General features: G+C 37.1%; 17 protein-coding genes and 4 non-coding genes across 24 annotated transcripts; 9 read left to right on the top strand and 12 right to left on the bottom strand.

Annotated features, from left to right (window-relative positions):
* The first annotated feature begins 12394 nt into the window (after positions 1 to 12394).
* On the top strand, positions 12395 to 19147 carry LOC137745927 (kinesin-like protein KIN-5C). Its single transcript, XM_068485958.1, has 23 exons — positions 12395 to 12557; positions 12697 to 12826; positions 12943 to 13101; positions 13194 to 13543; positions 13624 to 13762; positions 13866 to 13963; positions 14051 to 14207; positions 14671 to 14740; positions 14825 to 14901; positions 15229 to 15282; positions 15383 to 15463; positions 15557 to 15668; positions 15751 to 15837; positions 15931 to 16106; positions 16210 to 16371; positions 16487 to 16594; positions 16736 to 16894; positions 16980 to 17063; positions 17155 to 17360; positions 17449 to 17550; positions 17805 to 17914; positions 18316 to 18467; positions 18684 to 19147. The coding sequence occupies exons 1-23, from the start codon at positions 12499 to 12501 to the stop codon at positions 18879 to 18881; spliced, it is 3030 nt and encodes a 1009-aa protein (XP_068342059.1). The 5' UTR covers positions 12395 to 12498; the 3' UTR covers positions 18882 to 19147.
* An 877-nt stretch (positions 19148 to 20024) lies between these two features.
* On the top strand, positions 20025 to 21659 carry LOC137744566 (putative pentatricopeptide repeat-containing protein At3g23330). Its single transcript, XM_068484349.1, has one exon. The coding sequence runs from the start codon at positions 20025 to 20027 to the stop codon at positions 21657 to 21659; it is 1635 nt and encodes a 544-aa protein (XP_068340450.1).
* Positions 21660 to 24606: 2947 nt separating this feature from the next.
* On the bottom strand, positions 24607 to 31906 carry LOC137744565 (uncharacterized). The gene is made up of 2 exons (XM_068484347.1): positions 31444 to 31906; positions 24607 to 24677 (listed from the first exon to the last, which is right to left on the bottom strand). The coding sequence occupies exons 1-2, from the start codon at positions 31904 to 31906 to the stop codon at positions 24607 to 24609; spliced, it is 534 nt and encodes a 177-aa protein (XP_068340448.1).
* Positions 31907 to 38912: 7006 nt separating this feature from the next.
* On the top strand, positions 38913 to 41327 carry LOC137744928 (beta-fructofuranosidase, insoluble isoenzyme 1-like). Its single transcript, XM_068484746.1, has 5 exons — positions 38913 to 39761; positions 40011 to 40169; positions 40271 to 40515; positions 40757 to 40850; positions 40965 to 41327. The coding sequence occupies exons 1-5, from the start codon at positions 38913 to 38915 to the stop codon at positions 41151 to 41153; spliced, it is 1536 nt and encodes a 511-aa protein (XP_068340847.1). The 3' UTR covers positions 41154 to 41327.
* Positions 41328 to 42396: 1069 nt separating this feature from the next.
* Positions 42397 to 46636, top strand: LOC137744564 (1-aminocyclopropane-1-carboxylate oxidase homolog 4-like). The gene is made up of 2 exons (XM_068484346.1): positions 42397 to 43275; positions 46376 to 46636. Exons 1-2 carry the CDS (start codon positions 42397 to 42399, stop codon positions 46634 to 46636), a joined length of 1140 nt encoding a protein of 379 aa, XP_068340447.1.
* A 4893-nt stretch (positions 46637 to 51529) lies between these two features.
* LOC137746297 (1-aminocyclopropane-1-carboxylate oxidase homolog 4-like) lies at positions 51530 to 53971 on the top strand. Its single transcript, XM_068486373.1, has 2 exons — positions 51530 to 52484; positions 53570 to 53971. Exons 1-2 carry the CDS (start codon positions 51639 to 51641, stop codon positions 53828 to 53830), a joined length of 1107 nt encoding a protein of 368 aa, XP_068342474.1. The 5' UTR covers positions 51530 to 51638; the 3' UTR covers positions 53831 to 53971.
* An 864-nt stretch (positions 53972 to 54835) lies between these two features.
* LOC137744563 (uncharacterized) lies at positions 54836 to 55297 on the top strand. Its single transcript, XM_068484345.1, has one exon. It carries the CDS (start codon positions 54836 to 54838, stop codon positions 55295 to 55297), a length of 462 nt encoding a protein of 153 aa, XP_068340446.1.
* Positions 55298 to 55381: 84 nt separating this feature from the next.
* On the top strand, positions 55382 to 55885 carry LOC137744561 (uncharacterized). Its single transcript, XM_068484344.1, has one exon. It carries the CDS (start codon positions 55382 to 55384, stop codon positions 55883 to 55885), a length of 504 nt encoding a protein of 167 aa, XP_068340445.1.
* An 11546-nt stretch (positions 55886 to 67431) lies between these two features.
* On the bottom strand, positions 67432 to 69310 carry LOC137745130 (ubiquitin-ribosomal protein eL40 fusion protein). The gene is made up of 4 exons (XM_068485017.1): positions 69012 to 69310; positions 68803 to 68905; positions 67776 to 67842; positions 67432 to 67626 (listed from the first exon to the last, which is right to left on the bottom strand). The coding sequence occupies exons 1-4, from the start codon at positions 69199 to 69201 to the stop codon at positions 67600 to 67602; spliced, it is 387 nt and encodes a 128-aa protein (XP_068341118.1). The 5' UTR covers positions 69202 to 69310; the 3' UTR covers positions 67432 to 67599.
* Positions 68584 to 68685, bottom strand: LOC137746368 (small nucleolar RNA snoR99). Its single transcript, XR_011069838.1, has one exon. It is a non-coding gene; the product is annotated as a small nucleolar RNA snoR99 (small nucleolar RNA).
* A 1109-nt stretch (positions 69311 to 70419) lies between the features above and the next one.
* LOC137745494 (small ribosomal subunit protein uS11z) lies at positions 70420 to 72430 on the bottom strand. Of its 3 annotated transcripts, none has more exons than XM_068485449.1 (6): positions 72286 to 72430; positions 71906 to 72025; positions 71764 to 71809; positions 71336 to 71421; positions 71088 to 71217; positions 70420 to 70794 (listed from the first exon to the last, which is right to left on the bottom strand). In XM_068485449.1, exons 1-6 carry the CDS (start codon positions 72286 to 72288, stop codon positions 70727 to 70729), a joined length of 453 nt encoding a protein of 150 aa, XP_068341550.1. In that variant the 5' UTR covers positions 72289 to 72430; the 3' UTR covers positions 70420 to 70726. The 3 variants fall into 3 exon arrangements, with proteins under 3 accessions (XP_068341550.1, XP_068341551.1, XP_068341552.1); XM_068485450.1 differs by having other exon boundaries at positions 71906 to 72016; XM_068485451.1 differs by having other exon boundaries at positions 71906 to 72013.
* A 3885-nt stretch (positions 72431 to 76315) lies between these two features.
* LOC137745975 (glutathione hydrolase 1-like) lies at positions 76316 to 79238 on the top strand. 2 transcript variants are annotated; one of them, XM_068486012.1, is made up of 7 exons: positions 76316 to 76499; positions 76716 to 77056; positions 77139 to 77654; positions 77790 to 78025; positions 78120 to 78381; positions 78469 to 78606; positions 78690 to 79238. In XM_068486012.1, the coding sequence occupies exons 1-7, from the start codon at positions 76493 to 76495 to the stop codon at positions 78921 to 78923; spliced, it is 1734 nt and encodes a 577-aa protein (XP_068342113.1). In that variant the 5' UTR covers positions 76316 to 76492; the 3' UTR covers positions 78924 to 79238. The 2 variants fall into 2 exon arrangements, with proteins under 2 accessions (XP_068342113.1, XP_068342112.1); XM_068486011.1 differs by having other exon boundaries at positions 76494 to 76632.
* A 672-nt stretch (positions 79239 to 79910) lies between these two features.
* On the bottom strand, positions 79911 to 82819 carry LOC137745860 (uncharacterized). Its single transcript, XM_068485891.1, has 5 exons — positions 82517 to 82819; positions 82174 to 82412; positions 81328 to 81440; positions 80727 to 80867; positions 79911 to 80620 (listed from the first exon to the last, which is right to left on the bottom strand). The coding sequence occupies exons 1-5, from the start codon at positions 82743 to 82745 to the stop codon at positions 80371 to 80373; spliced, it is 972 nt and encodes a 323-aa protein (XP_068341992.1). The 5' UTR covers positions 82746 to 82819; the 3' UTR covers positions 79911 to 80370.
* A 63-nt stretch (positions 82820 to 82882) lies between these two features.
* TRNAL-UAG (transfer RNA leucine (anticodon UAG)) lies at positions 82883 to 82962 on the bottom strand. The gene has a single exon. It is a non-coding gene; the product is annotated as a tRNA-Leu (tRNA).
* A 1028-nt stretch (positions 82963 to 83990) lies between these two features.
* Positions 83991 to 87314, bottom strand: LOC137745315 (protein ORANGE-LIKE, chloroplastic-like). The gene is made up of 8 exons (XM_068485254.1): positions 87003 to 87314; positions 86570 to 86687; positions 86344 to 86463; positions 85842 to 85928; positions 85473 to 85549; positions 85233 to 85360; positions 84721 to 84857; positions 83991 to 84370 (listed from the first exon to the last, which is right to left on the bottom strand). Exons 1-8 carry the CDS (start codon positions 87176 to 87178, stop codon positions 84293 to 84295), a joined length of 921 nt encoding a protein of 306 aa, XP_068341355.1. The 5' UTR covers positions 87179 to 87314; the 3' UTR covers positions 83991 to 84292.
* A 930-nt stretch (positions 87315 to 88244) lies between these two features.
* LOC137746191 (uncharacterized) lies at positions 88245 to 93408 on the bottom strand. The gene is made up of 9 exons (XM_068486264.1): positions 92867 to 93408; positions 92209 to 92620; positions 91918 to 92073; positions 91596 to 91837; positions 90372 to 91303; positions 89961 to 90304; positions 89615 to 89878; positions 89315 to 89520; positions 88245 to 89083 (listed from the first exon to the last, which is right to left on the bottom strand). Exons 1-9 carry the CDS (start codon positions 93125 to 93127, stop codon positions 88376 to 88378), a joined length of 3525 nt encoding a protein of 1174 aa, XP_068342365.1. The 5' UTR covers positions 93128 to 93408; the 3' UTR covers positions 88245 to 88375.
* Positions 93409 to 93530: 122 nt separating this feature from the next.
* Positions 93531 to 95074, bottom strand: LOC137746192 (uncharacterized). The gene is made up of 3 exons (XM_068486265.1): positions 94608 to 95074; positions 94364 to 94417; positions 93531 to 93970 (listed from the first exon to the last, which is right to left on the bottom strand). The coding sequence occupies exons 1-3, from the start codon at positions 94950 to 94952 to the stop codon at positions 93737 to 93739; spliced, it is 633 nt and encodes a 210-aa protein (XP_068342366.1). The 5' UTR covers positions 94953 to 95074; the 3' UTR covers positions 93531 to 93736.
* TRNAN-GUU (transfer RNA asparagine (anticodon GUU)) lies at positions 94486 to 94559 on the bottom strand. The gene has a single exon. It is a non-coding gene; the product is annotated as a tRNA-Asn (tRNA).
* Positions 95075 to 96143: 1069 nt separating the features above from the next.
* Positions 96144 to 99919, bottom strand: LOC137745160 (sorting nexin 1-like). Its single transcript, XM_068485062.1, has 11 exons — positions 99661 to 99919; positions 99425 to 99559; positions 98851 to 98986; positions 98260 to 98393; positions 98058 to 98132; positions 97680 to 97839; positions 97405 to 97538; positions 97177 to 97245; positions 97021 to 97100; positions 96672 to 96732; positions 96144 to 96588 (listed from the first exon to the last, which is right to left on the bottom strand). The coding sequence occupies exons 1-11, from the start codon at positions 99670 to 99672 to the stop codon at positions 96379 to 96381; spliced, it is 1206 nt and encodes a 401-aa protein (XP_068341163.1). The 5' UTR covers positions 99673 to 99919; the 3' UTR covers positions 96144 to 96378.
* A 1622-nt stretch (positions 99920 to 101541) lies between these two features.
* Positions 101542 to 101646, bottom strand: LOC137746362 (small nucleolar RNA Z266). Its single transcript, XR_011069832.1, has one exon. It is a non-coding gene; the product is annotated as a small nucleolar RNA Z266 (small nucleolar RNA).
* A 17759-nt stretch (positions 101647 to 119405) lies between these two features.
* Positions 119406 to 122014, top strand: LOC137746133 (NAC domain-containing protein 90-like). The gene is made up of 3 exons (XM_068486212.1): positions 119406 to 119741; positions 120186 to 120523; positions 121267 to 122014. Exons 1-3 carry the CDS (start codon positions 119576 to 119578, stop codon positions 121603 to 121605), a joined length of 843 nt encoding a protein of 280 aa, XP_068342313.1. The 5' UTR covers positions 119406 to 119575; the 3' UTR covers positions 121606 to 122014.
* Positions 122015 to 125602: the final 3588 nt, after the last annotated feature.

Below are 125602 nucleotides of genomic sequence, written 5' to 3'. Positions count from 1 at the left end.
TTCACAAAAATTGTGATTTATAACCCATACTTCTCTAATCGATGTTGTGAACTTTTACAATATTCGTTATAAACTTATAAGCCAATGTTATAGTCATTTTACTCGCACCCCATGTTTCCTAAAATTAAGTTAGCACATTTCCAAGATTTTGTACACCTACAAATCTCTTTTGGGAGACCCCACTGTTAGTTTTCATTTTTTCTTTCTATTTTTCAACTTCAAAAAATTAACGAGAAATAGTTTCGGGGCTTCATAAAGGATAAAATCACATCAAGTGAATATTTTCGTTAATTCCCGCGTAAAATGTTTTCTAGAGTTAAAGGTTATAGTTTAGTAATTAGTAATTATGATTCACTAATTAATTTTATGTAGTTAATAAGTGCCAGGTTTAGTGATTTTTCAATATTTATTGGAATCTAAATATTTTTAGATTAAAACGGCTATAAAATTAACACGCCCCTAAACACTTGAACTCAAGGTGTTACTATTCACGTGCCCCTAAACACTAAACCTCATGGGCCTCCACTGCTTCTACGGCGTCTTGAACTTTCTAGTGGGCATAAGTTTGGGCTTAGGCGTGAGTTTAGACTGCGTCTAAACCATTAATTTTATTTATTTAAAGTTTTTTTTTTTTGTTAAATTTTCTTCTTGCCAATACCACAACACGAAACTGTCATCTTGATATTTTACAAAATGTATTTTTGGTGAAAATTTTTTTATAATCCATGTCAAAAAATTTGAAAATAAGGATATAAATATAAAAGGTATTTGAATCTGAATAAAGTAACGCACTAGCAAAAGAAATTCAATGGAAAAAGAAAAAGAAAAAGAAGGGGGAAAAATGTTACGATCGGTACTTTCCGCCGATTATCCCTGAAGAGAGTTGCTAAAAAACTAGCGATTGAATTCAGGAAGAATCGCTAGTACCCTAGCAATTGTACACATAAAAAGTCGCTTACTTCTTACCGATCCCCCCTCTTTTTAAATTTTTCCTTTTTATTTATTTTATTTCTCTTACCATAACTACAAACTATCATATTCATGTTCTTCAAAATATATTTTTCATGCTAAATCTATTATAATTAATATTTAAACACTTGAAATTAATGATTTAAAACCTAAATTTAAAGATACTCTCAAATTTTCAACTTAAAAAATCAATAAAAAAATAGTTTCAAGAGCTAATAAACGGTATTACGTCCAAAGGTCTTCCAATATTTTCCTTAACTCCGACGCAAATATTTCCTAAAGCTAAAAATTTCAAATTTTCACAAAAATTATGATTTATAACCCATACTTCTCTAATCGATGTTGAGAACTTTTACAATATTTGTTATAAACTTATAAGCCAAAGTTATAGTCATTTTACTCACACCACATGTTTCCTAAAATTAAGTTAGCACATTTCCAAGATTTTGGACACCTAAAAATCTCTTTTGGGAGACCCCACTGTTAGTTTTCATTTTTTTCTTTCTATTTTTCAACTTCAAAAAATTAACGAGAAATAGTTTTGGGGTTTAATAAAGGAGAAAATCACATCAAGTGAACATTTTCGTTAATTCCCGCGTAAAATGTTTTCTAGAGCTAAAGATTATGGTTTAGTAATTAGTAATTATGATTCACTAATTAATTTTATGTAGTTAATAAGTGTCAGGTTTAGTGATTTTTCAATATTTATTGGAATCTAAATATTTTTAGATTAAAACGGCTATAAAATTAACACACCCCTAAACACTTGAACTCAAGGTGTTACTATTCATGCCCCTAAACACTAAACCTCATGGGCCTCCACTGCTTCTACGGCGTCTTGAACTTTCTAGTGGGCATAAGTTTGGGCTTAGACGTGAGTTGGGACAGCGTCTAAACCATTAATTTTATTTATTTAAAGTTTTATTTATTTTTATTTTTGTTAAATTTTCGTCTTGCCAATACCACAACACGAAATTATCATCTTGATGTTCTACAAAATGTATTTTTGGTGAAAATTTTCTTACAATCCATGTCAAAAAATTCGAAAATAAGGATACAAATATAAAAGGTATTTGAACCTGAATAAAGTAACGCACTAGCAAAAGAAATTCAATGGAAAAAGAAAAAGAAAAACGAGGGGGAAAAATGTTACGATCGATACTTTCCTTCGATCCTCCCTGAAGGGAATTGCTAAGACGATAGCGATTGAGTTCAAGAAGAATCACTAGTACGCTAACAATTGTATTCATCCTAGTACGCTAGCAATTGTACACCATCAAAGTCGCTATCTTCTTACCGATCCCCCTCTTTTTAAATTTTTCCTTTTTATTTATTTTATTTCTCTTACCATAACTACAAACTATCATATTCATGTTCTTCAAAATATATGTTCCATGCTAAATCTATTATAATTAATATTTAAACACTTGAAATTAATGATTTAAAACCTAAATTTAAAGATACTCTCAAATTTTCAACTTAAAAAATCAATAAAAAAAAAGTTTCAGGACCTAATAAATGGTATTACGTCCAAAGGTCTTCCAATATTTTCCTTAACTCTGACACAAATATTTCCTAAAGCTAAAAATTTCAAATTTTCACAAAATTTGTGATTTATAACCCATACTTCTCTAATCGATGTTGAGAACTTTTACAATATTCGTTATAAACTTATAAGCCAAAGTTATAGTCATTTTACTCGCACCACATGTTTCCTAAAATTAAGTTAGCACATTTCCAAGATTTTGGACACCTACAAATGTGACATCCCACATCGCCCAGGGGAGTGATCCTTATATGTATATTCCCATCTCTACCTAGCACGAGGCCTTTTGGGAGCTCACTGGCTTCGGGTTCCATGGGAACTCTGAAGTTAAGCGAGTAGCGCGGGAGAGAATTCCGAGGATGGGTTACCCATCGGGAAGTTCTCGTGTGAGTTCCTAAAAACAAAACCGTGAAGGCGTGGTCTGGGCCCAAAGCGGACAATATGCTACGGTGGTGGAGCGGGCCCGGGAAGTGGTCCCCCCCGGGCGGGGATGTGACATTTTGGTATCAGAGCCTAACCCTGGTCATGGTGTGTCGACGAGGACGTCGGGCCCCTAAGGGGGGTGTATTGTGACATCCCACATCGCCCAGGGGAGTGATCCTTATATGTATATTCCCATCTCTACCTAGCACGAGGCATTTTGGGAGCTCACTGGCTTCGGGTTCCATGGGAACTCCGAAGTTAAGTGAGTAGTGCGCGAGAGCATTAGGATGGGTGACCCATCCGGAAGTTCTCGTATAAGTTCCTAGAAACAAAACTATGAGGGCGTGGTCGGGGCCCAAAGCAGACAATATTGTGCTACGGTGGTGGAGCGGACCAGGGAAGTGGTCCCCCCCCCTGGGCCGAGATGTGACAATAAATCTCTTTTGGGAGACCCCAGTGTTAGTTTTCATTTTTTCTTTCTATTTTTCAACTTCAAAAAATTAACGAGAAATAGTTTCGGGGCTGAATAAAGGATAAAATCACATCAAGTGAACATTTTCGTTAATTCCCACGTAAAATATTTTCCAGAGCCAAAGGTTATGGTTTAGTAATTAGTAATTATGATTCACTAATTAATTTTATGTAGTTAATAAGTGTCAGGTTTAGTGATTTTTCAATATTTATTGGAATCTAAATATTTTTATATTAAAACGGCTATAAAATTAACACGCCCCTGAACACTTGAACTCAAGGTGTTTCTATTCACGTTCACCTAAACACTAAACCTCATGGGCCTCCACTGCTTCTACGGCGTCTTGAACTTTCTAGTGGGCATAAGTTTGGGCTTATGCGTGAGTTTGGATTGCATCTAAACCATTAATTTTATTTATTTAAAGTTTTTTTTTTGTTAAATTTTCTTCTTGCCCATACCACAACACGAAACTATCATCTTGATGTTCTACAAAATGTATTTTTGGTGAAAATTTTCTTATAATCCATGTCAAAAAATTCGACAATAAGGATATAAATATAAAAGGAATTTGAATCTGAATAAAGTAACGCACTAACAAAAGAAATTCAATGGAAAAAGAAAAAGGAAAAGGAGGGGGAAAAATGTTACGATCGGTACTTTCCTCCGATCCTCCCGGAAGGGAGTTGCTAGCACTTTAGCGATTGTACCTCGAAGAATCGCTAGTACCCTAGCAATTATAATGAATCAAAGTCGCTATCTTTTTACCGATCCCCCTCTTTTCAAAATTTTGCTTTTTATTTATTTTATTTCTCTTGCCATAACTACAAACTATCATATTCATGTTCTTCAAAATATATTTTCCATGCTAAATCTATTATAATTAATATTTAAACACTTGAAATTAATGATTTAAAACCTAAATCTAAAGATACTCTCAAATTTTCAAAAGATCAATAAAAAAAATAGTTTCAGGAGCTAATAAACGGTATTACGTCTAAAGGTCTTCCAATATTTTCCTTAACTCCGATGCAAATATTTCCTAAAGCTAAAAATTTCAAATTTTCACCAAAATTGTGATTTATAACCCATACTTCTCTAATCGATGTTGAGAACTTTTACAATATTCATTATAAACTTATAAGCCAAAGTTATAGTCATTTTACTCGGACCACATGTTTCCTAAAATTAAGTTAGCACATTTCCAAGATTTTGGACACCTACAAATCTCTTTTGGGAGACCCCATTGTTAGTTTTCATTTTTTCTTTCTATTTTTCAACTTCAAAAAAATAACGAGAAATAGTTTCGGGGCTTCATAAAGGATAAAATCACATCAAGTGAACAATTTCGTTAATTCCTGCATAAAATGTTTTCTAGAGCTAAAGGTTATGGTTTAGTAATTAGTAATTATGATTCACTAATTAATTTTATGTAGTTAATAAGTGTCAGGTTTAGTAATTTTTCAATATTTATTGGAATCTAAATATTTTTAGATTAAAACGGCGATAAAATTAACACGCCCCTAAACACTTGAACTCAAGGTGTTACTATTCACGTGCCCTTAAACACTAAACCTCGTGGGCCTCCACTGCTTCTACGGCATCTTGAACTTTCTAGTGGGCATAAGTTTGGGCTTAGGCGTGTGTTTAGACTGGGTCTAAACCATTAATTTTATTTATTTAAAGTTTTTATTTTTGTTAAATTTTCTTCTTGCCCATACCACAACACGAAACTATCATCTTGATGTTCTACAAAATGTAATTTTGGTGAAATTTTTCTTATAATCCATGTCAAAAAATTCAAAAATAAGTTATAAATATAAAAGGTATTTGAATCTGAATAAAGTAACACACTAGCAAAAGAAATTCAATGGAAAAAGAAAAAGGAAAAGGAGGGGGAAAAATGTTACGATCAATAATTTCCTCCGATCCTGCCTGAAGTGAGTTGCTATATATTTAGCGATTTCCTACACGTAGAATCGCTAATACGCTAGCAATTGAGACGTCTCAAAGTCGCTATCTTTCTACCGATCCCCCTCTTTTCAAATTTTTCCTCTTTGTTTATTTTGTTTCTCTTACCATAACTACAAACTATCATATTCATGTTCTTCAAAATATATATTCCATGCTAAATCTATTATAATTAATATTTAAACACTTGAAATTAATGATTTAAAACCTAAATTTAAAGATACTCTCAAATTTTCAACTTAAAAAATCAATAAAAAAAATAGTTTCAGGAGCTAATAAACGGTATTACGTCCAAAGGTCTTCCAATATATTCCTTAACTCCGACGCAAATATTTCCTAAAGCTAAAAATTTCAAATTTTCAAAAAAACTGTGATTTATAACCCATACTTCTCTAATCGATGTTGAGAACTTTTACAATATTCGTTATAAACTTATAAGCCAAAGTTATAGTCATTTTACTCGCACCACATGTTTCCTAAAATTAAGTTAGCACATTTCAAAGATTTTGGACACCTACAAATCTCATTTCGGAGACCCCACTGTTAGTTTTCATTTTTTTCTTTCTATTTTTCAACTTCAAAAAATTAACGAGAAATAGTTTTGGGGTTTAATAAAGGATAAAATCACATCAAGTGAACATTTTCGTTAATTCCCGCATAAAATGTTTTCTAGAGCTAAAGGTTATGGTTTAGTAATTAGTAATTATGATTCACTAATTAATTTTATGTAGTTAATAAGTGTCAGGTTTAGTGATTTTTCAATAGTTATTGGAATCTAAATATTTTTAGATTAAAACGGCTATAAAATTAACACGCCCCTAAACACTTGAACTCAAGGTGTTACTATTCACGTGCCCCTAAACACTAAACCTCATGGGCCTCCACTGCTTCTACGGCATCTTGAACTTTCTAGTGGGCATAAGTTGGGTTTAGGCGTGAGTTTGGACTGCGTCTAAACCATTAATTTTATTTATTTAAAGTTTTTATTTTATTTTTTATTTTTGTTAAATTTTTGTCTTGCCCATACCACAACACGAAACTATCATCTTGATGTTCTACAAAATGTAATTTTGGTGAAAATTTTCTTATAATCCATGTCAAAAAATTCGAAAATAAGTTATAAATATAAAAGGTATTTGAATCTGAATAAAGTAACGCACTAGCAAAAGAAATTCAATGGAAAAAGAAAAAGGAAAAGGAGGGGGAAAAATGTTACGATCGGTAATTTCCTCCGATCTTGCCTGAAGTGAGTTGCTATATGTTTAGCGATTTCCCACCCGTACAATCGCTAATATGGTAGCAATTTCACTGTGTGAAAGTCGCTATCTTCGTACCGATCCCCCTCTTTTCAAATTTTTCCTCTTTATTTATTTTGTTTCTCTTACCATAACTACAAACTATCATATTCATGTTCTTCAAAATATATATTCCATGCTAAATCTATTATAATTAATATTTAAACACTTGAAATTAATGATTTAAAACCTAAATTTAAAGATACTCTCAAATTTTCAACTTAAAAAATCAACAAAAAAAATAGTTTAAGGAGCTAATAAACGGTATTACGTCCAAAGGTCTTCCAATATATTCCTTAACTCCGATGCAAATATTTCTTAAAGCTAAAAATTTCAAATTTTCACAAAAATTGTGATTTATAACTCATACTTCTCTAATCGATGTTGAGAACTTTTACAATATTCGTTATAAACTTATAAGCCAAAGTTATAGTCATTTTACTCGCACCACATGTTTCCTAAAATTAAGTTAGCACATTTCAAAGATTTTGGACACCTACAAATCTCGTTTCGGAGACCCCACTGTTAGTTTTCATTTTTTTTCTTTCTATTTTTCAACTTCAAAAAATTAACGAGAAATAGTTTTGGGGTTTAATAAAGGATAAAATCACATCAAGTGAACATTTTCATTAATTCCCGCGTAAAATGTTTTCTAGAGCTAAAGGTTATGGTTTAGTAATTAGTAATTATGATTCACTAATTAATTTTATGTAGTTAATAAGTGTCAGGTTTAGTGATTTTTCAATAGTTATTGGAATCTAAATATTTTTAGATTAAAACGGCTATAAAATTAACACGCCCCTAAACACTTGAACTCAAGGTGTTACTATTGACGTGCCCCTAAACACTAAACCTCATGGGCCTCCACTGCTTCTACGGCATCTTGAACTTTCTAGTGGGCATAAGTTGGGTTTAGGCGTGAGTTTGGACTGCGTCTAAACCATTAATTTTATTTATTTAAAGTTTTTATTTTATTTTTTATTTTTGTTAAATTTTCGTCTTGCCCATACCAGAACACGAAACTATCATCTTGATGTTCTACAAAATGTAATTTTGGTGAAAATTTTCTTATAATCCATGCCAAAAAATTCGAAAATAAGTTATAAATATAAAAGGTATTTGAATCTGAATAAAGTAACGCACTAGAAAAAGAAATTCAATGGAAAAAGAAAAAGGAAAAGGAGGGGGAAAAATGTTACGATCGGTAATTTCCTCCGATCCTGCCTGAAGTGAGTTGCTATCTATTTAGCGATTGGTTTCACTTACAATCGCTAATAGTTTAGCAATTGTGATGTGGTAAAGTCGCTATATTTCTACCGATCCCCCTCTTTTCAAATTTTTCCTCTTTATTTATTTTGTTTCTCTTACCATAACTACAAACTATCATATTCATGTTCTTCAAAATATATATTCCATGCTAAATCTATTATAATTAATATTTAAACACTTGAAATTAATGATTTAAAACCTAAATTTAAAGATACTCTCAAATTTTCAACCTAAAAAATCAATAAAAAAAATAGTTTCAGGACCTAATAAACGGTATTACGTCCAATGGTCTTCCAATATTTTCCTTAACTCCGACGCAAATATTTCCTAAAGCTGAAAATTTCAAATTTTCAAAAAAACTGTGATTTATAACCCATACTTCTCTAATCGATGTTGAGAACTTTTACAATATTCGTTATAAACTTATAAGTCAAAGTTATAGTCATTTTACTTGCACCACATGTTTCTTAAAATTAAGTTAGCACATTTCCAAGATTTTGGACACCTACAAATCTCTTTTGGAAGACCCCACTATTAGTTGTCATTTTTTCTTTCTATTTTTCAACTTCAAAAAATTAACGAAAAATAGTTTGGGGGCTTAATAAAGGATAAAATCACCGTTCTCTTCTTTTTAATGTCAACCACATTCTTTTTTATTTTTTATTTTTATGGAAGCTCTTTTTTTACGTCTGACAAGTTTGCATCAAATGGTTGCTTGACTCCAAGCCCAGCAGTGATGCGTGCTCCCTCGTCTGCAAGCGCTAGCTCGCCCTCGAGCGCCTCAGCAGCACCGCCCTCTGCATCGGCACCACCGGCAGCCCGGACCTCATCGTCGGCCTCCTCACCACCAATTCCGCAACGTCCGCACCGTTCACATTGACGAGCGCCTTAACCTTTCGTCGGTGAGGCTGCATTCTGCCAATGGCTCCGACGACAACGTGCTTGATTTGAACAGCTTATCGGACGCCGGTATGACTGCTATCAGCGACAGATTACCCAGGCTCGAAAAGCTGAGCTTAATCTGGTGCTCCAATGCCTCCAGTATCGGTCTAATTTTGCTGATAAGTGTAAATTGTTGAAATCATTGGATTTGCAGGCAAGTATTTGCTTAATTGGCTTCTAATCTCTTCTGTTATTGCTTTGTTAGAGTTGAATTTTAATGCTTGAAGTCTGCAATTCTTCGTTTGAATACTTAACTGGAAATTATTGATACATTCCTAAATGGGTTTCTTTTGGGATAATGTGTTGCAGTCTTGCTTTCGAATAATGTTATTCCTGCATTTTTAAGATTACAGAGACAGAAAGAAAATGGCTAACAGAGAATAAATGTTATTCCTTGAAGGTGAAAATTGAGTATGGACTTCGACTTGTTAGTGGCCAAAGCCAAAGTTCCATGGTTTCAACATTTTGATAGGATTCAGTTAGCTTAGAAGGGACACCGTATGTCCTGTAGTCACTATTTCTATACGAAACTGCACGGATTAACGAGTGACCATTTAGGTGTCGTCAACTTTCAGGAGGGCACCAAATCAATTTCACTAAAACAGTGGGGTACATAAAGAGAGCAACGTATATGCAACATGGTCATTGTAATCCTGGTGTCTCCATTCTCCATTTCCTCAAATTCCTTCCAATTGTCACGAATTTTTAGTTCAAGAGTAATCACTTAAAATTCAAGAACTATTACTCCAGTTTTCTCTATAATATATTATACTAATTAATAATTTTCACACATGCTATGCATATGAAGAAGAAGATATTGGGTAATAAATTAAAAACAGGGTGTGTGAGGGAAAAGAAGTGTTAAATTACAATGGGGCATTATATTAAACACAGTTGATAAAGATAAATTTCTTAATAAAAAGTATATATTAGGTGAAATGAGTTCTAAATTATAATTTTTAGGTTTGAGTTATTTTTTAAAATTTCCATTACTATCCTGTATTTATCATAAGTTTATCAAATTGCTTTAAAGTTACAGGGTAGTTGGAAATTTAAGGTAAAACAGAGAAAGATTTATGACAGTCAAAGTAAAGCAATATATATTTTTTTGGAGGAGTCATTTTTCACCTCACCGAATAATTGAGGGAATTTTTTTTCTTACCATTCTCATGATGCTTGTCAATTTATTTATCTCCGTCATATGAGTTTAAATTTGAGATTTATATAATAGATAGACACAAATTTTAAAATTTAAACTCATCAAACGATGATAAATAAGGTGGTGAACAAAAATGCATCATGAATTAAGGGTCCGTTTGAGAGTCTAGGACAATTTTTGCAGTAAGCGTAAATGTGTGTTTTTTGTTGGAAGTGCTTTCATTAAAAACATGTTAGAGCATCTCAAAAAAAAAAATTACAATTGTTACATAGACATGCAACAGTAAAAAAATGACAACAAACTCATTGAGAGACATAACAATAATTGACACCGAATGTAGCCGCCATCTCATCACTACATTTTGCGCATGGCTCATTTGAATATGCCATTTATATCTTATTCGGAACAAATCTTGTTGAATGCTTCAAATTCTAGGGTTGATGTTTAGTATTAATTAGATACTGTATACTTCAAAATGTAGGGTGTACATGCATTGAAATTAATAATGGTTGAAACTTGAAACGACACATCTTGAGTTTGAAATACTTTTAAAACTTGGCACCTCATATCCTTCACTCTTTAACAATATTTCTTAGAGTACAGAGTTGTTTATAATTTTTTTTAAAATTTATTATTATTAAGAGGATGACGAGAGTTCGAAACTATTACATTAATTTAGGTGATGAGGAGTTTCGAACATGGGATGCATGAGTAGAAATTCAACAACCTATCTACTAGAATAATAAATTACATGCAAAACAAACAAAGGGACTTAAGGCTCGAGAAATAAAAGTTACACTAGGATGTCATGAGGCCAAATGACTCTTGTTATATCAGCAACTAGAAGACATGGACAGGTTGAAGGAGCTTACTAAAAAAATATTGAACCAAATAACATGATAAAAACCCATGCAATCCAATTCATCAGCAAAAATTTATCTTTTCATTTTGTATTTTACTCTTATTCCCCATTTAATTAGTGTGAATATTTACGAATTATTAAGGAGTTTATAGCTCATTTAGTTATATTAACATTCACCCTTGTACTTGATCAAGTGCCGAGTACGACTCATTCTCCCTTAGTATCACCTATTTAAAAATAAGTATGCAAATTACTCAAATTTTATGATCCCAATTGGTCTAGAGTGCTTCCATAAAAAGTAATTGTACAACTCAAACTTTTAAATCTATAAATTGTATAAATAAAGTGAGAAGACAAAAAGGGTGAAACTTTCAAAATGCTAAATTTTGCCCTTCTCTTAACTAGAATTCTAAAATATTAAAATTAATTAGTTAGAGTTAAAATAGTAATTTTAAAATATAATCACTTATGGCTCGTTTACTAATCTCTAATCAGAAAGAGAAGAATTGAATCAAGTAGTAGGAATGGGAAGGAATCAGAATTGAATTCCTATTGAAGTTGTTTACTAAAGTGTTTTGGAATCAAAGAATAAATGGTAATAATTTCATATAAGTTGTTTACTAATATGCATGAAGCAGACTGAAAGTTAATATGATTACTAAAATACCCTTGTCCTAAAAGAATTATGTTATATACTAATTAATAAAAAAATTAAATGCACATTTCTGTCAAGGTTAAACATACTACAATGTACGTTAAAATCCCTTTCTCAGAATTTTAATTATTCCAATATTAGTTAAACATTGGGGTATCCTGTTATCGAAATGCATTTTCGCATTTTTAGTTACGTGAATGTGTCATTAGTGGGTGGTTATTTCATTTTGTATTTTTATATTTTTAATTAAAAAAATAGATCCACCAAAAAAAAATTTAAAAATAGAAAAATTTGTCTTGAATTTAACATTGAAAAAAAACTAATTGTCACACACGTAGACGTGTGCCTCGAGGCTATTGTTTAGTGAAACCAAAGTATTTTTTTCATTAGTAAACTAAACACAGGCCTTTTTTTTTTTTTTTTTTTTTTTTTTTAACCCAAAAGAAAATCATGGTTACTGTTCTTCCTGCAAAACTTGAAATTTTAAGCCATGTGAAAGGCCAGCCAAAAGGCCCAAAGTTAGCAGTCTCTCATACGCACACGGCCCAAACCACCTGAAAACTGCGCCGCTACCAGAGCCAGCAAAACATAAAGGCCCAGATCAACCTGTTATTTGAGGCAAGAAACAAGGGCAATACAGTCCATTCACCCTGGCCGAAATTGAAAATTAAAATCGAACAATCATGACCGTCCGATGTAACATTCTTTGAACTTTGAAGAAGAGCCGTAGATATATTTATAGAGAGAGAGCGCCTCTCGAAATTTCAAATCTCACTCTCATCCCGCTCTCCTCCCATTTCAGACCAGTAGAGAGAGAGAGAGAGAGAGAGAGAGAGAGAGAGATAAAGAGAGAGAGATTTGCGGGAAGCGGATCTACTACAAGTGAGCCCATCATAGGTGCGTCCGATTCTCCGTCGCCTTCTCGCCACCGCATAAGAATGTCCGGCCGCCACGAGAAAGAGAAGGGCGTTAACGTCCAGGTCCTTCTCCGCTGCAGGTATTTACCCTTTCCCGCACTTCATGTCTCTCTTTAGGGTTAGATTTCTTGAAAATCGTTATAAGGCGACATTTTTGAATCTTTGAAATCCCTAATTACTTATCGATTTTGTTAATTGTTACTTATATTGTTGATTTAGGCCGTTTAGTGAGGATGAGTTGCGGAGCAATGCCCCGCAGGTTATTACTTGCAATGAGTACCAGAGGGAAGTGGCCGTGTCTCAGAACATTGCCGGAAAACACATCGATAGGGTTTTCACTTTCGATAAGGTCTTTTCCTGCAACCCAAGTATTGTCTTCTTTAATGTAGATTTTTCGGGTTTTCGAAATTTTGTAATTGGTATGGTTATGGTCAAAATTTTAATTTCTGTGGCTTCTACTTGTAGGTTTTTGGTCCTAATGCTCAGCAAAGAGATCTTTATGATCAAGCTGTGATTCCAATAGTGCACGAAGTCTTGGAAGGCTTCAACTGTACCATTTTTGCGTATGGGCAAACTGGTACCGGTAAGACATACACAATGGAGGGTGAATGCAAAAGGGCAAAGGTATGGTGTTTCAGTCTTGTATTGAGTTTTGTGGTGCTGTTGTCCAAGTTTTTGTCATTAAATTTTTTTGATGTCATGGCCTATTTAAACAGACTGGGCCTAATGGAGAATTGCCTCCCGAGGCTGGAGTTATTCCGAGGGCTGTCCAGCAGATTTTCGATACCCTTGAGGGTCAGAATGCAGAGTACAGTGTGAAAGTCACTTTCTTAGAGCTTTACAACGAAGAGATTACCGATCTTCTTGCTCCAGAGGAACTTAATAGAGTTTCTTTGGAAGATAAGCAGAAAAAGCAGCTGCCTCTGATGGAGGATGGGAAGGGTGGAGTCCTTGTAAGAGGTTTGGAGGAGGAAATTGTGACGAGTGCGAATGAGATTTTCACTCTACTCGAAAGAGGGTCTTCTAAACGTCGTACTGCTGAAACTTTATTGAACAAGCAGTCAAGGTAATGCAAATGCTTCTTTGACCGACTTCATGTATTCAGTGTCAACTTTTGTTCATGGTATTTTACTTTGTCAATTTCAGTCGGTCACATTCTCTCTTTTCCATCACCATACACATTAAAGAAGCAACCCCTGAAGGTGAAGAGTTGATAAAATGCGGAAAGTTGAATCTGGTTGATTTGGCCGGCTCAGAAAATATTTCTCGTTCGGGTGCTCGAGAGGTGCAATTCAGTTTGACTGTTCAAGTTTGTTTGTAGTGATGGGAATTGCTCTTTTAAGTTTATGCTTAAACTGTTCTTAATTTTGCGCTCTCACAATTATTAGGGTCGCGCAAGGGAAGCCGGAGAAATCAACAAAAGCTTACTGACTTTAGGGCGAGTAATCAACGCCCTGGTGGAACATCTTGGGCATATCCCATACAGGTTTGCTAAGCACTTGTTTGCTGTTATCTCTATGCCTATACTCGTTGTTCTTCCCAATTCTAATAACAGAGTCGTATTTGAAATCAGGGATAGTAAGCTAACACGGTTACTTCGGGATTCACTTGGAGGAAGAACAAAGACGTGCATCATAGCTACAGTATCGCCTGCTGTGCACTGTCTTGAGGAAACTTTGAGTACGCTGGATTATGCACACAGAGCAAAAAATATAAGAAATAAACCTGAGGTTTGTTATTTCATAATGGTACCCATAGTTTCTTTATCTGATATGATTCTCCACTGTGATCTTTTTGGTCAACTCTACAACAATTGTCTAAGAGAAGTTTGTTGTTGGTGCATAGAAAACTACAGGCTCTATTGTTACTGGAATAAATACAATAATGAATTCGTCTTCTTGGCAAATTTGTACACCGTTACATGCCTATAGGAGTGATTACTGTTGTTTTGTGAATTTGTTGTTACAAACTTATAGGAGCGATTACTGTTGGTTCCACAAGTAATATGTCTTTTCTTCTGTGAAGACTATAGTTTGGATGAGTTTACAATCCTCACTTTTTATGTTTGTATTTCTTGTTATTTGGTGTTATTGCACAATGGCACTGTTGTATGTGATCTGTGTTAAGTGTTGAAACCTTTTGTATTCTAATGCTTCATAAAATGATGAAGAGCTGTATTTCAACCATTTGTAGGTGAACCAAAAAATGATGAAATCAACTCTTATCAAGGATCTTTATGGTGAAATTGAACGGCTTAAGGCAGGTCAGACACTTTGGCTGCCGGTTTAAGTAAAGTGTCTCTGTAATTTCATATGGTGATTGTTTCTAATATTGTGATTGTGTTCAGAGGTGTATGCTGCGCGTGAGAAGAATGGTGTTTATATCCCGAAGGAGCGATACTATCAGGAAGAAAGTGAAAGGAAGGTATAATATTTTTCTTTAGCTTGTTAAGGATATTATTTGTGTCTGGATCTGTCTGATATCTTTTCTGAGGCACTTCTGTACAATGTTTGTTTGCTGCTTTCTAGAAGGCTGTGCTTACTTACTTTTTGTATTTGTGAAACTTAACTTCTCTTTTCTCCATTTTTTGTTTGTGGTGGGTGTGGGGGGTTGCTATGTTTGCTATTATGGCTTTGCATAAACAAGTCTTTCCATATTTTTGAAAGACATTGTACCTTTCATCGATTAGCTGATTCTGGGGTCTTGTTAATTTTGTTTTGCTGTACTAATTCCCTTTTTTCTTGTGTGTAGTCCATGGCTGATCAGATTGAGAACATGGGGGTTGTAATAGAAAACCATCAGAAGGTTTGTCCATACGATATTTTTTTAAAGATAAGTCATTGACTTATTTCTGGTTTTTTAGCGATATCTAACTTCATTTTTACATGTGGCATGTTATAAACAGCAATTTGAGGAGTTGCAGAATAAATATGATCTCCAGGTTCGACAGTGTTATGATTTGAGTAGCAAACTTGATTCAACTGAGGTGAGCTATCTTCATCTACTCATGTTCATGGTATTTTGGGAAAGGATTTTTTTGCTATAGATTCTGAAAGCTCATTGTAAAACGATGTTGCAGAAAACTTTGAACCATACCACTAAGTTGCTTTCTATCACTGAGGAAGAATTGATGAAATGCCGATATGCTTTGAAGGAGAGGGATTTTATCATTTCCGAGCAGAAGAAAGCTGGTCTGTCTCTGAATCCTTAATTTCTTGAACTTGATTGTTTTCTGCATTTGTGTTTGTTTTGATATTATTGAATGCATGGCAGAAAATGCTTTGGCTCAGCAAGCATGCAATTTGCAGTCTGACTTGGAGAAAGCACTTCACGATAATGCATCCTTGTTTCTAAAAATTGGTTTGTAGCCCTCAACAAGCAATTATATTTAAGTTATTTTAATTGTCAAACAAATTTACTAAGTCTTTGTATTTATGATGTGATACTGTGCAGGTAGAGAGGACAAGCTGAGCGCTGATAATAGGTTGGTAGTGAATAATTACCAGGAAGATCTTGCCAAACAAGTTGGTTCTCTTTGCAATATTGTAGCAACATCGATGTCTCATCAGAATGAACACCTTCAGTGTGTAGAGAATCTTTGTCATTCGTTTTTAAGTGCACATGTTAAGGTATCATTTGAAACTTTCCCTTGCTTTTCTCTCTTATGAGGTTCGTTTATGTTAGGATTGTTTTTTAATGATGTCTTCTTGCTTTTGGACTTCTTGATTTTAGGCAATTATGGACATGAAAAGTAAATTGACATCTTCAAGGACTTTGTATCTTTCTCATATTGAGGCAGTGCAAAATGTTGTGCGTTTGCACAAGGCGAGCTCTAATGCTGGTCTAGAGGAAATTTCATGTTTGGCTTCTTCTAATGTGCAGTCTGTTGAAGAAGTGGGTAGCAATGATGGAGTTCCCCTGTTGCACATATCAGTTTTGTACCATGGATATTTTCTTGTTGCCGCTATCCATTTTTACCAACTTTATTTTTTTATTTTCTTGGAATCAGTTTCTAACTTCAGAGGCTGGTGAAGCAGCTACAATATTTGAGGATCTTCAGAGCGGTCTCTCAACACAGCAGGGTGAAATGACAGCTTTTGCTAAGGAATTGAAACAGGTCCTGCTCTGACATCTACCCTATTACATTTATAATTTAATCTACGAAAATTAAGTTTGTAGCACATCAGTTATTTGCATAGCATGGGGGAAAAATAACTTTGCTTTTTCAATATCTTCTTATTTGGTTTCTGCACAACAGAGATTCAATTCGAGTATTAAGCAAATAAAAGACATTTCTGAGTACTCTCAAGGATTCCTACACAAGCTTTTGGAAGAATCAAAGAGGCTTGAAGATCATGTGGGGCAGACCAATGATATTAAATTAAATAGCATTGCTGAATTTCAGAAGGCTTATGAGGTATAGACAATTACTGTACAGATATATCTGCATTGATATATTTTCTTCTGAAAAATTTCTGACATCCCAAGTGTATGTCACACAGGAGCAATCAAAATCTGATGCAGAGAAGCTTATTGCTGATATCTCTAGTTTAGTCTCCATTCACATGTGCCGTCAGAAAGAGATGGTTTGTTTCCATTGTTGGTTCATTATAATTTTCTCCAAATTAAGATTTTTATTCATTCTCATTCTGAAATGAATGACTGTTGAACTGACAGGTGGATGCCAAGCTTGTTGGTTTCAGAGAAAGTGCTATTGCAGACAAGTATTTCATGGACGGTCATGTTTCCTCCATGGAGGGTATTACCACAGACGCAAAAAGAAAATGGCTGGAATTTTCAATGCAAGCGGAAAATGATGCTAAGGATGGTGTTGACTATTCTGCTGCTAAGCATTGCCGCATGGAGGTCATTCTACAAAAAAGGTAAGTGTATCATTTTTCGTGCCGACTCTTGATCCATATTCTTTTTATTCTTGAATGCTGATGTTTGTTCTGTTCTTTTATTTGTTAGTGTAAGTACTGCTGATACAGCTTTGGAGCACTGGAAAAAGACACAGGAGTCTGTGAATGATATGGGAAATAAACATGTTTCAGCTATGCTGTCACTTATCAGGTAGGGAAACCTTTTTCACATCTTGTTCATCAGGGATTTGTTGCTTTTGCTTAAGTTTTGTATGGGCAACCCCATTAGTCTTCTTGAAAAGAAAATGTACTGGAGAACGAACTGTGCTTCTTAAATTTAACAGATAAAAGGGCCTTTACTTTTAAACAATAAGGGGACATGTTTATCATTCTTATAACATCATAGATTTTGTTTGTTCCATTTCATGTCAATTACCCTTAATCCTTAAATATTTCTTATTGCAGAAATGCTTCGGACGGTAATGAGCAACATGATGTCGAGATCAATTCAGTGAGGGCTGCAGTTGAGCAAGATGTGGCAAAGAATAGTGATGATATCGTTCAGCATGTTGATAGTAAGTTTTCGTTGTCTTACTTTAATATATTCTGAATCTGTCGAGCAGTGATGAGTTGTGTTCAAATGTTTTGTGATCTTTCTTATAATTGTATTGTTCTAGCAATAAACGTTGCCATGATCTAACTGGTCAACAATTGCCTGCTAGTAGTACACATTCCAAAACCTTTCCAGGTTTCGAAACTGGTTGTTACAGTGTAAAACCTACAACTGACTCATTGTTTCATGTTTGAATTTGAAAAATGAAGTTGGGCAACGATGATGAAATGTAGGCAAAATTTAATGCATTGGAGATCTGAATATGTGCGGTGTAGTGGTTTTGTATCCGTGTTTCTATTGGCTTTGGTTATTAAGAGTCGTACAGACTTCCTAAGCATAATATTTTATCGAATTCTCCTACAGGTGTGTGTGAGCAGGAGCAGGAATCTATATCTAAAATCTTGGAGACTATCAAGGCTCATTCAAACACCCTTGAGACTTTACGGGAGGGTCACTCGGGCCAAGCTGTGTCAATTGAGGAGAGGGCACGGGATACCTTCCAGAACCATTATTTGGTGAGCTTTCTTTCCACACAACTTGTTATTGTGATGTACAAATCAGTCAAGACCATATTCAGAAGGGGAAATAAATTGTGCTTGAACACTTTCTCCTACTTGTCAACCGATGTATAGTAAAGGGAAGAGTAACAAGATATCGAGCATTTTTATTCTTCTTAGTTTGTGCGCTCATTTACAATTCGGTTCATGATTTATGTTTTGATGAATGTGTAGGACTATGAACCTAGTGGATCTACGCCAGAAAAGTCTGAGCCGGAAGTTCCAAGCAAGGGCACCATTGAGTCACTTCGAGCCATGCCAATGGAAGCTCTTGTGGAGGAGTTCCGGGAAAACAATTCCTACGAGTCATTCGATGTGAAGGAGTTGAAACCGTCGCTTATACCTCGCACTCCGCTTACACAACTGAACTAAATGTGGCGCGATGATCATCGCTCGATTACCTGCATGAAATGGAATTTGTATTTGTATCATTATCTTACACTTTTTCTTGCTTCTGAGAAATATAATGTAGCAGAGAGTAGTGGAAGTTGGGGGTGTATGGTTTGCTCCTGGTGCAGTCGGTGTACCAATGAATCCAGTCTTTGGATTTAGCAGTGTAGCTCGATATACATAGGAATTTATATTGGAGGCAGAAAAAACCTACATCTGTTTAATTTTATTCAATCAATGGGGTTGTGTTCAACCACATTTGCCTCTCTTTGCAAGTTTATCTTTCTTTTTGCTTTTACGTTGATTTCGTTATCTCCTTCCATGCCGGCCATGATTTCGCAGTTGCTGCCGGTGCCACCAATCTCTTCCTCTTCCTCTCCCTTCTCTTATTGTCTCTGTACTGGTGAATGCAAATGTTGAAATAAAACTTATAGCATTGTCCTTTGTCTAAGAGCTCATGAGTAGAACTTGCCTCCAAAAACCGACCTGTAACTTGCAAGTTAAGTACGCTTAAATATAGTCTTAAATTATATCCTCCCAAACCTCTTGAATTTATGATAACCTGATTTCGAGAAAGAAAAAGGGAATATACCCTAATTCCATTTTACTTTTAAAACAAAAAAAAGTCAGTATCCGAAGTTTCAAGTTCGATTATCGTAGAAACTTGAAACAAGATCTTTATATTATATTTGCGTATGATGTAATGAAAAATTCTATGATGCTCCGGAGTATAAGATAGTTCGAGCTTTTTAACCTTTAGATTTAGATTTTTTAATTTTAAATAAAGATCTAATGCTTCAAAAACCATGTTTCAGATCATCGTAGAAAATCCGTGACGTGCTGTCTCATTCTGAAACTACAAACTCCAAGACTGTTTGAAACATTGTCAACTCCCACAACCTTGTTATGCTCAAACTGAAAAACCAGACCTTCCTTGTCCCCAACCATGGCATCCTCAGACTCCCATTGTTCTCCACAGCTCCTGCTGTTACAGACACCACGGCTGTCCCTGCCCAACCTCCTTTTCCCCGAACTCTGGACCCCAAATTCTATGTCAACGTCCTGCTCAGCTCCAGAAACATCTTTCACATCCGACAAGTCCATGCCCAAGTGACTGCCAATGGAATGCTCCAAAACCTCACCGTTGCAAACAAGCTGCTTTATATGTACACCCAGCAGAGGGTGCTGGGTGAAGCTTATGCTCTGTTTGGTGGGATGGAGGAGAAAGATGCAGTTTCTTGGAGTGTAATGGTTGGTGGGTTTGTGAAGGCTGGTGATTTTACCAATGGTTTTGCAACATTTAGGGAGCTTATTCGAGGCGGTGTTTCGCCGGATAACTATACGTTGCCTTTTGTGATTAGGGTTTGTAGGGATTTGATGGACCTGCAAATGGGCAGGTTGGTTCATGGCATTGTGTTGAAACACGGGTTGGTTTCGGATAATTTTGTTTGCGCTGCGCTCGTGGACATGTATGCAAAATGTACTGTTATCGATGATGCCCGCCAACTGTTTGATAATATGCAGAGCAGGGATCTTGTGAGTTGGACAGTGATGATTGGTGCATTTGCTGAGTGCAGGAATGCTGATGAGGCTTTGGTTTTGTTTGATCGGATGGTTGATGGAGGTCTTTTACCAGATAAGGTTGCTATGGCTACTGTTGTTAATGCTTGTGCAAAATTGGGGGCTATGCATAAAGCCAGGCTTGTTCATGATTATATATGTAGGAATAAGTTTTCGTTGGATGTGATCTTAGGAACGGCGATGATTGATATGTATGCTAAGTGCGGATGTGTTGATTCTGCTAGGGAAATTTTTGATGGGATGCACGTAAAGAATGTTATAACATGGAGTGCTATGATTGCAGCTTATGGTTATCATGGGCACGGCCGAAAAGCTATTGATATTTTTGAAATGATGTTAAGCAGTGGAGTGTCACCAAATGCAATAACTTTTATTTCGCTATTATATGCTTGTAGTCATTCAGGCTTGATCGAAGAGGGTCTTCGGTTTTTCTCTTCGATGTGGGATGAATATGCTGTCAGAGCAGATGTCAAACATTATACTTGTATGGTTGATCTCTTGGGCCGTGCTGGGAGACTTGATGACGCCTTAAAATTAGTCGAGAGCACGGCAGTTGAGAAAGATGAGGGGTTATGGGGAGCTTTTCTTGGCGCATGTAGAATCCATGGGAATGTAGACCTGGCAAAAAAGGTAGTGAATTCTCTTCTTGAACTACAGCCAGAAAACGCGGGGCATTATGTATTGCTTTCAAATATATATGCACGAGAAGGTAGGTGGAAGGAAATGTCAAAAATGAGAGATCTGATGACCCAGAGGAAATTGAAGAAAATTCCGGGTTTGACTTGGATTGAAGTGGATAACAAAATTTACCAATTTAGCGTGGGCGATAGGTCTCATCCATGGTCAGAAAAGATTTATGCGATGATCAAGAGTTTGAATGAGAAGTTGGAACTGGCTGGTTATGTCCCAGATACAAATTTTGTGTTACATGATGTTGACGAGGAAGTGAAGTTGGGTATGTTGTCTTCACATAGTGAGAAGTTGGCAATTGCATTTGGTCTTCTTGCCACTGCTGATGGAACTCCGATCAGAATTACAAAAAATCTTAGGGTTTGTGGTGACTGCCACTCGTTTATCAAGTTTGTATCGGCTATAACACAAAGGGTTATCATTGTTCGAGATGCAAATCGGTTTCACCACTTCAAAGAAGGGGCATGCTCATGTGGAGATTATTGGTAATCACATATTTGACGATAATTTAGGTTAGTTTTCCCAAAGTCAAAATAAAAAGTTGAGATTTCCTCTCTTGCTTTATTTTCCATCTCATGATATAATTATGCAATATCAATTTAAAAGACATTTAGGTTTTCAATTTTCTAGTGAGTTTATGTCTTTAATAGCACATCATATATTATACACGGATCCACTAAAAGTTTCTTGAACGACATAGATAAAATATGAAAATCTGGATTGTTCTTTACAGGCGGCTTTAGCCAATTTATCTGAGCTGCAAGTGTTCATCTCAACATCTAACATCTGAATCATTGTTCAATAGATAATTTAGGAAGAGGAAAAGGAAAAGTCAGTATGTTTATTATAGTTCTTTTGAAGAGAATACATGGGTAGTTATATAAGACTCAAATCTGCTCTGGAAATTAGCCTTGAATTAAGCTAATCAGACATGAGTTTGGTTTATTGAAATTTCTTCCTACAAATTCTAGAAACTATTGTTTTTGTTGTCACCCAAATGTATTAAGGCTCATCGTGTGGTGACGTCTGGTATGCCATCTTAGTAGTCTCTTGTGTGTTGTGGAGGTACATGATGACATCCTGTTTGTAGGCACATAATGCTTAAGTGGGAACGGGGCAATAATATTTTTCAGTTGTTTTTCTAGGGGAGCATCAGCATTAAAAAATTTAGTACAATATTTTTCTTTCAATGTGAATGATAATTTTGAAAGTAAAAGAGATCGTAACAAGAAAATAATTCAAGTCTTGACGTAGTTTGGTGGTTATGTTGTTCTTTTATATGTTCAGTTCTTAATTATGTTTTTAATTAGTAACAAGTTTGACATGATTATCATCTTTACTACAACTTGTGATTAAAATTTTAAGATAGTCTCCCTTCGGATATTTGGTCCCCTGATTAGAACACAGGTGATCTGGTTTTCTAAATTAAATAATATGATTGTTATTTAGTTTCGTATTGTTATTGGGATTGTTGTGTCTGTTTAACCCTTTAAGGGTTATGATTAGTATATTTTGAATCTACATTTTCTCAATAAGCATAAACTTGGAAAACATCAACTCCCCAAGCATCGTTGTTTCCTTTGTTCTCTTAGTCTTTTGGTTCTTGAAATGTTCCTTTTGTGTTACTCTACGTTTACCTTTCCCAGCCCCATCTAGTTCCCTTGTTTCACAATGGTCCACTGAACGTCAAGACCGTGTCATCCTCTCTTCAGGAGGATGTGGACAAGCTTAGAATTTACAAGTTTGCAAAAGACCGTAGACCTAGCTGGGCAGGTAGGGATGTCACCTATCCATAAGTGATTGTGTGACCATTTAGGGTACCCAACAGTTAGAATGTCACAATCTATCTGTTGTGTTAGAATGTCACAATCCATCAGTTGTGTTCCTTTGTAATTTTCGCTTTTGCACTTAAATTAATAGCAACGACAATGTGGGTGAACTTGTCATGGATGAAGGGAACCCTATAAATGTTGTCTATTAGTCGATCCTAGGCTTCTAGCTATAGATCAAACTCAGAAACAGAACAACTCCCATCTATTTGTGTCTCACCAGCAACTGTTTTGTACTTTAACGAGACAAATACCTGCTATAGTTAGTCATAGAGGGACTTGAATTCAATTGAATTCTACCAAACCTAGAGGCAGTAATTACAAACCAAAGTTTAGACCCCTTCCTCAACCATTTAGTGATAAAACAACCCAATCACTGATCCTATTTGTCGAAAACTTATATTTGTAAATTATTAGCTATACCTGATTCTGAGGTATTGTGGAACTAATGATGCTTATCCACCTTGGTAGCACTACTGTTATAGTCTTTTGGATCCTTCATTTTTATGATTATCCTAATTATTAGTTCAATTGATGTTTGACACAAGGAAGACAGGAATTTTCTGAGTTGCTTTCTAGCTATAAACTATGCCAATGCATGATTTAGAGAAAGAACACAAATTATGAAATATTGTATTCGAAGCTTTTGAAACCTCCATTGCTTTGAATTTGTTCTGGACAATAAAATAGCTTTTGGTACAAAAATAAAAACAAAAGTTCTGTGGTGAGACCTGCAAGCTGTTGATTCCATACATCATCTATATCAGGGTGTATTTGTGGCTGCTTTTGGAATGGCTAGAAGGTGGTTTCTGCCAACCATAAGCACTTCAGTCTATGTTTAGTAAGAAAACTTAAAATGTTTCCAAGTCACACAAACAATTTCTAGAGAAGCACTCCCAACTGCTTTTCCAGGAAGCATTTGAATTTTTAATAATAATTTCAACGTGCTTTTAAAGAAAATCACTTCTAGCAGAAACCCTTATGATGAACAAAAGTGCTCCTTATGTAAGCAGTCCCAAATGGCGACCCTAATATATAATGCCATTCCTAACTCTTCAAAATTGAATCATTTGGCCTATCTTTACAGTGTTTTATTTATTTTTTTAATGGTAAATATATCTATTTGTAAGAATTATTGAATGGCTGTGTTTGTCAGCTGGTATAAATGCCATACAGAAGAACAGGTCTTCAATTTGGTTTGCTTTTTCTTCAACTTTTTGTTCTTGCTAGCAGTATTTTTTGTCTCCAACTTTTGGTAGTGGCTGTTTGGTGGGACTAACATGATGTGTGATGGATACTGTCTCTTATCTTTTCTTTCCAGTTGAAGGTTCTTGACAAATCTCATTTAATCTCCATCTGGCAAAGATGATGCTCTCAACTGCAATCTGCGTGTACTTTCATGAAGTTGTGTTCTGCACCTTAATGCTCTCATGACCTATCTCCCGCTCCAAAACCATGCTTGCAATGTCAACACTTTATGTCCGATAGCCAAAGGGATACAAGTGCTCAAATGCACCAAATCTGTATAGTCTCTTCCATCAATTCTATAGGCTCCCAAATATGGCCATGCATTTCACATTGAAGATCTCCATTTTTCAGAGATTGGCTCAAGTCCTATTTGCAAATTTGCTACCAAATGGTAAAGACAGTTGTACAACTTTATGTCCCATCACCAAATCTGAAAACCAAGATGGTAAAGAATACAAGTGCTCACCCAACACCACCCATTTGATAGTGGGTGGGATGGGTGCATGTCATTGTCTCTATGTGCTTGCAAATGTATATATATACATATAAATATGGATATATGTACAAACTAATTTTCTTTTACCTATAGAATCAAACTTGAAAGAGAAGGGTGCCCAAGAGCTTTAAAAAAATGTTATTTTTCTGCCATATCCAATATTCTTGTTTGTCCAACTCTATCGACATTGACCCAGTGGTAACTCTTTTACTTCCTTTGAAACGGCTTCACTTATCTACCAGTAGCATGTAAGTTGCCCCTTCCACATAATTTAGGTTTAGTTGTGCGGTGAAACCGAGCAGCCAGTTGTTAAGAGCTCATAGTTGAATTTCTTGAAAAACTGGCTTGTAAGGGAAGACCGCTCGATAACCACACTAAAATGTCGCATGTGGGACAATTGGGTCATAATAAAATTTGTACCATTATGATTAAAAATAAAACATTATTATTAAGAGGAGGAATAAGTGTTTAAAATTATTACAATAATTTAAGGGAGGGGAAATTTCAAACTCCGTATAAACCCAATTGTCACAAATAATTATCAAATGAAAAGACAAGCATTTCAGTTGGGTCCCTGGTGAGATGTTGGCAGGAGTTGAAGTGATTGGAATAGCTCAAGTGATGTGATTCGAATGTGCATTTGTCTTGATCGGCGAACCGGTGTGAAAGTAAGTGAACATTTTGGGTACAATTTCCTCCACAAGGGCATGTGTATGCAGTGAACATTTTGGGTACAATTTCCTCCACAAGGGCATGTGTATGCATGTAGTTCCACTTATCTGCTCAACTTATTGCATACAAATTTTCACATGGGACAAATATTTATGTTTTTTAACGAATAAAGCATAAAACACGTATCATATATGAATTAAACTTTAGCTAAATACACAATTGGTATATTATTTCCATTGACGTGTTTAAAACCTAGCTAGCTTAAAAAAAGTGTTAAAGGTTCGGAGGTCTTGATGTTAATAATAGTAAAATCATTCAATATAAGAGAGATTTTAACCCGTCTTCAACTCAAGCAACTTCCTCTTACATGTTTGTTTTCATTAGATGGAGATTTGGATTTAATGTGAAAAATTAATTAAATCAGTTTGGATATTAACTGACACACCCCGACCGAGATCAGGGCGTGCTGGCCGTCACACGAAGGTGACGTAACCATGTGCGCGTGCGGAAGCTAATTAAGAAGGTAATATAAAAGTACGAATAGTTAAAAACCTAATAACATACAAAGTACTAGTGTATGTGAGACACAATTCAGAGCAAGTCTACAACAGTCCAAAAGGAAAAGATACGACATATGTACACCCGAAGGTGACCCTACAATGGTGAGTGTCTGTCAGAAATTGCCGGGACGCCCTCTGGGGAAAACCACCGAACCTTCTAGACCACTAGAACCTGGAGGGGCGCAAAAACAAAAGCGTGAGTGGGCAAAAACAAAGTTCTTTGAAAACTCTTTAGCAAAACACATTCTAACCCCTCGCCGTAAAACCTGTATACTTCCCAGAAAATGAACATATATACGTATGTATAGATATGTCAATCATGTCCCATGATATGCCATTCATGCTCACAATATGCCATTCATGCTTGAGAATATGCCACAATAGAATCTCATAATAAATGTAAATGCTCAAGCGTAAATCACATCACAATATATAATCTGGCAGTCGGGAGTCACCTAACGTGACATGTACCGCTGCACCTAGAGCTCCACGCTCAACTCAATCACTGAATCTGCACACGAGTCGGAACCACCTAACGTGGTCTGCACGACAAGCTGGGTGTAATATATATGTATGCTCTAGTGCTACGATCACGTGAAGCTGTGCGATAAATCGCGGGTCACCTACAAGTCGGAACCACCTAATGTGATCTCTACGACAGGCTTGCACCTAACTTGGATCCAAGACGAGCATGCGGTGCTGGTGAACATACACGTGAAGGCTGTGCCCTGGCCCTGGACGGGAGCACTAACACCGGGGGTGCAGATTATGAGCTCTCTAAGCATTTCAACTACTATTGCATAATAAACAGGAATGTATAACCACCTGAATACCGCTTACCTGCACTTACCTGTGCATCCACAGCACCAAATACACATGTATATATGTATGTATGTCACCAATAATACATGCAATGATGCGTAAACAACATTCATATAATGCATGGCATAAAACAATAACCTTTTCTATTTAATTTCTGGGAATTAATATGTATATAGGTATATACGGAAAACAAAAGTCCACTCACTGATAATTAGAAGGGTCGTAGCCCCCCTGCCTCGAGTGTGTACGCTCGTCCTCGGAAAACGAATCACCTATACGAGACAAAGTTACGAAAACATTAATTTAAAAGCACCTAAGCAACTTCTCGTAATAACTTCTCATACATTGCTCAAATTGGACAAATGAATATACCAATGTGATCTACACAACCTCAGGATCACACCCATATTTTTAGAAAAATTTTTGGACCACGCACGCGCCCCCACGCGCCTGACCCCGCACGGACCTACGCGCCCCCACGCGCGGCCCACGTGCACTGCACACTGACGGTGTCAACAGACGCCGTCAGGAATATTCCGTTAACTGACGGAATATTCCTTCGTTTTTCAACCAAATTTCACGTTCTTTATACCAAAATGAAGCCTAGGACTAGTAGAACAACGTTAGACTAGTTTTAAGGCCTAAAAATTGCTAGATCATACCTGTCTTCAACTTCAAGAATCGGCCAACTTCGTACAGGACGATCCCGACGTCCAAATTCACCCAACGAACCACTCCGAGGCTCCTTGGGACCTCACAAACACATCTACAAGCTTAGAATCTCCTAAAACAAGCTAGATTAGGTTTGCATGAACAGTGCAATAATCGGACCTCGTTGAAACGACGTGAAAACAACGATATCCTTACCTGAAAATGGCACCTTTGAACTCCTCTCAGCTCCACGAACACGATGGTGGTCTTGGTTTCTTGTTTGGTGAAGATTTGATTAGGTTTGTATGTGTGTCCGTGTGTAGAGGAAGAAGAAGAAGGTGAACTCGGGGAGGAAGAGAGAGAGAGAGAGAGACAGAGAGACAAAGAGTGAGGGAATGAGGGAGAGAATCCCGGGAGAAAAGAGAGTGTATGAGTGTGTGTGGTCCCACCACATCACACAACACAAAACTAATCGTACACGAACGAACTAGGGGTAATAACGTAAATTTAAATGTACGTTTCTTTAGTTTCGGGACGGGATGTTACAACCTACCCACCTTAATAGAATTTCGTCCCGAAATTCAAAACAACCAAAATACACCCCTACTGGTCAAAGAACAATCTAGGATACAAATCCCTCATTCGTTCTTCTGTCTCCCATGTAGCTTCTTCAACCGAGTGACTCCTCCACAAAACTTTCACCAAATTCACCGTCTTGTTCCTCAGAACCTTTTCTTTCCAATCTAAGATCGTTAACGGTTCCTCGTCGTACGTCAAATCTGGATTTATCTCTAACGGTTGAGGAGGTATCACATGCAATGGATCAGCAACGTAATGTCGGAGCATAGACACGTGAAAAACGTTATGCACTTTAGCCAACTCCGGAGGCAACTCCAACCTATAAGCTACCTCACCAACTTTTTCTGTGACTATGTACGGTCCGATATACCTGGGACTCAACTACCCTTTCTTTCCAAACCGCACAACACCTCTCCACGGTGAAAGCTTCAGAAATACCCAATCTCCGACCTCATACGTTCTGTCCGTAGCATGCCGATCTGCTAAACTTTTCTGTCTGTCCTGAGCTGCTTTCAGGTTAGACCTAATTACCTGAACATTTTGAGTCGTCTCCTCGACAATCTCCGGACCTACCAAGACTCTCTCGCCAACCTCTGACCAACATAACGGAGTGCGACAAGATCTACCATACAAGGCTTCAAATGGCGCCATGCCAATGCTCGAATGGAAACTGTTGTTGTAAGCAAATTCCATCAAATCTAACCGCTGGTGCCAAGCATCACTAAACTGTAACACCGATGCTCGCAGCATATCTTCCAAGGTCTGAATAGTTCTCTCAGACTGTCCGTCCGTTTGTGGATGATATGCCGTACTGTAAAGTAGTCTCGTACCCAAAGCTTCCTGAAAGGCTACCCAAAACTTCGATGTAAATCGTGGATCACGATCCGAGACAATACTTACAGGGACACCATGGTACTTCACAACCTTTGAAATAAACAGCTCTGCTAACCGGCTCAAAGAGTACTTCTCTCTCACTGGAATGAAATGTGCGGACTTAGTGAGCCGATCAACGATCACCCAAATGCCATCAAAGCCATTATGTGTACGCGGCAACTTGTATACAAAATCCATAGTGATATTTTCCCATTTCCACTCTGGAACGGGAAGCGGCTGCGATAGCCCAAATGGCTTCTTTCTTTCTGCTTTAACCTGTTGACAAACAGCACACCTGCTCACATACTCAGCTATCTCCCTTTTCATACCCGGCCAATAGTAAAATGGTCGAATGGTATGATACATTTTAGTTGCTCCTGGGTGCATGGCATAAGCCGAGATATGTGCTTCATCTAGAATTTCCTTCTTCAACTCCGCATTACTAGGCACGAACATTCTACCTTCTAACATCAACATGCCATCAGAATCACGAACTCTGAGATCTCGCCTCTTTCCTTGATCTCGAGCTCGGATTAGTTCTTGAATCTGTTCATCAGCTACCTGAGCTTCAAGCACCCGATCAACTAAGATTGGCCTAACTTGAAAATTAGCAAGTAATGCCACTTCTCGATCTTCTGCTTCTAACCTTACTCCCGTAGCACGTAAGTCCACCAAAAGAGGAATACGACTAGCGTACAACGCATTGATACGGCCATGTGACTTCCTGCTAAGTGCATCGGCTACTACGTTCGCACGACCAGGGTGATAATCAATCGTGCAATCGTAATCGCTGAGCAACTCCAACCACCTCCGTTGACGAAGATTAAGTTCCTTCTGGGTGAAGAGATACTGAAGACTCTTGTGATCTGTGAAGATCCTACACTTTTCCCCATAAAGATAGTGTCTCCACAACTTCAATGCAAAGATAATAGCAGCCAACTCCAAATCATGTGTAGGGTAATTCATCTCATGGGTTTTCAACTGCCGCGAAGCATAAGCAATCACCCTACCATGCTGCATCAATACACATCCCAGACCATTCAAGGAAGCATCGCTATAAACCTCGAAATCACCCCTATCGTCCGGGAGTGCCAAAACAGGTGCATTAGTAAGACAATGCTTCAACTGCTGGAAACTTTGCTCACACTTATCATTCCACTCAAACTTAACATCTTTCCTTGTTAACCTCGTCAGTGGCAAGGCAATTACCGAAAAATCCTTAACGAATCTCCGATAATATCCCGCCAAACCAATGAAACTTCTCACCTCAGTGACGGTTCGTGGTTGCTCCCAACTCTCTACAGCTGCAACCTTCTGAGGATCAACAAGAATACCTTGAGCAGAAATGATGTGCCCCAAAAACGCGACTTGATCTAACCAGAACTGGCACTTGCTAAACTTAGCATACAATTGGTGTTCTCTCAACCTCTTCAACACCAAAGTAAGATGTCGGACATGCTCCGCTTTTGACTTAGAATACACCAGAATATCGTCAATGAAGACAATGACAAATCTATCCAGGTAAGGTTGAAATACCCGGTTCATTAAATCCATAAAAGCTGCTGGTGCATTCGTCAACCCAAACGGCATAACCAAAAACTCGTAATGACCGTAACGAGTCCTGAACGCCGTCTTAGGAACATCATCCCTACAAATCTTCAGCTGATAGTACCCAGACCTCAAGTCTATCTTAGAAAATACACAAGCACCTCTCAGCTGATCAAACAAATCATCGATACGAGGCAATGGATAACGGTTTTTAATCGTCACCCGATTCAATTGTCTGTAGTCGATACACAGCCTCAAAGTCCCATCTTTCTTTTTCACAAACAACACTGGAGCGCCCCAAGGTGAAGTACTAGGCTGAATAAATCCCTTATCCACTAATTCCTGTAACTGCACTTTCAATTCCCTTAACTCAGCGGGAGCCATACGATAAGGAGTTAATGAAATAGGATTGGTACCTGGAAGTAACTCAATAGTGAAATCCACATCTCGATCTGGGGGTAAACCAGGTAAATCTTCAGGAAAAACATCAGGGAAGTGTCTAACCACTCTCACATCCTCAATTCTGTTAGGAACGGCCTCCTCTAGCACCACATGAGCTAGATACCCCTGACAACCTTTAGTCAACAACTTCTTCGCTCGCAAAGCCGAAATAACACCATGTCTTACTCCACTCTGCTCACCCACAAAAGTAACCTCAGGTAATCCAGGACGGTGAAACGTAACTACTTTCCCGTAACAATCAATGTTGGCACGATAGAAGTGCAACCAATCGTTGCCCAAAATCACATCAAAATCGACAATATCTAACGGGATAAGATCAGCGGGCATAACAACACCCTCTACTATCACTGGACATCCTGGGTACTTACAATCTACAACACATCTCTCTCCTCTAGGCATAGCGAATTCTAAATCGTACCCTAGAGGTGTGGGGCGAGGTTGCGTTACTTGAGCAAATGTATGAGAAATAACGGAATGTGTAGCTCCACAATCAATTAAGACTCTAGCAAAATAACCAAGAATGTTTAACGTACCCATTATCAAGTCCGGGTTGTTCTGAGCATCCTGCAGGGAAATATTGTGAATACGCCCTTGGCCCTGGTGTCGTCCGCCACGACCTCTGCTCGCTTGAACACCGCGACCTTGAGCTCCACGCCCCTGACTGGGCTGACCCATTTGTCTCGAAGACCCGGCACTACTAGTAGCAATCTCACCCTGCTGATATTGTCCTCCTTGGTACCATTGAGAACCACCCGTTGGAGCTGGAGGATACGGCATGTAATTGCTGGGATACGAGGGATAACCACCTTGTGAATACGGGTCCTGGGGGTACTGATACGGTCCCGGAGCATAGGGAACAACATCACCCTGATAGTGATAGGCACCACCTCTACCTGCTTGCCCATAAGTACTCGGACCTTGGATTTGCCGAATCGGTGCAGGTGGCGGCAGAAAGGTCTGCTGCGGCTTCTGCTGCTGACCCTGGGGACAATCCATCGCTCTATGTCCCAACCGTCCACACGTGAAACAAGCACCGCTGATCTGCCTGCACTCGCCGAAGTGTCGGTTATTACACCTACGGCAAAATGGGGGTCGGTTTCGGCCACCATCACCTTGTCTCTGGCCTCGAGCACTTCCATAAAATCTACCTCCACGTCCTTGTCCAGAGGCACTGAAACCACCACTAGACGAACTCGAACTGGCACCACCCCTTTTAAAGTTCTGAGTTTGGCGAGGCCCAAGTGACACTTGACTTTTCCCCTTTTCATCTTTCTTTTCGTCACTGTCACTAGACATATTCTCTGAGTCCTCTATTCTCAACAGTATCTCATAGAACTCCTGGTAGGACTCACAGTGAGTAGTAGTGGCCATAGAACGCCATCTCTTTCTAGTGCCCAAGCGAAAACGACGAAGCATCTCCGCCGGATTACCAGCGACATCAGGATAGTAACGAGATAAATCAGTGAACTTACGATAATACTCGTTAGCCGTCATTTTTCGCTGTTTTAACTCAGTGAATTCCTGTTTCTTACGGTCGATATACTCAGGGGGTACAAATCTCCTTTGAAACACGTCTTTGAAAACATTCCAATCGGTCCTCTGAGCTGGAGTCAACCTCCGAAGTTCTTGTTCCCACCAAGCTGCAGACTCCATCTCCAGAAACCAAGAGGTTGTCTCAACCCACCTATCCATAGGAAGGTTCCCCTGGTTATGCAACACACGAAAAGTCTTCTCTATGTGTTCTAACCAACGTTCTGCGCCTTCGTGACCCTCATTACCTTTAAACTTATCCAACTTCAGGTTATACATAGTCTCCAGAGGAGTCCTCTGGGGAGGGCGCATCACTGTTTGAAGGGCTGTGGCAATCACTTCCCCCAACTGAGTAAGATCAGGAAAACTAGACTCATCTGAGCGACGTGGTTCCCGACGAGGCGGCATGATTCTGACAGAAGACACCAACTATTAGAATACTCACAAAGACACAGGACTGCCAAACCTAGGCTCTGATACCAAGCTGACACACCCCGACCGAGATCAGGGCGTGCTGGCCGTCACACGAAGGTGACGTAACCATGTGCGCGTGCGAAAGCTAATTAAGAAGGTAATATAAAAGTACGAATAGTTAAAAACCTAATAACATACAAAGTACTAGTGTATGTGAGACACAATTCAGAGCAAGTCTACAACAGTCCAAAAGGAAAAGATACGACATATGTACACCCGAAGGTGACCCTACAATGGTGAGTGTCTGTCAGAAATTGCCGGGACGCCCTCTGGGGAAAACCACCGAACCTTCTAGACCACTAGAACCTGGAGGGGCGCAAAAACAAAAGCGTGAGTGGGCAAAAACAAAGTTCTTTGAAAACTCTTTAGCAAAACACATTCTAACCCCTCGCCGTAAAACCTGTATACTTCCCAGAAAATGAACATATATACGTATGTATAGATATGTCAATCATGTCCCATGATATGCCATTCATGCTCACAATATGCCATTCATGCTTGAGAATATGCCACAATAGAATCTCATAATAAATGTAAATGCTCAAGCGTAAATCACATCACAATATATAATCTGGCAGTCGGGAGTCACCTAACGTGACATGTACCGCTGCACCTAGAGCTCCACGCTCAACTCAATCACTGAATCTGCACACGAGTCGGAACCACCTAACGTGGTCTGCACGACAAGCTGGGTGTAATATATATGTATGCTCTAGTGCTACGATCACGTGAAGCTGTGCGATAAATCGCGGGTCACCTACAAGTCGGAACCACCTAATGTGATCTCTACGACAGGCTTGCACCTAACTTGGATCCAAGACGAGCATGCGGTGCTGGTGAACATACACGTGAAGGCTGTGCCCTGGCCCTGGACGGGAGCACTAACACCGGGGGTGCAGATTATGAGCTCTCTAAGCATTTCAACTACTATTGCATAATAAACAGGAATGTATAACCACCTGAATACCGCTTACCTGCACTTACCTGTGCATCCACAGCACCAAATACACATGTATATATGTATGTATGTCACCAATAATACATGCAATGATGCGTAAACAACATTCATATAATGCATGGCATAAAACAATAACCTTTTCTATTTAATTTCTGGGAATTAATATGTATATAGGTATATACGGAAAACAAAAGCCCACTCACTGATAATTAGAAGGGTCGTAGCCCCCCTGCCTCGAGTGTGTACGCTCGTCCTCGGAAAACGAATCACCTATACGCGACAAAGTTACGAAAACATTAATTTAAAAGCACCTAAGCAACTTCTCGTAATAACTTCTCATACATTGCTCAAATTGGACAAATGAATATACCAATGTGATCTACACAACCTCAGGATCACACCCATATTTTTAGAAAAAATTTTGGACCACGCACGCGCCCCCACGCGCCTGACCCCGCACGGACCTACGCGCCCCCACGCGCGGCCCACGTGCACTGCACACTGACGGTGTCAACAGACGCCGTCAGGAATATTCCGTTAACTGACGGAATATTCCGTCAAATCTAACCAGATTCCGTCCACTGCCGTTAGGAATATTCCGTTAGACTTAACGGAATATTCCTCTTTCTTCTCCGGCGAACCTCCGGCGCCGGCGACGGCGCCGAAAAACTGGGTAATTTTCAAACCTTGTTTTCTCCTTCGTTTTTCAACCAAATTTCACGTTCTTTATACCAAAATGAAGCCTAGGACTAGTAGAACAACGTTAGACTAGTTTTAAGGCCTAAAAATTGCTAGATCATACCTGTCTTCAACTTCAAGAATCGGCCAACTTCGTACAGGACGATCCCGACGTCCAAATTCACCCAACGAACCACTCCGAGGCTCCTTGGGACCTCACAAACACATCTACAAGCTTAGAATCTCCTAAAACAAGCTAGATTAGGTTTGCATGAACAGTGCAATAATCGGACCTCGTTGAAACGACGTGAAAACAACGATATCCTTACCTGAAAATGGCACCTTTGAACTCCTCTCAGCTCCACGAACACGATGGTGGTCTTGGTTTCTTGTTTGGTGAAGATTTGATTAGGTTTGTATGTGTGTCCGTGTGTAGAGGAAGAAGAAGAAGGTGAACTCGGGGAGGAAGAGAGAGAGAGAGAGAGACAGAGAGACAAAGAGTGAGGGAATGAGGGAGAGAATCCCGGGAGAAAAGAGAGTGTATGAGTGTGTGTGGTCCCATCACATCACACAACACAAAACTAATCGTACACGAACGAACTAGGGGTAATAACGTAAATTTAAATGTACGTTTCTTTAGTTTCGGGACGGGATGTTACATTAACTGTGTGGACAAATGAAATCATTTTAATGGTAACCAAATTGCTAAACATATATATATATATATATATATTTTTTTTAATTTGACTTATTTTGTGAATTATGATCTACAAGAGAATATATGATAAACAATTCCGATGATCAAAACAAATATATCAACATATAATCCATATACATCCTCGCTCGAAAACTCTCGTAAAGTTTAATTTATTTTTTGTTCTTTCCTTTTTATTAACTAGCAAAAAGAAATTGGAGGGTGGGGTGACTGCACAAGAGAAAATGGACGTCAAAAGTAAAGACTTGTATTTAATAACTAATTCTGCCCTTGTAATCCCTTCAAAATGGGTTGGAAAATCACGAAAATCACTCCTCTTCTGATCTCGATTTTGAAAGCAAATTACATTAACGTCCAGATAAGCGGACAAAATCCAACATATATCCACATAAGATAAGGACATGCATGTAGATAGGATAGTGTTATCCACATATCCATTTTTCCTTTTACACTCCTCTTAGTTTTCGGCATCAAATAAATTGAAGAATATTAGTGATCAAAACTTAACAAGGGTGTGTGAGAGATAAAAATGAGTGGATAATATTATCCATGTGGATATTGCTGCATTTATCTCTTTATCTGATAGTCAGTTTGTTCATTGATTAGGATTTGTGTTTAAACTAATACTAGAGAGACTAAATTTACAAACAAAAAAACTAAATGATGTTTCACCAATAGAAATGAGCATGTTTATCAACACTTAAGTAATAAACCAATTATCAACTTCCATGTTATTTAGTTTCCAAAATTATCTACAAATTTAATCTCTTTAGCATTATCCTTTGGATTTAAAAGGTTTGAAGCAAAATATGAACCATGATTTCCAGCTGTTTTTTAGGATTTACTGAACCATTTTCATCAGAACAGCAAGCCATTACACTAACATCAAGAAATGGAAAAATTAAGTTTATTGTGATTTTCACACTGTCACATAATACAAATGAACGATAAAGTTTACGTTTTTCTAGTCTAATTATACAAATAGTAGATATCATGAAAGAGTTTTGACATCCACTTCAAAAGATTTACTGCTAAAAGTGAATTAGAAACTTTAAAGCTTTAAAACGAGGATTATAATCAACTATGTTGGGATCACAATAAAAAAACTTTATAAAAAAGAACATAAAGGTGTAGGCAGTGTGTGACCTTTGTGACATAAGATGTTAACTTTTTACTTTTTATTATTTTTCTTTTAAATCCCCAAAACTAACCGCTCGATTAATAAGAAAGCTAATCCTTAATCCAATCCTCTCCAAACCTACCACCATCAGTTTCTCTCCCCTCCCTTTATATATCAGACTTCCTTTCATCTTTCAATGCACATTTCCTCTCTCTCTCTCTCTCTCTCTCTCTCTCTCTCTCTCCCCAACAAAAACCTTCTTTGTTATTAAGTATCACACTACATAAACATCCTAAGCCTGTTTCCTAATTCTCTCTGATCTGCAAAACTGCAAATTTTCTGTTCTAATGATGGATATTACAGCAATAAAGTTGCTTGTTGAAGTTATTTTTCTCGCTTGTTGTTGTGTTTTTGCTATAAACAACATTACCGGAGTCGAAGCGTTGCACAATGTTTATCCCGAGTTTCAGTCTCTTGCCGCCGCTAAGGTGAAGCAAGTCCACAGAACTGCGTTTCACTTTCAACCTCCCAGAAACTGGATTAACGGTACTATATACTTACTTTTCTCTATTAATTTTTAGATTTTAGCATCATAAACCTTAATTACATTTTACAACTATATTATGATGACGAATTGACGACCATGATCATGAAATTTGGTTTTATTTTTTTCGTCTGCATGCGGCTTTGATGAGCTACTCTCTCATTTCCGAGGGATCGAGTTATGAGTGTTCGTTTTGGTCATTTTCTTTTGTTGTTCAGATTTTGATTTACCCTAATTCCTTTTTGATTCAAAGCAAATGATTATCCCATGTTGAAATGCGTAAATAGTTGTTTACTTGCAATCACAGTCCGACATATATGATTGAAAGTAACTAATCACATTACGTGATTTATTTGTTCAAATTTTCTTTTGAAAACTTATTATCCTATGTATGCATGTATGATTATTTCCCTAACTGATATTTTTTTAGCATTGAGACACGCAATTAGCACATAGCAGTTGCCAAAAAAGAAGAACCAAGCATGCAATTGTGCGACCATGTAAATGTGTTGGGGGATTTGAGAGTGACGTTTACACTTTACAGGCATTTGAGCTCTAGGTTGTTTTTCCCTCCTCATTTTATGGCAATATAAAATTTTCCTTTTTAGTGAAAGAAAACTTGGATAGGTTCTCATCTCTTTTATGTAACAGTTTAAACCATCTTTGACCCAAAACAAAAAAATAGTTTAAACCATCTATTTGATAAACTTTTTAGGCATTCGGAACCAGATGAAGAGCTTGACTCACTAATTATTTTTTCTGGCTTTATGAAAAAAAAAAAAAATGGTACAACAGATCCGCCATATATACATATATATAGGCCCTTTTATGCAAAAGGAATCTTCATTTTTTGAAAAAAAATGGAGATTAGGTATGGTGGGTCACTCCATGCCGAACTTCAACAATCCAAACTATCTATTTTGTAAGTCTCGATTCATAAATGATCCTTACAAAAATTTAATTTAATTTGAAACTATTTGCCTATCTAATTATCAAAGTAAAACTTCATTGTTTCTTATATAACAAAGTATTGGTTAATTTCTTTGAATCCAATTAGATGTATTAAATATCTTCGATTTGACTAATATTTTGTAAGGATGATCTATGAGGTGCAACTTAAAAAATAAACGGCTCGGATCGTTAAAATTCGATGTGGTGTGAACCCCACAACTAATCCTATTTTTATTAAAAAATGGGATCCCTTCTTTTAAAAGCTTTCTCTATGTATATATGGAAAGCTTTTAAAAGAAGGGATCCCATTTTTGATCCAAAAAGAATATTTTGATCAACATCGGACTCAGATGATAAAAATATTTTGATCCAAAAAGAATACATATGACAAAATATTATCAATAAAGAAGTGGTTTGTGCTTTTTTCGGTCATTCATTTATGTGTCCTGATAAATAGCCGATCTGGTCGGTTCAGAGCACAGGCTTCATGTGTTATTTCTAAAGTTCTGGTCTTTGTTGTAATTATTCTGTAAATTTTGACCCCAAAAACAAAAAAATATTCTAAATTTCACTTGATGTTCTAGATCTGCTCAGTCAGACTCATTATGTTTATTCTTTGTAAAGATCTGAAAACCCAGTTAAACTGCGGCAGCGCAATAAATACATAATGTTAGATATGAAATACATGTTGATGTGTGGTGTTATTAGTTGATATTCCGTTTGTAGAGTATATTAATGTAAAAACAAAATGAATACACGTCTTATCATTTAAATGGAATAGTAAATCTACGTGACAGTATTTTGAATATGCTGAAAATCTAGTCGTTGATGTTTTATTACAGTCACTGACATTTTAATTGTTTTACCTTTTTTCTTAAATTCGATGGCTGCCCACAAACGAATTAACACCAAAAGACCCCAATGGTGAGTTCTTCATTCCTCCCAACATTGAAATGTTGCAACCCTTTCATTCAATTAACAGTTGTTGTTTTGATTAATTTCTTAATTAATTTCTTAATTTGTTCAGGACCTATGTATTTTGGTGGTCTCTACCACTTGTTCTATCAGTACAATCCTGAAGGGGCTGTGTGGGGCAACATTGTTTGGGCCCATTCAGTGTCCAAAGACCTCATCAATTGGGAAGCCCTGGAGCCAGCCATATCCCCATCCAAGCCCTTTGACGTAAATGGGTGTTGGTCCGGATCCGCCACTGTTCTCCCGGGTAACAAGCCCATTATACTATACACCGGGATCGACTCCCAAAACCGGCAAGTTCAAAACTATGCTATCCCGGAAAATGCGTCGGACCCCTATCTCCGTAAATGGATTAAGCCCGATAACAACCCGCTCGTGATTCCGGACGCAGGTATCAACGCCACTGCGTTCCGAGACCCGACAACGGCTTGGTGGGGTAATGGACATTGGAAGATGTTGGTGGGAGGCAAAAGGAAGCATAGAGGAATGGCCTATTTGTATAGGAGCAAGGATTTTGTGCATTGGGTGAAGGCCCATCATCCTCTCCACTCTGCTCCCCAAACGGGCATGTGGGAGTGCCCCGATTTTTACCCGGTTCCATTGGTTGGAAAATTAGGGTTGGACACATCAAAAGTTGGTCGAGATGTGAAACATGTGTTGAAAGTGAGCCTTGATGAGACTAGGTATGAGTACTACACAGTTGGAACATATTTTCCTGAGAAAGATAGGTATGTTCCTGACAAAGAATTGGTGGATGGTTGGAGTGGATTGAGATATGACTATGGTAACTTTTATGCATCCAAAACTTTCTTTGATCCTGCAAAGAAGAGGAGAATTTTGTGGGGTTGGGCTAATGAATCTGATACAGCTAGCAATGATGCTGCTAAGGGATGGGCCGGAATTCAGGTAAAATAGTTGCATAAAAATATTTATATCGATTACGTTATTGATCACATTTGTTGATCACATTGTTGATTTCTTTCTTTTATCAACTTGAAACGCATGCAAGTGATTTCACCTATGTAAGAGCTCTTGTCAACAGTGTGATTAGTAAATATGTCAGGCCTATTGTTGATTCTGATTTGTAAAGGATTTCTTTTTTTCAAGCAATATGTGCAAGTATTGAGATCTTTTGTTTGGGGTTTACTTGTACAGACAATTCCAAGGGATGTGTGGCTTAGTCCTGATGGTAAACAATTGCTACAATGGCCTGTTGTAGAATTAGAAACATTACGAGGGAAAAAGGTGGGCATCAACAAGCAAATTCTCAAGCAGGGAGATCATGTTGAAGTCAAAGGAATAACTGCTGCTCAGGTTTGATCCTCTTAAAACCTAGAATTCTTTTTTTTTTTTATTTTTTTTTTTATTAATTTGTGCAACTCGTTTTTTGAACATGTTGATGAACCCTCTTGCAGGCTGATGTTGAAGTTATTTTCTCACTTCCGAGTTTGGCCAAGGCTGAAGAATTTAACCCTAGCTGGAGTAACCTTGATGCCCAAACACTCTGTGGTAAAAAGGGTTCAAAAATCCAAGGTGGAATTGGTCCTTTTGGACTCTTGACATTAGCTTCAAAAAACCTAGAGGAATTCACTCCTGTCTTCTTTAGGGTTTTCAAAGCTAAAGGCAGACACGTGGTTCTCATGTGCTCTGATGCAACAAGGTATGTGTCATTTGATTTGCCCAAGTTCTTTCTCATTTTGGTTACAAAGGAGTGTTTTCGAACCATATATCTCTAGCCTACTTCTGCTCATCACCCTAACCACTCTTATTAACTGCCTAACCCCACTAGCTTTTTGTTTAGGCACTATCTAACCACCGTGCAATTCTTAACTTGGTCCTTTTTTGTTGGGAAACATTGTGATTAATTTTTGGTATTGTTTTTCCATTTTTGTTTGGGACAGTTCATCTTTGCAGGACAACCTGTACAGACCATCATTTGCTGGCTTTGTAGATGTAGATTTATCTCACTCTAAGAAGCTTTCCCTCAGGAGTTTGGTAAGTACCTAATTGGAATAAGGTCTTTTACAATCTGTAACTCTTTTATTTATTTAATCAAATGGATATAATTAATCACTAATTATTGTTTTTCATTTTGGTCTTTAACTACAGATTGATCATTCTGTTGTTGAAAGCTACGGAGCTGGAGGGAAAACATGCATCACATCTAGGGTTTACCCGACTCTAGCGGTAAACAACGGTGCTCACTTGTATATGTTCAACAATGGGACTCAGCCTGTTACTGCGGAGAGTCTCAATGCATGGAGTATGAATGCTCCTACGATGAACAAGCGGATTTAGGGTGTAGAGAGAAGAGAAAATGATTAGAATATTGTAAATGCTTTGTTTTAATAATGTAGTCTGAGAGCTAGGGAATGATGAAGGATGTATCAGTCATGAAGTTGCTGTCGCTGATGCTTAAGGTTTTACTGGTACTTGTACACATTTTATCATAAAAAATAATTTTATATTTAATTAAGGTGCACACCTTCTATCAAATGTCCTCAAATTAAGAAATTAAGGATATGGAGAAGGGATTTAGCCTAAATGTCAGAGTGCCTAATTAAGGTGATAGTTTGGATTGAAAGCCAGACTGATTATTTTAAGACAGTATATGAGGTTTTGTGAACTTGTAATCTAATGTGCGACGCAACTAATTAATCCACATGGATAACCCTGTTAATTTTCAAGACAGAAATTAATCTGATATACTTTGCATTATTTTGCTTAAAATGTAGTGACACCATTGTTCATAAAGACATCTAAAAGACTACCTCTCTCATCTAAAACATCCAAATTTAACAGAATATCCATTAGAAAGGGTAATCCAGGTCAACCGTTGCACATCCCTAGTTTTGATGGTTGTGATTCATGTTACAAGATCTTAGATTTCCAGATATGTTAATTCTTACATTATCTTATACTAATTATTTCATAAAGCAACCAATAAAATTTTTATATAGGCATCCTACTTTTTGTGGCAACTATGAAAACAATTGACATAAATATAACTAGTTATATGCTCATACGTTGTACGTGTGTAATTAAATTTGCTATTATTTATTATAAAAATATTTACATCACTTTTTTTTTAAGAAAAAGAAAACTAAAAAAAATAGAAATAAAATTGGGCGTGGAATTTGGAAGAAGGGGTGAGAGAGTTGATGAACTGGGAGACGTGGGTTTGGAAAACCTTCTTAATTTTTAAATAGGGTGTGTTGTGATTACTTGGCTGTGAGGTTTGTTCAAAAAATAACAAAATTTGTGTTGTATGTAATTACTAAATTGCCCATGTATTTTATTTTTGTTTATTTTTGATGAGAGGGTTAGAATAATACTTTTGTAGAGTTTTGATTGACAAATAATGTCTCTTAATAGGTAATTTAGATTTAGATATTAGCGTTTGGAAATAATAAAATAAAAATGAACAAAGAAAACGATTAAAAACAAATAGCACCAAATTAACGAATGCGCAACCGCTTTTATATATACAGTTCAGATTAAAAAAAGGGAAACGCAGAAATAAGTTGTTGGATCGGATAAAATGCACAAGTCTATCAATTCTACTCACAAAATTGCAGCCAAAATTGATGCAACATCGGGATCATACGACCGCATGAAAGAAGTGAAAGAATTCGACGATTCGAAGATGGGAGTCAAAGGCCTCTCCGATTCAGGCATCACTGTCATCCCTCAAATTTTTGTCCACGACCCTCAAACCTTATCAGATCTCAAACCCTCATCCAAAAACACCACCACCACCATTCCCACCATCGACCTTTCTCACATCAACTCAGCCGCCCACCGCCCCAAAATCGTTGACCAAGTGAAATCCGCCGCCAATACCTTTGGCTTCTTCCAAGTCACCAACCATGGGGTGCCGGTCTCCGTTTTGGATGAAACGATCACCGCTGTCAAAGCGTTCCACGAGCTGCCGCAGGAGGACAGAGCCAAGTACTACAGGCGAAATGAAGGAAAGGGAGTCATGTACGCTAGCAATGCCGACTTGTACCGCACATCAGCCGCCAGCTGGCGTGATTCTCTACACGTGTGGATGAGCCCGGAGAGGGCCAAGGCCGAGGAGGTACCTGAGGCGTGTCGGGAAGAGTTGTTTGCTTGGGATCTGCATGCAACCAAGGTGGCGGATGACGTGTTTGAGTTGCTTTCGGAAGGGTTAGGGTTGGAGGGAAAGAGATTTAAGGAGTTAACATTTTCGGAAAACAGGTTTCTGGTGGGGCATTGCTATCCTTCTTGTCCCCAGCCTGATCGGACCATGGGGATTACGGCGCATACTGATGTTACGGCTCTGACGGTTCTGTTGCGAAACCATGTACCTGGGTTGCAAGTTAGGCATGAGAATGAGTGGCTGGATGTGAAGACTGTGCCTGGAGGTTTGATTATTAACGTTGGAGACTTGCTTCAGGTAAATCCAATATGACAATAATATCCTATTCATATTTTCTCCTGCATGAACTGGTTCTTTAAGGGGAGGGATCTCCATTTTTGTTTTTAAATGATAATTAGTTGTGAGATATATTCCACATCGAATTTCAACCATCTAAAACCGTCTATTTTGCAAGTATCATTCTTACAAAAATTCAATTAAATCTGAACCTTTTGCCTATTTGATTGTTATAATGAAATTTCTATGTTTCTTAGAACATAATGTTGTCAATTTTTTTTAGCTCAACTAGATGTCTGTATATTGCCGATTTGGCCAATATTTTGTAAAGATGATCTATAAGATGCAACTTGAAAATGGATTAGTTGTGGGACCCTTTAATGGGAGGCATCTATGAGGTCCAACTTGAAAAATAAATCCAATTAGGATTGTTGAAGTTCGATTTGGTGTGGATCCCACAACTAAACCTTATTTTTTGAGAAAAATGGAGATTCCTTCTCTTAAAGACTCTGTATGTGTGTGTGATTTATATATATATATATATATTTATAGTTTGTGATATCCTCTAAATTTACTTTCTATCATATAACTTGTCAAATATCTGATAAGGTAGGTTCTAAGAGTAATATCCAAAATGGGTATTCTTTGCACATACGCTATTGGAAATTGGAATAAAAATATGCATAGAGGATACAGTATAGATTTTTCTATTTTCACTTAGACAAAAATTAGTTAGTTTCATGTGGAAAATGAAAAACATTGTGGAGTTTCTATCTTCATTTTTCTGTTTTGTTTTATAGAAAGTAGTTAAGTTGATATGCTAAGTCAAGTGGAGATCCATATTAATGCAGTCAATATTAAATATATATATATATATATATATATATATATATATATATATATATATATATATATAATGGTTTCTTTTAAGAGAGCTTTAATGAAAAGGGCTTGAGCCAACAAATATTTAACCAAAAACCATTCCAAAATGTTATTTAACCAAAATGGCTCAAAGTTTAATAAAAAAATCATCCAAAACTATTGTTCACGGGCCAACAAATATTCTACCGAGTCCATGCACCACCATAAGGACCAAAACTATTAGCACTATCTTGTGAATGTCTCCGCCTCCTCATCTTCTTTTTCCCTTTGTCTTTCCTTGAGCCACTTTCCTCATGCCTGCTCTTCTTTTTCCTTGAGCCATTTTCTTCATATCTGATCTTCTTCCCCACCTCCTCATTTTCTTTTCCCTTCTTACTTGACTTCTCTTTAAATGAAGCTTTCTTCTTCTTTCTTGATGATTGCCCACTATCACTTGCAGCAGAATCACGTCCCCACAGCAGGGGATCATCTTCATCATCTAACTGCCAATTGCCTGGTAATTCTCCATTTCCAAAAACAACCAAATCAAAGTTGAAAAATGAAGCATTCATCGAAACAAAGCAGCCAAAACAAGTTCAAAGAAGTTTAATGGCAAAAACCGGTGAAAAAGTGTTTGAAAATAAAAAGAATCAAAACATAACACTGTTTCTGGAAAAAAAAAAAAAAAAAAACTCAGATTCAGTGTTTGTTTTGTCTGTGCACAAACAAACACTGTATCAGGAAAAAAAAGAACCAAAATCCAGAAATAGTGACTTAAATTCCAGAAACAGTGACTTAGATTCCAAAAACAATGACTTAAATTCCAGTAACAGTGACTTAAATTTCAGAAATTCCAGAAATAGTGACTTAAATTCCAGAAATTCAAGAAACAGTGACTTAAATTCCAGAAATAGTGAATTAAATTCCAGAAACAGTGACTTAATTCCAGAAACAGTCTATGTTTTAACCTTTGACTGTTTCTTTTCTTTCATGCATCAATTGATTATATCTAAGAAATATGGTGCTTATTTTGCTTTGAATCCAAATACAGTGAATTTCACTATTTCTTTTCTAGCTTACATTTAAGAAACAATGACTTAGATTTCAGAAACAGTAACTTAGATTTCCAGAAACAGTGACTTAGATTCCAAAAACAATGTTGTTTAAAATCCAGAAACAGTGACCTATTGTTATTATTGAATAACATGCAGATTTCAAATCTATTTTCTGAAGAAACAAACGATGAAAACTTATAGTTGGGCCATTTATCCATTAACAACGAAAATCTGGAATCAACCTAAAAAAGTTAGGGGTAAAATCGACAAATCATAATTTATTATAGTTGGGCAATTTTTAATTGAACTACTTTAATATGGGCCTTATACTAATCATTAAACAAAACTTATAACATGGTTTTTTTTTATCAAAACTAAAAGTTTTCAAGTCATTTTCATTAATTTTCCTTTCTTTTAATGAATATCGTACCGTTTCTCAAAACAAAAAATAAACGTTATTTAAAAATTTCTCTTGTTTTTTCATTTAATAAAGGTGCGTGATCAATGATGTATATCTTAAGAGTTGAGATTTATAATATAATGACTATAAATTTTTTTTTAAATTTTTAATAAAGGTGCGTGATCAATGATGTATATCTAGTTAGTTGACTTGAAAATTTTAATGGCCATACTTTGTCTTCATATCGATTGTTTATTTCTTTTTTCTTTATATCAAATTTTTGAGTAATGCTATTCTTACCATAATTCTTTACCATCTTAGGTGGCAGATGAGTTGAACAATCTACATCATTTAATTTCAATCTTTTTATTAGTTAAAACACTTAAATAATCTTAGGTGGAAGGTGGAGACTTCTCGTATACCACAATCATCATTTAATCAACAATCTTTTTATTAATTATTGATTAACATTTTGATTAAATGTTAATTAATTTGGGAGTTTTAACGAAAAATCCACGGTACTGTTCACTTTAACGAAAAACCATATTTTTACACTAAAAAATCAATCCTAGTACTATTCACTTTACCCTTTATTTTGTCCTTATCATTAAAACTCAAAGTTTTCAAGCACTTTTTATTAGTTTTCCTAATTAATTTAGATGATGTGGCTGTTTAACTCATCTGCCACCTAAGATAGTAAAGAAATGTGGTATAAAATTATGATAAAAATAGCATTATTGTATATTTTTGCGTCCAATCAGGATTAATTAATACTTTAATTATTGTGTTTTGTGTGAGGGTTTAGATCATCTCCAATGGGGAGTATAAAAGTGTGCAGCACAGGGTGTTGGCCAACTCATGGAAAGAAGCTCGAATCTCTGTTGTGATGTTTTTTTACCATACCAAATGGAGAGAAAATAATTACTATGGACCTCTTCCTGAGCTTTTGTCACCAGAGAAACCACCAATCTATCGAGACTTCACTAAACATGAAATACTTGAAAATTACTATAGCAAAGGATTAGATAGCAAATCTTTCATTGACAAAGTCACAATAAAAAACTAAGAGATGGGTTAATCTCTTTCCACCATGTTTTTAGTTTATAGGAGTGATGCTAGGGATAAAAAATATGAATATCTCTGGGTATTTTCATATGTATTTGATTCGTTTGCAACATGCTTTTGAATTCGTCAGCTGGTTATAAGACTTGTGCGACAATCATGGGAATAGGACCTCATTGGAATAAGGGCACAACACTTTTTCATCACTGTGGTAAAAGATCACTTGTTGTTATTGTGTTTTTTAGTTTCTCTGTTCATTGTATATCGTACTTTTAAATTAAATTCTTCTAATTTGTGCATTTGTCCGTTCTTTTCAAGTACATTCAATTTTCGTGAATGTATGGATGTCTAACGGAAATACTAAGAATTCGTATACTTTGACAGATATGTTAAATTTATTTTAGAGAACTTTATTACAAATTTTTGTATTTTTGTATGTTTTAGTATACAAATTGTCGTACATTTTATATAGCTCTTTAGAAGTCTTAATTAATTTTTTCTTCAAAAGTTTGATTTTGTGAACTAAAGCAACTTGTAGAAAAAACTATTACAGCCAAACTTTAGGCGATGACGCAGTTTTCATCGACTAAGTTCTCTGTGCATGACAAATTAAGGGATTCGTCGCGCTAAATCGTCATGGCAAAAAGATAATAATAAAACTTTAGGCGACGAAGAATTTTATCAGGCAACAGACGTTTACACAACGAACTATATATATTTCGTTGCACAATTTCTGAAGAAAAGAAAACACGTTAAACAAAATTCTCCGTCGCACAAAGTCTCTAAAATGGAAGAATTGGCCCTGCCGCCGGGGGGGGGGGGTGCGGGGTTGGTGTGGCCATGGACAAGGTGAAATTTTCCGTAGCCTCTCTGGATCCGGAAGGGGCGAATAACTGCGTTTTGCCACCAGTTATTCCTCTTTTTTAAGAAAAAAAAAAGTATGCGGGGTTATATAAAACAAGCCAATGAAAAAAATTAATTAAATTATGGGAGTTTTAACAAAACGCTTCCGGTACTATTCACTTTAACGAAAAATGACAATTTTACTCTAAAAAGTTGTTACTGGTACTATTCACTTACAACACATTTTTATCATTTTGATTAAAACTCAAAGTTTTCAAGCTTTTTTCATTAGTTTTCCTTTAAAATAATGGCCTGCAAACAAAGGAAAAAAATTGTGCGTAGGCAAGAAACAGAGAATATGATCAACTAATATTAATATAGACTATAGTTTCGAATTTTTGATGTAAAAAACTAAAGGCTTTGTGTTTCTTGGATTAAAGTTAACTCGTAACCATACAATTACAAATTCAAGTTGACAGTGGTATTATAAAATTGATGGTAAAGATTTACAGGAAGAAACAATTTCAGAATAGCCCCAAGCCTAGAGAAGTGTTTCGAACCGTGAATCTCTACCCTGCCTCTTATCACCCTAACCACTCTCATTAGCTGGCTAACCCCAGTGGCTTTTTGCCTGAGCAGTATCTAATCACCATGGAATTGTTAATTTTGTTCCTCTTTTCTTGGGAAACCTTATAATTAATTTTTGGGATTGTTCTTCGATTTTTTTTAGGCTTTTCAGCCAAAATAGTCTTTGATATTTGTATAACTCATCACTTTGATTTTTGAGATTCGAAATCTATAGAATTGGTCATTGAGTTTGTCCACAATCAATCATTTTGGTCATTCCATATAAAATCTCCATAAAATAAGGATAAAATAACAAAAATACCCTCGATTTTATCAAGTCATTTGGGCCTATTGTTTATTATATTGAGGGTAATTTTGTCATTTTGATCATTATTTAACATAATTTTTCACTAAATGACTAAAGTGATTGATGGTAGACAATCTTAGGGGATCTCTTTTATCGATTTCAAATCTCAAGGATCAAAAAGAGAAATTAGACAAATCTCATGAACCAATTTAACTAAAAAAAACCATTTTTTTAAGGTGACAGTCGGGATTGGAAGTCAGATTGATTTTTTTAAGGGTTTCATCATTACGTCAACAATGTCAAAAGAGGACAGGCATGTGAAGAGGGAATATATCTTAGCTGGGTAAACCACTTGAAAGAGACGATGGCCTCGAAGCTTCTCAGTAAGATAGGCCACGAACTTGCAAACTACAGCGTGCAATCCAATGTGCGACGTTCTCGACACTTCCAATGCAATCCACATCATTAACCCAGTTAATTTTCAAGACAGAAATCTGACATGGTGCTACCGCACTTGAAGTTGAAAAAGTTGTCAAAACTGAAACTGCACAAAAATGACTAAATTGCAGGATTGCATTAATTATTTAATTGAAACTTAGTTCTATTTGACTTGATGTATTTTTTATGTTTCGAAAAATTTTAATTTTTTAATCGAATTGAAATGCATGAGGTATGTGAATGTTTAGAAAATTAAAACTCTTGAAATGTTAAATAATGTTTTTATTTGTATGTTGAATAGGCTCAAACCGTTCGAACCAAATTGAATCAAACAGATTAACCATGGTCTAGGTTGGTTTGGTTTGGTTCAATGATGATATTGGTTAAAACTGAACTATACCGAACCCTTGAAAACAAGTTAGTTCATTTATGTTGTGATGTCAAACAGATCTGCGCCCACCCCTAAACTACACTAGCTCATATAAACCTCAACACTACACTCGCTTTTTAACTAGCAGCTAACAAACCATATTATTAACTAATGCTGAGATGGACAGCTGACATGGCATATTCCTATTTTACTCAACGGGCGCCAACTGGCACGACACGCTGCAAGTGTGGATGGAATGAGGATCCTCCAATCACATCCGTTCATTGTATATCGTGTGATCAGTTTTTGTCAAATACTATTTATATTTAATTTTAAATAAATAAATTTACAATGATTTCTAGCCGCACGATATATGATAAACTGATATGATTGGAGGATTCCCGTGATCCTCACAAAGGATCTAGAGAGGATCCTCATTCGTGTGGATGAGCTCGAAGAGGCCCAAGGCAGAACAAATACCTGAGGTGTGCAGGGAAGAGGTCATATTACATGGGATTTGCATGCAACCAACGGGGCGAGACGTGGTGGAGATGATTTCGGAAGGGTTAGGATTGTGGGGAAGGAGGTGGAGGTTTAAGCAGTTTACTTTTTCGGATAAGAGGGCGCTTTTTGGGCATTTCTAAACCCTAAACCCTGAATCCTGAATATCAACGTTGGACATTTGCTTCAAGTAAATCAATCGTGACAATATATGTTCAATTTTTTTTTCCTCCTTTTGTTGCACAACTATATAAATCTAGTGATATAAATTACTTCTGATCCACTCTCTACATTATAACATGTTATACATATATGATAAGATACGTAGTATTGTACTATATATAAGAAATTTTTATATTTACGTGGGAATAGTACTTTTCACATGCATTTTTTCTAGTGTTATAACATGACTAGAAAATATGGTTGACGTGTCTGACTTCCAAAGCTTACTGATAAAAAAAAAAAAATACACTGGTTATAATGTAAGTGCAATATAAGTAACACTGGTTAAAAAAATCCCTCATGATACATCCTTGACATTTAGACGTTTGTGTTATAAATTATAATTAGTTGCATTTGCCACTACGTCGGTAGTGTCCGTAATAGCACTTTTTCATTACATGTCGCTTTCTCCTTTTAATTTTATGAGAAATGTTAAGGAGACTCTTTCGAAAGTGGGCCTCTCTATAAATTTTTTATCCCTTCATCTTTTGGACACAATTCTCCTGCCAACATCATAAATATTGTGCCAAAAAAATCAGGTGGTGAAGAGTTCAAGGAAAGTTCTACTTTGAGAAAGTCTCTTTAGCAAAATAATGTGATTTTTGTCCTACATCATGTTCTTTGACATAAATTTGTCGTTCAAACCTATTGATTCCTTTCGATATTTAAACATCATGACTTCATATTGATTTTGTCCTAGATTTCTATAATTACAGTCCTAGTGCCATGGCTACAAATATTTTTGTGCCGCTCACGCATCATTGAGCTTAATTATCACTTTTTTTCATGAGAAGATGGCTCTTGAGAGTCACCAGGTTTGCTTGATCCCTCACAGGACCAGCCCGCAGAACTTCTTACCTACACAAGCCACACGCCACTTGCTTAATTATGTGTCAGTGGTCGCTAAAGTTTTGCAGATTACTGACCTATGCACATAGCAGAATTGGTTACGAGGTTGAAGAAATCACTCGGTGACCAATAATTTGGTCGCTAAAACCTGTTTAGGAGCCATAAGGTTTAGTAAAAATCTAACAGTAATTCCATATTAAATACTTAAGAACAAGTCAACTAAATAATATCAGAATCATGGGCCTCAATAACACTCCTCGGACACTGGACGGCCCAGGACCTAGCAGTGATTATTCAGTTAAGAGTAATGCTAGGTAGATTAAATCTGTAAACTAAATGATGTATCAACAATAAGAAATAAGGACGTTAATCAATACTTAAGTAATAATACAATCATAAACTTCCATGTCCTTTAATTTGTAAAATTTATTCTATATATATATGGGTAATTCGATAGTGATATTTTAGAACCAAATGACACTAATTAAGCGAAGGGTAATGTTAGGAAAACAAAATTTGCAAACTAAATGATGTGTCACCAATATAAATGAGCACATTATCAACGCTTAAATAATAAACCAATTATTAACTTTCATATTCTTTAGTTTTCAAAATTTTATCTTCAAATTTAATATTGTTAGCATTACTCTAAATAAAAAGGACATACACTAATGACTACGTAAAATGGAAATTTCAGTGAGCAGTACGTCATGACTTTGGCACCAAAAAAAGGATTAAAAATAAAGAGCACTATCTACATTATTTTTCTTTTTTTGTTAAAAAATAAAATAAAATAAAGAGCACTAAACGCATCCCGGCCTTTAAATATCGTTGGATGAAAGAAAGGGAGACGCACAAACATATTGTTTTATTGGATTGAAAGTTCTAATTCTCAGTTGTGCTAAGAAAATGGCAGCCAAAAATATTGATGCAACTCTGTACGACCGCATGAAGGAAGTGAAAGAATTCGACGAGTCAAAGATGGGAGTCAAGGGCCTCTCCGATTCTGGCATTACTTCCATCCCTCAATTTTTTATCCACGACCCTCAAACTTTGTCCGATCTCAAACCGCCGTACAAACACACCACCACCACCATCCCCACGATCGACCTTTCCCACATCAACTCCGCTGCCCACCGCCCCAAAATTGTTGACCAAGTGAAATCCGCAGCCAAAAACTTCGGTTTCTTCCAAGTCACCAACCATGGAGTGCCTGTTTCTGTTTTGGGCGAAACGGTCAACGCTGTCAAAGCGTTCCACGAGCAGCCCCACGAGGTCAAATCCAAATACTACAAGCGAGAGGAGGGAAAGGGAGTCATGTATGCTAGCAATAACGACTTGTACCGCACGACGGCTGCCAGCTGGCACGACTCACTACAAGTGTGGATGAGTCCGGAGAGGCCAGAGGTGGAGGAGATACCTGAGGCTTGTAGGGAAGAGGTGGTTGCATGGGATTTGCATGCAACCAAGGTAGCGGAGGACGTGATGGAGTTGCTTTCAGAAGGGTTAGGGTTGGAGGGAAGGAGGTTTAAGGAGTTAACGTTTTCAGATAAGAGGGCGCTTTTGGGGCACTGCTATCCTTACTGTCCCCAGCCTGATCGGACTGTGGGGATTACGGCACATACTGATCCTGGGATTATAACAGTTTTGTTGCAGAACCATGTGCCTGGGTTGCAAGTTAGGCATGGAAATGAGTGGCTGGATGTGAAGCCTGTGCCTGGAGGTTTAATTATTAACGTTGGAGACTTACTTCAGGTAAATCCAACGAGGCAATATCATGTTTACATTGTGTCTTGTATGAACAATTTTTCGTCCAACTGTGATATATTGAGTTAACAATTTTTCGTCCAACTGTGATATATTGAGTAACAAGAGTATATCCCCTGATTTTACTTGACATTTGTGTTATAGTTAGTTGAATTCACCACTACATCGTCGGCACTGTACACAGCACTGTCTTGGATACAGTAACTTTTCCAATTTTTACTTGGACAAAAGTAAAAGATCTCTTGGTCTTGGAGAAAGAGTAATGCTAGAGAGACTAAATTTGTAGATTAAATTTTGTAAACTAAATGATATAGAAGTTGGTGATTGGATTATTACTTAATCGTTGATAAACGTGCTCATTTTTTATTTGTGACACCTCATTTAGTCTGCTAATTTAGTCTACAAATTTAGTCTCCCTAGCATTACTCCACCAAAAAAACAAGGAAGGTTGTCGATTTTTTGTTGGGAGTTTTAACGAAACACTCTCGGTAATATTCACTTCTAACTAAGATGACATTTTTACTTTAAAATGTCATTCCTGTTACTATTCACTTACAATACATTTTTATCATTTTGATTAAAAACTCAAAGTTTTCAAATCATTTTCATTAATTTTTTTTTTTTTTTTTTTGTTTGGTCTATGATTCACCTCGTATTTTTTGTGGTTTTGCAAACTTTGTTTATTTCTGTCTCCATAAATCTCTTTTAATATTTCAACGTAAAGATAGATATTGCCGTTTTTATTGAATACCATGCAGGCGGCGTATTCTTACAAATAAACAAAGTTTTAGAACTTTTCAATTAAGCTTAAAGGTCGAGGATGCATGCATCTGTATCTTGACCAAATCTTACCTTTTTCTATGAAGAATAATAGAAAAACGGATCCATTTCCTCACCATGAATATGCATCAATCACGACCATAGTTAATTAAAACTTGAACTAATCTATAATGGCCATACTTTTTCAAAGTTTGGTTTGACTATTGCTTCTTTCTTTCTTTTTATTTAAATTGATTATTTATTTCTCTGTCCAATTAGGTTTATACCCTTTGTGTTTTTGTCTGAGGCTGCAGATAACCTCCAACGGGGAGTACACAAGTGTACAACACAGAGTGTTGGCAAACTCTTGGAAAGAAGCTCGGATCTCCGTCGTGATATTTTTCAACCTATCCAAATGGAGAGAAGATGGTTACTGTGGACCTCTTCCGGAGCTTTTGTCACCTGAGAAACCACCAGTTTATCGAGACTTCACTGCCCAAGAATTCCTTGAAAACTTCTATGGCAAAGGAATAGATACCAAGTCTCTGATTGAGAAAATCACTATAAAAAGCTGATATATATCCATCTCTTTCCAGCATGTTTTTATGTAAGTTTCACCACATAATAATGCGAGTTGCTCTATATATAGAGCACTCGACTGCAATCAAAATATAGAAAAGAGAATGAAAGAAAAGATAATTAACATCAGTATCTATTCCTCCCACTTTTATTAGTCATTCCCTTGTGTTACAATTATAGTGTGATATTTTACACCTGATCCGCTCCTGTCACTAGTAAAGGTTATCTATCTAACTTTTACCTATTTATAACACATTATCAGCACAATTCTCTAAATATAACTATTCCTCATTTCCCTTCGCCGAAAGAAAACAAAAAAAGTTTCCTCTAAGGATTTTACTGTTCATCTTCTTCCTTTGCCTTGACTGCTGGATATACCTTTGTGAAGAACTGTTTGTACCATGCCTGCTTTTAGTTCTCAACCTAACAGTTACATATATCTTTGATTTCTTGTTTGGTGTAGATCTTGATTACTAACCAAGTGTTTATTTATGTTAATTTTACTGCAATCTAAGATGGTGCGGTACAATCGCCCATCTTGAACTGCAAATTTAATCTTACTACAATCCATGATGGTGCGGTATCATCGCCTATCTTGGATTGCAGATCTAATTTTACTACAAATTTTAGGTGGAGCAGTAAAATTGCCCACCCTACCCTGCGTATTTAAATTTGCCTGCTGTTTAATTTCATTGCAATTTTAGCTGGTGCGGTATAATCGCCCACCCTACTTTGCATATTTAAATTTTCCTGTTACTTGAGTGGTGCAGAATAATTGCCCATCCTATGTTATGTTATTTCAATGAGAATGGTGCCGTACAATCGCCCTCCTCATTCATCATGTAAATCTCGAGCCAGAAGTTTCGATTGCTTATCATTTTGGCTTGAAAATCAAAATGAAAAATTTGTAAGAACTACAAGTTCTAACACTACATACCTCTAGGAATACATATTATTGCAAGTTCTTACTCATCTCATTTTTCTTTCAGGAAGAAAAGAAAATGGCGAACTTGGCAAAGCTTGATTTTGCTGCCCTGGACATTACTGGGAAGAATTACCTTACCTGGGTACTGGATACTAAAATCCATCTAGAAGCAGGGAATCTTGGAGATACCATTAGGGAAGAAAACATCTCATCCTCTCAAGATCGGGCGAAGCCTATGATCTTTATTCGTCGCCATCTTGATGAGGGACAAAAGAACGAATACTTAACGGTTGAAGATCCGTTAGCTCTCTGGAAGACATTGAGAAACAGATACAATCACAAGACAATTGTGATTCTTCCAAAGGCTCACTATGAATTGACTCACTTAAGGATCCAGGATTTCAAGTCAGTGGCTGAGTACAATTCTGCGTTGTTCAAAATTACCTCTCAGATGAAGCTCTGTGGAGATACCATTACTGAGGAAGATATGCTGGAAAAGACTTTCAGCACATTTCATGCCTCTAACGTGCTCTTCTAGCAGCAGTATAGAGCGCGAGGCTTCACTGAATACAACCAGCTCGTCTTTGTGCTCTTGGTTGCTAAACAAAACAATGAGCTCCTGATGAAAAATCATCAGTCCCGACCTACTGGATCTGCACCATTCCCAGAAGTGAATGTTGCTTCCCTCGAAGTGAACGCCACATCCTTTAGTGGCAATAATCATAAACTAGGACGTGGCCACAGGCTAGGACGGTGGAACGGGAAAGGCAAGAATCATGGTGTTCAGTTTCACAACCAGGTTCCGGGGCATAATTCAGGCTCGAGCTTTAAAAATGGAAATTGCCACAAAGGCAAAGCTCGTATGAACAATACTCCTGGAAACTCTGATGGAGCATGCCATAGGTGTGGTGGCGATGGGCATTGGGCATGTACCTGTCGTACCCTAAAACATTTGGTGGATCTGTATCAAGCCTCCCTCAAGGAGAAGGGTGTCGAGACCAATTTTCTCGATCAGGCTAAACCAATGGATATACCTGATCCAGTGTGTGACTTATTAGGGCAGTTGAACACAACCCACCTAGAGGTCTCAGACTTCATGGTGGAAAGGGGAAATGAAGTATACTAGTCCGATTGAATCATTCATGTATGATGTACTTTTATTATGCTGAACTTGTAGTTTAAAAACTAGCATTTCAAATTTAATAAAAGTGGCATTTAAATTTCCTATTATAAATTGTTTTTAACTGTGATTCCCTTACTTAGAGAGTATGGATAAAAACTATGGTCATTCTCAAAACATGAGAAATAGCGGAGATATTTGTCTTGCAGACAGCGCAACCATGCATATAATACTTCGAGATCGAAAATATTTCTCAAGATTGATGCTTACAAAAGTAAGGGTAACAACAATATCAGGGCAATCAAATGTGATTGAAGGCTTGGGGAAAGCCCAAATTATGTTACCAAATGGAACAATATTGTCTATACAGAATGCGTTGTACGTTACTCGATCTACTTGAAATTTGTTGAGTTTTAAAGACATACGTTTAAATGGATACCACATTGAAACAAAAAGTGCAGAAAATGTGGAGTATTTATGCATTACCTCCAATGATACCCAGAAGCGTATATTGGAGACGTTGCATGGTTTGACGAATGAATTGTATTATACATACATAAAGATTGTTGAATCACATACTGTTATGAACCAGAAGCTCATCGATTCAGAAGTTTACATGCTTTGGCATGATCGTATGGGTCACCCAAGATCTACCATGATGCGTAGAATCATTACCAACTCTAATGGACATCCATTATTGAGCAGACACATTGCTATCTCAAATGATAACCCTTGCAAGGCTTGTTCTCAAGGGAAGTTGGTAATTAGACCATCACAACTAAAGGTTGATGCTGAATTCCCATCATTTCTGCAAAGAATTCAAAGGGATATTTGTGGGCCTATTTAACCATCTTGTGGACCATTTTGATATTTTATGGTTTTGGTTGATGCATTTACCCGATGGTCACATGTTTGTCTCTTGTCTACTCGGAATATAGCTTTTGTGAGACTTCTTGCTCATATAATTAAGTTGTGAGCACATTTCCCAAATTACCCCATTAAGTCAATTCGATTTGATAACGCTGGTGAATTTACGTCTCAAACTTTTGATGATTACTGCATGACATTGGGCATTGATGTTGAACACCCCGTTCCTCATGTCTATACTCAGAATGGTTTAGCAGAAGCATTGATCAAACGGGTTCAGTTAATAGCCCGCACTCTGCTTATGAAAACAAAATTGCCAGTTTTTGCATGGGGACATGCCATCTTATATGCTGCATCATTGGTTCAATTGAGACCTATAGCCAACCACCAATACTCATCAATACAACTCGTGTTTGGGCATCAACCAAATATTTCACATTTACGAGTGTTTAGTTGTTCTGTTTATATACCTATTGCACCACCACAACGAACTTAAATGGGACCCCAACGCCGACTAAGAATTTACGTGGGTTTTGATTCACTATCTATCATTAGATATTTAGAATCCTTAACAGGTGATATGTTTACAGCTCGTTTTGCTGATTATCACTTTGATAAGACAATCTTCCCGTCGTTAGAGGGAGAAAAGATCTTTCTAGAAGAACGGAAAGAGCTGACATGGGTTGTTCCCATCTTATCTCATTTTGATCCACGTAGCACTGAATGTGAAAATGAAGTGAAAAGGATCGTTTATCTTCAAAGTATTGCTAATCAAATGCCAGATGCATTTAATGATGTTATGAAAATGACAAAATCACATATACCAGTTGCAAATGCACCTGCAAGAATTGATGTCCATGTTGGACAAAATAAAGTGACAACGAATGATTCATCTGGTGCACGCTTGAAGCGTGGTAGACCTCCAGGTTCAAAAGATTCAACCCCTCAAAAGAGAAAGTCGAGGGCACAACTGAATCCAAATGAAATTATTCAAGAAGAAAAAATAAATGACACATCTACAATTCATGATTCTGTACTTTCAGAAAAAGAAAATGTCCTTGATGAGACACATGTACCTGAAGAAACAGAGGTACATGAAAACAAAGAAATCTCCATAAATTATGCTTGTACTAGTGAATTGTGGGATCGGAATGAAATAATCATCGATGACACGTTTGTATTCGCAATAGCCACTGAAAGCATATTAAGTGATGATCTTGAGCCCCGCTCTGTTGATGAATGCAAACAGAGACAAGATTGGCCTAAGTGAAAGATGCAATCCAGGCAGAATTAAATTCCTTGGAAAGGCAAAATGTTTCTAGACCAGTAGTCCAAACCTCGCCTCGTGTAAACCCCGTGGGTTACAAATGGGTATTCACAAGGAAACATAATGAGAAAACCGAGATTACAAGATATAAAGCACGACTCGTTGCACAAGGCTTTTCGCAAAGGCTTGGAATTGATTATAAGGATACATACTCCCTTGTAATGGACGCAATTACGTTCTGTTACTTAATAAGTTTAGTGGTTGCAAAAAAACTTGACATACAACTTATGGATGTCATCACCGTGTATCTATATGGAGAATTAGATGCTGACATATATATGAAAGTCCCATAAGGACTTAAGTTGTTTGAAACAACTAACAAACCGCGAGGTATGCTCTCAATCAAATTAAGGTGATCATTGTATGGGCTGAAACAATTTGGACGAATGTGGTATAATCATCTCAGTGAGTATTTGATTAAAGAAGGATATATCAACAATGTCATTTGCCCTTGTGTGCTCATTAAGAAATCCAACTCTGGATTTGCTATAGTGACAGTATATGTCGATGATATGAACCTAGTTGGAACCCCTGAATAACTTAATAAAACTGTTGAATATCTGAAAAGCAAATTAGAAATGAAAGACCTTAGAAAAACAAAAAAATTTCTTGGCCTGCAAATCCAGCATTGTGCTAGTGGAATTTTGGTCCACCAAACAGCTTGCATTGAAAAAATCCTGAAGCGATTTAGCATGGACAAGGTTTATCCACTCAACACGCCAATGGTCGTTCATTTTTTGGACATTAAGAAAGATTCATTCCATCCAAAACAAGATGATGAACTGGTCCTTGGTCCAAAAGTACCATATTTGAGTGCAATAGGTGCTTTATTGTATTTAGCACAATGTACTAAACCAGATATAGCTTTTTCAGTCAACTTGTTAGCAAGGTATAACTCTGCTCCAGCAATTCATCATTGGAAATGAGTCAAAGATGTATTGCCATACCTTCGTGGGACAACAGACATGGGTCTCTTTTACTCAAACAAATCCACAAATGACCATATCCTTGTTGGATATACAGATGCTGGTTTTCTCTTTGATCCACATAAAGCCCGCTCACAAACTGGATATGTGTTCAAGAATGGAGATACAGCAATCTCATGGCGCTCAACAAAACAAACATTAGTTGCTACATCTTCAAATCATTTAGAAATACTTGCTTTACATGAAGCAAGTCGTGAATGTTTTTGGTTAAGATCAATGATCCATCATATTCAGAATTCATATGGTCTACCTTCAAAGACAGACACTCCAACTGTCATTCATGAAGATAATGCAGCCTGTGTTGCCCAAATGAAGGAATGATTCATCAAGGGTGATAAGACTAAACACATATCTCCAAAGTTTTTCAATGCACATGAGCTTCAGTAGGCTAAAGTTATTGAAGTCAGACAAATCCATTCCAATGAAAATCTAGCAGATTTGTTCACCAAATCTCTACCAAAGTACACGTTTCAGAAGTTAGTGCAAAGTATCCGTTTACTTCGACTTACCAAACAACTAAATTTGGAGAATGCGGAATCAGGGGGAGCATCCATGATACATGCATGTTGTACTCTTTTTCCTTCGATTAGGATTTTCCCCACTGGGTTTTTCCTATCAAAGTTTTAACGAGGCAACATAAGCATATTTAACATTAAATCAACAATCCAAGTAAAGTTGTACTCTTTTTCCTTCGCTATGGTTTTTTCCCACTGGATTTTTCCAAGCAAGGTTTTAACGAGGCAACTGATGTTGATATGTGGGCATCCAAGGGAGAGTGTTGAAAACATTGGCATTGTTATGAATGCCCACACACAGGTTTTTCAATGCCCAAAATGTGATGTAGACTTTGGAAACAAACGGATTGCATTTTCAAAGTCATGTGATGTAAATTTCAATATGTAATAATGCGAGTTGCTCTATAAATAGAACACTCGACTGCAATCAAAATATAGAAAAGAGAAAAAAAGGGAAGATAATTAACATCAATATCTATTCCTCCCACTTTTATTAGACATTCCCTTGTGTTACAATTATAGTGTGATATTTTACACCTGATCCGCTCCTGTCACTAGTAAAGGTTATCTCTCTAACTTTTATCTATTTATAACATTATGTACATTTTTACGTATTGGGGTGATGCTAGTGGGAGAAGATATCAAATATGTGGTTTCTCTAGCATTTTCATTTATATTATTCATTTGCAACATGCTTTCAATTTTAAGGGGGAAGAATGTAACACTTTTTCCTCTCTAAGCTTTGTAGTGTGATTAGTAAAAGGTTAGGAAGTTGTTCTCAATTTCCAAATCCAAGAAGGATCAAATTGAAAACAATCAGTTAAAGTAATATGACAGCTAAAGCTTAAGAACCCACCTCCTCCTTTGATGTCATGCCCCGATTCAGGAAAACAATTATTATTATTTTATTTTTTCCGAGCTGAGGCATGAATCACATCCTAATTATAGAATTAAGAAATTCTATAATCGAGATGCAATCAAATTAAATAAATAAAATGAAATCTTAGCAATTCTTAAACATTAAAATCTAGAATGAAATTCTAGTGATAGTAGTAGTTTACATAAAGATTACATCGCACAAGCTATACAATAAGGGTTCTCATTCTTTTGTCTAGAACCTAATTATTACATATGAAAACTCTAACGATAACTTCTAGTTTCTAACTGTTGTACCACAACCATAGGTTTTCGGTTCAGTATGTGCAAAATCATTGACATTGGCCCAATTTAATCATTTATTACTAAGTGTTAGGTTCTATCACAAAAGACCTCGGTGATATGAGAAGAGGAAAAAACTCTCATATATTAATTATATATTATTTTGTTATATGACTGATGTAGGATTCTATTTTCCAACACGTCCCTCACGAGTGACCCCATAAAGGGTCACATGGGAAACCAATTCTTGCATCGAGAATTGATCAAGTCATTATACCATAACTAACACAACTTTTTGAGAGCCCGATGGTCGTTTGGGAACTAGAACCAACACAACTTTTAGAGGACCCTGTCATTCATTATTCATAAGCTAGAGTTAGCTCAACTTTTTGAAAGCAAACTTAATGATCCAAATTCAAGCCCAGTAATCGGGCTCAAGACATATCTAAAGAATAACCTCCTCTGAAACTCTATAGGCTAATGTTTGTCCACCACCAATATCACCAATATTGTCACCACTTAATCACTTATTACAAAAGATCTCACTAGTATTAAGGATGGAAACTCCTATATATTAATTGTATATTATTTTTCATATGAACGATTTGGAATTCTATTCACCAACATAGCGTAGTTTCACAGTACTTTTGTACTAGTCAAAATATCAATCCAACTCATGCATACCTAATTTTCTAAAGGTATAGTGATCGGATTAACTTCAATTTTAGATATGTCATAAAGCATTCAAATAGACAAACAACTTTCGTGAAGAACTCTTTTCGATTTGAGCTACATAAGAGGGAGTGGTGAACTGAATAGGTCTGACAAGATTTTTGCTGTTTTATAGCATCTCCAATGGGAGTCCCTATTCACAAACTATCAGCACCAGTTTTAAGGACTCATTTAGGGACTTCAAAAAAATATTCGTCTCTAAAGAAATATTGTCTTCAATGGAAGAGCCTTATAGTATAATTCCTAAATGCAAGGATTAAAATATTAGCAAAACATTATTATTATTTTTTTCGTTGGAGTATTATGATAGTTGATAAAAACCAATAAGCTATCTTTACCACTGGTCTGCCAATGGTTAAAAAAGGGGGAAGTTGCAGGAATGACTACTAGCATTCATGTCGATGGGTTTAAAAAACAAGAAAAAACCAAAAAGAAAGGCTGACGCGCAACATTCACACTTGGGTGGGTTTGTTTCCCACTCAAAATTAACAAGAGAGTCCACCCTTTGAGTCCCTATAAAGTCCTCACATTTGAGGATTTCTTTAGGTATCGGGTGAGTCCCTTAATTTTAATTAAAGAGAGAAACATCTAGTACAACAAACCCCATTACTAGGGGCACTTGGAATCAAAAACTGAAATCGAAACACAAACCAAACTGAAAAGCACTGAACGGTTCGATTTTTGCGATTTTGAAATAGTTTTGGTTTGAAACCAAACCTCAAGAACATTTAAAAACCGCACGGAACCGAACTGCACCAGAAAAATTAAATGAATATTTAATCTAATGTCAAAGGTAATTTATACTGTAAGCTTTCTTTACTTTATTGTTTCAATGTGTTTTGTTACTTTTGTAGTTTTTTAAAGTTTATAACAACTAATGTACTTTATATATTGTTTGTGTATTTATATTGTGTAGAGTTGACCAATTTAAATTCAATTGCCTTTTATACTCTTAATCCACAACCACAACAACAAGCTCCTAGGCAATCTCAAGCTTCAAGTTCATAATATTTATTAACTTCTCATCCATCAGTTTCATTTTCACAGGTTCCAAGGTCTTCCCATGTATCGCCTGATCAACCTTCAAATAGTAAGTGTCCAAAAGGGGAGAGAGAGAGAGAGAGAGAGAGAGAGAGAGAGAGAAAGGGTTGATGGATGCAAAGTAGTGACTTAAAAGTTAAAGCACCAAAACTTCATTGTTGAATTGCGTGAATAATTTTATTTATTTATGGGTAGTATTGCTAATATCATAAGACATGTTAATGTTGAAGTTGTTTTAGCTTTGTTTTTAGTATGGTAAACTTAACTTTTTCAATTGGGTTAAAGTAGTGCCATAAAGCATTTTGATGAATTTTATTTCAAGTTGAATTTTAGTGTGGTGATCATAATTTTTCTTTCAATTGGCCTGTATTGATAGTATAAAACATTTAGTTTGCAAATGGTTTGAAACCGAATTGAACCGCAACCAAATGGTTCAAAAGTGCACCGCAAAAAAATTTGGTCTTAGTTTTGGTCTCACACAAAATTGCACCAAACTAAACCGTGCACACCTATACCCATTACAATCAAACGGAAAAGAACTTCTAGAAACAGTGGATGAAAACCTATCCCCAATATATGTCATGTATCTAGTGACCAACACTAGTAATGGCATCGGGAATAAAATTTGCTTTGTGAAAGACACCAAACCAAGAAATAAAAGAAAATGAACTAGCTAGAGATCTGATGTCGTCAAAGATTGTCCTTAGCCACCAAGGAGTACTACACTTGTTCAAAATAACATCAATGATAAGCTTGGAATCTCCTTCAACATACAGCCTCTTAAAACCCTTGACCTTTGCAGTTCTCAAAGCATCACGCAAAGCAAGAGCTTCAACAACAAAAATGATACATTCTTCGAGATTGCGGGCACCAGCCACAATAGGTGAACCATTAGAATCTCTTATGACAAACCAGCAATAGCCTGAGAACCCACCAAAGAGCCAACAAAATTAATTTCTATTTTAGGATCATGGAGGTGGCCTCCACTTGATACTTTGAGATAAACCATGAGTTTCATTATGGGTATGAATTAATCTTATGTTTTATTGGCATGTAATACTGACATTCCACATCGCCCAGGGGAATGGATCCTGTAAGCCTTTTATGTATATTCTTATCTTTACCTAGCACAAGGCCTTTTAGGAGCTCATTGGCTTTGGGTTCCATCAAAACTCCGAAGATAAGCGAGTAGCGCGCGAGAGCAATCCCATAATGGGTGACCCACTGGGAAGTTCTCATGTGAGTTCCCAGAAACAAAACCGTGAGGGTGTGGTCGGGGCCCAAAGCGGACAATAGAATGCTACGGTAGAGTGGAGCTCGGGATGTGGTAGGGGTCCGAGCTAGGATGTGACAATTTGGGGTTCCATCGGGACTCCGAAATTAAGCGAGTAGCGCGCGAGAGCAATCCTATGATGGGTGACCTATTGGGAAGTTCTCGTGTGAGTTCCTAGAAAAGCCTCGTGCTAGGTAGAGATGAGAATATACATAAGGCTTATAGGATTCACTCCCCTAGGCGATGTGGAATGTCATAAATACTGTCTGCCAACTATAATAACAACCATAGGGACCCTGGTAGGATGAACCTTGCAAATACAGAAAACAAGATTATTCATCATTTCACACTTACCAAAAAGTTAAAAGAGCCTTACTAAGATAGAAAGCTCAAACTCATCATTTGCATTTAGCTGGGATAGCCAAGAAATCAAATCTGAATTAGAATTCACATAAGTTTAGCCATTTATGATCCTCCAGACATTATGAGAGATTGCAATCAACAAAGAGATGTTGTTGATCTTCTTCATCATTGTTACAAATAGGGCAAACAAAGTTAGTATTAGGAAAAAACTATGCGATCTCTTTCTTGTTTGTAATCTACCTCAAATTGTTAAGAATATATTAATCCCACATTGGTAAAATAAGAGACCTTGCATGTGCTGATAAGTAGTTGGGCTATTCCCCATATTATCAATTTGTTTTATGGTGGAGCCTCAACTTTCTTCATGGTAACAGAGCAGGTTGTCCCATGTGTAAAGCCCAAAGGCCTCAAGTGCTCCACATTACTCGAGTTGTGTTGTTCATGTGTTAGGCTTGAAAGTTCGCCACATGTGGGTAGTGTTCTAAAAATCAGCCTAAGCGTTGGGCGATGGCCGGCCGTGGGGTTAACTCAAAATCGAGAGCAAAATCAAGACAGGGATTAGGCGACCGCCGAGATGATCTGGACGACCCTTGGGTAGCCTAGGCGGGCGACTGAGTGCCCTAGGCAATTCAGAAATTTCAGTTTTGTTCTGTTTTCAAGAATGCATATCAGCTACATTCTTGCCCTTCTGGGCTTCTGGTTCATAGTTTGGCGAAGACGAAAGGATGAACAAGATGAGAAATAACTTTCTCTCTCTTCCTTTCACAATCAAGTTTTGACAGCAAGCATCAAGTTGCTTGCTTTTCTTATTTAATTTTTTTCTTAGTTTCCCTCCAATCAAGTTTTGACAGCAAGCATCATGTTGCTTGCTTTTTGTTAAAAACCATAGGCTGTCAGTCCCTAACATATTGATTTTTCTTGTAAAAAATGATGGGGTGTCAATCCTTACATCCACATATTTCACACCTTTATTTCTCTTTAAATTAAACATTAATTAATATGATCTCTAAAAAATATTTTATAAATTACTATGAACTACCCATATTCACATCAGAATTTTTTCTTTATTATGAACCACCCAACCCACTATGTGGGATTTTTACCTTTTTAAAAAAAACATAGATATAATCATTCAAAATGTCTTAAGTTATATGGCATATATGCTTAATGTGTTTTTAAATTTTGGACTTGTTGGATATTTTTTTCGCATTTTATCCATGGATTTTATATAAATATAATTGTTTGTAAGTGTCAATATGCACTTATTTACAAGATACACAAGAAATTTACCTAAATCCGCCTAAACCCCGCCTAGCCTCCTAGGCGCTAGGTGCTAGCCCGCCGCCCAACTAGCGCCTAGCGTTTTTTAGAACCTTGCAATTGGGGGCGTATTGAGAATGAATCTCATATTGATGAGAGAAGAGACCTTGCAAGTGCTTATAAGTAGTTAGGCTACTCCCCATATTGTCAATTAATTTATGGTGAAACCCCAACTTTCTTGAGAAATGAGGAACGAACTAAACATTTCTATATTTTGTGGGACAGAAAGTTTCTACATTCTATTTAATAACACTATAGATAGATGTGTCATTTGCTTGTCAGTTTGCAACCAGGTGACCGATTTAACACAGAACTCACCATTAACAATCGACGCCATATAAATTCATCACGTCTTTCCTGTAACGGTAGCAAGATACTGCATATTCTGGCAAGTCCCCGTGTACTAAGACTTTGTTCCTACCAATTTTCTCAATAACATCACTAACTCTTATGTTGGCGAGTTCCTATTTATTTAAATACTTTGATAACTTGTATTCCGATGCATTGAAAGCTCTTTGTGCCTATATACAGAGACTACGATTGTGAGAACTTCAAATGGAGTTCTTAATGGAGATACTCTTAGAATAAAGAAGATGAAACGAAGAACGAGATCAACATATGGCAGGAAACGAAAGGGTTGGCTAGTCGACATATAATAATTTAATGGAGAGGTCGGCAATACACAGCAGCAGAAGTCGACGTACTAAGAAGCAATGATAAGAGCTGCTGTCTGGAGAAAACAAGAAATCTGTGTCGTTGGAATTGGAATTGGTCAAGAAATGGGCCAAAATAAGTTACCAGATGAAAAAAAATATAAATATATATAGCTCAATGAAATGATCACAATATTAAAAGTATGATTAAATATATATGTATTTCTAAAATACAGGTGTTCACATTTGAATACGTTGACTCCTTCCTTCCAATTCTTGCATGTCCCGTGGCAAAACCTATAACAAGCCAAAGAAAGAGTCAAAATATCCACATCAATAATAACACTAAAAAAAACATTAGTTTTTTCTTCTAATTAAAATTCCAATTCCCACGTGGAATGATATGAATTGGCATCAAAGGGGTTACTGTCAAATTAAACCATAGTACTAAGTGGCAAATCAAATATAAATTTTAGGGTTAATCTCAGTTTACTACCCTAAAGTTTTTTTGTTTTCAACATTTGATACATCGAGTTTTTTTCGTCCTAGTTTGTTACTTAAAATCATAATTTTAAGACATTTTCAAAGTTTTCTGTTAAGTTTTCAATTAGAGCCTCTGTTAACTGATTTACAACACTAGCCCACCCAGCCACAAAGTAAGAAACCCAGAAAAACTACAAACCCTAAATCATAAAAAGACAAACAAAACACGCCCATGATGAACGAACCGAGTTGCCACCACAATCGCAAATCCGCTAGGACATTAAACCATGTAGAGAAAAGCACATCCCCAAGTCACCACAACCAACCCCACACATTCCTCTCAGAATCTGATCCAAGATTTGGCACTCCAAGGAGGCGGTACAAAGACCCGAATCGAGACAACAGTCTCAGTTCTGCGCCCCTTGGAGTGCATAAGCAGAAACTTGCTTTTGAAATGGGTGGCACTCGCATGAACCAAAATGAAAGAGAGATTATTGAATCTTGTCGAATAGGCTGTGGGAAAAGAAAGAGAGAGGGAAGAATAGGAGAGGGCAGAGGAGAAATTAGGAAAACTGTGACAGCTCAGGAAACCACCACCCAAGAAGGGTTGGGAACCGGCTGAAGACCCAGGGGGAGAGGGGGCGGTATCTTTTTCTGCAAATCGAATGAACAAAAAGATCGTCTATCAGCGAAAACAAGACGTAGAGTGTGAAGCGAGGGAAGGCAATAGAGGGGCAAATGAAGGCTTCCAACAAGTATCTGAAAAAAAACAAAGAAGAGGAAACAGAAGCTAAAAAACCGTTGTCCAAATCCACATCCCACAAAACTTGATCAAAACGATAAAACAAATATAAACCAAGAGATCAAAATTATCCCAATATCCATCAAATGTTAATATAAACTGCAACAATTCAACTCCGATACATGGCAAATGACGTTAACTGAATTACAAAAATTCAAACTCCAGTCTAGACAAAAGTAACAAAATATTCGCCCGACATTCTACTTGATCTTCTTCTTGGGCCTCAACTGCAAGAAACAAAGACTAAGTTTCAGTCACTTAGAACGTAAAACTGATCCACAGCATATCAATCACGATCATATTCAATTCTATGATCGAATTTCAAATGCAGTACGCAAATAGCAACGCTGCATACTCCACAGAAAAATAAATCTACCTGGTTGCTGTGGCCACACTTCTTCTTCCTGCAGTTCACTGCCCTCGGATGCAGACGAGCATAGCACCTAACAAACAAGGGAGACAAAAAAAATGACATGTCAGCAGAACAATTTGTTTGTGGGATTCTCGCATGCAAAATCAAGTGTTGAAAAACTACAAGGGAAAAAACAATGGCAAGATACACAATAATTTACATGTCCAACACAGTATCAATCAACTTTACGTAGTGTACAGGTATTAAAATCAACCAAAGGAAAAGCCTTGTTGACGAGGTCGAAACACTAGTTAAGATCTAAGATCAAAATGACACATTTCAAACAATCACATCATGCAAAATATATTAAGTAAACACAAAAAACAACAGGATGTTCCACCCATGAACACCAACTGAAAACAATTGATGTCAGCCAACACGATTAATGGATAGAAATAAATGTTGAGGCAGGATAAACTCAATACACCTGAAAAAGAGGAGGCTAAGTAATTCTCAACAATGAAGGACGAGCCACAAGAACATAACAACGCCAAACCAACAAATATACCGTAAAGTTAATAAAATGGAATTTCCTATTGGAAACAAGCATAGAATCTAACTTGCTCGGAAAAGTACACAAAAAAAGGCCTAGCCATTTGCCACTTAGGAAAAGCCTCATTCCTTCAGTCAAAATGTCAAAACCAAATTTGATATCTTCATGTCGAAAACATCATTAATTAAATCATGAGTCGATAGCTTAAATTAGGATATAAGTACAACAGTCAGTAATTGTTTTTACATAACAATGCTATACAATATAAGAACAATTAATCAATGTTCCACTCAAGAAAATCAACTGAAAATAAATGAGTCCAGCTGACAAAGTTAAGAGAATGGAAAATTTATATCGGGACGAGTATAACCTCAATTGCACTCTATCTGAAAGGGAGGCTAAGTAATTGTCCCACAAAATTAACCACTAAATTCACAACAACAAAAAAAACATTAATTTGCCATAAATAAACAGATTAAGGTGAAAAAAGATAATTACTTTCTGCAAATCATCTTCTCCTGATTGTACTTGCGAGCCAAAGCCATCAGAGAAGGCTCGATAATTCCTCCCCGGAGTCTCAGCACCAGATGAAGAGTCGACTCTGAATCAAAACAGAGCAATCAATTCAAATCAGACTCCGTAAGCAAATCTAAACAATTGAAAAAAAATCCCCAAAATTAAAAACACTAGGAAAAAGGGAGACCGACCTTTCTGGATGTTGTAGTCAGCTAGGGTTCGGCCGTCTTCGAGCTGCTTGCCGGCGAAGATCAGGCGCTGCTGGTCCGGGGGAATGCCCTCCTTGTCCTGGATCTTGGCCTTGACATTGTCGATAGTGTCGCTGCTCTCGACCTCGAGAGTGATGGTCTTCCCGGTTAGGGTTTTCACGAAAATCTGCATCTCGAGGTTCGTTGGGCTGTGACTCTGAGAGGCGGAAATGGATTCGTTAGGGTTTTATAATCAGCTTCTAGGGTTTCATTTCTTCGGGGCATCTCGCTTTGGAGTCGAGGCTTGCCAGGAAGGACCCGGTATACTGGGCCACTTGCTAAAAAGTGTGGGTATTTGGGCCTGTTTTTAAAAAGTATAACAACTATTTTTTATGTAATTATAGATAAAATAGAAAATAAATATTCTAATTATAATGTGTGTTGAATGAACTGATGTCACATTGTTATTGAAAAACGAATAACCATAGTCATCGATCAACCACCATATATGGGTTGGGTTGGGTTGGGTTTTGAAAATTAAAAATTTATTTTGAGGAAAAACCTGATCATTCATTCAATAAGTTGGTGGTTAGACTAGGATGAAGTACTATTTACGCAATTAAAACCGATCCACCCAAATGAAAATAATTCTTAAACATACGTGTATATCAGATAGATATATAGATATATAACTAAATTTAGTAACTTTTAAATATTTTTTTTATTAAAACTTGTTTTGAATAGTGAAAGTTATGTATTAGTCATATGTAGGGATATAACAACATCAGGTTTATATTATTTAGGCCTAATTTAAAGTAGTTATTGATTATTTATTACTCATACTTACATTAGAATAAACCAATTAACTCCAATCTGTAAAACCAACCCAACTCAACCCACTTAAGAATGGTTTGGGTGGTTGGTTTGCCCATTTCATTGGGTGAAAAAGAGTGAACGATTCCAACTTGAGCATGTTAGGTTGATCAACGAGTTCAAGTCCAACCAAACCAACCCACCCAATGTCCACCCCTAATCACAATGACGATATGGGTCAACTAAAACATAAGCATGTGTTACTTTCTTATCTGCATGTCATTGATTTATTGTCATGAAACACGATTCAAGAGGAAAAATCGTGTGAATGCATTTGTAATTGACAATCAGTTCAAATAAACATCTTTTGACTTTTTTTCCCACGTTCAGTTTTCAATAATGATGCCGTATTGATCATATATGAACGACATAAAATGATGACATAATGACAAGACAACGATGATATAATAACAACTCAATTAACATATATCATTTCTGTAACAAAATAACAAAACAGATTTATTGCTGCTACTTGCGCTGCGTAATTTTGCAGTTAAAATTGATGTATAGATGTGAGGGAAGACTCAAAACACTTGCGTCTACTAAGTTGCTGCACATCATGATAAATGGCGACTGAAACATTTCAGGTCCACTAGGAACAGAACGTAGAACCAAAGTACTAGATTTTAAACCATATATAGATAACAGAACACCATCATTTGTTGTGTGTAAAGCTCATCACCAACCAAACGAAATTATAATTCTCTTTTCCGCCAAAATAATCTAAGTTCAAAACTACATCTTCGTTGATCGAATGGCTGATGATAATAGTTTGATCCAAAATAAAAGTATCTACGAAACCGAACAGCAGCAGAACACGACACAGTTGAAGGCGAGGTAAGAAATTACAACCTTCTTCCCCTTCTACCACCCTTTCTACGAGTACTATCGGTGGGAATTGGAGTCACATCCTCTGTCAAAACAGAAAAACAAAAATCAACGACTGCAAAGATAACTATTCTCATGATCGAACATTACAAGCAAGCACACAAATGTTCCCTTTTTTTTTAAACAAGAAAAGCACCAAAAATATGTCATTTGAAGAAAACGAAGTTCCATAATCACCGATCATCGCTCCCAAAGTCTCGGCATCACAAGTGGAACAATACACATTTAATACGAGATTGGCAGACAATGAAAAACGGGATGTTGATGCATTATAAATTTATCAAGGCCACAGAGAGATGAAAGGGGAAAGGAAATTACCAATGCGGCCAATTCTCATGCCAGAACGAGCAAGGGCTCTGAGTGCTGATTGGGCACCTGGACCAGGAGTCTTGGTCTTGTTCCCTCCAGTAGCCCGGAGCTTTATATGTAGAGCAGTAATGCCAAGCTCCTGCAAAATCAGCCAGCAAAACAAATTAATTTTATTATTACTTATTAGAACTCGGAAAATAGAAATCAAAGAGGGATGTAAATCATAAAACTCAGTCTGCAATAAAAGGCAGGTAAACCTTGCAACGTTGAGAAACATCCTGAGCGGCAAGCATAGCGGCATACGGCGATGATTCATCCCTATCAGCTTTCACCTTCATACCACCTGAAATTAAGAAAAAAGGCAATCAAGTATTTTAGCAACAGCAGTGGAATAATCAAAAGAAAATCATCTTCTAACAGAGTATGCCAGGACACTACAATTAACGGTCACTTCTATTCATCACATTATGGAAAAGGAACGGTTTAAGAAGAACATCAACAAATGAAAAAACAGAGGCATTCATATTTGAAAAGTGCCATCACTGAGCTTCGATAACATAGCTCGGCAATCAACTACGGGTATAAAAATTTACCGGGGAGGACATCCAACCATGCAGTTGCAAATCAAACAACACAAACAACTATTTCAAGTAACAATTTTTTAGATAGGTGTTTAAGAGTTTACCGGTGATGCGAACAAGAGTCTCCCTACCGGACAAGTCAGTCACATGCTGCGATTAGAAACACCGAAACCAACAATTTCACATATAAATTCAACTCCAAATGGGAGCGATAATCACATCCAAACCGAAAAATATGGGACTTACAATGAAGGTATCATTAAACGAGGCAAAAATATGAGCAACACCGAAAGCATGCTCTCCGTCACGGAGAACAGGTCCAAGTGTAACATTATCCTCCTTGGGCTCCCTGGTCTTCTTCCTCGACTACAAAAACAATCGAAAAATACAAATAAAAATATATACCAAATAAAATAAAATCATCACAGTACTTGCACAGTAAATCTATAAATCCAAACAGTATTAGTCTTCTCCAATCCAACAATTAGTTATGTGTTTGGTTGGCGAGAAAATAAGGGGGAAAAAAGAGTATTTTCTGATCATATTTTACTTTCAATTTCTCGGCAACCAGATTGTAAAAATCACTAAAAATACAGAGAGGAGAGAGAGGGAGAGAGAGGGTTTACCATGGCTGTGAGCAAATGATTAGGTAAGAGGTCACAGACTATTCAGAACGACGACGCTCCGGCAGAATCTCAGCGCTTCCAGAAACCCTGCCTGCGTATTTCGGTTGTTTTATAGTTAGGGTTTTGCATTCCGGGCAACTAAATTAGCTCATTGCCCTTATTAAAGTAATCGCGTTTGGGAGCTTACCTTAGAGCAATTCCAGTACGTAAATTGACAATTGAATCCCTTCCGATAAACACTAATTATCTTTAATTAACAGTAATTATCTGTTGTATCTCCACATCTAAACTCAATAATCATGGCAATAGGCAGTAAAATATTAAACAGTAAGTTCGGATAAGATTTTTAACCAGTCTCGTTACATCACGTGTCATTATCCGAAACTACAATTTTTTATGATAGTTTTCGATAATATTTTTATCCAATTCCATCGCGTCACGTGTCGTTACCTTTTTAGAATCGTTGATGATAGATTTTCGATAAGATTTTTAACAAATCTCGTCGCACCACGTGTTGCAATTTGTTTAGAATCTTTAAGGATAAATTTCGATAAAAATTTTAACGAATCACAGCGTGCCACGTGACATTATCTACAACCTAATCCTTTTTGTTTTTCTCCATATAACCCACCATCCATCCTAAGAAATCACACACCAAAATCAAAATCTCTCAAAATCTCTATCCTTATTCATAATTTCTCCTTCATTCATGTCTTCTTCAAGGATGTTGTGGGAAATCAATGAGCAAGAGGAAGAATTGTTTAAGCGAGGGGATGAAATGTTCAATCTCCAGGAGGGAGAAAATGAGATGGAAGAGGAAGAAGATGAGGAGTGTAGAACGAGAGATGGCAAAGCAAGAAGCCAAAGAGCCTCACATTTCCGTCGAGTCATCCAAGCTATGGCTAAGATCTCCAGGCCTAAGCATTCCACAAACATTGATAGAAGTAGGCAACGATGAGGTAAGGATCTCTTGGACAATTATTTTGACCGTAACAGTGCGTTCCCTGATGTGTACTTCAGACGTCGTTTTAGAATGTAACGACATTTGTTCAACAAAATCATGATTGCTGTTTGCAACCATGATTCTTACTTTGTACAAAAAATGATGCTTTTGGTGTCATGGGCCCCCTTCATGAGCAAAAAAATTATTGTGTGCCTTGCGGATGCTTGCATATTGAGCATCTATAGACCAAGTGGATGAGATAGCGAAGATGGGGAAATCTACCATTCTTCAGTCATTGATGAGGTTTTGCTTTGCAATTGAATCTATTTATACCAAAGAATACCTCTGGAGACCTACGACAATGGACTTGCAAAGGAGGGTGAGATGTGAGGTTTTCCTAGCATGATTGGAAGTATCGACTATATGCACTAGACCTCAAAAAACTGTTCAAGTGCATGGCAATGAGCTTATGGGGATAGAAAATGAGCAAAAAGTATCATTTTGGAGACGGTGGCATCATTTAATACATGATTTGGCATGCTTTTTTCAGTGTTACAAGAGCTCAAAATGACCTCAATGTCTTTACCCAATCTCCAGTGTTTGATGAGGTGCTACAAGAAAAAGCATCGAAAGTCACGTATTGGGTCAATGGAAATAAGTACGATTCAGCATACTACCTAGCAAACGGCATTTACCCAAGGTGGACATCATTTGTCAAAACAATGCCATGTATGTGAAATGAAAAGGAAAAACACTTCGCAAGATGTTAAAGGGGTGTAGGAAAGATGTGGAGCGTTGTTTTGGTATCATTCAAGCTCGTTGGGCAATTGTCAAAGGTGTTGCCAGATTGTTTGATTTAGAGTCGCTTCGATTCATCATGATGATGTGTATCATTCTTCATAACATGATTGTGGAAGATAAGTATGATTATGATGCCATTGATGAATTTGAGTCAAACATGATGAACAATTCTAAAACACAAATATACTGTGCTCATGACACCATCGAAGAACCCGTGCAACATGAGTCATTAGAAAGGGATGGATGTTACAATGAAAGGCTCATTCAACGATGTACTTCACTCCAATCCTCATACTATCACAAAGCCTGGCAAAGTGACTTGATAGAGCACTTGTGGGGATTGAAACAAGCTCAAGAAATTTAAAAACAAGCTTGTGGTGGAAGAAGAATGCTCTTAGTTTGTTTGGTGTATTTTTAAGTTCATTTAGTGTGTTTTTTTTTATTTGGTGTGCTTATGTAATTTTATTTGGTATGTTTTTTAAGTTCATTTAGTGTGCTTTTTTTTATTTGGTGTGCTTATGTAATTTTATTTGGTGTGTTTATATTCTTTGAATAAAGATTCTTTTAGTTTAAATAAAGTACCAAATTAAATAAAGATACTCTTAGTTTAAATAAATTATTAAATTAAATAAATACAAAATTACATAAAGTACTCAATTAAATAAATATGAATACAACCCAAAGTGATTGGAAAGTTATGGGCTCCGATTATACAACAAATTCCCTAGTCCCTCGTGAATGCAAAATCATCACCTAACCAATTTGTCCTTAAAATTATGGGCTCCAATTATACAACAAATCACCTAGTCCCTCAATTTTTTTTAAAAAATTTTTAAAGCCCAAAAATGTGGACCGTTGATCTGGAATTGAATGGCTCAGATTGTGCCATGTCATCTAGCCGTTGGGGGAGTTTTGAAATTTATTTTTACCATTGGAAATTGAACGGTCCAGAAAACAGAACTATTGAAATCCAACGCCCGAGAGGGTGCCACGTTGCACCCAGCAATGGCTACAGGCAGCTTGTCCAGCATGGGCCTCATCGCCTGCAAACCCTGTCGGTGATGCGCCCCCACGCGCTTGGCTCAATTTTTTTATTTATAATGTGGCTGGCGTCAGCCTTGCATCACTTTCCCCTTAGGCGCTCGAACCTTAGGTTTGTGCCTGAGCTGTCTCTCGGGCCCCACCTCAGCCCAATAGCCTGAATGGGGTGGAATCACTTTGGCAGGCAATTGGGTTGTTGGAGTAACCTGTCCACAAGGCTAATGCTCACGCTGGAGGTGTCTTATTGGTTTTTTTTTTTTTTTTTTTGAGTACATCGATATTTTTATGTTAGAGGAGAAGGAGTTTGGCTAAGTCACACAATGAAAAACCTAATTTGGTATCGAATTCACCATCCACGAGATTCGAACTTAAGACATCTCACTTCCAAGTGAAGAGGAATACCACCACCATAGTACTGAGTGGCACCTCATTGCCCATTTTAAAGTAATTGTATATTATTCTTCGCTTATAAGTAAGAGATCTTAGATTTAATTTTCTTTAAAAGACGAGTTTGAATCACATTATTTATAACTTAGGGTGAAGCTAAGCTCATCCTCCTTCCTTTTAGTCTAGATAAGAGGCTAAGTCCATAGTGAGGCTTGCCTATTATTGCACTCTTTGTAAATAAAAGGTTTTAAATTTGATTCTCACCCAAACGAACGAATTTGAAACTCCGATTTAAAAAATATGGATAATATAGTTTGTTAGAAAATAAAATTACCCCACGAACCTAGTTACCAATTTGCTCCTTGCTAGCCGCCCACTACATGGCGATGTGCGGTTCCGAACTCGACCCGACAAACCTCAGACTTTTCAACATTCACTCACACACGCACTCTCTCTCTCTCTCTCTCTCTCTCTCTCTCTCTCTCTCTCTACGTTGAATATCTAAACTACTGAATGATTGAACGAACCGGATTCTCGTCGGCTACTTTTTATGCGGGTTATGGGAACTCTACGTTGAATATCTAAACTACTGAATGATTGAACGAACCGGATTCTCGTCGGCTACTTTTTATGCGGGTTATGGGAATTCGTTAATCTTGTATGTTCATTTTACAGTGCAAGGTTAGAAATTATTTTAAATATTTTTATTTAAAATTAAACATAAACAGTAGTTAACAAAAATTGACGGTACAATGTACGATAAACAGATAATATTGACAGATTCCAGGATCCTCACCAAAAAGATCCGGAGAGGATCCTGTTGGTGATTGAACTAGTCTTTGACTATCCGAATCCGATACAGAGGATACAGATAATTTCGAAAATGGCGTGCTATGTGGTTTTGGTAGGTGCGCGCATTTGATAGTTTGGACCACCATTTACTATTGAGGACGACTCCTGCTGGTCGAAAGGCAGAGGAAAAAGGCGAGACGACGACGCTGGCTGAAAAAAATCTGAGCATTTTACAGTCTCACCATGTCATGTGAGTCACACTGACATTTTTTCTTTTTTTTTTTTTTTTACTTACAAATCGAAAAAATAGCAAACAGAAAATTTGGTTTTGAATTCCATCATCCCCTGTTTCATTTGATCACCAACTCCAATGGGAAATTCTGGTAAGTCTTTATATATATATAATATGTATATATGCATGGAGTGAGAGTTGATCAGAATGTGTTTCTGTTTCTGTTTGTTGTAGATTGGATGATGTCGTTGCTTACCATTGCACTTGTGTTCCTTTCACTGTTGCTTCCTACTTGGAGTGCTACGAGTGGTTCCGCCAAAAGTAGGCCGGAGGTCATTTCAGTACGCCACGGTGCGGTTGCCACTGATGATCGCCGGTGTTCTAGAATCGGGAAGGATGTTCTTCGCGAAGGCGGTAATGCCGTTGACGTATCAGTAGCTGCTGCTCTGTGCTTAGGGGTTGTTAGCCCAGCATCGAGCGGCATTGGAGGCGGCGCCTTCATGCTTGTCCGGCTAGCCAGCGGGGAAGCACACGCCTTTGATATGAGAGAAACCGCCCCATTGCTTGCTTCCGAGGTTCGTTGTGCTGTACATGCTTTACCGAATTCGTTGCCTTAATTGGTTGTCACTCGAGTGTATACGATAACTGTTTTTTCAGAATATGTATGCTGCCAATGTTACTCTGAAAGGTAGAGGCGCTCTCTCGGTAGCAATTCCAGGGGAACTGGCGGGTCTTCATGAAGCTTGGAAACAACATGGAAGGCTTCCGTGGGATAGGCTTGTAAGACCTGCTGAGCGTCTTGCTCGTTTGGGATTTAAGATTTCACCTTACCTCCACAGACAAATGGTTGCGGCGGAATCAGGAATCTTGGCAAACGAGGGACTTCGTCATATATTTACATCAAATGGGAGTCTCTTGCAGACAGGTGAGATATGTCGGAACATAAAACTGGCAGAGACACTCAATCAAATTTCGAAGTTTGGTCCCGTAGCCATGTACAACGGATCGATTGGGTCCAAATTGATTAGAGATGTTCAGAAGCTTGGAGGAATACTGACAATGAAGGACTTGCAAACTTATAGAGTAAGGCTGAGAAAGCCGGTATCTGCTGACACACTAGGGCTTAAAATACTGGCTATGCCTCCTCCTTCTGGTGGTCCTCCGTTGATACTCGTGAGTAAATCTTTGTTCTTAATTAGTGTCACCCTTTTTTTTTTGTTTTGTTTCAGTTTTTGTCTCTTTTGACAAATTAAAGAAGCAGTTCAAATAGGTTCGTTATGGACTACTCTTGTCAATTCCACTCTACAGATGCTAAACATACTTTCACAATATGGAAATGCTTCTGGAGTTCCGGATCCTCTTTGGATTCATCGAGAAATTGAATCTTTGAAACATGTTTTCGCCGTGAGGATGAATCTGGGTGATCCTGAGTTTGTAAATGTGACTAAAGTTCAAGCTGACATGCTTTCTCCTGAGTTTGCTGAGCAGATGAAGAAAACCATATATGACAACATGACTTTTGATCCCAGCCATTACGGTGGCAGGTAAATTCTTTGATTGGCAAGAAGTTGATTATCTAGTAGTTGCTCGCACTTGATCATGTTTCATCGACGATAATGACTCCTTATTTCCTAACAGGTGGAGTCAGATCAATGATCATGGAACTAGTCACTTGTCTATCGTAGATCCTCAGGGAAATGCCGTCTCCATGACGACTACTGTAAACGGATACTTCGGTGCACATATACTGTCATCGAGTACAGGAATAGTCTTAAACAATGAAATGGATGACTTCTCCATACCTGGAAATGTTTCCGCAAGTCCACCACCAGCGCCACCCAATTTTATCAGGCCAGGAAAAAGGCCGTTATCGTCTATGACACCTGCTATAGTGTTAAAGGTAATGCAGAACCACCTAAATCTTACGTTTTGTATGCAGCGTATCCGTGCCCAATATGTTCACATGGCTTGTTTATATGCGTGACAGGATGACCAACTGAATGCTGTAGTTGGTGCGAGCGGGGGAGTCTTCATCATTCCGGCAACTGCGGAAGTTCTCTTGAATCATTTTGCAAGGGGAATGGATCCACTCTCTTCCGTCATGGCTCCAAGGGTCTATCATCAGGTAATTTAACGAATTATTGAGACGTGTACGCTAAACGGAATCTCAACTAAAACTACTAATCTGAAACATTTCTGTGCAAGCAGCTATTACCTAATGTGGTTCGTTATGAGGATTGGACGTCCGTGACTGGCGATCACTTTGAAGTTCCTACTCAAATCAGGAAATCCCTACAAAAGAAGGGCCATATCCTAGAGCCCCTTACTTCTGGGGCTATTTGCCAGTTTATAGTTCACAAGGCTTCGACGGAAAATGAAGGTACTCCGGAGATTTTGGCAGTGAGCGATCCAAGAAAAGGCGGGGTTCCGGCTGGTTTCTAAAACTGCAAACTGGTGCAATGGAAGCGATCGAAGCTAGTTATTGTTCTTGTTCCAACGCTAGTCTACTCCCCCCTTTAACATTGTGGTTGAAACCATTGGTTATTTCTTATAGCTAGCGACTGATTCACAAGTTTTCTACTCTACATAGTTCATGTTGGTTCTTCCTTTGCAATGGATATGCTAACAAAAAAATTTCCGTCACCTTCGAAAAGGCGACGAAGGAAGTTACATAAATTGAGCAATATTGTGCGAGATTATAGTTTTTTTTTACACATATACACAATAAAATTGGAAAACTTATCTGAAAATTTATCACTTGACATGTTTTTTTGAAAGTATTTTTTGTCTTCAAACTTAACAATATGTTCGTTCATTTTCACTAACGCCACCTATTGTTTCTTTGAATTTAGCAGTATATTAGAAACTTCATCACACATCAGTAACATCACTAAAAATGAATTAAAAAAAAAAGAATTGAGAGAGAAATAAAAACCCTAAAAAAATCTATTATTCTTGTGTAAGAAAATTGAATACATTAGGAATTTTTTTTCGTAGTTTAGTTTGTGATTTGTTAGTTGTTTAAGTGCAGCCACAGTTCAATTTCCTACCAACTTTGAAATCACATTGCCTAATATTTACGAGTTGCTAAAGTTCAACCATTTCATTTAGTATTTTTATAGTTCAAATTTCATTTTGTTTTAAGTTTTTGATATTCATTTATAAATTTTTATTTGTTTTTTAGCTTCTTCTATTGTTTTTTTTAAGTTTTATGTTTAATTTTCTAATATACCCTAAATTTAACGGAAAAAAAAAAAAGACTGTTAGTAAAAATGACCAATGTTGCAACACATTATTAAGTTCAAGGACTAAAGAAACTAATATAACAGTTTAGAGACTATAATTAAACTAGAGATAAAGTTCAGAACCATTGCTACAAGTAAGCCATTTTATAAAGTAATCTAGATGAAATCCAAAAACCAGAACAGATAAGCAGAAATAAGACACAAATGCTTTATTACAAGTGAATAACCGAAACACTTGGAATTACCATTGTTATCTACACAACATATCATCTGTGGCAGATAAATTAAACCCGATATGGTTAAGGCCGAAAGGATGAATTCTTAGGTGCCACAATCTCAAGGAAACCTTTTCGATTGTCGACGTGAACCCAATGGCCGGACTTGGGAAGAACATGAACTGAAACCTTCCCCTCCGATCCATCTGCTTCGCGAGTGGCAAGGTTTTCGAGTTCTTGTTCGTTGATATCAAACGATAGACATAAAGTATGATGAAACAGAATGGTAAACATTTAGCCCAGAAAAAAAAAAAAAAACATAAAGTATGATTAACACAGCCTCACTCATTCCATGAAGGTGCTGACGACAGCCATAATAGTAGAACGATAATGACGAAATCTCTACTCCACGGTGCATCTTGTGGCGGATCAAAGGGATGAAATCCTAGGTGCCACAATCTCAAGAAGACCTTTCGGATTGTCCACGTGAACCCAGTGGCCAGAATGGGGAAGAACATGAACTGAAAGCTTTCCCTCTGATCCATTGGCTTCCCTATTGGCAAGGCTTCCAAGCCGTTGAACCACATCGGGGTCCCAACGATCACTGTTCTCAGCACGCACAACATGTATCGCCATATCTTTTGGTGGGTGCTCCAACAGAGGCCAATAGGACTTCTCCCTGATAATTTGGATTCATAGAAAGTGTGAAAGGTAAGGGGGAGGGAGGGGAAAAAATTCATTCTTTCTACTTCCAAGAACTGATATCAAATCAATAAGATATTTACAGGTAAGACGTGAACATCTGGACAGCACCATCGAGATTGAATGCCCACGTCTCGTGATCTCCCTGTTTCTTGAGGTTGGTGCCTATCCATTCTGACAATGACTTTGAGAACCCAAGTTCAATCATATGATTCACAAGCCACCTGAAGCCAAGAACCAAATTCATCACATAAAAACTTGGAAACATGAACGTCATGTGACATTTTGATAATTTTGTAACACCAGTATGTAACAAAGTTTTAAAGAAAAAACAATGGTCTCCTAATGGATTTATCTAGACTCCTGTAATCAGAGTAAAGCTATACAGAATCCAAGGCTCTCGATTGAGTGAAGCAATCTGAGAGTAGAGCAGGCGTTGTGTGTGCCAACATTACTAAACATAATGACTTTGATTAAAAATACTCCTTTTAATGCTATACACTTTTAGGGAGAAATATGACAATGTACGGATTATTGTCGTCTCCAAATTGGTATCATACAGAAGAAGAAAAAAATATATATATAAAGGACTCGACTTGACACCTACTTATGAACAGATAACCCCCATAATACATGCAGTTAATAATATCAAAATAATCTATCATAAGGAGAAAGAGGTTTTACTTTCGTGATGGAACTGACGAAGGTAGACTCTGCAATGTCTGCAAAACTTTCTCAACTTCCCCATCACTTTTGTCACGGCTCACTTCTCCTGGAACAGAATCCAATACCCACAGCTGTTCTGGATCACAAAGAAAGTACAAAGCGCACAAAATATCTTTAAGTGCAAAGGGAACTGAACTTTCAATCACACATGATCTTAAACTTTGACCCTCGTATATAAGTTTACAAGTTAGAATTTACTAGGCCACTGGCTAAGCTGGCCCTATTTGACGGCCATAGTCAGATTAAAATGGAAAACCAATCTGAAAGATAATCGGTACTTTGGTTTCAATTCAGTTCATTAGGCAAACATAGCACTACGAAGCAATACTTTCTCATAAACCTAAACGGGGAAACTAAGCATGTTTCATCCACAAACCCAACTAATCATGATAATGAAAATACAAGCCTACAAGTATTTGGCTGGAAAGTTTCAACATTCAGGGTTCAGGAGCCACCGTGCTCAAAAGTCACATACACGGAGTCCCACCTGATGATCCCCAAGATGCAACACATACAATCGAGTGAGAGCTCTCTCGGAACCAAAAATGCCTTGCGAACACCCCAACCCACGGAAAACATATCATCCTAATTCACACTATATGCTCAACCTGCATCAAGCAAGCAAAAACAGCTTCCCAATTTTGTTCATTTCGCTAGAACGATGAGCTTATATTAAGGTACTGGTTAGTTAATGATAAAGCTCTTGAATTTACACAACTAACTCAAAAATATTCCCAAATAATTCTACTTTCGGCACAAAAGAGCAAGCACAAGTGATGAACTTATGAGGGGAAGATCGAATACCTGCTTGGGTAGCTTAGCGGAATCGCCATACTCACCAAGAGCACAGCTCTCTGCAAATTGCAGAGCAACCTTACCGCCCATGGAGTGGCCGAGAACAACATCGGGCCAGTCCCAACCCTGAGTCCCAACCAAATCAGCCAAATCTCGGGCCGCATTGACCACATCATGAGGTGGGTTCAGACCTTCGATCTCGGCTGATTTCCCATGGTTCCTCAAATCCACAAGCACCAATCTCCAACCTGCAATTGGAAATTTGTGTCAATAAAAACGGAGAAATCAAGTAATCGAGAGGAGCAGAAGAGGGAGGGGGGAGAGGGAGGGGGAGAGAGATAGAGAGAGAGACCAGATGGATCGGAGAGATTGGAGAGGAGGGAGCGAGAGAAAGTTCGCCAGTTTCTGGCGGAGCCCAGGAGGCCGTGGAGGATGAAAGCGGTGGAGCGGTAGTGTTGTTGTGGGTCCGCGTCGGAGGGTCGGAGCTCTTCATAGGCCAGGGTTTGCAGCGGCCGTCGTGAGATTGTGAATCGGGTCAGGAGGTGGTGAAGACCCGGTTTGTTTCCGAGGATCCGAGCCATGACGACGGCGAAAGCTGTCAACTATTCCAACTGTGATGGAAGAAACAAGGGGATTAAATTATGAGCTGCACGACGTCGTTTCTACCTTCCGCGGGAGAATCAACGGAAAGTGTTGAAAGAAAAAAAAAAAAAAAAATTGACAGCTGTGGGATTTGAACCCACGCCCTTTCGGACCAGAGCCTAAATCTGGCGCCTTAGACCACTCGGCCAAACTGTCCTATTGATGCTAACTATACAGATTTAACTATCATTTACTCTAATACTTCTCAGTTAATCTACAAAAGTGAGTCGTTCATTGGTACTATTAGCTTCCGGATACGACAGTCCTCCCACATGAAGGGGCTCATGTGTAGAGTCTCCTCGTTAGGAGAGAATCCGTATGCGATAATTGTATGCAAGAATTTCTCCTAATTGAGATAACATCTGTTTGAAAAAAAAATTAATCGTGCAATAACCAATTGAACTTGTGCTCTTCACATTGCTAATCCATTCATAATTGTTGAAGCCTAAATGGATAACAGAATTCTGATAGCAGGGAAGTAATGGAATCTGATTTGCTTACTGGAAATGATCCTGCAACTAAATACAAATTGGTTGGTAAATATGTAGAGACTACTTGCGACTATTCATGCAGCAACTCTATCACTTCTGCCAAAATGTAGGCCCCAAGAGCCGGACCTACATGCATTCCCGACTCTTTGTGAGAGACTGCCCCATGGGTCAAGCTTACTGATGATTTCCTCCAATCATAGCTCTCAGACGTGAATAGCCACTAAGGTCATCTCTAATCGATATGGCTAGATATAGTCCCGTCCAAAATTATAGCCTTGTAAAATAATAATAATAATAAATAGTGTCAGATCATACTCATATAACATCTCCAACCGAAGGAAGCTAAACATAACCCCCCCTCAATAATTTAATTGTTTTAAGTTTATACTTTAAATTTATTGGTTAATTAAATCAATTATTGTAATTGAAGAGTTGAGCACCAAAAAACGGCTAGGAGGAGGGCTACATAGCCTACATTTGGCCAACCTTATGGCCCTTCGATCAAATAATAGCATGATGGGCTCCACAAAATTACAGCCCAGTAATCGGTTGGAGATGAGTTTTTGGGCAAATCAAATCATTTTTTGCTTTTAGACCTTTAACCTTCTCCATTGGGGATGACCTAATAAGTTTTGCATCTAAATTGCTCATAGAAGATTTCTCTACTTTTATGTCAACAAAAAGCAACAAATTCAACTAAATTGGCATTTCTTCACAGCCAAGTTCCCAAATCCATGTGTAAGTTGTAACCGATTTCATCAAACACGTAAATTTGCGATGATTCCTAGTTTACATGAAGTACTCTTGCAATCAAGCCAACATTTGGCACAAGTTTTGAAAACCAATCTATTCAACTTACTTTGCTTTTAAACAACTGTAACTTTATATACTATTTTGTGTCTTTGGGCAGTCGAAAATTAAGGCCTGGAATGGAAAATATTCCAGAGCTGCATCGACGAGGAGATAACACCGCTAAGTTATTCCTCTGGTTTGCTTTAGTCAAATGGATCAATCCGCGGGTCATGCTCGCTTGCCATCATCATCCCAGTGCACAGGCACGTCGGGCACATGACCTAAGTGAACATGGAAGGTAATTAGTCCTAGTAGAGAGCGAAAGAGAGAGAGTTTGGCATTAAAATAGATGATGCAAATCTCCTATCAAAAGAAACGAATGGAATTAAAGCCTTTTTGCACAAAATTCCTTTCGGAAGTTTGACAAATCATCGTAAATCCCTTTATAATTCTTTCTTCCTTTTAAGCTCGGCACGAGTAAATCATCGGCAAACATGATACGATGAAATTGTGGAAAGATTTGAAGCAAGTGTAGCACGAAACAAATGATCAACAACACCAAGAGATAAGTGTGAAAAATTGCAGTGCGATCATTTCTCATGAATAAACCACCTAGCAACAAATTTTGTACCTTTCCAGCACCAGAGCAATTTGGGCACCTCTCAGTTGTGGGCACTCGCAAAGGGCGGTCTGATGCACTAGATGCTGATATAGGATTGATGTTCAAGCACGCTCCACTTGCAGAACATCTAGCACAGGCCAAGTACCCTGCCCATGTTTGCCCAGACAAAATTACCAGATTAAAACCAAAGTATGAGAACAATATAACATTAGAAATAACATTTATAACGAGAAATTAAAGAAAGGTAAAAAACATCAGAAAAGTAACAAAGTTGAAAAGATTTTTAGTGATGAGAAAGGCAAGGGAGAACTTCTGTACAATTCGAAGAAACTAATAGCGTTGTAAGAGCCAGAACCTAAGCCACTTTTTACTTGTTATTTTCATAAATTTATCAGCATACGCAAACTTCATAAAAACTAACCGCAAGAAGATATAAAAACAACCCCATTCAACAAATGATCCACTTATCCCTTAGAACTTTATCAGTTGGCACATTTCATTTATGGCAGTTTAAAACATACCAGTTCCATGGCAATATTTGCACCTTTTCTTCTCTTGCTGCTCAACATTGTTAGCTTCAATCAACATCAATGCTGAAATGACACCCACTGCCCCACCGGAGAAGGATGCCACAATAGGATCAACCTGACTGAAATCAAAATCAAACAAAAGGGATTTCAGAACAGTAAGTAAGAAAAACCATACTGGTTGCTTGAATTTCTAATTGTAATCAGGAAAAAAGAAACATGTTCAGTATATACCTTAATTGTAAAGGCAGATGCATGCTACGAATGAAATCTTCATACGAGGTACCTCCTATACCTAATTTTAGTTCCAGCTGTCACAGAGAACAGGTTGAGACATTTAACACATATAACAGTGAAGAATTCTAAGTCCATCCAATAGGCACAAAACATGAACATCAAAACTAAGGTTCCTAATCCGTTATGACCTCAACCGAAGATATCCTTAATAAACAGAGGAACATGTAGCATCACGCTTTAAGGGCCAGTAAACATATAAGCAGGTAAAGGGTAAAAAAAATGGGAATCCACCTTTACAAAAGTATACATGTATGGAGCCATGGGGAAATATTCACTATAAACAATCATCCATGCTTATAGACTTACCGATGGTGCAATGAGACCCCCAAATACAATTACACTAGATATCATGGATAAGCTTGTGAGGTAGAGCTGCTTCAATGTCTTTGGTGTCTACATCGTAACACATATCACACAATGTCAGCTGAAATAAAAGGTAAAGTGCTTGCACAACCACAGAATTCAGAAGAAAAATATCATACAGACATGAAAATTTTGGCATATGAGCACTTGTTTTAGTTGGACATTTAATTGGAAAGGTATTAGTTGGTGACTGTTGGCACAAGAAACGGACTCAGCAAGAGCTAAACAAAGAAACATAACCATCTTATCAAACATGGACAATAATTCATTGTCAATTATCGTTTTCAACCCGCATGCCCCCTCTTGAAATATAAGGTTAGTATTTGTATCTAAACCCATACGTGTTTCTGACTACTTAGCTAACTATCCAAATATCCCAACTTGTTTGAGCACGTCGATAAGGAGCAAACTTAAGGCCTTTAACTAAATTGTAGATGATACTCACCATATGAGGGAGAAATGGGATAGTGGATGGAATGTCAGGCATCTCATTTGACTCTTCCACACAAGCCTCATCCATATCTTTCGCCATCCTCATCCGGTGCTGCACCCGCAATCTCCTTAGCTACACAAACCAAACATATATCAAACAAAGAAGTTAACAATCCCCTAATTACTGAAATGTAAATGATCAAACATATATCAAACACTTTTGAGTTTTCTGTTTTCACCTCTTCCATGAGAAGAAAAATCTTGTTGCGCCGGCTTCTTATGTTGTCCTGAATTTCCTGCAGTTGCATCTGCACAAAGTCCTGTACCGTCTCCGGCCCTTCTATGATGCAAAAGGTGCTGACGAAAGAAAACAGAACACAGAAAGCTTAGCATTTTCCCGTTAACTAAACAGAAGGACCAAAATTGAATTTCAGTTTCGGATTGCTAAAAGCGCCTTCTGACAGCCAAAAGGGCTAAATGCTTTTGGCTCATAGAAGTTCTTTTCAGACGAGAAATGCTCCTGTGAGATGCTTCTTCATAAAGCACTTGAATTTTTAATAAAACATTTCAAGGCACTTGGATTTTAATAAAATTTTAAACGTGTTTATAGTAGAAGTGCTTATGAGTAAAAGTGCTTTATAGAGAAAGCAATCCAGACGGGCTCTTGATTACCTTGGCGTGTTATCGCCGGGGGATGATTCCTTGGAAGCAGAACAGGAAATTTGGGGACGCGGGGAGGTGAATTTGGACAGAGAGAGACGTCTAGGGATTCCATGGGAGGAGATGGTGGAGGGAAGTAGGGTATTGGAGGAAGGGGGAGGATGAGAAGTGAGTGAGAAAGAAGCCATTTTTGTAAAGCTTCTACGCTCTGCTCATCTCATCAGCCAAAAAGCAGAGAGAGAGAGGAAGGAGGGTTTTGGTGAGGGAGAGCAGAGGGGAGATAGAGAGAGAGGAATCTTTGGGAGGTTTGAGACTTTGAGTGGGCATCTTGGTGGAAGACGGAGACAAAAGAGACGATGAGGCTAATGGGTTATTGCCACGTCACCACATGCTTCTGTTTCTCTCTCTTGACCGTTAATTGTTACTTGCGAATCCGGATCCTCGTCGAAAATACGTGAATTGTATCGTGAATTGTATCGGTTTATCGTATATCATGCAGTTAGAAATTATTTTAAATATTTTTATTTAAAATTAAATACAAACAGTACATTATAAAAACTGACCGCACGATGTACGATAAACTGACAAGATGAATCTCTAAGATCCTCACCAAAAGGATTCGGAGAGGATCCTGTTGGGTTACTTGCGTTCGCAGCAATTACCACGCCACTTATACGTTTCGGAAACGAATATTTGTAGGTTGAGAGGACCAGGCAAATGAGAAAATTTTCATTGTAACTGGAACACAAGTGGTACACCACGTGTTTTTATATAGGTGGTGGGAAATTTTATTTTTTAAGTTATTATCTTTTTCTCACACATATTCCACCATTTGTATAGTAACACGTGCTGTATCATCTTATATTTCAGTCACATTGAAAAATCAACTGAAAGAGAGAACAACAGAAAAACCCAAGTTAGCTAAAATGGTTCCTATAAAACAATACGGGTCAGTAATATTTTGGTAACGTATACAACATTTGAGTTATGGGTATGACTTCAATGCTACATATTTTGGGTCGCAAGAGAGGAGATTTAGTGTTCATATTCAAATCCATAACGTATCTTGGGCCGCAAGAGAGGAGATCTAGTATCCGTATTCATTTAGCCGCCAAATTTGATTTTCACAACTGTTTGGATATTCTATTTTCAGTCGCATCCATTCATTCATTCTTATATCATTCAACAATAGGTAGCATTTGAAGAAATTTCCCTGTGTTATTAGGTTTACAGCTCCTTAAAGAACCCTAATTGCATTTGCAACTCCTCACTATTTTCTCCCAAACATACTTAAAAACGAAGCTACATGACAATCATGGAATCATCTGCAGTTCGTTGTTTTATCCAACAACAAAAACATTGACTTGTTTTGTTTTGGTCTGAAACTACAAAAACAAAGACACCAGCAGAAAAAACAACATAAACAACAGCACAACAACAACAGGAGGAGAAAACCATGTTCCAAATCCCCCAAATCCTTCATACAGATCATCAACTTCCCAATCCAATATCTCTTTTCTGAACCTCTTTCCCTTCCCACTCCTTCCGCTTTCAGCTAATCGTATGTGAGATAAAATGTGAGGAAAAACTTTCTTGTGAGAATCTTCTCCAATCAACAAATCTGAATGCCCGAAACCCTCCACAACTACCCTTTCGTGATGGAATCCTGGCTGGTGCAACTTCATGTACTTATGAGCGAGGAAAGACGTGTGAGGAGTCACGAGGAGAGACCGCCCTCCGGATATGTAAAGCGTTGGGAGTGCCATTCTTTCTGGATGGATCAAATATGAGTTGCTGCCGTTGCTGTCTACTATAAAACCGGAGTTGCATATCTTTCTCAGGTGGGGAAATGCTGCCATGGGAAGTTTTGTAGAGCTTTGCTTGTTCAACCACTGGTGCATGGTGGGGCTTACGTTTTTGTGCCAGAATGTGTTTCCGAAGATTCCTGAGAAAACTTCACATTCGTTGCAGGTGCATCTCTCGTAGCGGGGTATGAAGCGGGCTATAAGTTTCAGGAGGCTGTGGCGTAAGCTAACGGTTGATGTCTCCAACAGAGGAAGCGTCTTATCAATTCCAAGTATGAACATTGATATCTGCATATTAAAAGGAACTTTTGAGGCTCTCGCAGGTAAAATTAATGTGAGCTTGCTTTACGATTTAATAATTTTTGAATTACTACAAACTTTATTTAATTCCTTCCTCCCCTTGTTCATAATAATTAATAAGTTTCCTGCGTGGTTGTATTCCATCCTAAATCTATAGAGAGAGATGGGCGGAGGGCGGGGGGTGGGGGAGGGGGGTGGGGAGCGAGAGTGAGAACTCACCGGCATCAGAGGAAGCCACATTTTAACTCTGGACCAAGGACTAAGCTTGAAGAACATTGAAGAATTGGTGCATGAGAGAGAAGCAATACGGGTTGCAGAGACGTGACCTCCCATGACAGCTATGTGTATGGCTAAGCCTCCGACACAGTGTGCAACTACATGCACCTTCACGCGCGGCCCATGCAACTCAACAATCTTATTAATTGCTGCAGAAAAAGTGAAGCAGGAAAACGCTCATTGACATACAATAGGATTAGTAAGAGTTAAGTACAATTACAGTAGGTGTATTTGGTCTTTTACCAGCAGCGATGTCAAATCTTGCAATATCTTCAATCGTAAAACTGTTTGACGAATTCAGAGGGTGCAATCGTGATTGCAGTAGCCATGTTTCATGCCCTCCTTCAAGCAGAGTTCTGACTAAATCATTTGGCTCTGTTGGCAGCCAGTAACTCTCGGTGGAGTATCCATTAAGAAGAAGAACTGGATTTAGTTGCTCATTTCCTTTAAGTTGTGGCAAAATATGGTGGCACTTCCATTGCCTACAACTGATATTGAATCCATCTTCTGCACAATATATGGACAAGAAATTAGGAACTCTATAGCAGCAAGAAATGGACCGGAAACAGAAAACAAAAACATTTGCTACCTGTTTTTAATTCATGGAGAATGCCGCTCGGATAAGATTTAATTTGAAAATAGGATGAATCTAAATCCTTGTGGTTCCCTCGAGGTATCTGCAATACATAGGTTCTCAAGAGGGCCCCTAATAGATGGCATAAGAACCTTCCCTTCTTGTTTCCTTCAAGGCTTATGAAACTCTTAAGAAGCTCCTTCATCGAAATGCTAAGCTCCCCTTTTAAAACAACCTTCTCATCCTCCGAGTTTTTCTCAGCAACTTTCACAAATGTCACATGCAGTGTTGTCATCTCCCTCCAAGCATATAATGCAGAGATAAAAGGATTCATTATCTTTCTTCCCTCGAGAATATATCTGCATCAAAATCGTTGTGAGAAAAATAAAAGTAAGAAAGTTTATCAAACTTTCAAGTTTTATATACCTTGAACCAGTAGAAGCCCCGAGAAGAAGATGGTAATGCATATACTGTGTGTAAGGAGTTCTGCAATCTACCTCGCAAATATTTACGTCCCCATCTAAGACATGTAAATCATCCTTCTCAAAGGCTCTAAGTTTCACATGCCCTCCAACTTTCCCTCTTAAAAGGGAATGGGCTTCTTGAGTACCCAACTTCCGCTCATTCGGTCCTTTCTGGTCTTGAGGGTTCATCTTCATTCTGAGATAAGCTGTGCACGGCATACCCCCAACGTAACCTCTCATTGTTTCTTTGACCAAGACCTCTGATCTCTGACCATTAACTATAGTCTTATCAGTGAAGGAATCCTGACCTTGGTTAGCAATTCTAGGAACAGATGCAAGACCTTCTCTGTACTTTAGAGCATCCTGCACAAGGTTCTTGCTTATGTGCTCAGCTGCCGTCGCAATAGTAAGAGAAGGATTTATTCCAATAGAGCATGGGATCAAAGAAGCATCACATACATAGAGGCCGGGATGTACAGTGATAGGCGACAATGGATCAAAAACCTGCCCGTTGGAGTTGCAAACACCGTGTGAAGGATCTAAAGATGCATTGCACCCTCCTAAAAGATGAACTGATGTGCTTCGGTATTTTGACATAAAGAGAATTCCTCCTAATTTCTTAGTGAGCTTTTGGAAAGCTGTAATTTTTCGTGGGAGAAGGGAATCATGAGGCGGGGTAAAGCAGATTTTGTTCGTGCCCTTTTCCAACGTGATCTTACCATCACTCTCATCATATCCCAATGCAATAAGAACCATTGCTTGGGTTGCTTTACAACCTATGATATGCTTTATCTTGTCTATAATCCCATGAAGGAACCAGTATCCAGTAGGCCATCCGTAGGTTGTAATTCCTTTAAACAGCAGGTACGGATACGATGTTGGAAGTACAGCACTCTGTAACAACGAAGACTACATAAGAGGTTGATGAATCCAAATCCATCAAACCAGAAAAAAACATTTTTAAACTTATATCTTCAGAGATTAACATTTATATACATGCATGCATACTTCATATATATATGTAACTCGTTTTCCACAAAAGCCAGACTACATCTAGATTTTCCCACCAGATATCTATATGATACATCGTTGATTACATAAAAAATTAAAAGTCATTTGTGACCAAACCAATAGATTTACATGAATGAAAAACTGAAGTCAATTAAGTTCACAGAAGTTTCTGAACCTGTATTGTAAAGCCGAGCGAAGAAGTGTAAGAGGCAGAGATGGATGGCCCTGGCCTTTCTTCAAATGGTGTCTTAAACATTTGCTTTCTGTCTAATCCGTAACCATTCAGTGGTGCTGGGCTCCCAGCAAGATAAGCCACAGTATTTCCATTGCAGCTGAATCCAGATCCAAGTGCTTCAGAAAGTTTTAGTCCTCTCATTCTTGACTGGTAGAGTATTTTAGTGGTGCCAAAAACTCCCGCTGCGAAAAAACAAGTCTAGAAATTGTTAAGAGTCTTTGTGATTAAAATTTTCAGAATACCTAATTTGATTGTTTCTCACCTGATAGGATTACGAAATCAGAGGTTATGTAATCAATCTCATTCAAGTAAATAAGCCATCTTCTATTTTTTCTACTGCTTTCTCCTTTGTATTGGAAGTTTTCATGCATGTTTCGAACCACATACTGTACTTGACATTCTGTTTTAACTATGCAGCCTGCCTGCTTCACAAGAAACACTGGTTTTAGCGGAGAAGGTACGGTAAAAACTTAAACACGAACATCTATTACATCCTAATGGATATATATATTTTTTTTTACGAACTTCATTGATCTATTAGATAACATAAGACATGCCTGGATTGCTGAACGCAGATAATTTTTGTCAGTAGAACTTTTGGCATTATAAGGACATCCAGAAAGACAGTTTCCACAGGCTAAGCAGGTACCCATTGCATCAGTTTGTAGTTCTTCAAGGTCAAAATTCACGCTTAGCTTCACCAAAGTCTCAAAAGCTTCTTCAGTCTCTCCAATAGCAACCTCTTCCAAGACTTTTGCAGCAGGAAACTTGACAGGAATGCTTTGTGCTTTCAGCATGGCTGCCGCAGAAGCTTCACAGTTATCCCAATTCCTTTCCCAATCCTTTGGCCATTTTGGATTTCGTCTAGCACGAGCTGGTGCTGGAACCAGAACTCCTGCATTCACTAATGAACCCCCACCAAGTCCACACGCCGTAGCTGCTAAAGAATCATTCTGCTCATATACCTAGACTTTCATCATAACAGATGCATATTACACCTTGCCCTGATTTGAATGGTTACGGAAAAACTGTATATGTCGCTAAATTATAGTAAAAAGTAAAAAAACCGGTATATACACAATAGTAAGCAAAAGTGACATCACAAAACAAAGTACATACAATATCCTGCGATTGACATGATTCAAAACAAACAACAAAATACAGAATCGATGCAGATATTGCCCTAGAGAAAAAGAGGAAGAGAGAATAACCTGGAACAAAGCATCTTTTGGTCCAAAGCTAATGCCTAGGTTCTGGTTCTCCATCCTTGTAGTAGAAAATATCTTCGAGCTGTTAGTAGGAAAGTCCTTAGATTCCCATCTCCGGCCTTTCTCAACTAGACACACCCTTACCCCTGCCATAGACAACCGACAAGCAGCAACAGAACCGCCATAGCCAGACCCCACAACAACTGCATCATAACCATCTTCTTGTCCATAACCAAAACTAACTTCCGATTCTTGCTGCTCCATTTTCTTTCAAGTTCCAGATCTAGAATTTGGTACAATTTCTTACTTAAGGTCAAAACAAGGTGTGAGAATTTCAGTTCCAGATTCAAGATACCTTATATAGCAGAGGATACTGCCAACATGGAAAGTACTGGGTATCAAATTTGTTTCCTAGTGTGATTATTTAATAGGTAAATGATTGCAATCACGTTTTAGCATGAAGAAACCAATGAATCCAGTTAAGACAAAGTTGAGAACAATTACCTAGTAATAAGCTCCAAGACAATGCAACCTCGTTAGAACATTGAACATCCAAGATTACAGCAAATATTATGTAGTCTAGCGGCACAAAGGACACAAATCGAAAGACTACAAAGTCAGAGGTTAAAAGTAGTTTAGTCATCTATCAACTAGCTAAAAAAGCACATTCGGTCTATTTCTGGACAAATCCCAGATCATCGTAATCTGCATTGAACTTTGTTGAAGCAAACAAAGCTTGCATTCGACCACCAAGCATAAAAATTGAACAAGAAACTAGGACTTTCTTGTCTTGGACTTAAAGAAGTAAGAAAATTTGCATTACATAACAAAGTGGAGATAATCTCAACTCAAATATACGTACAAAAATCCTGTTTACAGTCTAGCGATTTGGACCGACTTCTGAAGGGCCTGCATAAGATTTCTCATGATCCTTGGCTCACCAGGAGGTGTCTTGTCCTTCAAGGGTCCGTTTCTGACAGCTCGGAAAATAGGGCCAGAGCCGTCACTTGGTGGAAAAACCAAGCAGTCTATGTACACAGGGACCTCAACCTCCGCATTCCCGATTGTAACAAACCCCAATCTAGTCCCACCTGCAATTTTGTCTACCTGTTCCATTGCAATGTACAAGAAAACATTCAGTCCATTGCTAGGGTCTCAGTGCCATGTTCATAATGTATGCCAATGTGTCCATGCAACCGGAACCTTAAATATGGAAGTCAACATGGCTAAGGGAATACAAGTCAAGCAAACTGATTTCCGCATACTCATTTTTCGTTTATTTCTGACATATTGGATTGGATAAATTTGTGAATCATCCTTATAAATTGGGTGTTATAAACATAATGGGATTTGATTTTTATTTAAGTTTATTGCATATAGCGATACCTCCAACGCAACGCCTAATACGACTTCAAACTTTGAATAAAATAAAGGAAAATGAAGAAACATAAATAAACAGGAAAAAAAATAAAAAAATGAAATGAACAATATATTGTGTACCTTCAAAGGCATATCAAGAGGCAGGTTAGCTCCTTGGCAGAGACTATTAGCCCACTGTTGAGCAAAACGCAGCGTTTAGCACATTGGACCAGAAAAATGGGAAAATACAGAAATTTAAAAAACGCTAGAAGGAGGGTTCGAACCTCCGACCTTGTGGTTAACAGCCACACGCTCTAACCAGCTGAGCTATTCCAGCTTTGGTGTTAGAGTGTGCACTTTAATGTTTACATATACTTTATATTACCTGGAATAGTAGAATTTGGAATCTGGGAAGATCGGTATCCGAGGGCAATTTCATGGTCCCGAGCAAGACGCCGTCTTCGGCGTCGTCCGAAGGGATAAGGCTGTCCTTTTCCTGAGACGACGCCTTGGCCACCGCAGTTTGATTTCGGTGGCGGTAGTGACGGCCGGAATGCAAATTAAGGTTAGGAAAGAAGCAGTTGCTGGTGGCGGTGGTGGATACTAGTGGACAGGAAGCAGCCAGCGACGGAGGAGGAGGGGAGAGTGGCACGTGGGAGCTGACACGTGGGGAGTGGACGCAGCGGAGCGAGCTCATCGCTCCTCCCGCCACAGCAACAGAACTGGCCATGGCTGGCTGAGCAAATGAAATCTGTGAGGGGGTTTTAGAACTGATGGGAAAGAGGGAAAGGGATTTGTTGGAGGAATCGCAAGTTCGGAGGATATGCTTCTTTCATCTTCTTTAACGAGGCGGGAATGGTTGGCGAGAATCGCCTCATCAAGATTCCAATCATTTCATGCCATATCAGCAAATGTAGGCCACCGCTTGCCTCATAAACTTGGCATTTTTTAAAAACAAAATTTAGCAACGGTCTCTCAAATTTATCTCAATTGGAGTAATAGTCTCTTAATTTAAAATTCATGACCCTTTTTTCTTAACTCATCAAAACGTACAGCTATGATCCTTTTTGTCAACTCAGTCAGAATTCTGTCAAAGTGAGTCTTGTTGGAAGGACCGTTGCTACAATTTGGTTAAATTGAGAGACTATTGCTCAAATTGGGTTAAGGTTGAGAGATCATTACAACAATTTTTCTGATTTGATTTTTTATATTTGCCCCTTGATTCAACCTCACGTGTTTGCCACGTGACTCATTTTGACGGAAGTTCTTAACGGAGTTGATGAAAATGACCATTGCTACACTTTTTGATGAGTTAAGAAACCAGTAGTCTCAAATTTTTAGTTGAATGGTACAATTACCTCCTTTTTGTGTGAAATTAAGGAGTTGTTTGATAAGTATTTTGTTTTTAGTTTATTATTTTTTTTGAAAACTGATAAATGAAAATTCGTTTGATAACCACTTTACATTTTCAAACCCAAAATCGAAAGCTAAAAGCTAAATTTTGAAAACTCAATAAAATAGTTTGCATTTTCTAGTTTTTGCAAACTAAAAATAGTTATCAAACGAGTTTTCATTCTTCAATTAAAAAAAAAAAAAAAAACTAAAAAACTAAAAACTAAAATTAAAAAAAAAAATTGTTATCAAACGGTTCTTAAATTGATTATTTTCGAATTTTAATGACAATTCTCCTTTACCATTTCTCAATGAAAAAGGATCACTAGCCCAAAAGAAGTTCATACGGCTTGGAGACAAATCGATGTGATTGCAAACTATTAACGTGCAATGCGAGAAAATTAAAACGTAAGAAAGTTACTAATTTGTAAAACAAGATTCTAATTTCAACGGACAACTCGAAGAATTGGACATTCGAAAGCATATCAAAATGTGTGAATAAATCCTATGTGTGAGGTACACATATCTGTAGAGTGACTTGCCCTGCAAGTAACAGTGCAAGCAACAAATCTTTTCAATTAGTTCTCAATTTGTACAGGTAATAAGTGAGAAAGGGAAAAAAAAAAAAGATAATAATCCACAAGAAGTACAACACCGGAATAACAGAACAAACTCCTGAAGTTCGAAAGTTTTTACAAAGAGAGCTGCTCTGCCGTCTATACGAACCACATGAAGTATACTGCTCCGGTTTTACATCCACTCAACTAAGCCGGAGAGCAAGATTCGAGCTTAGGGAGGAGACTTCGCCAAGCGTCTGCAATACTATTCGCCAAGCGTGCCTGTCCCTTGGCAAATTCATGGAAAGCAACCCCCATGTCTGTTGTTTTTTGTTCCTGAAAGTGAACTATCTCTTCATTCATCCGTCGCACTATCGTTTCAAATCTTCTGGTTGCTTCCTCACCCTCAGCCTTCAACTGCATCACAAAACCAATCTTAGTCAAATAATGAAGATACCACCTAACGTGTAAACCATATATGATTGCATCAGCTGACTTGCCTCGTTGTACTCGTGCTCAGCTTCGCCCACCCTGTCCGATCTGGTCAACATGAGTTTGTCACTGCAAACCAATCAACACTTATTAGGCCAATCAACAATTACAGACAAAACGAGCGCCAGAGTATTTATATCAAATGGTGAGTGGAATCCAACATTAGTTGAATCAAATGGTTCCCATCATGCATTTTCACAAATCTTTTTTTTTTCCTTGAACCATTTTATTTTTATTAACTGGAAACCTAAATATGATCACAGGTGCTGCTTGTCTGTGTTTTCAGTATACAAGAGGCTAGCGTAACAGAAAATCCAGACACGCAGAGAAACATAAAACAGTTGACCAGATGCATACAGATTTATCTCCTTCAACTTAATTGTTTCGGCAAGTTCACACTGTTGCCTGAAGGCATTTGCTCTCTCAGCTATTGTGGCCTGTTTCAACACACACAAGTAAAAGAAGTGCAAACAGTATAATCTAAAGACATGTATCAAGTCAAACACTTCTCACCTTAATAGACTGCACAGCACGGACATAATCTTTCAAGGGTTCTTCAAAATTCATTAACAGTTGTTGGGCCTACAACGAGACGGAAAGATATGGTAATACCATAACATATAATGATAAGCTCTTATACAAAATGGAAAACAAAAGGAATGCATGCAAAGAAGAATAAGCAAACACACCATAGACACTGGAACACCAATGATATATATTGAATTCTCAATTCAAGCCTACCTCCTTTTGCAGCCTAATTGATAATGTCTCTGACTTCACCCCAAGCTCGGTAAAGGCCTTTCCAAGAGCATTACCTTCGGAAGCTCCTAGGAGCTTGGCTGCTTTCCCAAAATCTGCTAGAGACTGTCCCAGCTCTGCATAAATATAGTTATAAAGAATCACATTCTAACCACATTCAGAATTCAGAATAAGGAAATGCAGCCATAAGGCCCCTAATAGAGAAATGTAAGAGAAAAAGGTAAAGAAAGAACATTGAGCCTTCAAATCGTCATTACCTCTGTGCCTCTTGACAAGACGGTATGCATGTTTCTGGGCTTCAGCCAAGTGGTTTTCCAGCTCAAAGATGTAGTGTTTCAACTTCTCATATTCAGGATTTGACTCGTCCACCGGCTTTTCCTTTCCGAGAACAACATCGCTCACTTTAGATTGTACATCCTGTTAAATACAGAACTGCTGTTGTTCAACCAGATCACCTCTCAAAAAGGAAAGATACTTACTAGTTTAAGTGGCCTATTCAGTTCAACAAATACAATAAATGCGGAAGACATGAAGCAGTGGAAAGGATTGCCCATTATGAAAAATGCCTTTTTAGGGAAATGAAATATCCCATGGAAACAGTTAGTCTTGCAAACACTATGCAGAATCAAAGTTACCTTGAAGATTTGCATCAAATCTGCCGGCTTCTTCTTAAAGATACCAGTCTCGTGAAACCTTAACCTCTCCATTGTCTGAAAAAAGCATATAAACACGTCAACTATTCTGAAGTCCAACAGAGGTGCCTGATAAGTTATTGACTTTCGTAGTAGTGACATGAGAATAACTCTGTGACTCAAGGCATCACTTTAGAAGCACCACCTCTTCATCTGCTTGTAAGAAGGTTCTCAGATCCTCACTTTGCTGAAGTTCATGATGTGAAGCTATCCGATTAACAAATACATCCAATGCTTGACGCCTCATCTCAATAAATTCAGCACTGAAACGGAACTTTTCTGCATTAAGGACTGAAGTTAGTCACAGTGATAGGTGTTTATTTGGAGTGATTCCAAATTCCAATTCTTGGTGCAAGGCCAAGTGTGCTGGGCCCCTGGAGGAGTCTAGTTTATCTTTTATTTTCAGTTTTTTTTAAGTTTTCTGTGTTTTCGCTTCCGCTAACCACTCTAATTTCCGCTGCCCAATTCTATCCTACATCATAAACCAACAAAAAAAAAAAGAGAGAGAGAGGATTTTCTTAGGGTTGGCTCCACCTTGTCACTATCACAATTCCTTCATTCGCAATTTGAATCAACAACTAAGTTACCTATACTAGCTAGTTAAGGCCTACACATGAAGATACAAGTACATAAGTTTAGGCATGACAAAACAATGCACATGACGAGGTAAACATAGCATTTTCTACTTTACAAGTACAAAAGAGTTCTAAGAAAATGGGTATAGCTATGTTGTTACCTACAGCACTCTTTTCTGGAAGAGGTGGAATAAAAATTCCTTTATACTTTTCAAAGAGGCGATCCCGTAGCCAAACAAAATCACTGTAACGTCGAATAACAATCTTCTCCGGCCCTTGGTATTCAAGAAAATTTGTCTGAAAAAACAAACATAGATAGATGTGAATGCTCAAGTAGAATTTAACCATTATTATTGCATCAAAATAGACACAAAAACAAGACTTAAAAGAGCATATTTACAGATCACATGCTCATCCAACTCATTAAACATGCTTAAGCTCAAAAGATCCATTGAAAAACATCATTCGTTTGCACACATATTATAACGAGAATCACTGATTCTCACATTAACTGAATTTATCATTCAGTACATCAAATTCCCCTAACAAAACCCAACTTAAATAAACAAATTCCCCTAACAAAGTGAGAATTTATATCTTCCGTACACTCTGAGCTAAAACCAACCATGCAGTTACTGTTAATTACGCAATCAACCCAATCACAGGGACCTTAACCCTAATCAAATCAAAGCCTACAATCAATAACAGAAATTGAGAGCGAAATGACGAAATTACCTTGGTGATCACTCGGTAGGAGATGTATGCCTGGACGCCATTGCCCAATTTCACAGGATCAGTCACTGAGACTGACAGGTACGGCTGCGACGACGGAGATCTAGGGCTCTGCGACGGCCCCGATATGCTTCTCTGCTGCTCCATGCAAACACAATCAAATTACGAGCAAATCATCAAAACAAAGACCCAACAGAAGAAGAGGAAGAGGAAGAGATGAGTGGCAGGTTCGTAATTACCGCGGTAATCATGGCGGCGTTGTGATGAAGGTCGGGTGGGGTCAATGAAGAAGATGGGGCGAGACGGAGCTCTGTGAGATTTCAATCGGATTGTCAACCAGAGCGTAAAGCGGTGGAAGTGGGAGTGGAATTTTCTAAAGCGCGCCGTGTGTGCGCCGCGCCCTGTTCCGGTGGCCTGGTCCGTGCAGTCGACGCCAGCGAAATGATCAGTTGGATGTCTTGCTGCGTAAATGAGCGAGAAGAAGAAAGTATTGCTTGTTTATTGGCATTGCTGAATAAGAACAACAAAAAATCAATGTATTTTGTTTTTTTTTTTTTGTTTTTTTTGGTCAAAAGGACCAACAACTGTAATTGCCAAAGAAGAGGTCTATTTACATGAAAAGCACAAAAGAAGATATGGATCCTCAAAACAAAGCCCAAAATAAAGTTTTGAGCCCAGAAACAGGAAAACCCAACAGTCTTGCTTGCGTAGCCGCCACCAAAGCATCGTCGACAAACAGAGATCCAGCCATCGAAATTTGCAAAAATGATGGAAAAGACGACTCCAACAACTTCCTCAAAGCACCACATAGATCGGAACATCAACCACAAACCAAAGAAAGCCAGTGAGATATGACCCACTAGCAATAAAAGTCACCGAAGGAGAAAAAAAGCCACTAGGGATAGAGTCATGGGAGGTGATGGTGTGAGCACCTGCGTCCGAGTTCTACACACTTCTCAGGAGAATCATGTCAAAGCGTGTTGAAGGAGAGTGACCGCAGATCCGTAAATATTTGGGGTGGAGGAAAGCCGGAGCGGGGTGGGAAGGGTGGGAAGAGAAAGGAATAAAACTATTACAATCATTTAGAGGAACGAGAATTTCGAACCGAAAACATATGGGTAAAAACTCAACGTCATATCCACTAAGATATTGAACCACGTGCGCTTGTTACCAAAATACATATTCTAGAAACTTTCATTTGTAAGGTTGCAAAAGAGCTTAGCCTTCGTCTTTCAGCAGGCTATGACTTTGTGTTTTTCCTTGGTCATTTTTCAGCACTTCAACTTTCCAGTTGCGGCGGTTAGGTATTTTCTCAGGTATTAGTTTTTTCTGGTGGACACAGTTTATCGAGTGATGCGGGTGTTGTATTTGGGTTTTTTGAGTTCTCTTTTGATTGTTTTGGGCAATTTGTTGCTTAATTATTTTGTTGTCAAGCGTTTCTACATCGTTCAGTTGCTCTGTAAACATTTAAGATTGAAAGTTTATAGCTTTTGATGGTTGACATAAAACCAGGTTTTGATTGTTTTTGAGAATTTGGATAGTGTTCTTTATAAAACTGAAATGGCCATGTGATTTCTTCTTTCGATTATTTGGTTTTGCTGGGTTGTGTTTTGAGTGTTTTAAGCGATTTGTTGCCTGATTATTTTGTCACTAAGCACTTCTGCGTGGTTGAGTTTCTCTGTAAAGATTTAAAATTAGTTTTTCTCTTCAAAGTTAACAACTTTCGTGTTGGTTTTTAATGTTTGTTCTTCGAGGCATGATTGATCACTATCCCTGTTGGTTTTTAATGTTTGTTCTTTGCATCTATTTTCGTGTTATTTCAAGTGTCAAATTCAGCATCGTTTAACTATTCATAGTGTGTTTGACAATTGTTTTTCTTGCCGTTCCCATGTTTGATTATCGTGCAACAAGTGATTAAGGCGTCTTTTGATGAGATGGACTATGAAATAATAGTGCCAAAAATCGAACCAGGTGCTTGCTACGAAATTATGAATTTTCGCAACAATAAAAAAGAAACAATTGAAGCAGGTGCTTTTTCACACTTCAAAGTTTATGCCAAAAGAAACAATTTATTAAGACAAATAATGCAAATTTTAGCGAGGAACTAGAAGGATAGTGATGAAAGGCAAGTCAGACAAATCCAAATGCCTCAAATAATTGAGTTCATAAAAAATAGGATTTCTCCTCTTTTCACACATCTAATTGAATCATCACTCTTGCCAAATCCCACTTCAAACTCAACAAATTCATCAAAAAAATTGCAAAATAAACCCAGATAGGATTCAAATTTAAAATGTTACCCACCCAAGATCGAGACATTTACAAATTAAAAGTCTACCAAATGGGCCAGAAGCACCCCAATTGACTGAAACACCCAGAATCAAATAGCATGGAAACTATCTGCCTTAGGGTTTCAAGAAAAATCGGGAAAAAGAGCTCCAAAACCCAAAAGGAAAACAGAGCAATGCCTCAGAAAAGCCAGGTGGGAGGAGAGGAGGGTTTCAGAAGGAAAACCCTAAAGAGACCCTCCCCGATGGAGTTTTTCACTATTGCGCAGCTATGACTCAAAACGCTTCCATGGCTAAAAAGGGAAGGCGATCTTAAGGGCCACGCCTAACAAGAACAAACAAATATTGCAGAACAAACATTTAGATTAAAAGTTGCTGAATTTGAATGGAAGAAAACCAGAAAACCCTAATGCCCGAAGAGGCAGAGGAGGCGTATGAAGTGCAGAAGGTGGGAATATATAGGGATGCGGCCTTTGCTCATTTGCTTGTGTGTTGGTTGGGCTTTTTGGTTGTGAGTAGCAGAAGACCCAAAGACTTGGAATTTTCGTGAGGCCCAAAATGTTATAATTGCAACTTTTGTTGGGATGAGATGTTAGAGATTTTGGGCCAAACAAGTTTAGCATTTCATTTGAAAGATGGTGGTGCCAGCCCAATTATCATCTATAGCTTAAAGAATAATATGAATGTTAGCACTTCAACGAGCAATTTTTTAACGTGTTTGAAACACGGCCTAGTACACTAAATCTTAATACAAGTGGTTGAATATTTGAAAAAAAATTTCAACTACTTGTATTATGACACTGCTGTACAGAACTGTGTTCCCAACATACTGAAAAGTCTCTCCACTTCAACATACTAAACTATACGGCTACGGAGATTGTCAATAACGGTTTTCTAATTTTATTTTAAGCAAAACTCTTAACAAAGTAAAGAATATGCCACTTAGTACTACGGTCTAATAGTATTCCTCTTTATTTGTAAATGAGAGGTCATACGTTCGATTCTCACCAAAGGCAAATTTGAACCACATTATTGCTAGCCCATTGTAAGACTAAACTCACATCCTCTCCCTTAATATAGATAATATCTTTTGTAAAAAAATAAAAAATAAATAAAAATAATTAGTTGCTTGACTAACGTAGCATGTATTTTTATCTGATTAAATGCTAGCTAGTTTAAACTCGCAATTTTTTTTCCCTTAATATGAGCCTGCCGACAATAGCTTAGTTGTTTGACTTGAAATTATCTGACTGAGATGTTCAATTCCACACATGTTTTACTAATTATTATATATGACTAATTAACCTAATTAGAAATATTATTTTTGAGTTGATTAAGGATAAGGGTGAATGTCCTCGAAATTTCACAAGTAATTAACAAATTAAAATAGAACGAATTAAATTAAGGTCAACATTCTGTTATGTAGAGGTCAATCGTGCAATTGATTTTTCATTTCCCGTGTCGTATTCCTAATGATGATAGTCCTCACATCAATTTAGTCAGAAAGTAAACAATGACCAATTTTTTTAGCTGCAACAACCGATCACCAAGTCTTTTTTTTTTTTGAACAAAAAGACATAACTAATGACCAAGTCTTGAAAATGAAGAAAAAGAAAAAAATTCGAAATAAAACAGAAGCATACGTAGTATTATTGATACATTTATTTTTACTTTTTACACATATTTTAAATTTTTGATCATCAAATTGAATAAGTTGAAGAAAATTAATGATAAAAATTAATAAAGAGGTGTAGAAAGTAAAAATCAGTGTGAATGTAACACTATTTAAACAGAAATGCATGCATGCATGCATTATGCTATATGAATTTTCCAGGGTTGGGAATGTTGATATTTGACGTCAGGGCATTCAACTTGAATTTCTGAACGTGTTCTTCACATGATTGGATGACTGGGTCGTTTGACACATAAAATAAGCTAGTTCCTCAAGGGAGAGTATGTAATAATTCAAAACTGATAAATAATAATAAGTGAGGCTTATAATATCATATATTGTTTGATACAGTAAAAATGCCACCCTAAGTTATACAGTTGAAATCAAACCAATTTTTATACAGTTGAAATCAAACTAATTTTATAACTTTATAGTTCGTTCGAAAGTGTTTTTAAAACAACTGAAATCACTTTTAGAGAAAATATTTTTCAGTTGTAAAAGCACTTAAAATACTTATTTCATCACCAAAAACGCTTTGGTCATTTTAAAAGCATTTTCAAACGAGCCCTTAGGGATGCTATTACTTAATAAATGTGTAGTTAAAAATATTATTCTTTGACCTATTTATCCGTAAGAATATTGTTCCTAATACGATTTCTTGAGCGCCAATATTTTATTTCTTACATATTTTTGTACTCACTGACAATAATAAATATGTGGAGACATGTTTCCTTAAGATGAGATCAAGAAAGATTATAACTTATTACAATATGGAGTTTATTTCAATACATAACTAGCCTCGAGTTGAGACCAAATTTTTTTATGACATGAAAATGATTCCATTATAGAGTATTACTGATGCAGGCCAATGACTAAAGGCGTTATTACATAAAATTACTGGCAGCTAGGATTTAAGTTTTATAATATAATACATGCATTTTTAGAGTTATAATGCATGTATCTATCTTTAAATTTGTGGCTCATGGAATTCCTAGGTTTATGACATTTTATGAAATCATTTAGTTTTTTAGGAGTTATATTGTAAGCCTTTATTTATTTTTTTTTTTTTATGTCTTTTCATATTTTTCACTTTAAGTTGTAAGCCTATAAATACTTGTATTTGTAAAGAAGAAGGGAAGAACCTGTTTGAATTATCATATTGATATTTGAGTTGTAAACTCGTTTTTATGTGCCTTTCTCTTATGTAAGAGTCTCATGCATTGTTCTTTCTAGTGTCTACGTTGTAGACTGGTATTAGAACTAAATTTTATAGGGTTTTCAAGCCTCTCCTCGCACTAGGAGATAGTGGACCCTACCTATCAATTTATTTTGCTTCTATCCGTTGCGCCCTGGTATCAGAATGTTAGCTTGATCCAAGGGTGGCGCTATATTCAGCATGTCGCAGATGCCATTAGATGAAGATCTTAATCTGGACCTTCCTCCAATATTTGATTGTTGCTTGGATAGTTCATGTCCAATATGTCGTGAAAATTAGTCAGGTGATTGTCTTGTAAATCTTGATCTTCCTCCTGAGTTTGATCGTTCTCCATATAGTACTTATCACTTTTGCTGTCAAAGTTCTTGTGTGGTTTAACGAAATATTGATATGGAATCTTGTGTAATTATTAAAAATGCTGATTACAAAGAATTTTTGAAGTGGAGTTTCATGATTTAATGAGTTCATTGGAAGCTTCTAGATATGTTGATTTAATTAGGGTTGATGTCTTCTACTTCAGAATTTCCAAAGTTTTGCGTGACATTATAAATCAAATGAAAGAGAATGTCAAGGTTGTGAGGTATGCTATTAAGGGTGCTTTTCACACTTCAATAGTCAATATTAAATGCTCCAATTATCTATTTGTTTGGACCTGCAAAGTTCAATTTTATCACTCCAAATCAGATGATCCGAATTCGAGGACGAATTCTCTCCAACCCCACGAGAATGATGCAGGCCAAGGACTGAAGGCGTTATTACATAAAATTACTGGCACCTGGGATTTAAGTTTTATAATATAATACATGCATTTTAAGAGTTGTAATGCATGTATCTATCTTTAAATTTGTGCCTTATGGAATTCCTAGGTTAATGACATTTTATGAAATCATTTAGTTTTTTAGGAGTTATATTGTAAGCCCTTATTTATTTATTTTTATGTCTTTTCATATTTTTCACTTTACGTTGTAAGACTATAAATACTTGTATTTGTAAAGAAGAAAGGGAGAAGTTGTTTGAATTATTATATTGATATTTGAGTTGTAAACTCGTTTTTATGTGCCTTTCTCTTGTGTAAGAGTCTGCTGCTTTGTTCTTTCTAGTGTTTACATTGTAGGCTGGTACTATAACCAAAGTTTATAGGGCTTTCAGGCCTCTCCTCGCACTAGGAGATAGTGGACCCTACCTATCAATTTATTTCGCTTCTATCCGCTGCGCCCTGCATCAATTACTTTAGAGAGGTTTTACTATACAACTAATTAGTGAATTAATCATGCATGGCCTCATGCTAATAGTGTCACATCCCGACCTTGGTCCCAATCACAACCCGGGCTCGACTCTACTGTAGCACGATATTGTCCACTTTAGGCCTTGACCACGCCCTCACGGTTTTGTTTCTGGGAACTCACACGAGAACTTCCCAGTGGGTCACCCATTCTGGGATTGCTCTCGCGCAAACTCACTTAACTTCGGAGTTCCTACGGAATCCGAAGCCAGTAAGCTCCCAAAAGGCCTCGTGCTAGGTAGAGATAGGAATATACATATAAGGCTTACATGATCCACTCCCCTGGGTGATGTGGGATGTTACAATCCACCCCCCTTAGGGGCCCGACGTCCTCGTTGGCATACTTCTGGCTAGGGATTGACTCTGATACCAAATTGTCACATCTCAACCCGGGCCCCCACCACAACCCGGGTTCGACTCTACTGTAGCATGATATTGTCCGCTTTGGGCCCCGATCACGCCCTCACAGTTTTGTTTATGGGAACTCACACGAGAACTTCCCAGTGGGTTACCCATTTTGGGATTGCTCTTGTGCGAACTCGCTTAACTTCGGAGTTCCTACGGAATTCGAAGCCAGTGAGCTCCTAAAAGGTCTCGTGCTAGGTAGAGATGAAAATATACATATAAGGCTTACATGATCCATTCCCCTGGGCGATGTGGGATGTTACAATTAGTAACGAAATTATTTATTTATAGGTAGTAATTTATTTTTGTCAAATTCATGTAAGCTTTTAACATTCCTTAACAATTTACTAGTTCTTGCAATTCAAGGAAAATATGTAAATTTTGTCAAAATTTCAAGAAAACGAACACGTTTGTAACATGTTGGGAAAATTACAAGAAAATTGTAATATTCTTCTAAGAAGCATGTAGACAATTAGGCTGAGGTGCAGGTATCTCGCTCTCTTTAAGGAGATTGAAGCCCACTGTGGTTTGACAAAAGTTCATGAACTAGTGCATCAGTATATCTCTTGACTTGTCTCATCCAGGATACAAATAAAGAAGAGTCCAAAGCTCCACCACAAGAATACCCTTCTTTGGCCAATAAGTAAAAGATAGAAAGTATGGAGGAATAAAAATGTAGTTGTGAGGAAATTGGTAGTGGGATCATAAATAAAAAGATAATGGGAAAAATGCTAATAATTATATGTTTATTATTAAATTAACAAAGAAAAAAGGTTACAAGAGTTACAAAAGTTGAAATGCTAAAGATTCAGAAAGGGATTCTCTCTAGATCCTTTCCACCAAATACACCCAATCATCTAATCCAAGCCCTTAAAATTTGATCCAACGGCTAAAGGTATATTAACTTTTAAATAGGCTTCCTGTTTTTAGCCATTGGATCAAATTTCAAGTGTCCGGATTTGTTGATTGGGTTGGATTTGGTGGATGGGATCCGGAAAGGATCCATTTCCTAAAGATTCCATCTTAATTTCCCACTAACCACGAATAATGAAAAATAAACTTACTTTTCCACTAACAACCAAACAATGACAATTATAATTAATTTAATATTAAAAATGAACCAACATAACATTTATAAAATATAAATCTAATTTACACACACACACATCATCCATGCGCTAATTTTCTCCACAAATTAATGCAATTAATTCATTGTCCTTGATTTGTAGAAGTTCACAAAATATCACATATCCAAAATTGAAAATTGAAACATATCGATATTAAGTCATGTGAAAGCTAAACAAAATCAATTTGCAGATTTACAGCATAATTACATAACTATCTTTTTCAAGACATTTGAGCGTGGTCTATGTCCAGTACAAATTGAATCTAATCTGAGCCTTTTGAATTTTTTGATTTCCTATTTTCAAACTTCACTCTTTTGTTGCTTTCCGGAGCCCATTTAAGTGATGTGCGTGGTACAAAGATCTATCAATCAGGCAAGCTAGGAACGATTCATTCCCTTCTTTGATTATGTCATTGCGCGTGAATTGATATCTGCATTTTGCAACCTTAAATTGCAGACGAGGAAAGAATATATGTTTGACATCATAAGTTTTTGTTGACTTCTTTTGTTGACTACTTTGTGACTCATGCATTGACTAATTGCAAATATAAAGAGTTTGTCGTTTCTTAGAAACCAAACTATTATCTATCGCCTAAACATGCAATCATATGGGGCCACGAGTGTTTAAAATTGGCATTTTCTTCAGATCACGCGTTTCTTCTCTTAGAGAGACTTTTCAGTGCGCCATCGGAACATGGACATGTAATTTATTTATCGTTATACAAGTGGATGAACACTTGAATAAAAGAATTTTTCTCCACTTGTATAATGACGTATCGCACTGTATACCGGACACATTGAAAAATCTCTCTTTCTCTTGCTTATAAATATAAATGTCTCATTGAGAAGTCAGGTAAAAGAAAATGGAAAAGAATCCGGCGAGGATCCTCGTCGGATCCTTTCCTGGGATTCCGTGATCGTGACTGTTCATCGTACATCGTGCGGTCAGAAATCATTTCAAATTTTAAAATTTAAAATTAAATATAAATAGTACCTAACGATTTCTGATCGCACGATGTATGATGAACGGTTACAATCACGAGATCCCTAGGATCCCCAAGAAAAGTTTGTACACATGCATATGTCAAAAACTAATTTGTATTACATTTGTTTTATTGAGAGCAATAATAGGGTGATTTTATTGATAAAAACATAACAATACAAGATGTGTCATTCTGAATACATATTCAGATATTCTCTAGTGATCAAATCTTTGATTTGGAGAAAAATTTGCACAACTAATTAGATAAACCATTGCATGGCTACTACCACAAACTACCGGAAACACGAACAATAGACATTACAAATTTGACGCAAAAATGATAGAAACAACAATTTCAACACTGAGTGCCCACACAAAGCAAGGCTGAAACAAACGAGGCCACATCAATTATTGCTAAAACAGCAAGTCAACAACAATTTGCCGTAACAATCGTAAGACAATAAAACTAACTAATCTGTGAATGAACCACCAATTAGTTTCTCTTCATAGTGAGGGCTACACCGCTTACAGCTGCTGGAGTTCTTTTTTTTTTTTCTTTTTCTTTTTTTCTTCTTTTGCACAGAATGAGGGAGCATTATGTACAATATTCTGCAATAAATATTGCAATAGTTTTTAAGGAAAACTAATGACAAATCCAAAAAAACTTTAGTTTTAATGAAAAATGACAAATAAAGGTGTAGTGAATAGTACCAGGGAAAGTTAAAAATGTGGTTTTTCGTTAGAATTGAACAGTACCAGGAGTGTTTTGTTAAGACTCCTTAGTTTTTATGTTTGATGTCCTTTTGAAGAAAGAATATTGATGAAAGTACCCTGAACTTCTATGAAGAAGTTGGATTTGACACCTTTAAGTCCCTACAATATTGCAGAAATTTTGGATTGTTCCTTTGGATTAAAACGGTTGAAAGTTACGTTTCTCTCCTCTACCTACAATCTCATCAAAGAATTTGACAGGTGTTGGTGATCGTTGCATTCATGAGTAAGAAATGAATTGAGGGCTTGTTTGGAGCTGTTTTGTAAAAAGTACTTATACTCATTACATGGAATAGTGTGGTCAATGGATTTCATAGTTGAGTCAACCTACTCTAATACGATAAAAGAACTTGAGGTTCTACTCTAAAACAAATTGGCAACACAAGAGTTGCTCAACTTCTTACAAACCTTTACAAGGTTCTTATTTTTTTTTTATATTGGACATTTCTTCGCATCGTCACACATCCATTCCCCTATGGTTGTTGGCTTACATAGTTAGGTTATACCATAATGAAAGAATTAAGTTGAGAGTCCACCCAAAGCTATTAGCAATAAGAGGAGTGAGTAACCCAACCAACTCCTTATGGCCTTGTTTGTTTGTCTTCACGAAGCTTTATAGGACCAAACTACATTAAGAGATAGTGTAGTTATGTATTTTTTATCCGCAGTGACTAGCTTAATGGGATTACGAGGGACTCGCCTCAACTAGCACCCTGGTTAAACAATTTTAGCGAGACCCCCCAAAAAGCAAAGGACTGCTAAGACTTGCTTCGCTTTGCAAAGCGAGAGCTCAGTTCCAACAATCATTGAAAATTGGTCTGATCCTCCCGGAAAGAGAAGCTCGATGACTCAAACCTTTGATCTTCGTCGCTGTTTGCCGCACATCTACAGAAAGGCTTTGAATTCCACACTATCTGTTACTGACTTGCCCGTGCTGCAGAGATCACTCATTTTCACAGCTGCCAACAAGATGAAGAAGGCATTGGATCTCAAATCATCGAGCTCCAGCTCAAGAAGAGTCTTGGGTCGGCCGGGCTCAGGTCTCTGGAAGCCCAAAAGGGTTATCATGGCGATGGGTGAGCTAATAAGGATCCAAATGGGGATTTCAATGGTCAGCTTAATTTCTTCACTTTTTCATTTCTCGTTTGTAATTTTTGTTTATCTAACTTAGAAGGGTTTAAATTTGTTTTGATTTATTTTTAGTAGGTAATGTTTGGTTTTTATAATTCTAATGATAAGATGAGATTGTTTAGCTCAAATCTGAGAGTGGTCTGGTCATTTTGGATTGCAAAAATTGTTTCTTTGCTGAATGTAGTTTGATATGATGAAATTTTTATGTGTTAATTAATCAAAATCTTCGTTTCAAGCTAGTATGTTGCATCGAATGCATAGTTTATAGTCAGTATTTTTAAGCTTTTTGTTTAAGGGTCGTTTGCATTAGAGCTGTTTCAGCAGCTTAAGTCCTTTGATTTCACTGACCAACAAGAATGCGATCTTGCCGTTGCACCCTTCCCTCCCCTTTTTCTCAATAGGAAAATATTATAGTTGATGGCTTTAGCAGTCTGGCACTGCACTAGCATTGCACCAAACACTTCACTATTCTTATCTTGCTTAGTCCAAGCCAAGCCAGTCTAGCTTAGTCCCTGAAGCTAATCTAGTTTGAGATAATCTAATGCAACAAATGTACTTATAAGTCCTTATAGGTAGACCTGGCATTTTCAACCCAACCTGTTAACCCGACCCGATTCGACCCATTAAAATTAGGTTTCGGGTGGGTGATAAACGGGTCGGGTGGTTAACCGATCAACCCGTTAAATAACGGGTAATTTTGGGTGAACCCGCGAAACCCGTTAATCACCCGTTTATTGAGGACTTTTGTGTAATTTCAATAGTCTTAATAGAAAACCCTCAGACCTCAGTCCATCTCCACTCTCATGCACACCGTGCTCCTTCGGTCCTTCACTTCTAGCTCCAGACCTCCGATTATCTCCCTCATCCTCTTCTTGCAACTTCTCTTTTGTCCATCCTCAAGATTGCTCCTGGTAATCCTCTCTTTTGTTGTTTTGGATCCGATTTCTTATGTTTTTGTTTCTGGGTTCTTCTAAAAGTGTGGATTTTTATTGATTGGAATTTGGAATGAAATTAATGCTTACCCATGTCATCAATTTGGGGTTTTGTTTCATGCTGCTTTCGTTGTCTCTTTTTGTGGTGTTCAAAATTAAAATTGCTTCATGGGTTTGATGCTTGGAATGAATTTAGGGTTGGAATTGTTTGCAAAATTATGGGTTTTCAATTGTTTTCTGAAATGGGATTGTGTGAAATTGGACTACTGGGATTTGGTAGATGGTTACAATGTAGTTTAGAAAGATTAGTTCTTTTGATTTTTGGGAATTCGGGGTCCATTTCAATTTCTAATTTGGATTATATTAAGTCATAGTAGTCATTGCTTTCGGTTGTCTCAACTTCCTTGGCATCTGATGCATCTTATGTTTATGGTTAGTGTAGATGGATATCGATGAAGAGAACACTGAGGCTATGGAAATATCAACAATCAATCTAAGTGATATGCCAGGTACAACAAGTGCACCAAGTCCTTCAAAGAGAAAGGCTAAAGGTATATGAGTAGGTAAGATACGTCAAAAGAGATCCCGGGTTTGGACTTTGTTTGAAGAATTGCCTGTTGGTCCTGATAATAAACAACATGCGAAGTGTAAAAACTGTGGGATAGTTTACGTATGTGATAGTAATTGTGGGATGAAAAACCTATTGAATCATATGAATTTGTGTAGTAAAAAACATCCTATTGATATAAAGAAATCTCAAGTTGGACTGCATTCTCCTTAGTTTAACCATATTAGTTTTTGTGAGCTATTAATTGAGGCTATAGTTAAACATGATTTTCCTTTTAGGTTTGTTGAATATGAGGGCATTAGAACTTTGTTTAAATACATATCTCCTGATATCAAATTGCCTTGTAGATGTCACATCCCGGCTCGAGGTCCACCATATCCCGGGCCTGCTCCACCACCGTAGCACGATATTGTCCGCTTTAGGCCCCAACCACTCCTTCACGGTTTTGTTTTTGGGAATTCACACAAGAACTTCCCAGTGGGTCACCCATCATAGGAGTGCTCTCGCACGCTACTCGCTTAACTTCGAAGTTCCCATGGAACTTGAAGCCAGTGAGCTCCCAAAAGGCTTCGTGCTAGGTAGGGATGAGAATATATATATATAAGGATCACTCCCTTGGGCGATGTAGGATCTTACAGTAGAAATACTGTTAAGAAACATGTGTTGAGGATGTTTGAAGATGAAAAGATAAGACTTCGAGATTGGTTAAATGCAATTGAGGGAAGAATTTGTTTAACATCAGATCTATGGTCTTCTGCTGCAACTGATGGATATCTCACACTCACAGCTCACTTTGTTGACAAAGAATGGAAAATGCACAAAAGAATTTTAAATTTTTGTCATATGCCTCCTCCACATACTGGGGTTGCTTTGTCTGAAAAACTTAAGGCCTTATTAGTTGAGTAGGGGATTGAAAAGAAATTGTTTTCCATTACTTTGGATAATGCCTCTGCAAATATTGTTCTGTTGAGCTATTGAACAAAACAATTAAATTTTAGAGGTTTGCTATTAATGGATGAAAAGTTTTTCCATGTTTGTTGTGCTCACATCCTAAACTTGATAGTCCAAGATGGACTAAAGGAAATTGATGGATCAGTGACGAAAGTTCGTGAGTGCATCAAATATATAAAGTGTTTAGAAGCGAGAAAAAATAAGTTTTTTGCTTGCGTTGCACAAGTAGGATTGGCAAGTAGTAAAAAAGGGTTGAGATAAGATGTGCCTACTAGATGAAATTCAACATATACAGTACTGGATAGTGCTATTTTCTATCGTCGTGTTTTTCTCAATTTGGCACTTGTTGATTCTAATTTTAGTTCATGTCCTTCATTGGAAGAGTGGGATAAAATAGAGAAGATTTTCAATTTCTTGGGGTATTTTTATGAAGTTACTTGCTTATTTTCCAGAACAAATTACCCTACATCAAACTTGTTTTTTACAAAAATGTTCAAAGTCCATTATTGTATTCAAGATGCTATGGAAGATTGTGATGATTTCATGAGACGGATGGGGAGTTATATGAATTTAAAGTTTGAAAAATATTGGTCAGAGTATAGTTTGATTCTTGCTGTTGTAGTGATTCTTGATCCTCGCTATAAATTGGAATTTGTAGAGTGAGGTTATGACAAACTTTATGGTGAGGATTCTAGAGAGTTGAAGGATGTTAGTGGTACATTGTTTGCACTATTTGGTCGTTACATGGACAAGTTCTCTCATCTTCTTGTATCCAACTCATTCAATCAAACTCCTACTCAAATAAAAGTTGGAGACAAATTTTTTGAGGTAGTATTCATATTTGTTATTCCTGTTTTTATATTTTTAATATGCATCTTTATATTGTTCGTTGACGTCATTGTTTCTATTTTGTTTTTATATGTAGGAATTTGATAATATTTACCAAGATGGGTCAACTTCAAATGAAAAAACTGAATTACATCTATATCTTGAAGAAAAGAGACTTGATAGAAAACAAGAGTTGGATATTCTTTCATGGTGAAAACTGGAGCAATTTCGTTATTCTGTACTTTCTCGTATGGCTTCTGATGTGTTAACAATTCCTATCTCAACTATTGCCTCGAAATCAACATTTAGTATTAGTGGTAGAGTTCTTGATCAATATCGAAGTTCTTTGTTGCCTAAAACCGTTCAAGCCTTACTATGTACTAGAGATTGGCTTTTTGGCAAAGGAGGTAAATTTTATATTACTTTGTTATTTTTTTTCTTACATAATAGATTATAATTGTTTTCCTTTTTTTCCTTTTATGTTTAGCTTTAGAGAAATAGGGTGCTGACTTGGAAGAACTCACTGAAGAAATTTTTGACATGAGTTTTATCGAAAACTCGGGACAATGCTCCAATAGTATTAGTCTTGATTAAGCATGGTATGTATTTTCCACAATAAAGTGAAAACCTGTTTTGTTTGCCTATGAATTCACTACTTCCAGCATCCTTGTTTATTTGAATTTGTTGTACTGGGTTGAGTTTAATTGTGTTTTGTGGGTATGTTGCAGATTTTTGGGTGTTCGATATGCAAATTCTTCCTTGAAGTAGCGATGTAATTGGGCGGTACATCTTGGTGATGTTGAATACGACATAAGATGTTAGACTGTTAGTTAATTAGTTGATTTGGAAAACCCTTATGGAGTTTTATTAATTAGTTGATTTGGAAGAATTTTGGGTGTTCGATTGCCCCATGGCGTATAGCTATGCTTCACATTTTGTAAAACCCTTATGGAGTTTTATTTATTAGTTGATTTGGAAGATTGTAGTTTAATACATATACATATACATATATATATATATATATATATATATATATATATAAAAGATGTTAGGCTGTTTGTTAATGTTTGTAATTTTGGGTAAAAGATGTGTAATTTGTACTGGAATGCAAAATGTAAAAAAAAAAAAAAAAAAAAAAAAAATTGGTAACAGGTGAAACAGTTGACTTATTAAGCTTAACGGGTTGGGTTCAGATGACCCGATCCGTTTATAGGTCTACTTATAGGGTTTCTCACCTTTTTATTATAGGACCATATTTCTTCACATCTTCACAACACTCCTCCCTTAAGGTTTCTATCTTATGCACTCCCCACTTTGTTTGTCTTCTCTATTAGTTTATTAAGTCTAAAGAAAACATGACAGAGGCTACTTAGTACTACGGTCTAGGGGTATTCCTCTTCATTAGTAAGTGAGAGGTCTTGGGTTCGATTCTCGCCAAAGGCGAATTTGAACCACATTATTGCTAGCTCATTGTGAGGCTTAGCTCACTTCCTTACCTTTTTAGTATAGATAATATCATTTGTTTAAAAAAAAAAAAAAAAGCTAAGAGAGAAAAGGAGATTATAAAAATGACTTCAATATTAATTAAGGTTAAGTCAATCAACATTTTATGCTTTTAAGGAGATGTAAATAAAGACCCTAACAAAAAGAAGATGTTAATAAAGAGAAATATTAGAAAGGCATCCTGACTTTAGTTGGAGACAAAATCTGTTTTTATTACCTTAGTTGAAGAGAATAATTGTTTCAGTTGACTTACACTAGAAAGTGGAAGTCTATCAATTTATACTGAAATATGAGATTATTTATTGATCAAGCTAAACCAAATTCCTTCTCTTTTTTACTTTATAGAAGGTCGCGAGTTAATTAGCATTGCCAATTTGCCATAGATATAACATGATTAAAGAACATCTTTAAAATACTTATAGATTATTTATTCATAATTTCGTATTTATAATAAATATAAAATGCTAAAAAATCATCTTTTTAAATCACAATTATAAACCACTTTATGTGGCATGTCACGTTATCATTGCTTCACTTATCAATTCATGTGAGGTCGTTATATATTAAACTTAATTTGCCTAGCTAGCCACATTTGTAATATTAGGCAGAAATATACATCTTCACGTATTTGCATGTCATGACTAAAACTTGTTGCCCAAAGTCGGCAGAGGAAGGAGTGGGGACCTGATGGCGCCACTTGCCACTGTAAGGAAAGCAGCCCTTCGTTTCTTTTGTCAGTTCAAAGCTTCGTATCTTCCAAACATTTCTATATGCGCGTTTCTTTATTTTCTTCAGAGGTCAAATTTTGAAAAGCTTCTGCGTTGTTGCGGTCTTAAATTTTCATTTTTATGAGATTTCGATTGTTTGAATGATTGAAAGTCTGAAAGACAATATTGGAGAAACAAACTAACAAAGGATTCATGGAAAATATTTTTCTTCCTTTTCCCTCTTTTGGTAAAGGAGGAAAAAGGGCTAGTTCGGTTGTTTAAACACAGAGGAATGAAAAATGTTGGGTTCCACATTGGGTATATAACAAAGTAACATACAATAAATACATGAAAGATTTTACTCATAATATTATCGAGATACTTTGTGATATAAATCTAACACTTGTTAATAGGTGGTTAAGTCGGAAAAATGCCGATGATATTAGTGGTGGATCATGCTGGACCTAAAATGTTTATCAAGAAATTGGGAGAAGTTAGTGTGTGTTTTCTTTTTCATTAACTTAATTATATAGAATTAAAGTTACTTGGAGACTCGGAGACTAAGCTTCCTTATTTACGCGATTAAAGAACTGAACTAAGTAAGATATTACCTAATAATCATAAGAGGACAACCACATGATTAATAATAATATCTACAAATAAATGTAAAGGATCAAGGAAGAAGTTACAGTACTAGTTGGTATGTTTTGTTGGACTGTAAACAGAAGAATATTTGCTCCAAGTAACAAGTAAAACCATGCTATGCATGAACTATTGGACAGTTAAGTTTTGTCCAGGTTCTGAAGACATTTCAGCGTGGTCACCAAGAAACATTAAAGTTTTACCCCATTGCGCGTGAAATCGCATGTGATTGTCATTATAGTCTGCAACTTTAAACTGTTTATGACTAATTGACTTTAGTCTTTCTCAGAAACCGAACAGATTTTTATATAATCTCTCTAACCTTCTTTTACGATTGAAAATTCAAACTCAGACTCGATCTAATATTTGGGGGGCCACGATTCAATTGGTATCATCTTAAGCATGAGCCCGAATCTTTGCGACAGATTTGTAATGTCGGTGAGGTAGCTGAAAATCGATTTATTCATTATGTTTGTTATTTGCCTTACACCGTTAATGTCACCGAATAAAATATACTCATGTTGCACTCATTGAAATGAGCGGTTTACTCATTATGTTTGTTTAATTGCCTTCAAATCAGATACCATTTGTGCTTGAGTTTAGAGAGTGTCTTATTCCTCGATCGTGTTGATTAATAAAGAAGTTTACACTTCGTGTTGATTAAGTGGTAAAGGCTTCAAAGCTGGTACTGATCGATCGTTGATGTAGGATTAATTGTTTTCCTTCTTTTGTCCGGCACAAACCAAGAAACTGTCCAATGCAAAAATGGTCGCTAGGGGTTAGGAAAAAATGATAATAGATCTCATTGTTTTGTATAAGAATTAGAGAGTTAAACGAAAAATAACATACACATATGATAAGAGATAACTTGGTACGTAATTTCCATGACTTACCCCAGAGTTAGGCCATCCACTGCCACTAGACCACCACTGCCAGGTCGAATTGCTGCTTGTTGCACCACCAGGGGCCATTGCGCTAGGTTCTTTGTATCGATCACACAACAAAAGACCTCTTTAGCGGGGAACGTGTTAGCAGTAAAAGTAGGAAATTCGTCGGATTAGAATTTTGCCAATTCCTTTCTCGCTAGGTTGTCGATGAATCGATACAGGACCAATGTGAAGTCTAGGCCGATGTACTTTTTGATAAAAAATCCTACGCCGAGGAAAATATTTTTATCAGAAAGTAATCAATAGTGACTAGACAAATCTTTCTCGACGTAGAATTTTTTTGTCAGATCTTTGGAAATTATATTGTGTTTTACATGACTACATCGTTATTAAACATGGAAAATGACACTTGGAAAACAAATTCAAATTTGTGCTTTAGAATTTAGAAGATTACAAAAAGTCGTATTCCTCTCATTTAATTACGTAAAATTTAAAGCACGCAACGATAGTTTATTCAAGAAAAAAGAAAAACTTATAATAAATAAGCTTCACACGATCAGCTTTACACACTGTGCCTTCACATTTCAACTTTCCATCTCTTTACTCTCTCCATTCTTTTTCAGGTGCTCTGGTGTGTATCGGTTGATGGGATAAATTGTTGCAATATCCTCTCTTCCATATATGTTCCGGTTTTATCCCATTTATCGTGAAAAAAATCAGGTGACAAATTATTTGGCAAACTGTGTATCGATCATATGTTGGGATATCTTGGTGGGATTCATGTCCCAATTGCAACTTGTGCTCATAATCTTTCAGAGCTCCCAAATTTTCATTTCTCTTAGAAGTTCTCTTGATTTTTTTTTTTTGGTAATAATTTTCTATTTCTTATTAGGGTTTGGCTTCATATCCCTTCTAACTTACTGTATCTTTACTTTTTTTCTTCAATAAATATATTCACAATAATGTTTTTTTCCTAATAGCAATGCTGAAATGAATGTGACATCATTGTTTTAATTATAAAAAATAAAAAATAAACCGGAGAAGATGTGAATTATATAGTCGAGTAAAAAGGTTGACTATCATATTCATGCATGTAAATAAAAATCATTCGGCCAAACTCTGTTACCCTAGACGAGTGATTGGTTGGAACATTGGAAATTTCATACCTAGCCGTATTTGTGTAGATTTTCCCTCCCTCTCCAACCAATTAAATCTCTCCCAGCTCAACTAATCAAGAGGGCTCTTGAAATGTTGCTATAATTACTTTATATTAATAGGCAGTAATTTTCTCCTACAATTAAACAGAATCATTTAAAATGCAATGTTCAGTATTATGCAAATCCAAAAACAATATTGTATTGATCCAATATCTAAAAAGTTAGACTATAGTTTTGATGAGTAAAACAGAAAGCATGCTCATCTTATCCTACGTACAAGTAAATTTCTTTTATGTATGTATGAGTCACATATATGTTATTTAATTCGCATTAATGTGAGTTCATAATATATAAATTAAAACAACATAATGTACAAGTGATGAATTGCCTCGTGGTTAGGTTCTTTTTCTTCAACTCATTGCATCTTGGGTTCAAACTATCCCTCTCCCTTGTATAGACGGAAATCATAGTGGTTCAAATCAACTAAATTATGATGGTACGAGAGCATCATGTTTTGACACCATCTAAGTTTTCTCCTCATCCTTTGTATTTGTATTGAAAACGGCTAGTTTGGACTATGGTGCCTTATCTCTGATGCTTTCTTCCATGCCTTATCAGAGTACACGATTTAAAAATGGTCTAACGATTAATATATGCTAATCGTCTTGAGAAGAATTAAAAGGGATAAACGCAAATAGTATAACAGCGGGTGCAGTGTAAAGACCCCAGAGACTTTCGCACAAGGACATGCCATATACATGCATATTGACTGATTCCAAGAAAGTCAAGATGAGGAGGGACAAGGGTTTTCTTCGTCCACAAGCGCGTGGAAATTTCCAAGCAATTAACTAAAAATTTTGTCTTTCCTTTCTCCTTTCACTCGGCATCATTTTTGCTCGATCATTTGGCTAACACAGGCCATTCCATAATCATCTGCTATATATATAATGTTTGAAACCTACGTAACTGAAAAACATCAAATTAGTACCACATAGAAACTTGAACTAGCTACTAGCTTTGAGCTATTCCTATTTATTTTGGGTAGCTGGTAGTAGCTAGTGTTATTAAGGTTAGGGTAGAGGGAGGGAGATCGAGAGACAGATGCAATGGAGGATTTACCACCTGGATTTAGATTCTCTCCAACAGAGGAAGAGCTGATTTCGTTTTACCTGCAGAACAAACTTGATGGGAGGAGTGAGGACTTGAACCGAGTTGTGGATCGAATCATACCCGTTGTCTACATTTACGAGTTTAATCCATGGGAACTCCCACGTAATTCAACCTCTCTCTCGCTCTCTCTCTCTCTCTCTCTCTCTCTCTCTCTCTCTCTCCCCCTCTTCCCTCCCTACCTCCCTCCCTTTCCCCCCCTCCCTCCCTCCCTCCCTCTTTAATTGTTGGATTTATGCTAGCTTCTGGCTTGCTTAACTCTAGGAAAATGTTGGTTTTAGTGTACTGAATATACATTTGATAATTTTAATCTATATGATGCATACTTAACATTATGAGGCCAATATGCATGTCTCAATCAGATTTTCCCTCTTTTGGGACAATAGATAGACCAAGAAAAACGTGACATATGAAGCTAGCTACGCTTAAGATGCAATTTTCTGAAAGCACTTATTTATTCACGCATATGCAGTGCTTCAACTATTGTATTTTATAGTTGGGAATATACTTTACATGTACTTTAATTAATTATGGTTACTAATTAAACAGAGGCTGCCGGAGAGGCGATCCATGGAGATCCAGAGCAGTGGTTCTTTTTCATCCCAAGACAAGAATGTGAAGCTCGAGGAGGGAGACCGAGACGACTCACAACAACTGGGTATTGGAAAGCAACAGGATCTCCAAGCACTGTTTACTCTTCCAATTCCAGTAACTATCGTGCCATCGGCCTCAAAAGAACCATGGTTTTCTATACTGGCAGAGCTCCCCATGGAAAGAAAACGGAGTGGAAGATGAATGAATACAAAGGCATTGCAATTCATGCAGATGATAATAATCAACCATCAATGACCGCCTCCTCATCAAACCCTAGTACTCCTACTCCCACGGTACGTACGTACTAATTAATTTCTTAGTTCAAACTGAACATCGTTTTTTTTTTAATTCACAAATTCAATTATTTGCAACACAATGATCTAGGTTTTCTGACGACATAGTTTGACGAAAATCTACATTTATTGTCTGATGTTTATGTGTTTGTGTATATGTATAATATTTGAGAGATTACATGATGATGCGGGAGGTAGACTTTGAAGAAAACAATTTGAAGACCACTATAATGCATTGGAATAATAAGGTTGTGTATTTTAATGACATAGGAACTTGTTAAGTGTGGTTTAGTCCATCTGCTGCGTATTTTAATGACAAAAGGACATTTAAATGACATAGGAACTTGAAGAAAACAATTTGAAGACGACTATAATGCATTGGAATAATAAGGATATGTATTTTAATGACATAGGAACTTGTTTTCTTCAAGGTCTGCCTCCCGCATCATTACAAGTGAATGATTTTGTCCATCAGCTGCAAGTTGCACCATATATATTCAAAAAGCATATATATATATATTGGGCACACAAGAGGATATTTAGTTAGTTTGTAGAACGACACTAACAAAGACGGAACATGTTAGTGGCACCACAAGGCCACACAGTTTTTAAGCGACTTCTTTGATGGCTTACGGCATTGAGTTTTCAGTGCTGTTAATTAGCATCTAAACCAATTTAATTAACAATACTTCATAATTCATATTAATTATTATGTTGATGTATGTTGGCATGTATGCATGCAGTTAAGGCAAGAATTCAGCTTATGCCGAGTATACAAGAAATCGAAATGCCTTAGGGCATTTGACAGGCGACCTCCAGGGATTGAGATCACAAGAAACCCTAACTTAAACATTCAAGCAGCTCCTGCTCAGGCTACAGATCATCTGGATAAGGGTTTGACAACGTCGAATAGGAACCCTCAGAATATGGAAGGGAGAACAAACTCAAGCTCACCGGAGAGTTCATCCTCAGGAGGCCATGGCTCTCAATCCTCTCAACCAGAACAAAGTGGGACTTTGCCAATGGCCGTTAATAATGAAGCTATTTGGGATTTGGATCAATTGATAAATTTGTTGCTTTAAGGGGATAGGAAGAAATACTAAGTAGTACGGCATTACCACGTTATCTAAAATCCTTAAATAGAATGTCTAGCTACTAAGAAAATAAACTAGTGCGCGTGGAATCATAATCACTCATATGTACTTATGTAGGGTTTAATCACTCTAAGGTAGAGTTAATTTGTACTGGAATTGGGGAAGAAAAACCAAATTCAAAGGCTATTGTACTAGACATGTCCTGATCACAAGCCTAACCTATCTTGATCCGTTTTGCTTCCTTTGTAACAAACAATTGGGTTCCTTATCTGTTGTGCTTTCATATGTATGTATGTTAATTTCTTGGACTACTATTCTGTATAGCCTTGAAAGTTTGCAGAAGTGATATTAGAATTTATCACTTGTATTGTTATGTGTAGGTAATTAAATTTTTGAGAATTGTTGTCATTTGAAGGCCAATTGATACAAGTAATTCACTATTAACTTTATATATATCAACTGCACAAAATTGATATTTTTCAATTAAAAGTTTGGTTCAAATTTTTTTTGGTTCGATCATTTTTGCATTTCTAGTTTTTTCCCATGCATTCCTCCAATTTTTTCAACCTCTGAATTGATTAATTTAAAAGAGATTCAAAGGACAAAAACAAGAGGCGAAGTGTGAAGAAAGAGAAAACGAGAGTGTAAAAATCATTACTTTTTTGTCTACTGAGCAACGTGTCAAACTTTTTCAAAATGGTACCAAATGGAATATCATGTGATCATAAATTAATGTATGCTAGATTGACTAGTCAAACTCACCAGTCAACTATGTTAGTTAAGCAAACAAAAATCTAGCAACCAAACTTGGTTTACTACAGGTTATCCTAGTTAGCAATTGCTTTGTTCGTTATTCATACTCATGCAGTGTAAACTTAAGCGCAAACACACATCAAATAACAAGCCATAGAATGCATGTATGTCACGCCCCAACCTGTGAATAAAGACTATTCATGAGTTAGGGTGTAAGCCATATCTTAACTATAAAAATAAATTCTACAAACAAGATATGGTGGGAAAAAAATTATATTATAATGATTACACCACACATCAACTAAATCTTACAAAAAAAAAAAAAATTATTGAATACGCAACAGAATAACTATAGTGCACAAATTAATTCACAACAAAAACTACCAATTCAACAATAATAAAATTGTAACAATTCTTTCAAATGCATGAAATATATGCAGATGAGATGGATGAATGTACTCACTCCCTTCTAATCCCGTCAACACATACCTAAGGCACCCAAGTTTGCATGTCTCATACCATGCTTATACCACTTGGCCCCGGATACGTTAGAGTGTGAGTTAACTCCCGTTCATCCCTTAAACCAAATTTTTGTAGTTAAACTCTCATTTTTCACTTTATTACACAGGCACTTCCGCCGACACCCAATTGTATATTCAAGCCCTTCCCCCGACGCCTGACATATACAAGATTTCATTATTTTATAATCAACCAATTTGTATACTCAAGCCCTGCACCCTACGCTTGACATATACATGGTTCATTATTATTCAAGGCAAACATCGGCCCTTTAATATCCTCACAACTTAAAACACTTTACACAAGTGAGCACTTGACACGACACAACTCTTTTTTCTTGCTTTGCATGAATGTTTATGTATATGTCATGTTCATATAGATATCAATACTCACATGTTATCTAACAAACCTGCAAACTTCAACATAAATCAAATTTATTAGTAACAAGAGTAATATAATCATAATATTAATAATAAAATAATAATATTTAATATAAATGATAAGCAATATGTTACCATTTCCTCATTTTTTTATTGTTTCATTTTCATTTCCTTCCTCTTGTTCTCTTTCTTCCTTCACCACTTCCCCTTCCTCTTCTTTAATATAGCTGAAATTCTCAACCAAACATCAGCTGTTCAAACTGGGATACAAGTCAGCACATAAATTGGATTGTCATGGTTTTTGGATATGTTATAGAGGAGATGATAAGGAACAACTTTTGTGAAGGAAATGTTTTGGTTGGAGCTACGAAAAATGTGGTTTTTGTGCTCATAACATGGCTGTCCAGTTTTCCGCGGGATTAGAGACTGAAGTGATATTTCAAACATATTGGACGATCACACCGTTGGATTTCTCTAAAATTTGGATATATCATGGTAGAGAGACAGACGAACAACTCACATGAAGAAAGTACTATGATAAAATATATGGATAATGGTGTTTTGATCTGTTAAATGCGCTGGACGAATTTCTAGTTTTTAGATATCTTTCTTTTGATAGATGAAAATGACGGTGAGTTTGGTGGAGAGATTTGTTGGGTAAGGTCTCATGTATTTTTCTGGGATTTGTCTCACACTTTTTTACATCATTCTCAAGGGATATAGATGGAGATTTTCGATGGTTTAGTGGAAGCTTCTCATGGAAATCATCTCAAAATGTAAATGCGTAAACAACACAAGATTTAAGTGGTTCAACAAATTGACTACATCCACTGAGGTTTGCTTTCATTGTATTTCACTATATATGAGGGACTTACAAATACAATGAAAGATGGCTTAAAGCCCTAAGAACATGTAAAAGAAATATAAGGAGGTAATAAGAAAGGGAGAATGGCTCTCTTTTTGGAGTGGTTCTTTCTTCTTCTTTTTTTTCTTCTTCTTCCTCTCTCTTTTTCTCCATGTCTTCCGTTGGTTCTTTGCTCCTTCCTTTATAAAGATGGAATAACCTCTTCCTTCCCATTTAGTTTGAGGAGAAAGCTTCCAAGTGTGCCAATAGAAAGAAAGCAAGTGTTGTGCCAATCATTAGACATAAAATGTGTTCCAATAGAAACAACCTAATCATTGATAATGGTATGTGTTCAAATGGCAAAGAGACATGTGTGAAGTTAATTAATATTATGCAAGGTGGATACAAGCATCCAAGGCCACATTCATCTCTAAGGGATATGAATCCCACCTCTTCAAATTTTGGAGGGATGACTCATCCCCAAACATTTAACTCTTAGATTCCTAATGAATACAAACTTGCCAACTCACCCTTAAGTAGACTTCCACCTTCACATTTAGAGTGGTGAATAATCACTAAATCATTAAATCCTAATGTTATAAACTCTCCACCTCATCTTTGAAACAAAATATCAAGACAAAATTACTCACTTAGTCCAACCTCGAACTCTTGGCCCTTCGTGAGGAAAATCAAACCAAACTCATTTAATCCCCCTTCTCCAATTCAAACTAAAAATATCTCTAATTACATATGAACATGAAATAGCTAGTTTTTGAAATGATTTGTAGCAAAAATGATTTTATATTGAAACTATTTTAGATATTGAAAATAGGTTCTGGTATGTACCCACATACATACATATATACATATAACAATTTTTTTTTTAAATACCGGGTATTACAATGTATCATATGCTAATAAATTAGATATGTGGACAAGTTTAGGTAATAAAGAACATAAGAAATTTGACTGGAAAAATCCACCTCTGGGTTAAAAAATTGGGGACTCCATGGAGTCTAATCCACTGGTGCCAATAAGATTCATACAAGGTACCACATCAAGCAGCTCATTTCCTAGATCTAATCTATGAAGTGACTTTACCTTTGTGCAACCTTACTCTGCACGAGATGGAGATATCATCAGTCTTCACAAGAAGGCATCTTCATCCCTTGAGCTCATCTTCTTATGGCGCACATTCTATGCATAATGGTGTAATGATGAAAATGATATGTAATGTGGATTCAAATGACAAGTCAATTTCTCCAATCAAATGATTGAAGGAAGAAACTAACGTAATAAAAAAAACTAGGCTAAATGAAGATTTGAAACTTGAAGCTAGACCATGAAAACAATACAAACCTATTTCTCAATGATTGGGTGCTTAATACATGAAGAAAGGTTTGGCAACTAGGGTTTCATAAATGAGGAAGGGAGGAAGCTCACGGGTTTGAGTGCACTCTAACTCTTAAGTTTTTCCAAACTAAACAGC

The sequence above is a fragment of the Pyrus communis genome, chromosome 9 (assembly GCF_963583255.1).
Source record: "Pyrus communis chromosome 9, drPyrComm1.1, whole genome shotgun sequence".
Lineage (NCBI taxonomy): Eukaryota > Viridiplantae > Streptophyta > Magnoliopsida > Rosales > Rosaceae > Pyrus > Pyrus communis.
The sequence above is the reverse complement of the archived record's forward strand: the minus strand, read 5'-3'. Positions and strand labels throughout refer to the sequence as shown.

Bases quoted from the DNA above. Each gene is read 5' to 3' on its own strand.
- LOC137746297 (XM_068486373.1), top strand. From the start codon at position 51,639: ATGGCAGCCAAAAATATTGATGCAACTCTGTACGACCGCATGAAGGAA. The intron at 52,485-53,569 runs GTAAATCCAACG...CTGAGGCTGCAG, and splicing joins ACGTTGGAGACTTACTTCAG to ATAACCTCCAACGGGGAGTA.
- LOC137744566 (XM_068484349.1), top strand. From the start codon at position 20,025: ATGCTCCAAAACCTCACCGTTGCAAACAAGCTGCTTTATATGTACACC.
- LOC137744561 (XM_068484344.1), top strand. From the start codon at position 55,382: ATGAAAAATCATCAGTCCCGACCTACTGGATCTGCACCATTCCCAGAA.
- LOC137746191 (XM_068486264.1), bottom strand. From the start codon at position 93,127: ATGGAGCAGCAAGAATCGGAAGTTAGTTTTGGTTATGGACAAGAAGAT. The intron at 92,074-92,208 runs GTCTTATGTTAT...TGAAGCAGGCAG, and splicing joins GCGTTCAGCAATCCAGGCAT to GCTGCATAGTTAAAACAGAA. The intron at 89,879-89,960 runs GTAGCAAATGTT...TATATTGTGCAG, and splicing joins TCTCCATGAATTAAAAACAG to AAGATGGATTCAATATCAGT.
- LOC137745130 (XM_068485017.1), bottom strand. From the start codon at position 69,201: ATGCAGATTTTCGTGAAAACCCTAACCGGGAAGACCATCACTCTCGAG. The intron at 67,843-68,802 runs GTAATTATCTTT...CTTGTTTGTTAG, and splicing joins GAGAAGATGATTTGCAGAAA to GTGCTATGCTCGTCTGCATC. The intron at 67,627-67,775 runs GTAGATTTATTT...TGTTTCTTGCAG, and splicing joins AGTGTGGCCACAGCAACCAG to TTGAGGCCCAAGAAGAAGAT.
- LOC137745860 (XM_068485891.1), bottom strand. From the start codon at position 82,745: ATGGCTCGGATCCTCGGAAACAAACCGGGTCTTCACCACCTCCTGACC. The intron at 80,868-81,327 runs GTAAAACCTCTT...TCTTGGCTTCAG, and splicing joins TCGTCAGTTCCATCACGAAA to GTGGCTTGTGAATCATATGA. The intron at 80,621-80,726 runs GTAAATATCTTA...CCAAATTATCAG, and splicing joins CAGATGTTCACGTCTTACCT to GGAGAAGTCCTATTGGCCTC.
- LOC137746133 (XM_068486212.1), top strand. From the start codon at position 119,576: ATGGAGGATTTACCACCTGGATTTAGATTCTCTCCAACAGAGGAAGAG. The intron at 119,742-120,185 runs GTAATTCAACCT...CTAATTAAACAG, and splicing joins TAATCCATGGGAACTCCCAC to AGGCTGCCGGAGAGGCGATC. The intron at 120,524-121,266 runs GTACGTACGTAC...GTATGCATGCAG, and splicing joins CTAGTACTCCTACTCCCACG to TTAAGGCAAGAATTCAGCTT.
- LOC137745160 (XM_068485062.1), bottom strand. The intron at 97,246-97,404 runs GTAGGCTTGAAT...GTCTCGTTGTAG, and splicing joins CAATTAGGCTGCAAAAGGAG to GCCCAACAACTGTTAATGAA. The intron at 97,101-97,176 runs GTGAGAAGTGTT...GTGTTGAAACAG, and splicing joins GTGCTGTGCAGTCTATTAAG to GCCACAATAGCTGAGAGAGC.
- LOC137746192 (XM_068486265.1), bottom strand. From the start codon at position 94,952: ATGGCCAGTTCTGTTGCTGTGGCGGGAGGAGCGATGAGCTCGCTCCGC. The intron at 94,418-94,607 runs GTAATATAAAGT...TTTGCTCAACAG, and splicing joins TCCAAATTCTACTATTCCAG to TGGGCTAATAGTCTCTGCCA. The intron at 93,971-94,363 runs GTACACAATATA...GCAATGGAACAG, and splicing joins CTCTTGATATGCCTTTGAAG to GTAGACAAAATTGCAGGTGG.
- LOC137745975 (XM_068486011.1), top strand. The intron at 78,382-78,468 runs GTAATGCAGAAC...TATGCGTGACAG, and splicing joins CACCTGCTATAGTGTTAAAG to GATGACCAACTGAATGCTGT. The intron at 78,607-78,689 runs GTAATTTAACGA...CTGTGCAAGCAG, and splicing joins CTCCAAGGGTCTATCATCAG to CTATTACCTAATGTGGTTCG.
- LOC137744565 (XM_068484347.1), bottom strand. From the start codon at position 31,906: ATGGATTGTCCCCAGGGTCAGCAGCAGAAGCCGCAGCAGACCTTTCTG. The intron at 24,678-31,443 runs GTACGTTAAACA...CTTGGTTTTCAG, and splicing joins CAACCCGGACTTGATAATGG to ATTTGGTGATGGGACATAAA.
- LOC137745315 (XM_068485254.1), bottom strand. From the start codon at position 87,178: ATGGCTTCTTTCTCACTCACTTCTCATCCTCCCCCTTCCTCCAATACC. The intron at 85,361-85,472 runs GTATATACTGAA...TTTTGATTTCAG, and splicing joins CATCTGCCTTTACAATTAAG to TCAGGTTGATCCTATTGTGG. The intron at 84,858-85,232 runs GTATGTTTTAAA...AAACATGGGCAG, and splicing joins CAAATATTGCCATGGAACTG to GGTACTTGGCCTGTGCTAGA.
- LOC137744564 (XM_068484346.1), top strand. From the start codon at position 42,397: ATGCACAAGTCTATCAATTCTACTCACAAAATTGCAGCCAAAATTGAT. The intron at 43,276-46,375 runs GTAAATCCAATA...GTGAGGGTTTAG, and splicing joins ACGTTGGAGACTTGCTTCAG to ATCATCTCCAATGGGGAGTA.
- LOC137745494 (XM_068485449.1), bottom strand. The intron at 71,810-71,905 runs GTAAGTCCCATA...TTCTAATCGCAG, and splicing joins CGTTTAATGATACCTTCATT to CATGTGACTGACTTGTCCGG. The intron at 71,422-71,763 runs GTAAACTCTTAA...TCTTAATTTCAG, and splicing joins GACTCTTGTTCGCATCACCG to GTGGTATGAAGGTGAAAGCT.
- LOC137744928 (XM_068484746.1), top strand. From the start codon at position 38,913: ATGTATTTTGGTGGTCTCTACCACTTGTTCTATCAGTACAATCCTGAA. The intron at 40,170-40,270 runs GTTTGATCCTCT...ACCCTCTTGCAG, and splicing joins AAGGAATAACTGCTGCTCAG to GCTGATGTTGAAGTTATTTT. The intron at 40,851-40,964 runs GTAAGTACCTAA...CTTTAACTACAG, and splicing joins AGCTTTCCCTCAGGAGTTTG to ATTGATCATTCTGTTGTTGA.
- LOC137744563 (XM_068484345.1), top strand. From the start codon at position 54,836: ATGGCGAACTTGGCAAAGCTTGATTTTGCTGCCCTGGACATTACTGGG.
- LOC137745927 (XM_068485958.1), top strand. From the start codon at position 12,499: ATGTCCGGCCGCCACGAGAAAGAGAAGGGCGTTAACGTCCAGGTCCTT. The intron at 12,558-12,696 runs GTATTTACCCTT...TTGTTGATTTAG, and splicing joins CAGGTCCTTCTCCGCTGCAG to GCCGTTTAGTGAGGATGAGT. The intron at 17,915-18,315 runs GTAAGTTTTCGT...ATTCTCCTACAG, and splicing joins TATCGTTCAGCATGTTGATA to GTGTGTGTGAGCAGGAGCAG.